This window comes from Meriones unguiculatus, chromosome 16 (genome assembly GCF_030254825.1).
Source record: "Meriones unguiculatus strain TT.TT164.6M chromosome 16, Bangor_MerUng_6.1, whole genome shotgun sequence".
NCBI classification, from domain to species: domain Eukaryota; kingdom Metazoa; phylum Chordata; class Mammalia; order Rodentia; family Muridae; genus Meriones; species Meriones unguiculatus.
Window position 1 is genome coordinate 34,044,322 of NC_083363.1, and position 143,598 is coordinate 34,187,919.

Below are 143,598 nucleotides of genomic sequence, written 5' to 3' on the forward strand. Positions count from 1 at the left end.
ACAGAATCTGTTTCTACAGGGCAAACATCAATGGCTAGGTGTTAAAACACAAAAGGTACATCTGTATTTAAATTCCTGTCATTTAAAATGACAATAAAAGATACGGATGCATTTTATTCAGCCTGGAACTAAGAAGGCGGAGCCTCCACTCACAAGGGACTGACTCCCCACTGCTAGTAGGAAATATTTTCAATAACCACCCAAATAAATGCTCCAAATAGCTGCGTCCCAGCTTGCTACTTTGCTGGTGTTTTGTATGAGCCTTTGTGTATGTTAGGCCCCTTAGGACTGGGGCTGAGAGTGGAGTCACAAAGTGCAGAGAGGTGTAAACTCCCCAGAAGAGTGAGTGTCCACCTTGAAGTTGCCCAGCGCTGAGCATCTGTCTAGTGATGTGCTAAGGACTATGTGTTCCCTTTCATGTGAGATCCTGTGGAGCTCTGGGCAGACACATCTTCTCCAGCTGCTGGTGACAAAGCGAGGCACGGATAGAGAGCAAGAGTCCTTCTCCCCACCTTCTGGACACTATTACAACACGGCTAAGGCCTGGGACCTGGAATGTTAAAAGCAAACTTCCCACAATGAGCAATAACGGCTGGAGCAGAATTTTGGACTCACTTCTTGAGACAGGACCACGTTTGGCCTTTAACTCACTCTGCAGCCCAAGTGGCCATTCTACCTCTACCTCAGCCTTCCAAGGGGCCTAGCAAGTGTGATTTCTTGACAGGTGGTCCCTGAGAAAAGCGTATGTGTGGAAGAAGGAACCAAGGGTGAGGACTGACGTTCATGCCCCACTCAGCTTGTACCAGAATATCCACACAAAATATATTTTTAATTTTTTTAAAATTCAATTTGACTTCATTGTGCATGAGTACCTTGCCTATGTGTGTGTGTGTGTGTGTGTGTGTGTGTGTGTGTGTGTGCCACATGCATGCCTGGTGCCCCCCATACACACACAAACAGAAAAGTTCCCTTGGACCTGGAGTTAAGAACAGTAGGGAGCTGCCATGTAGGTGCTAGCAACCAAGCCCAGGTCCCCTATAAGAGCAGCCAGGGCTTTTAAACACTCAGCCATCCTCTTAGCTGCTCTCCCCTTCAGAATATGTATCTATAAGAAGCTAGAATTCCAAATGAGAGAAAGGGTATTATCTATCTTCCCGAGTCTAGCTTATTTTGTGTAATATGATGGTCTCCAGTCACCTCATTCTCCAGCTAATAACATGCCATTCTTCTTTCTGCTGGAATAAAACTCCACTGCATACACACGCCACATTCTTTTCTCACTCCCTTCTTGACAGATGTCCAGGCTGATCCCATGGCCTGGCTGGTGTGACTACTGCTTGCAATGGACACAGACACACGGTTTCTTTAGGCCAACGGGAGGGGAACATGCAGTATAGAGAGCAATTCCCTTATGACGGTGATGATGGACTTGACTTTTCAAAATAACTCCCGTCAGTGTCCTGTGAATCTGGCTGCTTAAATGCCATCCTCATTCTATCAACTGCCATGTTTACTTAGGGGCTGTTCTTAGGCTGCTTTAAGGGTTGCAACTAGAGCAAGTGATGCTATTTCAACCCTGCAGTGAGTACTGCTTTCAAGATATAACATCCTGTGGCAGCAGAAAATCTCTCTCTCTCTCTCTCTCTCTCTCTCACACACACACACACACACACACACACACACACGTGACACACACACACACACACACTGGTGACAAAGCATGGCACGGATAGAGAGCAAGAGTCCTTCTCCCCACCTTCCGGACACTATTACAACACGGCTAAGGCCTGGGACCTGGAATGTTAAAAGCAAACTTCCCACAATGAGCAATAATGACTGGAGCAGAATTTTGGACTCACTTCTTGAGACAGGACCACGTTTGGCCTTTAACACACTCTGCGTGTGTGTGTGTGTGTGTGTGTGTGTGTATGTGTGTGTGTGTGTGTTGCACTTGTCCTACCTTCCTTGGGATGTTTGGTAAAAGTACTCTGCCAGTGAGCAGCTCTGTCCATTGAACTAGAAAGGAGCAGTACTCATCCTCATGACCCAGGCTGCCAAAGCCAAAGCGATCTTCCCACCCACATGGCTGCTCTGCTGATACCATTTAAGCACTTCCCCTTTGATTAGCAAACTTTATGTGGAAAGACTGTGCCTTTAGGTATAATGTGTCAGAGACGGGGTGGCTGGAGGGGGTGTCTATCAGTTTAATTTCCGTTTTTTTTTTCTTTTTTATTATCATTTGTTACAGTTTATTAAATATGTATCCCGGCTGTAGCCCCTTTCTTCATTCCCCCCCAATCCCACCCTCCCTTCCTCATCTCCTCCCATGCCCCTCCCCAAATCAACTGATAAGGGAGGTCTTCCTCCTCTTCTATCTAACCCTAGCCTATCAGGTCTCATCAGGACTGGCTGCACTGTCTTCCCCTGTGGCCTGGCAAGGCTGCTCTCCCCTCAGAGATCAGAGAGCCAGCCACTGAGTTCATGTCATAGACAGCCCCTGCTCCCCTTACTAGGGAAACCCACTTGGAGACTGATTCTATGAGCTACATCCGAGCTGGGGTTTTAGGTCCTCTCCATGCATTGTCCTTGTTTGAGGTATCACTCTCTTCAGGGCCCCCAGGGCTCAGTTCTGTTTTTAAACAATGTCAAGTTTTGTTGGTTTTTTTTTTCAACTACAACTCGAGCTATTTAATGGTTGTCTTTTGAAAGCGCTCCGACCTGCACAATTTAAAAGCTAAATAAAGATAATCCCCACAGAGAACCAGGCAGAGCTATCTGCTCTAGAGGATCAATCTTCATTTATGCAAAAAGACAGGAATGGGATTCTAAACAGAACAGTAGAAAACAAGGGTTAAAAAAAAGTCTACTTTGTGAAAAAGAGATTCCCCTTCTCAGTGTCTTTCATTCTAGAAAAAGCCTAAATCTGGCGGAAGAGCTGACATGTATATACAAGGATGAGCAGCATTCAAGAAAAGCAGGTGAGCAAGGACGTTGGGTAGAACAGCAGAGGCTGGACTCAATCACTGCATCTTTTATCCACATATAGCAACATCCCACTGAGCTCCCCTAGAATGTACCATCAATTCACGTTAACAAAAAGTTAAAATTAAAAACTATCCACTTAGAAGGAAATTAAAAAAGTGAATACTGTCTTCCTTTGTTTTTTCTGTCAGGATGGTTCAACTGACACAACACCAGTGGCCATCCCTAACATCCAGGGGTGCTCCTAGTGGAGGGATGGGGATCACCAACCCACCCACAAAAACTTTGTTCCAAAATATACCCTGCCTACAAGGTATGCAGGGATAAAGAGAAGAGCAGAGATTGAGAATGTCTTACCATTGCCTGGCCCTACCTGAGACCCATCCCATGGGAGAGAGCCAGTCCCTGACACTATTAATGACACTCTGCTCTGCTTGCAGACAGAAGCCTAGCATAGCTGTCCTCAGAAAGGTCCCCCCCAGCGGCAAACCAAAACAGATGCTGAGCCTCACAGCCAAACATTAGGTGGAACACAGGGAACCTTGTGGAAGAGCGGGGAGCGGGGGGAAGAGAGGGAGAGGAAAGGGGGTGTAATCGCAGGACCCGGAGCAGAAAGAAACTCCACAAGAAGACCAATAGAACTATCTAACCTGGGCCTGGGGGGCTTGTAGAGACCGAAACACCAACCAAGGACCATGCATGGACTGTACCTAGGCCCCCTACACATATATACCCAATAAACAGCTTGGTCTCCATGTGGGTTCCCTAATAAGAGGATCAGGAGCTGTCTCTGACATGGACTCTGTTGCCTGCATTTCGATCACATCCCCCAGCGGCAGCCTTGGCAGGCCACCGTGGAAGAGGATGCACTCAGTCCTGATGCAACTTTATGTGTTGGGATGGGTTGGGGGGGAGCTCCCCTTTTCTGAAGGGGAACAAGGGAGGAGAGGGGGAGGACAGAGGATACGAGGAAAAGGGCTACACTTGGGATGTAAAGTGAATAAATTAATTGATTAATTTCAAAAAGAAGTTGTGAACCAGCAGATCTGTGTGCTGGGAACTGAATTTGGATCCTCTGAATGAGCAGGAAGCACTCTTAACAGCTTAGCCCTCTCCCTAGCCCTATGTTGCTTGTGTTGTGTGTGTTTTGATGTAGAGTTTTCTATGGCCCAGGCTGGTCCTGATCTTCTAATCTACCTTTCAAGTGACTGGATTATAAGCATGTACCATCATACCTAGATTTACCTGGAAGGGTATTTAATTTAAAATAATAAGAAAGGGGGGGAGGAGGGGAGGAAAAAAGAAGAGGAGAAGGAAGACAAAGAGATAGTTTGAGGATGGTAGAGACACATGGCTGCCATTTTGTTTTTAAATCAGCAGCAATGAGATATAATTTTCATAAATTAAATGCAATCAATTAAATGTAACAGTTTTTATGAGTGCTGACAACTTTTTTTTTTAATCAGTGTGTCTATGGTCATGATTAGTAGAACACTTCCATCACCCAAAAGACTTCCCATGTCCTGTTGTAGCTAATCCACTATGAACTGTCCTAGACAACCATGATTCTTCTACCACAGACTGATTTTGCTAGTTGTAGAATTGTGTATAACTGAAATCACACAGCATATACCCTTATGTTCTTGACTTTTATTTAGGAATGTATTATGCAATTATGAGACATCAATAATTCATTTCTTTTGGTGCTGAGTAGTATTTCTTACTCTGGATATATCACAAGGCTAACTGATTGCCCAGTTGATAGCCACTGAGCTTCGCACTACCATGAACGAAGCCATTCGAACATCTGTGCGCGAGGCTGTGTGAGGACGGCACTTTCATTTTCACAGGTGTGCTTTGAGGAGTGAAGTGGCCAGATCACATGGTCCTAGGTTTTGAGAAATTAGTAATTATACTTTCCTGTTTTGCATTATCCTAAGCTGCCTCAAGTCCTCCCCCAAAGGCATCCTTATACAGAACTGTCTAAAGAAAAACAAAAGGAAGAAGGATGGAAATTATCTTCTCGGTGTCTTCTGAGCAGATAGTCCCTGTCCAGCCTGAGAAAACCCTAGAAGCGATCTCGGCGATTCTCCCAGCAGGGCAGTGGTTCACTTCTTTTCCATCTTTTAGATGACCTCACTTCCCAAACTTTGACCTTGAGCTTCAGAAATAGTTCTCCTTGTTCTCATAAAGTCATCTAACAATACTTAAAGTAATTTGCTGCTGTTTGAGACACGGTGAACCCAGGTTGGCTCGGATTCGCTTTGTAGCCAAGGATAAACTTGAACTTTTAACTCTTTTGCTTCCACCTCCTGATGGTCTGAGATTACAGACTCTTTGGGTTTAAAGGTTTCAGTCAAATAATTAGGTATTGTTCTAACAGGTATTGTTCTATATTGACTTTATAAGCGACCCTCTAACAGCTTTAAATACCTTTCCTTTATTCTGTATTTTTAATGTACTTCAAGTCCTGGGAGACTGCAACTGTCAGTCCAGACTACTATATCCATCAAGGCTATCTATTAAAATTTAAAGAGAAACACAAAATGCTCATGGTAAAGTCACTAACGGATTTTATGACTACTAAGTCAGCTGTACAGGAAATACTAGAAAGAATATTTCAATTCAAAAAGGAAGATAAGCACCCCAAGAAGTCACAGGGAATAAATAATGTCAGAACATGTAATGAAAAAAAGATTTGAGAAAACACCACAAAAACAACAAATGGCAGTAAATAATATGTATCTTTCAATAATAACTCTGAAAATTAATGGTCTCAATTCCCCAATAAAAATGCACAAAATTGGATTGGAAAACAGGATCTATGTTTTCATGTCTTCAAGAACAATAGACACAGCTTAGTGTAAAAGGGTTGGTAAGGGTCCAAGCAAATGGACCCAAGAACAAGCAGGTGCAATTATTTTAATATCTAACAAAATCAACTTCAAACTAAAATTATTGAGAACAGATACTAAGACTCATGCCCCTTAAAGAAAAAAAAATTTACCAACAGTGTATTACAATCCTAAACATAAATGACCAAACACATGGGTACCCAATTTTATACTTTAAAAAATTTCCACTGTTCGATATAAAACTGTCAATTCTCACCAATAGGTGGGTTATCTGGAAAAAACTAAACAGAGAAAACTGTAGAGTGAAACGACAGCATAAATTAAATTAACCTAACAGCTATCTATAGAACATTTCTTCCACACACTAAAGAATACATATTCTTTTTAGAAGTTCATAGAACTTTCTCCAAAGTAGATCACACTCAGGGCATAAAGAATGTGTCACAAATACAGAAAATTGAGCAACATGCTACATGCTGTCTGACCACAATGGAATAAAGCTGGCTATCAATGACAATAGAAACCACAAAAAGTACACAAACTCAGAGGAGCTAAATATCAACCTTCTGAAAAAAATTGGGTCAAGGAAAAAAAAAGGAAACATTTTAATTTCTAGAATTGAATTAAAACAAAAACACAGCATATCAAACTCTATGAACTAAATAAAGGCAGATCCAAGAGAGAAGTTTACAACAATAGGTACCTGTATAAAAACACTTGATTTACCAAATTAATAACTTAATGATGCTCAAAAGTCTTAGAAAAACAATAACAAAAACCAAAGTCAGGTCCTCAAAAAAAGAGGAGCCAGCATCCTCAAGTGCTGAAACCTCCTCCTATCCGCTCAACTGGTTTTTGACAAGTGGGCCAACAACACACATTGAAGAGGAAGAAAAAAGAAGAATCTTTATTAAATGCTGTGGGTCAAACTGGATGGCTACACATAGAAGAATAAAACTACATCCTTATCTCTCATCTTGCACAAAACTCAACTCCAAGTAGATCAAGAGCCTCAAAATAAGATCTGATCCTCTTAGCCTGATAAAGAAAGAAGTAGAGAATACATTTGAATTCATTGGCACAGAGAAGTGCTTTATATAAACAGAAGTCAGGGAGCACAGACATTAATATCAACAATTAACAAATGGGGCCTCATGAAACAAACACTACTGTAAAAACAAAAACCATCATCATTAAAGTGAAGATACAGCCTGAAGAATGGAAATACATCTTTACCAGCTATGTATCTGGTAGAGGTTAGTGTCTAGCATACACAAAGAACTGAAAAAACAAAACAAAACAAAACAAAATCTAAACATAAAAAAAAACAAGTCTATTGAAAAATGGAACTAAAAAGAGTTCTCAAAAGACAAAGTACAAATGGCCAATAAACTTTTCTTCTAATGTTCAGCATTCTTAGTTATCAGAGAAATGAAAATGAAGGCCACTTTGGAATTTCATCTAACCCTGGATTAAAACAAACAAAACTACAAATGCTGGCCTGGCATGGATGTAAGAAAAGGAGAACATGTATTCGCTGCTGGTAAGACTGCAACTGGTATTGCCATTATGAAATTGTGTGGAGTTTCCTCAAAAGGTTAGAAACAGATCTGCCACGTGATCCACTAAGCCACTCTTGGGCATAAACCCAAGACTAGCATACTCTAGAGATGCCCGCTCATCCACGGTCATTGCTGCTCTACTCACAACTGCCAAGAGATGAAAAGAGCATCAACTCTTGATAGGCAATGTAGTAAATGTGCACAATGAAATATTATTCAAATGTTAATAAAAATGAGCTGTAAAACTTGCAGGCAAATAGATGGAGATGGAGACAATCACTCTGAGTTGCGGTGACCAGACTCAGTAAGACAAAGAATGAGAGAGTACTGAATGCTCAGCCCTTAATGGGTCATCTCTATCATTCCCTCTTCTAAGGCTCAGAGTTCATTGCAGAAGTGGAGAACCAGAGATGGTGGATTTCACAGTGCTCCCAATACAGTAGGGGAGTTGAGCAGGTGAAAGCACGGCAGCTGTGACAGCATGCATAAGACTCACACAAGCTCAAACCAGACAGAATCCCAGCATGGAGAGGGGAGCTGGACACAAAGCCCAACCCTTAGCTGAGAAGCTACTGGCAACTAATAGGTGCTGGGGGAGGGAGAGTGTATTTTCCTGAAGGGTGTGTCGCCTGGTAGGTTAACCACATTCCAGTGGAAGGCCATATATCCAAGCATATAAGTGCAGCACAAATTGTACTTGACACTTTTTTAAAAGGAAGAGAGTACAAAGTCAGGTGGGTAGGGAAGAGAGTGTTTCTGGATGGAACTGTGGAGGCTAAATAAGATCAAAATGCTTTGTATGGACTCCTTACAGAACACACAGAGATAGTAGTGAGGAAGGCCAAATTTGGTATACATCCTTTAATTCCAACATTCAAGAGGCATAGGCAGGTGGATCTCTGTGACTACAAGGCCAGCCTTCAACCTACAGATCAACGGTGAGAATTTCCTAGCTCATGTTTAAATTTATTTATGACTTTTGGAGCTGGAAAGATTGTACTACTCACCCAGAGAATTCAAGTCCCAGCACCACATTACAGAGCTCACACTAATTTAAACTTTAGCTCCAGGATTATCTGACACCTCTGAACATACACACACAAACAATTTAAAATGGTAAAAGCTTTAAAATATTATTTATGACCTTTTTCTTCATCAGCGTTTTGTAGTTTTCAGTATGTAGGTCTTGCATGTACTTTGATATATATCTAAATATTTACATTTTTTGAAGCTAGTGTCAACATCATGAATATTTTAAAGGTGTTTTAAAAGTCATGTTAAATTTCTTTAGTAATTACAGATATCCATTTTACTTTGTTGAGTTTTAGTGGCCTGTAAATTTTAAAGAATTTTCCTGCTTCATTTTGGTTATTGAATTTATGTATGTGGTTGTATAAAAACGTTCACTCCCACCAACAATGGAGGAGGGTTTCCCTTTTTCCACAACCTCTCCAGCATGTTCTGTCACTTGAGTTTTTGGTCTTAGCCATTCTGATAGGTCTAAGATGGAACCTTAGAGTCAATTTGATTTGCATTTCCCTGATGACAAAAGACACTGAACATTTCTTTAAATCTTTCCTTCATTCAAAATTTCTCTATTGAGAATTCTCTGTTTAGCCCTGTGTGCCGTTTTTAATTAGATTATTTAGTTTGTTGGTGTTTAATTTCTTGAATTCTTTATGTGTTTTGGATATTAGCCCTCTGTTTGATGTAGGGCTGGTGAAGATCTTTTCTCAGTCTGCAGGCTGCTGTTTTGTACTGTTGATCATGTCCTTTGCTTTACAGAAGTTTTTCAGTTTCATGAGGTCCCATTTATTAATTGTTGATCTTAGAGCTGGAGATGTTGGTATTTTTGTCAGGAAGTTGTCCCTGTGCCAATGAGTTCAAGGCTCTTTCCCAATTTTTCTTCTAATACGTTTAGTGTTTCTGGCTTTATGTTGAGGTCAAAGTAACTATGACAAAGAGTTGTCTAGTACAGCAAGAAATACTGGAAATGCAATTGGACTGGAACAGGCTACTCTTTTAACAAGAGTATCTCATTGCCCATTAGTTCTCGATTCCTGCTGTCTGATTAACACTGTTCCTTTGTGGTTCCTTTTATTCAACTGACAGTGGCTATAATCAGTCATCATCACAGTAACTCTGGATAAGAAAACAACCCAGGATGCATGGCCTCAAAAAATGATTATTTATATCTCTGGACTCATAAGTTCGAGGTCAGTGGTTCTCAGAGGGTCTCTGTACCAATCTGGGTGTCAAACTCATGCAGGCTTCTCAGTCTGAGGTTTACTTGAGGCCTTTTCTTGCTTGTTTACTATGGAGCTTCAGTTGAAAGCAAGAAAATTTGTAAAGGCTCTGTCATCTTGTAGTAGCTACTTTATATGTTGCTGAGACAAAATATCTGAAAAAATCAACTGAAGAGAAGAAGGGGTAATTTTGGATCCCAGTTTGAAGGTATCGTGGCAGAGAAGGCACAGCAGCAACAGTTGAGGCAGCTTATTGCATTGCATCTATAGTCAAGAAGAAAGGGACAAATGCTGAGCCTCAGCTCACTTTTTCCATTTCACACAGTCCAGACCCTTGCCTGTGAAATGTTGCTTCCCATATTGAGTGTGTTGGGGGTCTTCCTACCTCAGTTAACTTAATGGAGGAAATCTCTCACAGACATGTCCAAAAGTTTATCTCCTGGATGATTCTAGATTGTCAAATTGATAATCAATATTAGCTATCATATGCCTCAAATCTGCTAATGTTCCATTGGCCCAAGCAAATTCATGACAAAACCATAGATGAAGATGTGAAGAATGTCCATGTCCATGGTCATATCCATAGAAAACATGAAGATGTAAAAATGACCACATAGGAGTTAAGAGTTTTGGCCAATAATCTATTGCAAAGTTCTGTGGATTGTTTTGGTTTTATTTTTAGGAGGACTGAGCATTGAACCCAGAACCCAGGGCATGTTGGGCTTGCATTCTACTACTGATCTGCATCTCCAGGGGCACATTAGCATGATAAATGACCTTCCTTAAGAGTTCTCTGACTGTGATGTGGAAGCCTGCAAAAACTGTCAATATATTGTGATGGGTCTGAAAAGTCAAAACTATGTTCATAGAAATGAGATTTATTTGAGCCAGTTTGTCTGTCTATCTATCTGTCTATCTGCATCCATCCGTCCTAGTTAGCTTTAACTTGACACAGCCTAGAGCAGTGGTTCTCAATCTTCCTAATGCTGTGACCCTTTATTGCCCTTCTGTTGTGGTAACCCCCCAACCATAAAAGTTTTTGTTGCTATTTCATAACCGTAATCTACTGTTATGATTTGTAATATAAATATATGATATGCAAAATCCAGGGTATCTCATGCAGCATCCGCAGGTTGAGAACTGCTGGCCTGGGGTAATCTGAGAAGAGACTCTCTCTTGAGAAATGGGTTAGATTAGATTGGTCAACTTTATTGTTGATTGATAGGGCGTGGGGGACAGACTACTGGGAGTGACACCATTCTTAAGCAGCTGAGCCTGGGCTGTTTAAGAAAGCCAGTTAAGCATGAGCCTCCAGGAAAGCCAGTCAGTAACATTCCTCCATGGTTTCAAGATCCTTCCTGAGTTCCTGCCCTGACTACCCTTAGTGATGGATTATGACCTGGAAGTGTGAGCCAAATAAACTATCCTAAGTTACTCCTGACCAGGGTTTTTATCATAGCAACGAAAGGAAACTAGATCTATCTGTCTGTCTGTCTATCATCTTTGAGACAGAGTCTTCCTATGTAGTCTAAGTGGAACATGTGACCTTCTTACTTCAGTCACCCAAGTTTTGAAATTGTGTGTATGTACCACCATGCCCAACAATAATTTATTTAAAGTTTTATTATGAGATGATTCCAGACTCACATAAGAAATAATACAGGGCAAGTGAGATGGCTCATTAAAGCATCTCTGATGACCTGAGTTCAATACCTGAAATCCACGTGAAAGGAGAGAACCAACTTTCAAATGTTGTCCTCTGACTTCCACATGCAAGCTGTGGCAGATGAGTGTGAGCACACAGACACACACACACACACACACACAAATACTCTAATAAATTTTTTAAAGATAAACTGCAGATATGTCTGTGAACCTGTTATCCATTTCTATGCAAGGTAAACATCTTGAGACCTACAGTACAATACAGTACAAAAGAGAAGATTCACATTATTATGCTCAAGATAGAGAGTAAACAGAGACCCTCATGGTTCCCTTTATACCCAGGCCCCCTTCCTCTCACCTCTGGGTGACAACCTTTCTTTCTTTCCTTTTCTTTGCTTTTGTTTTCTTTCTTTTTGTATTTAAGAACAAGGTGCTATTTCCTTCTCTTTTGCATGGTTTCTGATGAGAAATCCACTGCCTTTCACATAGCTCCCTGTATGTAAAGTACTTTCTTCCTTGCTGTATTTAAGATAATTTCTTTTATAGTTTTTAAAAATCTGATCTTAAGGTGTGATTGCCTTTGGGTTTGTCATGTTTAGGGTCTGATCAGCTCACTAAATCTGTGATTTGACGACTTTTGCTGCATTTAGTAGCTTTTCAGCTGTTCTTTTTAAAAATACTTTTAAGTCTTGCCTTCTGTCTCTTTCTAGGATCCAGGAATGGCAGAGTTGTTGTTACAGTCTCTCGAATTCCTGAAGTTTCATTTGTGTCCTAGGTAGGGTTACTATTGCTGAGATGAAACTCTATGACCAAAAGCAAGTTGGGGAGGAAAGGATTTATTTGGCTTACACTTCCACAACACTCTTCATCATCATAAGAAGTTGAGACAGAAAGTCAAACGGGGCAGGTACCTGGAGGCAGAACTCATGTAGAAGTCAGGGAGAGGAGCTGCTTATTGGCTTGCTCCTCATGGCCTGCTCAGCCTGCTTTTTTATAGAACTGAGGACAACCAGCTCAGGGATGGTATCACTTACAATGGGCTGGGTCCCCAACCCTCCTCATTAAAAAATAAAACAAACAAACAAAACAAAACAAAACAAGAACAGTTAAGAAAATGCCCTACAGGTCTGCCCACAGCCTTATGTTATGAAGGCCTTTTCTTAACTGAAGCTGCCTCCTTCTCAGATGACTTTAACTTATGTCAAGTTGACAGAAAATGATCCAGCACAATTTGCTTTAGTCCTTTTTTGTTGCTCAGATTTAGTAATGGGCACTGCTCAGTCTTCCTTTTCAATTACCGAGAGCCAACTTGAGAGAATCTAGCACCCCTTGGGTGGTGGACCTCTGAGCATGCTTCTGAGAAATTATCATGATTGCTAATTGAGTTAGGAAGACCTGCCCACTGTGGGTGGCACCATTCCCTGGCTGGGATGCTGGACTGTAAATGCAGCGAGGGAGCGGGGGAGCAGCAGGCATGCTACCTCCTGACTGCGGCTGTGCTGTGGCCAGCTTCAAGCTCCTGTTTCCTTAACCTTCCCACTATGATGAACTACGCTCTTGAGCCATGGCCCAGAATAAACCTTTTCTCCCTTAAGCTGTTTTTGTCAGAATGTTTTCTCACATCAGTTGGAAATGAAACATAGATATATTTTCTTCAGTCTCCTCTAGTATGTTTTTAAGCCATCCTTTTGTTTTGTTTTATCCTTTTACACTTTTTATTTATTTATTTAGGTTTTTTTTTTAATTTCAGTTTATTTTCTTTACATCCCAAGGGTACCTCCTCTCTCCTCTGCTCCCAGTCTCCCTCTTTCCCTCCTTCCCCCTTCCCCTCTCCCTTTCCCCCAGAAAAGGGATCCCCCTCCCCCATATCAACCCTTTCCAGCACATCTAGGCACATCAGGACTGAACATATCCTCATCCCCCGAGGCCAGGAAACACAACACTGCCAGGGGAAAGTGATCCAAAAGCAGGCATTAGAGTCCATGTTGAAAACAGCTATCCCTCCACTCTCCAGGCACCCCAAGATCAAGCTGCCCATCTGCCACACATATGGAGTGGTCTAGGTCTAGGCCATGCATGCTGCTTAGTTGGTGCTTCAGTCTCTGTAGGCCCCCATGGCCTTTCATTTTTTTAAATTTCAGTTTTGTATTTTCTTTTTTTTCAAGATATATTTATTTTACATTTATGAAAGCTCTATCTGTATGTACCCCTGCATGCTAGAAGGGGGCATCAGATCCCAGTATAGATGGTTGGGAGCCACCATGTGGTTGCTGGAATTGAACTCAGGACCCCTGGAAAAGCAGACAGTCCTCTTAACCACTGAGCCATCTCTCCAGCCCCTCAGTTTTGTGTTTTCAATTCTAAAGTTTCTCTTTGCTTCTTGTGTATATTGTTCATTCTTTGTTAAGTTAAAAGGCTCTTCTAAGCAAGACTGTAATTTTTTGATCCTTTCTTTCTTTCTTTCTTTCTTCCTTTCTTTTGTTCCTTCTTCCTCCTTTCTTTCTTTTTCCTTTTGTTTTGTTTGAAATGGAATCTCTCTGTCATATAGCTCTGGCTCTCATGGAACTCACTATTTGGACCGGCTTGCTTCAAAATCATGGATATATATATATATATATATATATATGTGTGTGTGTGTGTGTGTGTGTGTGTGTGTGTGCTTAATTAATATATTTATTTTGTAAAAATTTATTTAATAGCTACATTTAATTTTTTTCAATTTCAATTCTATAAAATAAATAAAGTGAATATATTAAAATTTTTCATTTTGAGACACACTGATTACAGGAGATCTATTTTTTTGAGGCCAGAAATTGTGCATTGTTCCTGAAAGTCATGAACATCACTAAAATACCATCTATTGACAGCTTTGATTTAATCCAAACTTATTTGGATCTAGAAAGTTTAAAAGGCTTTCAATTTTAGCGCAGTTTTAGGCTGAAAGCAAGAGCGAGTGGGAGGCAAGGCCCCTGCGCTTGTTCTTCCCTTCTCGCCACATCCTCCAAGACAGTAGCCAACTGTTAACACAGGGAACCCACATTTACGGATACTGTCAGTTAACCCTTTCCCCACCTTGACCCAATGCTTGGTAGAAACAACAGGGCAGGAATGGTTTATTTTGGCTAAAAGGGAAGTAGTCCATCATGACAGAAACTTGGCAGCCGTGTCAGGTCAGGCTGCTGCAGGCAGCAAGCAGAAAGAGAGAAACTCTGGTGTGCATCTTGCTTTCTCCCTTTCCTGTTCTTAGTCAATCCATGAGACAGTGCCAACAATTGTCAGGGGTTTCTCTCCTCTGTTAACCGTCTCTGGACACACACAGACAAACCCAGAGCTGTGCCTCCTAGGTGATTTCAAAGCCAGTCAAGTTAACAATGAAGAGTTCAACCACTGCACACATCATTGTCACTGAAGTCCACCATTCAAATTAAGCTTCATTCAAGTGCTGTGCGTATTGTGGGTTTGGAGAGGCTTCTAACAATGTGTTTCTGATGTACAGTGCTGAGTACTTTTCTGGCCTAGAATCCTTTATGCCTTACCTGCTCCATCCTCTTTCTCCTCTAGCCCTTATTGGCTTATCTTATACATCCACTTTGAAAATTTCCTAGATATTGGTATGATTTTTCCCCTAAATATAGCTACTTGGGGCATTACATTATGGGACTCTGCATTTAATCTGCTTTCACTAGCTTTCTTGGGCTGCTGCCCTGCCAAGATGTCACTTTATTACTGCCAGGTCGGGACAGCAGTTCCAGCTTCCCTCTAGGACTGAAGGCAACTTCCTGGATAGCTGACATGGAAGTACCTGTAACTGCTCTCCTGGCAGCCTCCTCGGACGCTGCGGGGACTGAAATAAAGGCTTGACTATGCAGCACACCTTTTAACAGTATCATCCTTTGGATGCTGAAGCAGCCTTGTACAGTCTCTGGAGTAGAAACCTAAATCTATGCTCTGCTGTCCGGGCCTGGGCTCAGGGGTAGCTTTTTCCGGAGATGTGTTGATGAAGAAGTGTGGCTACTATGTAGTTTTCTGCCTTGCTAGGCAGTTTCTCTTCTTAGGATAGAGAGAGCAGGCTTTGGTGACTTTTTCTGTGTGTCTCCCTTGGTATTTCTGAACTGGTGACTTCTTGTAAGTCTGGGATAGATGAAGCACAGAGAAAACCCAGGGAGGGCTGGAAAGCTGGCTCAGTGGTCAAGGGCACTTGCTGCTCTTGTAGAAGAACTGCATTTGGTTCCCAGCACCCATAGAACTGTCTGTAACCCCAGCGCCCAGGGATCTACCACTCTCTAGCGGTACATAGACGACATGCAGAAAAAAGCATACAGCTGTATAAAGAAAATGTAAATATTTATTTAAAGAAGGAAGAAGAAAACCCAGGGAACATAGGATTATTCTGTTGCTTGATCCTGAGGCCCCTAGCTCTCCACCGTCGCCTGGTAAGCTCAATTCCCATAGAGACTCCAGTTTTTCAGTTGCACTTGGCAAAAAATTAATAATAATAATAATAATAGAAAAGTATGTTTGACTTTTTACTGTAAGTGAACATCTCGTTTTAAAAAGGTTACATGTATGCATTATGTTTCTATTGTGTGTGTAACACTACACTGTACTTGTGGAGGTCAGAGGGCATCTTGATGGAGTCAATGCTCTCCTCCTACCATGTAGGTGTTAGTACTTCAAGCTCGGTGACAGACTCCTTTACTGGCTGAGCCATCTCTCTGGGCCTTGAACGTTTTTAGGAATATAAGGAATTCTGACATCAATAGATTTGAGATTTAAGGATTCTCAAGTTTGGGATTTTATGAATAGGCAAAACAATAACACAAAAAGATGTTTAGATGTGATCTCAATAAAGGTGTTTTCACCAATGAAGCCACATGAACACAATCAAACACAAACGGCCATCTCCTAAAGGATCAAGCATCTTTTCACCAAAGAACATTTCACACACACACACACACACACACACACACACACACACACTCAAACACCAAAAATCTCAACAATAACAACAAAATGCTGCCCTTTCAAATGCACAAACACAGTGTGATCAGAATGCTACTTTTCTCATCTCTGTGTACTCGGAGGCAATCCAGATCATGATTGGAAACAAACAGGTAGGCTATCCAATTCTCACAAGCCAACTGCAGTGGTGATAGAAACTGCTCATAGAAAGAGGAGTCCAGAAGTGTGAAGGAAATGCTCCCCCATTTCATCCTGTGGGCTGTGTTCTTTCTCACATTTGATCTCTAAAGCCCAAGTTATTTGTCTGTGCAGGACACTAACCTCCATAAGCCAAGGCTCTACAATCATTATCCAATAGGATGGACCATAAACTATGGCCATGATGAAGACTGTAATGGCTGAGATTTGTTTTCAATTTTTCTGTGTATGTGTGTCTGATACCCTGGAATAATCCACGCTATTAACTGCTGAGCCATGTCTCCAGCCCCTGCTTGTTGCTATTTTTGTGTAAAATTTTATCTTTTTTCTTGTGCTTGCACCCCCAACCTTTTAAAGCTAGGGGTTGTGCTATACATGGGGTTGTTTTGGTTTTTTTTAAGCAAGTAATACATTACTAATTAAAATTAAATAAATATTTCAGTGCAATCCCAATGAAATTAGGCTCTGCAACTGCTTTCTGTCAGACATACTGACAGCATGAGTCACCCTGTCTCTTCAGGTTTCTGGAGGCAGAGTTGAGATAGACAAAGGCCTCAGAGCCCTTGGCTTTGCTTCACGACTCTAGCAGTCTGGAGAACATTGCCTAATCATGTGAGCATGGGCTTTGGGAAAGAGAAGAGTTCTCTTTACAGGAAAGAAATCCTCGAATCCCCACAGTCTATTCTTACATCAACAGAACTCTCTTTCTCTCTCTAGACTGGTTTGTTTTCTAGAGGTCCACCATGCCAGCCAAGTGTCAATCTCACCTTAGGTGTTCCATGGAAAAATTCGCAGTTGTCCATGGTGCTGGCGGCTCAGGATGGAAAGGAACTGGATCCGGCTTCCGTGGGGCCAGGAAGCATGATCGCAGGAGGGAGAGAATGCTCACACAGACTCATCAATATCACAGAGCAGATGGATACAGCAATTAGTGCAAAAATAATTTTGCCAAGAATATTAACACTTCTAGACTTTTATCAAGACGGGTGAAGTTTTAACTCAATAATTTTCTGAATTTGTAGAATATTTACTGGTAAGCAACAGGGTGTGTACTCATGTGGAGACCAAGGTAAGTAACGGAAGTGGGTGAGTTGTTTTTACGCACACCAAGTGAAATGCAGAATTGAGAGCAGAAGGGTTTTCCAGTTGACGCGTGTCATCACTCTTCAGACAAAACACTGAAGTGATTGCTTTATTCTCATATATTTTTTTCAAATTATACAGACAGCTTAGCTTAATGACTTGCATAGAAGCTAACAAACATTTTCTGTAGAGGACCAGAGAGAAAGTACCACTGACTTGGGGGGCCACACAGTCTCTTTTGCAAGCATTTGGACTCCTGTTTGTTGCACCAAAGCAGTTCAAAGAAGGTGATGATGAAAAGCAATGGTGATGTTTAAGAAGACTCTTTCTGTGACACGGATGGACAGGAGATGGTGAGCCCTGAGCTAGAGCATTGATCTGGCCATTTCAGCTCCTCTGTTACACATAAAAATATTTTATCTTCCCCCAAGTTAGGGCATTTAATTGGTTGTACTAAACTTCTCAATAGCCCACATCTCTTAAGGCATTAAAAGAAGTCATCTTGACGTGTACTTTCCAGAAGTTTTTCATGCAATGAAGGACTTTGTGGAAGGTATGCCTCTCCTCTGAGTGCCATTACTTACAAGTCTCCCTGTTTTCTGACACATTCTATTTTTCTTCTTGTGTTTCTAGCTGTTTTTTCTTCTTCCTGTTTCCCTAAAATGACCTCTAAAGACCTTGTAGATCCCTCCCTGCCTTTGGTAGAAACTGACAAGCTAAACCCAAAGTAACAGAAAACTAAAAATGTCCTGAATCCCAAAAATGACATAAAAAAAAAAAACCAGCTTCAAGGCCCATTCCGGAAGTGCAGCAACCAAGGCAGGCCTGGGGAGAAAAGCAAAAGGCAGGAAAACAAGACAGAGACTTCCGAAGACACGTGCACAGTCATCAGGTTTTGACCAAAAGACAAAAGCTACTTAATTCTAGAAAGAATAATCTTTTAAACAAAATGTACAGAAACAATTTAAATAAGTGTGTGTGGGATGTGCGTGTGTGTGCACACATAGAAGGAAAATTGGAAAAAGAGAATAGAGTTGGATATAGATCTTGTAGCATGTACAGCAACTAGCTCAAAGTAGACCATAGACCTGATGTAAACCCTAAAAGTATAAAACTTTTTCTCACTTTGTTTTTATTTTATTTTTTCAATACGTATTTTTTAATTTTTAATTTTATTTTTCACAATTTATTCATTATATATCCTGATTGAAGCCCTTTCTCTCAACTACCCCCAGTCCCAGCCTTCTTCCCTCTTCCCCCTATCCCCTTCCCCTAGTCCACTGAAAGGGGGAATTCTCCACCATTGCCATCTGCCCATAGTTTATCAAGTCTCATCAGGACTGCCTGGATTGTCTTCTTCCATGGCCTGGCAAGACATAAGGGGCAAGTGATCAAAGAGCAGGCAAAGGAGTTCATGATAGAGGCAGCCCCTGCTCCCCTCACTTGGAGATCCACATGGAGACTGAGCTGCCAATGGGCCACATCTGAGCAGGGTGTCTATGTCCTCTCCATGCATGGTCTTCGGTTGGTGCATCAGTCTCTGCAGGAGGCCCTGAGCTCAGTTCTTTTAGCTTTGTTGGTATTCTTGTGGGGCTCCTTGTCCCCTTCATGTTCCTCTACACCAACCCCCTCTTCTTCCATAAGACTCCCTGTGCTCTGCCCAAAGTTTGTTTGTGAGTCTCAGCGTCTGCTTTGATCCCCTGTTGGGAGAAAGAATCCTTTCAGAGGACCCTCTGTAGTAGACTCCCATCCTGTTCCCTCTCTTCCACCACTTCTGGTGTCTATCCTGGTTGCCATTCTGAATGAGATTTAAGCATCCTCTGTAGGGTCTTCCTAGGATCACTTCTTTAGGTCTGTAGATGGCTATCTTATATTATAAGGCTAATATCAGCTTATAAATGAGTGTCTTTTAAAAGAGGAGGTAGAAAAGAAATCTCTGTGGCCTTAAACTAGGCAACTCACATGACATCAAAAGCAAAACCTTTCAAAAATATTAACTTGGATTTCACCACAATGAAGGATATACATCCTTAAAAGGATAATTTGGAGAATGGGATGATATGCCATAAGTCCAATGAGAAATACTAGCAAACCACATAATGTATAAATGTATAAAAGGATCATCAAATTTCAGTAACAAGAAAACAAATGAGCTAATAACAGGAAGGAGGCATAGGCCAGTTTTGTGAGGATGGCGGCAGTTGAGAATGGGAGAGGTGGACAGGCAAGGGAACTGGGGAGCTGCCTGATGGAGAACATGTCCCTCGCACCACTGTCTGTGTCTGTATATACACATGTTAGGTAAAGTTGACATATGTAATATACAACATACCAAACTGTACAGCAAATAGGTGCATTTGTTTTATGTCAATCATGCCTTAGGAAGTTCCATAGTTTCCACTAATAAAATGTTTAGGATCTCATGTTTCTCTGTGTCACATTACCTTTCCATTTTATGTGTGTGTGTGTATCTGTCTGTCTGTCTTTTACCTTTCTGTGTTTTCTGTCCAAATTCTGTATTAATTTTAAAATATCCCATTTCATGATGATATATATGACAGTCCTTAGAGTAAGATGTAGAATGTTGCCATTTTTTCAAGAAGATCATGAGATGTAACATTTAAAGACTTCCGGAAGCTTCTTTATATTTGTCCATTTAAAGTACAAGTAAAGAGCTGGTGAGCTGACTCAGCCTCCAACTTCCTTCCAACCCGTGACCTGGAGAGCCACAGGTGGGCAGAGAGAACTGACTACCACAGGTTGTTCTTTGGCCTCCACTTGTTCTGTTGTGTGTGTGAATGCACACACACAGTCAATAATAAGCATAATTTCAAAAAGAAAAGTAAAATGCACCATAGAGGGGGTTGTTCATAAAATGTGATTCTTATTCCATTCTGCGTAGTCAAAATTTCTGCTACCTCATCTGTTCTCCTTCATCCACTAATTCATTCATTCATTCATTTCTCTACCAAATGTATTTCTTGGGCAGGTTTTGAAAGTGCAGGACTCTGATAGTAAATTTATTTGAATGTATAACTGTGCATAGTTGCAGTTTATGTATTACCTGAAACCCTCCTAATGTTAAATGCAAAATTCTGACATCTTAGCAGTTTGATTTTATCTGACATATTATCCTTTAAAAAGAAGAAAATTGCCAAAAGCCTCCATGAACTTCAGTATCTGGGGCACAGAACTATTAAAGAAATTGAGTTCTTATTTTGAAGAGTAAGGTTTCTGAACTGTACCATTTGGTATGTGGATTCATGAGTACAGCTGGGATGCAGGCACTGCACAGGCCAGCTTGTCTCTAACTGTGGGATTCCTGTTTCTTGATATACAAACCTCTGTTTGAAGATTTAAAAAAAAAAAAAATCTCCTCAGGCAAGGAAGATTCCTGTCCTTTTTAATTTCCTTTTCTTGGGCACATTACAAATATCCTCTCTATGTTTCTTTGGGTCTATTGTAGTGAAGCCAATTCTTCGTTTTCTTTGCCTCTCACCTGCTTCTGTCTATTTATTTGTGTATAAGATGTCAAAGGGAAGCAAAAAGCAACACCTCAAAATACCACCTTGAAAATGAAAATGCCAACAAATTCTTTTCTGCACCTGAAGCTTTTAATTCTTTAATCCACCGTGGAATGTTGCTTAATTACATATTTTATTATGCAGAACTGAAAATTATGTACTTTAGTTTCTGAAACGATATGAAAGCATGGACTGTTTATAAATAGAGAGAGACTGGCTTACCTCTGGTTTTCTCTTAAACATATTTGTGGGGTTCTCCTGGGTTCTCCTCTTAAAACTTGGCTTTTTGAAAATTCTCAGAAAGCTCTGGGGAAAAAACAAAATTTTAAGTTTCCTCTAAAAATTAGAAGATTCATTCCTTGTCAAAACGTAGCACGATGTTGCAGTATTATAATGGACAAAAACCCGTCTAACAGTGGGGTTCTTTTTGTAGATGCTTTGTTTTAATTTCAGCGAGTTTCAAAAACTATTAATAAAAAAAATGTTAAAATTGTTGAATTGGAGGATGACTACAGTTTTTTTCTCCTTTTTTGTTTGTTTTACAATTTTCATAATAGTTTCTTTTGAAAAAAAATGGTGTGTATAGCTCTCATTCATACGAAGACAACAGAATTTGGGGTAATTATTCCAGAGTGAAGCATCTGATTTAAACCAGTGTTCAACTTTTTAACAAAATACACATTGCTTTGTATCTGTGAAAGAACTGAATTGCACTGAATTCTCACTGTATTTGAGAAATTTACTGAGAAAAAGGGAGAAATGAGTTTGAGGGTCATGGGGCCACTTTGTAGCTGAACAAGTCAGTTAACCTATTTGAGCTCTCCTGTTCTCTTGTCTTTGAAGTGGGAATGTTCGTGTCTGCCGTTAAGTGCTTCCTAGTGGGATGGAGAGCTCTAAATACGACACGGTGACGTCTTATAAAACAAAGCACTCTTCAAACGTTGCTCTCAGTTTAAGCACAGTGGAGGACAACGCCGGCAGAGAGGTCTCAGTGGGTTGGCTGCCTTTGTATCAAAGCTAGAACTGCAGATGAGTAGGGGAGGAACTTGTCTCCGCCAGGAGATGCTGCTCAGCAGGTCTGTGCCCTGGACAAAATGCCCCTTTGCATTCTGTCACCACAGAGACGATATGCTAACACACACCTTAAAATACGTGTGCTTTAACTCTCTGACCTAGCAGGCACTGTCATCTTTCACGGGGGGGGGGGGGGGGGGAACCAGATAGGGATAGATATCACTTTCCTGGAATATGTGAAAGCGTGAATTAAAGACCGTTGCTAGAATGAAGATTTATCTGAATGTTATTTCTGAAGGAGCTCCGTAAAGAAATAATGCTCAGCATCTAACTTGGTGCAAAACAGGTCGCTTTGCAGTTTCTCTGCTCTTATCTTGCACACAGCTCAACTGCATCTCTCACCAGCCACTGTCATGCCAAGCCCACGTCAAGTGCTTTGGTTACAGTAGTTGTATTAGCAGCTGGAAATAGCCCACAGGAAAAGATGACCTCATACCCATCTTTGGCACAAGTGAAATAGCCGCCATTGAATTTTTGTAGGGTTCTTTTCATAAAATTAAATGTGTTTGTGTGCGTGTGTATAAATATACATAAATGTAGAGGAATGTAAGAAAGGCTTAAAAATGTTGCTCATATTTTAAACATTAATTCCAAACTATTTTTATTTAGCATATGGTATTGTTAAACAGGTATCGTATTCTTGACATACACCTTCCACCACATTTTTGTTAGAGGGTACTTTATATTTTATCAAAAATTGTGCGTATTAATAGATTGTAGCTCAGCTTTTGTCCAAAGACATGCAAGTATCCACTATTTACATTTAAAGAATTGCTTCAGAGGGAACACTGAATCCAAGAATAGGCCCCTTGAGAGAAATCCTTCTGGGAACGTTTTTGACGGCTCCCACCCTGGAGCTGCTGGGTTCCCACACTGCCATTCACATTTCTGGCTGGCTTGCGCACAATAGTTCATCTCCATTGCTGCGTTACAGGCCATACACATTCTAATTGATCTTGTTTAAGATATCACCAGGCAGTTCATAATATCTCATTTCTTGAAAATATTGTGACAATCAAGGACTTTCTTATCAGTCAAACGTGAACTGGGACTAGGGAAGAATTTAATAGTAGCGTGTGTGGGACAGTCATTTTTAAGCACTCCTGAACTGTTTAAAAATTCCTATTCAAGCTCTGTATTTTAGCTATAGATACTACTAGGGGTGCACATTTAAGCTCAGAATTTCTTTGTACTAAATTTCGGTGAATACACATTTCATACATATGTACAGACTTTGCTACCTAGTGCCGCACAAGTAGGGCACATCTTTAGTTACCTTCGACTTCAAAGGTTCTGCGTCAGCTCTGCATATTGTGTGGCAAGAAGACACTATCAACATCATTTTTTGCATAATGTGCAGGTATTATATGGCCACAGAGTGTAATACAAATTAGTGACAAAGTGCTGAGTGAAGGAATCTATGACAGACTCAGATGCGCATGGTTGACTATTACCCGGAAACTACCTGACTCTGCTAACATCTTATCAGCACGAAGCACTACGTCCTGCCCAGCGTTCAAACATCGCTGAAACACCGGGACACAAGGAAGGCTGTTAAAGGCATCTCGCCAATAGCCACAGGCAACAAGAGAAGAGAGACATGGGTGACCGTGGCACTGGAGGAACAGCAGGGATCTCTAGGGGACATCTTCCCAAATACACTGTCTTCAACAGTTTTGCCCACACCGTCGTGACCATCATGGATGGTTTGCTAACATGTGCTTTATCCTAAAGTAACATAAACGCACACTGACCTTAAAGTTAAAACATCCGATCATTTTGCTGGCACAATTGTGTTGCTTCCCAACACACTTGTTTCCTAGGAAATACCATTTCAAAAGAATTACTTCAGACTGTTAGGAAATGGAAAAATCTTATTTGCAACCTGATTCTCCTCCTCAAAAAACTACGTATTGATCTTGAGCACTGGGCTGTTTTAAAGACAACAATGACAGCAGTTCTACTTGATGTTCTGTTGACCCTTTCAAACCTGGGGAAAAGGAGACCGTGGGTGATAATCTTTAGTTAGCGGCACTGCTAGTTGTTTTCTGCTTTTTTGTTTTAACATTTGAAATTTAGCTTGCCTTATTTTAATTCAAATGCCTTTGGCCCAAATAATTACTTTTCTGAACCTCAGGAAACAAAGTTTGCACTGTTTTCTCACTTAATAAAAAGGGTAGGAAATGAGTTTGCTACAAAGCAGCAGCCTTCCGAGTTGCTCAGAATAAAGCGTTAGTGGTGTTTCCAAGGAGCCTGATTTAGACCAACAGGAGGGCCCTGCAGCCTCCAGACATGAGCTCACCAAGCCTGAGGAAACGCTCCTCAGGAAGACGTGAAGTGCAGAGCCCTGGCTCCATGAACATCCCCCCATTAACAGTTAGGGAACCCCAAAAAGGGACACAAAGAGAAACAAACAAACAAGAACAACAACAACAAAAAACCCAAAAGTTTTCCTAGGAGCACAGCATGCCTGACACTGGGGCGCGATGCAGCAGTTTGGAAATGGCGTTTGGATTGCTGGGCTATTACTTTGATTTTCTCCAGGTAGTTCTCAGTTTTGACAATGGCAGCCAAAGGACCTCAGGGTTACTTACTACCTTCCCTATGTATAACTTGTAAAACAAATCAAACCCAAACACAATGCATATGGAGGGTTCTCACAGAGGGTCCCTCAGTTATACTGCTATTAATGGCTTTTAAGAAGACACTCTAGCTTAAAGAAAAGTGTTGCCATAACTGTAGGATTGTGAGGAAAAGGCAGATACAGCCTTTCCAAGTACTTATGACTACAGCAGTAACTCTGTGGAGGTCTTTGACTATCCTGGGTAGTAAGCAAAGCAGATTACCTGCACTGTCAACTTCCACGCCTATTTAGAAATGTGCATGTGTGTGCCTCGCATGCAGTGTTTCAGGGGAGAGCGCAGTTGCTCTTTTCTGAGCCCGCCATCTACCACGAAGAAAGCATCAGCAATGTACCTACGTGACACGGCCGTCCTTGAGCTTGGCTAAAGTTACTCCACATAAGCAGACAAACCCTGCCATGGCATACCATACAAACAATTTTAATCGTGTAGTTACAGTCAATAGCCACTCCTAACCAGCACATTTCTGCATAAAGAAAATCGTGATACACTTATAAAAACAGCAGCTGTAACAAAATAGCTGGTGTTTTCATAGTCATAAACTCATAAAAAAGAAATACACCTTTATACAGAAATTTTATACAGATGTCGCTTTAAAATTGATTGTAAACCAAAGGAAGACACATTGCAAACATCAATTATTTTCACATTAATTGCATAATTTTCTAAGGTGATCTATTAGTTTTATTTACCTAAGCTTATTTGCATGATAGTAAAAATTGCATACAACAACAAGAGTGAAGCTTCTAGAGTGAATTGCTTGGATAACATAGACTTTTATAGGCAACTGTGTAAAGCACATTTTCTCTATTTAAAACTTTTAAGACACTTTGTTTTACTGCCCATCAAAATACAGTTATAAATAGAAAGAAAATCAGTATGATAACAAGAGAAGCAACATTACACTTAACAGAAATTTCCAAAAACTTAATTACAACGTGATGTTGCAGGATCTACAAATAAATAACGAGGACTAAATTGTGTTTCACATTTTTTCCTTAAAAAAAAAAAGTAACAATGAGCATGAAAAAAAAAGTACAGCGAACTTTTATTTCCAAAATAAAAAAACAAATTTTAATTACGGCAGTGCCATATAATACAAGGCATTTGTTGGCATATGTTATCTTTAACTGCATTCCACAGTCTATAGTTCTTTTTTAACATACAATTCGAGTAACAAACTCTTTTTTTTTTTTTTCCTTTTTCTCTTTAAAATAAGGGGCCAGTTTCCAAAGACCAGTGTGGAGTGTTACAGAAATAATTAAAGGAAAGGCAATCATAATCACAGAAGTTATAATGCTTATTTGAGGCTCCAGAATAATAATAATTAAAAGGAAAACCAATCTCTGGTATCATGCTGACAGGGTGCGACACCTCGGTGCGGCCCTCGAACACAAACTCTACCATCAAACAATCCTTGATGCTTCACCCGGGGCTGCCAAGCAGTTTGTAAAACAGAGTAAAACCTTGAGTGCAGTCTGTCCTGTCCTTCCAACTTCCTGTTTGTGCAAGTTTCTGAAGATTCATTGGCCAAACGATAAACAATGAAGGGCTTCTGAGCGAACACAAGGTGGGCTTCTCGTTTTGTTAGTAAATGCGAGTGGTACCGCTCAAAGTTAACACTTGTCTCTCAGTCTTTCAAGTCGGCATTAATGTCTGTGCTCCCGTCCACCGACAGCTCGCCCTCTAGTTTCACTGAGAAAAGGGTGTTGGTGCTTTTATCCTGGACACTCTCTTCCAAATCCTTCAGCAACTCCTCGTCTTTGTACTCCGCCACATCGACCTCCAGGCCAGAGTTGTCCTTCAGCTTGCCATGGTGCTTCAGGTAGTACCGCTGGTTCTGAAAGAACTTGATGATGGTGTACTTCGGGAGGTCCAGCTGCGCCGACAGAGTCTGGATGGCCTCTTCATCCGGGTACAGGCCCACGTCTTGGATGAAGCTCTGAAGGATCCCCAGGGCTTCCACGGAAATTTTGGTTCGTGGCCTGGTCTTCTGCCGGTTTTCCTCATCAGACTCTGCGGATGAGGCCACGGTGGGCTGCCGTGGGGGGAGCCTGGGGCCTGCCTGGGGTTGCGGCTGTGGCTGCGGAGGCGGAGGCGGCGGCTGCTGCTGCTGCTGCTGTTGCTGCTGCTGCTGTTGCTGCAAAGAAACAAGCAGACAGTCAGAGCTGCTGGGAGCCCGCTGGAGTGGGAGTGGGTGCTTGCCAAGCCTGTGCAGTGCCTGACAGCGGCAGACACAGCGAGAAAGAGCAGGCCAGCTAAACAACCCACAGCCTTTACTAAATAAACAAACATGCATCTGAGCTCAGAGCCCGGCAGCTAGGAAGCAGGGCAGCTGACAGGGCTACCGTGCCTACCTACCAGCGATCTGTGGAGAAGAAAAACAGCTGGAAAAAAAAATGTGAGCCACGCACTCTCTCAGAAGGATAGGCACCAAAGGCAGCCACCAAAGCACACGGTGATGGCAATTAACGGGCTTAAAAGAAGAATCCTTCTTAGCAAGAACTGCACAGACATCGTGGGAAGGTTGAACTACCCACCATAGGGAAAGCACTGGGCCTGGCTACGCTGCATTCTCTTCAGAGAGAGCTTGGCTATGACGCATTCTGTGTCTGCACCATAGAGGACAGCACAGCAGTGGCTTCTCTCGTTCCGCATACCCCTTAGAGGTGCAAGAATGTTCTGTCAGACAATTTCAATTCTCTCTCTTCTCACACACACACACACACACACACTCTCTCTCTCTCTCTCTCTCTCTCTCTCTCTCGCCTACCAAACTGCATTAGGTTGACACTAAGTTTTTTTTCCTTACCCACCAAATAAAGGTTCCCTCTACTCTATACCAGCTGGCGAACTTGTTTTGTCTATAGTAAGCTACGAAGTGATTAGGCTTTAAATTTAATGTATACAGACACCTTTTCATAATTAGTATCGGCGTATGTGCTGTAATTCCTGTACACAATTACATGTAACAAACGTGTGGCATGTGTCGACTGAGCACGACACCCATAATTCTCATCAGCCAAGCCAATCAGCCCTGGGTGCGCAAGGCTGCGACGTATTAGAACATTTGTCCTGTGCCTAAGCATTTCCTCCTATCCCCCTAAGAAGCAATTTTATTAAAAACAATTTACATGTTCAAACAAGTACTATTTTTATTACTTAACATATATCTTTCTTGTCTTTGTTTTAGCTGAAACAGTCGGTTTTTCAGGCTTTCACAATTATTTTAGTGCTTAATATCCTAGGGGATTCTCTTTTTCAATTTGTTTTATCTTTAATAAATACTCAAGGATTCTTTTTTTCCTGGTGAATGGATAACTCTATTATTTTAGCTACAGATATCCGTATTTTTCCCAGACAGCAGTACCAAGAAGGCATGCGGGTGATTCAACAAAGATGGTTTCTGGGACCCTAGAGGCAATGGCATTTCCCTTAAGGGAGAAAGCTAAAAACAATCTTCAGAGTTAGCAGAAACAAGTTACACAGCTTCAATTTGATATAAGTTCCTGAAGCCGCAGGAGCGTCGGAACACAGTCCACAACCTTTTAATCAAGTTCTTCATAGACAGCAGCCCCTCAACAGATGAAGGGACAGGCCCCGCGCAGGCTGATGCAGTGCAGGCTGAAGTGCTGGCGCTGTGGGCTTGGGCCAGAGCCACAGCCATTCTACCACTGTTCTTTGCATGTCCGAAACCCCTGAGGGAGCTGGCCTCCATGACACCCTCTTTTCTCCCTTTCTCCTGGTACAGGGAACTGGTGCCCGCTCACCTGAGGAGCAGCATTGGGCCATGGTGCGGGGGTCAGCAGGCCTGGTAAGAAAGCGCCTCTAGACTCTCCTTTCCCAAGGGTGCTGGGAGAGGGGCTCTAAGGAAAGACAAACAAACATGACTCACCCTGTCCTGCCCTGGGATGGGTGGGGGGCTATGTGAGGCGAAAGGCAGGATGAGGAGCATAGAGCAGGATGCCAGTTGGTTCCCCTCCCCCCTCACTCTGGACAGATTCCAAGGTATAAAACGTGTGACCTTCCTCCACAGCACAGTGGCACTTCCTCTCCTCCGGGGCAGTATGGCTTTAATTAGGAAGTAGGCGGTGTTTTAAGTTCGAATTAAACACACACACACACACACACACACACACACACACACACACACCCCAAAAAGATATATTCTAAGCTTTCACCCTCAAAACCCAGTGCTAACCAGGACAGCTTTACTAAACTAGCAGTCCAGAAGGGGGCTCCTGCCACGATAGGGTGAGGAGACTGTGACACACCAGCCGGAAAGATTTATCCCCTGGGCAAGATGGGAGTCCGTTCCTATCCCCTGAAGAAAGCCAATGTGTAGACTGAGGGAGAGGAGAACCACCAGTTTCCCTGCTAAGTTGAAGGCTTTGTTTGTTTTAGTGCCGTGCTGAGCTGGCCAAGGTAAACGAACCTGAATCTGTTCTGCTGGAACATGGATGATGTGGGGCGGCCTGTCGCCATGGTGATGCACAGCATTGCTCTCCTGCTCGTAGATGGCATCGCGCTCAGGCTGGGGAAGACTGAGGAACCTCCGGATCATCGACAGGTTCTCCCACAGGGTCCTGTTTTCTGGAGAAGGGTCTTCTTTCCAGCGCAACAGCTCACACAACCATCCCTTAGGAGGAAAGGGTAACAGGTCAGTTAGCAGTAGGGCTGGAATCCTCCAGAGGTGCTAACACGGAGACGCCAGAAGTTACCTTTTCATCTACTCATCACACTCTAACCTGCGTTAATATTCTTTTTCTTTTAATCCGTTAAGAGAGGACAGCTGTAGCTGTGGAGGAAGCAGGCTCTGTTCCTGACTAATGTTCAGATTTACATCTTAACGGGCAAACATCCGGAGATGACTTAAGTAGATAAGTGCTCACTGTGCAGCCAGGAAGATCTGAGTTTGGATCCCAAGAACTCACATATAAGCCTGTTACCTGTCACCCTAGGAACGGGGGTCTGGAGACAGACACTGGGTGCTTGCTTAAAAGCCAGTATAGTCAAAATGGGGAGTTCCAGGTTCAATAAGAGACCCTGACTCAAATAAAAAAAAGAAGCGTAAAGGAAAATAATCAGGCATCAACCAGTTGCCTGGACATATGCATGTACGAGCAAGTACGCCAGAGGGTGTACACACACTCTGAAGGAAAGTAAGGACAGACATTATCAGACCCCCAAAGCAAGACCGTGATATGGGATAGAAACAAAGACAAGAGCAGGCCTAACTCCCGCCCAACCTTCTCGCTCACCAGTGGCCATGAGCCACTGAAGGTATTGAGGTGGCACACCAGTTTTAGAAACAAACTATCCTCAAAGGCTTTCCTAAGCTTACACTTTCTTAGAAAGGAAGCTGGAAGACAGACAGACACACACAGAAAGAGAGAGAGAGAGAGCGCGTGCACAAGCTAGCAGAGTTCATGTTTAGCTTTATGACTTTACTACCATGGGCATTAGGAGAATTCCTCAACAAGAAACTTTCACTAGGGAAACTTCAGAGTCCTGCTTTTATGTCAGCTGTAACACATGTATATGACTTGTCAGAGGACAAAAAAAATCAAACAGTGAAGGGCAAACTCAGTCTAGGCTCCAACATGACGCTGTGGGATCCTAAAGTTTTCATTGGCTGAATGGTTCAACAGAGGACACTTACTTATCTCAAACTTTCATCCTATCTACTATACTGGACCAGAAGCAGCGGGGTGGGAAAGAGGGAGGGAGAGCATCAAGCTGGAGCCCAGCAGCTAGAACAGCCATGGTCACAGGCTACTGTATTGCCTGCTCGTCTGGGGAAATCTCACCTCAACACTTTGGAAGGCACTACCCCAGTGGTCCCATCACCCCAGTGTGACCTGTCGTTGGCACACAAACTGGTAAAAAGCCTGTCCCATGTCAAGCGGCCAGCCCTCCCCTTTCCGTGCACTCTCCAGAGACACCCATCCCTATTCTATTCCCTCCCACAAGCCTCTACCGAGGCCCCCCCAATCCTTTGCCCTTCCCTGTTCTCCCTTACTCCTTGCAGGCATTAGCCCATATTTGGGGTTCTGCTCTGGGAAAACTGGGCTAAAATGAAGGGCTTTCTTGGAAATCTCAAGGAAGCTAGTCAGATAGGAACAGACTAGACACTGAACCTCTAGTATTTAAATTTTTATCTATCTATCCAGGGAGGTTCTGCTTTTTATGTTATTTGGAGGTGAAACCAGAGAATTTTATAGCTTTTTTTCTCTTTTTCAAACTGAATGAGCCATTCAAAAGGAACTTCTATTTGTGATAATGGTAAAAAGAAACAAGGCTTCTTCTTCTGGAATTGGTCTGTTTGAGAGATTCAAAAGAAAAGATGGGGACCAGCACATTAGCTTCCTACTGGCTCATGATTCTGAGTGAGTTGTGCAGGTTTGGTTGTTGCTTTCTTTTGTTTGTAGGGCTCAGTATAAAACCCAGGGCCTTAAAACACGACAGCCAAGTGCCTCTAAGAAAGTTTGGATACTTTAACAGTTGTTTTTAAATAAGCAAACACACACAAATAAATGATCGTGTGCATATAGAGAGAGAGATATATATGCTCACATACCTGTGTGTACATACACACACACACACACACGAATGTTCATGTGATAATGCTCTCATTTGATGCCACTGAACACACAATTCAAGATGGAAAAGGGCAGAACACTGAAGAGTTAACCTGAACGAACAGTCACTCAGAAGGAAAAAACCACAGATGACCAGTGTGATGACAGAGTGCGGGCTCGCCTGACCACAGCAGCTCATTTCCACACTGCTGTGAGGGGGCTCTACTCCTGTGAACAGACTACAGGCTACAAAGCTTCACTTGAGTATTTAAAGTGTTTGAGACACACCTGTACACCTGGTCCCCTGGAGATACATATTATTTGCTTCTATCTAGAGGAAATCATAAAAATGTCTTCTATTTTTCCTAGAGCCAAGCTATTTCCTTATGCCATGTCTCTACATTTTTTTAATTTTTTATTTTTTTGCTGGGTAGGTTTTAGATACGTATCGCCCCTGGAGGCTTGAGCGTGAACTTTCCGAACTACATTGTCTGTACCCTTCAGCTACGACCTCTGACATAACCTGGATGCCTGAAAACTGGCCTTATTTGCCTTTCTGGAAAAGGGAGAAGGCTTGAGAAGAACAGAAAAGAAAAGGCTTTCTAGCATGGCTGGCAGAGTACTGTACTAAACTGTACTGAGCTGCTAACATTTTAATTTTTTTTTTTTAGAAATAAATGCTTGTTGCTAAAAATTGTCCAAAGTTAAATTAAGAATGATTCATGTCAGAAAGGCTTCTTGGAGAGTGTTGGAAACATTGATGGTCTCAAATCCTTCAGAAACTTCTCAGTAAGGCAGAGATCACTTGGCACTTGGATATAAGTGAACAACATGTGGATCACAGATGTTCTTTGGAAAAGAAAATCATTAGTTCTTTTAAAACAGCTAATAATGACAGCTAATTCCTAAATAATCACACTCATGTGGGTTTAACAAATATTTCAGAAAGAGAACCCTGACTCATTCAACAAACATTCTGCCTATATTGTCGCTTCTGTATCTCTGCACGTCCCAGACAGATCCTTATTTTTATTAACTGCCCATGACTAACATAACACTTCCAGTACTTTGCTATTAACCCCTGCCCTTAAATAATACTTCTAATTTCTCAGCTAAAAATAATGCGATGAATCCGCATTGAAGCATGTTTCCGCTAGCCTTTTAGAGACAGGAGGGACTGAAGAGACTGAAATCAGATGCTTCATACAAAAATATTTGATGGTGCATCTGGGAACTGTTAAAACTCTACAGGGGTATTCAAAAAGGGAAAAAAAAGAAAGAAGGAAAAAAAGAGAGAGAAAGGAAGAAGGAAGGAAGGAAAGAAGAAGGAAGGAGGGAGGGAGAGAAGGCAGGAGGGGGGAGAGAGATGGAGGGAGAGAGAAATGGAGGGAGGAAGGAAAGAGAGAAAGAAAGGAAGCGGGTGGTGCTTGTGTGATCTCTAACTAATGGGAAACACATATTTTTGACACCTTTTTTTTCTTTTGTCACAATACGCCCAACTAGGATTGGCAAAAAAATGACTAACCTTTTTTATACTAAATACCTTTTAGTAATGTGTCTACCTTAGATTCCATCGCTTTTCACTCCATTAATCATGACGGTAATCTATAATTTCAAGAAAGGAACTAGAGAGGATATAAACGCCTTCTAATTCTCCAATACCTTTTCTTAGACCAGTTCCCCAAACGTCAGAATGAATGCATTTGGAAAGCTGATGAAGAGGCCTGAATGCTGCTAACATCTGACAAATAAAAACCAAGAATTCCCCAGAAGTACCACACTGCTTAGGGGGAGAGAGATAAGAATGAGTCATGGTGCTTTGTTGTAAAATGTGAGCACAAGCCTTTTAGGATAGGTCTCTGAGACTTGATGTGCTGTGTACAACCAGAGGCAGAAGGATCAGAAAATTACTTTCAAAATTAAATTAGATCACAATTCTTTGAACAGTACAAAAGATGGTGACCTAACAAGCCTTCAAATAATGAGACCAATTCATTCTCAGAAAACTAAAATGGCACCCCCCCCCCAAAAAAAACCCTAAACTTTAAATGTAGCAATTTTGCCAAGCAGCATCACACTGCATCTAATGAGGGCAAAATATAAACAGTAGCCACATGTAAATAAATTAGTACAACTTTCAGGATGTTACTACTTTTCAAACTGACAAAGTTTAATTTGACACCTTCTGTTCCAAACCCTTTGTTTCTATTCAAAAATCACGCCTTGAGCTGTTGCTATCAATCACAGCACTTCCTTATTACTTAAAAAAAGGAAAGAAAGAAAAAAAGAAAGAAAGAAACAACAAAAAACTGGCATGGACCCTGAATAAGCTGAAAATGCCATGCAGATGAATTCTGAGATAATATGTTCAAACCTGTTATATACAACACGAATCCTGTAAAGTTATGTATTGTAAACCTACATTTATTGAGAACTAAAAGTCTTAAATCCATCTGCCACAAAGGGATACTGTTATGTACTTTATAGTAACTGACAGCCATCTGCAAATGTCTTGCTACGCTACCGTAAGCAAGAAAACACTGCAGAGGATGCTAAAGTGAAGACGGAAGTAAGGAGCATCCTTCTGCTGGTTTTGGTTTGGGATCTATTAAGGAAATGTAAGACTCGGGGAGAAATGGGAGAGAGAAAAAGCAGAGTGACTGCCAAACCCGTGTTACAAAAATCAAAACAAACTCAGTGACAACACAATGGCAATTTATTATGGTCCATGAAACACATGACTGTATGCTCATTTTAAAGGAAAAATTAGCAGTTCCAAACTCAATATTCTAATGATGTGCTTTGCTGACAGAATCTTGTTGTGCCACATTTAAATAAAAATCCTGGCACCTCTATCTCTCAGCTGCTAATTTCCAACCAAACTCAATCTCTGATTTCCATGCCATTCTTTTTTAGAGCAGTGAGTTCGAGTCAATTCATTGCTAACATTTCAACACAGAAGAGGTACAGTGATTCTGAGGCAGGAAACAAATGTTCCCCTAAGAAATGTATTTGTTGTACTTGCAAATCCTCAGATACACAGAGACACTTGCAAGGTCTAGTCTGGAACAAAGCTGGGAGTGAGTGCCTAGCACAACTAGTTTTCAAGGGGAAAACAGACTCTGATACTCTGTGTGTATGGGGGGGGGACACTTAATGCAATATGCATATGTATAAAATACCATTATGTACATATACATTTTTAAACTAAGAGCTATAAAGAGGGAAAGAAAAATGACATGCTTTTCTACTGCATCTAAGAAGGAAAATACATTTTTAAAAAAATAGAGTGGTAATTTGAGTTGTAAAAGGCAAAACATTTTAAAGTCTGTATCCATCCCCCTCACCCTCATCTTTTATGTGTTATTTGCAGGAGTATTTTTTTTTTCCAATCTCTGGGGCATATCGTGTAATATATGATATTAAAAGAAATCAATCTAAATAGGAAAGTATTTGATACAAACATTTTAGTGCAAAGCATGAATTACAGTTTTGCAAGTAGTAGGAACAAGAACAGAGAACATAATCCATTAAACAGTACTTCTAACAAAAATTCACTATTGTAGACTAAACTACACTAGGCATTTTGAATGAGTACATTTTCAACAACAACTAACTATAAAGCTAGCAATTTATCATTCAGGAAATAATTTCCTACTTTTAAAAGAATCTGTAAGTGTTACTTATGCAAATGAAGACAGTTTTTAATCTGCCCACAAACATGCTAATAGAGGGCAATTTTTTTTTTTTTTTTTTTTTTACAAAGCTGCCGGCACTCAAGAGTAATTTCACATCAGTGTTCTCCTACAAGATGGGGAAATGGGTTCTAATTGTCAGAACTACCAAATCTGTCACCTTTAGCATAAAGGCTTAAGATGTAACAAAAGATGTCACGTGTCTGCTGTGTTTTAAACCACTCCTTCCACATTATAGAAAGGCCCACTTTAACATCTTTTATGATTTATATATATTGTACCCCAAATGTAGTATTTAAACATATTATTTTGGAGGTTCTTAATTCAAAGACACTCGATATCTAAGTGTGAAATCTAGATGCCTCTAAAGCCAACTCACCATCTTCTACCTGAAACATGAACACTGAACACTGAAATCTATGCAAGTAAAATCCATGCAGAACAACAGTGAAAGCATTTTAAATTATTTACTAGGTTAAAAAGGTGAAATGATACTTTAAATACATCAAATTTCATCATCTAGGCCTTTTTTTTCTTTTTTTTTTTTTTTTGGTGGCAAAGTGGTATTGATCTTTCCAAATGCTTAAAATTAGCTAGTTTGCCGAAGGTCATTATTTGATTAAAGGCATTAAAGTTGAGGGCATGAGGCGATGCACTTTTTCTTCTTTCCCAATTCAAATCATCATATAATTTAATAAAAAGGATCCCATCATGTCTTATAATAAAAACACTTGTCTTACGGTACTGTTCTTTACCTAACATATTAACCTTAAATGCCATGAAGTTCTTTAGAAGAAAAAACTCTGCTAAAGCCATTATTCTGTGGACTAAAGAGAGATTCCAGCCATTAACATTAACAAAAAACCATGTTCTCCTCCATAGACTTGGTGGGAAATAACCCATCTCTCTCTTCCATTTACCAAAATCCACTAGCACAGGGAGTCTAGGCAGACACTGGAGTGACATTTCACTAAGTTAACACTGGTATTACTAATGAAAACATGGGGAATAAATCTGAACAGAGATGCACCAGGAAAAGCATTTCCGCACTAAAAGGGGCAAGCTATGCTCACCATTTTCCAAGCTGGGTTTTAAAAGGAAATACAGCTTAAATACCTGTGTGTACCCTCTGGTATAGTCATTTCTAAGGTGTGGTATCTGATACATTCGTTGAAAAGAGAAAAAAAAAGTAATAATGAAAATATTTTAAACTACTGCTCTTTTAAACTCTTGAGATTATTGTTTTTTAGACTCCCGAGCTCCTTCCAGACTCTCCAGTTTATTTAAGGGACATAATATCTTAGCCAAAAATCTGTGGTTTTCTATATTGGGGTAATAATAGGCCATAAAATGACTGTCTAGAAGTTTCTCATTTTGCCCCTTTGTTATTAAGAGGTTAAGCAGCTCCAGCACAGCTTCAGGAGATTTATTATTAGCATAAAAATAACATTTACACATGCCTAGGAAGAACCTCTTGGAATTCAGTGAAGTTAGAAGGCTCTCTGAGTCACTACAAACCATCTTTATTTTTCAATTTTGCTTACAATGTAATCAGATTTTTTTTTAAGTATCATTTGCTTTCTACTGTTTTTATTCCTGCCTCTTTCCTGCCCTCTCTAAGTCACTGACATAGAAGGCATAAACATGGTGGGGTTTCTTTGGCTACACACAGATTGCTCAGTTCATAGCAAGAGTGTCAAATGAAAACTTGGCCAGAGGAAACACAAACGGCTCTTACTTTAACAGGCTGCCAGGGAGGGAATCTCCAAAATTAAAGGTATTTTCAGGAGAGAGAACTTGAGAAGGTGAAAAGGAGGAATGAAGACAAAAAAGTAGAATTCTAAACAATCAGTACTAAAACAGCCAGAACTGCAGTTGTCAACCTGTGGACTGTGACCCCTTTGAGGGTCAAATGACCCTTTCACAGGGGCTGCTTAAGACCGTCAGAACACACAGATTTACGCTATGATCCATAGTAGTAGCAAATTCAGAGTAAGGAAGTAGCAACAAAATAATTTTATAGATGGGGGTCACCACAACATGAAGAACTGTATTAAAGGGTCACACCATCAGGAACATTGAGAAATGGTGAAGACAATCTCACTTAACAGAAATCAAGATTTCAAAACTGGATTTTATTTTGAAAATATTAGATTTGGAAAATGCCTACCCTAAAAATTTGATTTTTATATTTGCTCCAAATCTAAGACAAGACAAAAATCTTGCTTATATGCCTGATATATGAATATAAACTCTGAAGCACAATCCTACCTGCCTCCCACACTGGCCAACATCATTTTTGACATTACATAAATTTTAGCAGAAAGATTTAGTTTCTGTCTACTATTTTGGCACCTGACCTTCAACTTTTTAAGTTTTCATTCTCACTGTTTATATGGAGAGTAGCCCTGAAGTTCATGCTGTAAATTCTCACAAATTTCAGCCTCTGCTTCTAGGATTGAGAACTGTCTATCACCAGCTTCTTCCAATCTGGGCACCAATTCCTTAACTTATTCTTGTAGGCACCAAATTATTTCAATTACGTCAACTTGACTTATGGGACAAGCAGATCAGTGGTGACTCCAGCTTTTACGGACAGGGAGCCATCGGCACTACTACCTAGATTAGAGCTAATGAAGCCCTACGAAAAGCAAATTGATGTGAAAAGTTCAGTCTTTAGACTTGCAGTTGTGAGCTCCTTTTAGACTGTGACACAATGATGTTATCTACAAAGCTCACACCTGGAAACCCTTAATTAGCTTAAAAAAAAAAAAGCAAAAACCATGGGTTTATGTGAGTTTATGAATTCTATACTCGGCTCCATACAGCTATCCTGGGCTGGTTCAAATCAGTCTGAAGCCTAGCCTGAGATAACCACAGACTTTTGTAAAGTTAACTGAAGGTACTTAAACAACACATAGTTCATTTGGAAACACATGATGTTGAAAACTACTACTTACAAGCAGCTGTGATAAAGGTCATCAGTGGGCAGACACCAAGCGTAACAAAAAGTAAGAATGGAAGTGAGAGAAGGAAGAAATAATGGGATGAGGGAGGCAAGGAAGAACAGTCTTCCCTGATAAGGGCAGTACTGGCTTAGCTTTAAAGAATGGACCATATCGAAGGGGTTAAGCAGAATAATGGAGAAAAACACAAAATGAATCAGCAAAGTTCTGGGGAGAAAATAAACAATCTAGTTTCTTCGAAATAGATGACGTCTCCATAATCCTTCCTTCCCACCATGGCTTGAAAAACGACTTAGTTTCTGTAACCTCTTACCTTCTCCGGGCCATGCTTCTTAAGGTGTATCTAAGAGGCTTGAAAGGCACTCTGGGCAGGTTTCCCTTCCTGCCTCAAATATCTCCTCAGACCTCAAATATCTCCTCTGTAACGGAAGTCTGGTTTTATCACCTCATTCAGTCTACCGAGAATTAAAAGAGAACATCTGTGGAAGGTGCTCAGCAACAGTGTCAACTACAACTGTCATCTACTGTTGCTGACACTATCCAACTCGCCTCATCCCAGAGACTGGGACCTACTAAGAAGGCCAAAGATGCATTATCATATTCACCCCACACCTGGTCACATCCTAACACCAGAGCTCAGTTAACAGTTCTACCAACTCCAACATGGACACTCTCTGAAACATGAAAATGCAGATGGAAGACGGTCTGGCAATGATCCTTGAAGATAAATTCCTTTTCTGAGCCAGTAATATCACCTTTCAATGTTTACTCCAAAGAAAAGATAACACATACAAAGAAAGCTACATACAAGACTTTACAATGTTTACATTCACATCATTTGTGACAGCAAACGTTGAAAGTAACCTAAACTCACTGATAGAATTTTGATGGCTATTACAATATGCAAATAAACACAACACACACATATACATCTATAACCACATATGCACACAAGTACATGTCTGTGTATATAAAGAGCCTAAATCAGGATATTAAATCAGAATATCTCTAGGTGATTGAAATTATGGATATTTTTATGTTCTTCCTTATGCTTGTATTTTCTGATTTTTCTGTTGTGACTATGTAATAAAAATATGCATAGCAAATGGCTTTAATTAAAAATCTAATTTTTCTTGTCTGTCTCTTCTATAATCAAGATGAGTTCCTGTCAATTCTAGCTCTCAGGAAGGCCTCTTGGATTTCTTCCATGCCTATTGCTCTGGTCCCTCAGTCTGTGTGTTAATAATGATGACTTTACTCCAGCTCGCCCCCAACCCTACTGAGCTACATTTATTCCAAATATGTGTGTGCACTCACAGCCCTGTGAGTAGCAAACTCCTTCCTGCACTCCTCCCAAGGGACCTGAAAATATCCCAAGGCTCACACTTCAGTGAGTGGAAAACCTTGGCAGAACGTTCACCAAGACAAACTGAAGTGCCAGTAAGTTGTGGGGCAAAGTTCTAACAATGGCCCACTCTGGGCAACGCTAAAAGACTGCACACCTCTGTAACTCCTGGGGTCTCGTGTATGGCTGCAAAGTCCAGCGATGCAAATTTACAAGGAAGATGCTTTATTTAAAAGAAATAAGGTTTGAACTGAAGGCTTCATAGGCTCAAAGAGGCAAAGAACTAACAAAGGATCCTAAGGCAGATGTTTGTTATACTCTCAGAAAAGGACACTTAGGAAACTTGACTCTCCCCAAACCTCAACTCAAACACATATACACACTTATGAAGTGTATTTTTTGTTATGTTGCTTACTAATCATTATTAAAAACTCACAGTGCTCCTTTCCTATTGAAAATTCTAGAACCTTAAGAAAATATGAAGCTGGATATTGACACATACTATGTGTGAGGAAAAAAAATATAAAAATGAGAATTCATAGAATAAGTATTCTTTTAGGTGATTTACCTGATAGGGTAGCATGCTGACTTATACAATTAATTTACCACTTGATTGTTTTAAACAAACATTTCTGCACTACATTTTCAACTGATTTATATAAAACTCAGCACTGCAGTCAGCTCCAGAAATGAGCTATACTCTCCATTATGCATAGTTAGAATCAGGGAATTAAAAATTTAAATCTTTCCTCTATGATGTTCTAGGAGAAAGAACAAAGAAGTTTTAAGCCAAGAAAAGGCAATTTGAAACTTATGAGTCGTGGGAGTCAGATCCCAAGAGCAACAACTATCAGGGTCATTATGTGCTCCCAACTTGCACAGAGTTTGCTGATACGTCCACCTCATGGCTCAACCCACATAATTTCCTCCATTGTGCAGACCTGCTCATCAGAAATTTGTCTGATTTGAGCAGATAAAAACTTGTGATTTAAAAAAAACAAACAAACAAACTTGTGATTTATATAAACAGCCATTAAAGAAAGTGTGAATATTTCTGGAAGTATCATATAAGTCACGGTGATAATGGCCATACCAGGGAAGTTAATCCTAGGTGCAGGCTACCTCCATTATTCTTCACCTAAGCACAGACCAAGGAGACAGTCAGTCCAGAGAGCTAAAGGAGAGGCCAGTCCTTGAGCATCTTACTGCTGTTGCATATTCTTTAGAAATACAAGGCTTGATGGCATCTACTCCCGAGTCTGCCCTTCTGCAATCAGGCCACCACAAGGGCCTCCTCCTAGACAGCCACAGTACAGAGGAAGTCCACACATGCGCACACAACCTGTGGGGTGTGTTTTCCTAACATTTCTCATCCAATAAGGTCTGGGCCATCCAGGCTTCAGGTTCACATTGTTAGTAAACACGTAGCTCAGCTGGTAAATTATTTTTCATCTGCAGCGAAGGCATTCTCTCATGAAGTACAGCACTTGCTGCGGGCATCTATGCCAGAGATAAGGTTGTTGGTATGGTTTTGGGTTTTGTTTTAGATGTTATTGCAATTTATTGCAGTCCCCTCTTATTAGGCTTTGGAGTGACGGGTCCTTGAAAAATAAGCACACCAGAAAGTAATAAACAAATGGGAAGAAAATGTTTCCCAGGTAAATTCAAGGATTCCTAGGCTAATATGTTAAGCATGTAATTGGTCCCACTACACAATTTATCATTGATCTCATCTCTTTGGTGCCATAGACCCTTCTGGCAGTCTGGGTAAAGCTCATGGATTCCTCTTCTGAGGAAGGGTTTTATATGTCTGAAACAAATACATAAGATTACAAAGAAAACCAATTACACTGATATACATAATTGGTTTACAGATAACTTAGACAGGGGTGAGGGTGGGGGGATGGACCAGACTAAACCAATCTAACAGAAATTCTGATGGAGTAAAAGGGATGTGTGTGTGTTTAAGTTAACACACTAAACTCCAATTTAAAGCAGCAGATTCTTAGTGACAAAACAGAAAAACAGTATTTCAAGAGTTCTGTCATGACCTGATATGCTATGAAGATGTTTTTGCTGCTGATAGCAAATTTGTATTACAAATGTTGCCAGGATTTGTTGCTGATACTCATGATGGCATGAAACACCAGCTTCCAATTAGAAGTCCCACAAAAGAAATCATTTTTTCCCACCCAATATCACTGTTCCCTTCGGAAGAGTGAAAACCAGGCAAGAACTCCTGCATGAAATGTGTCCCCAACCTTCAATGTATACATACATACATACAAGTATATACTTACACTTTATATTATTTTTATAATTAATCTAGATAGGATCCAGCAAATAGAAAAACTCATTATCTGTACATTTGCGGAATAAGTGTCCTCCCTCTATCCAAAAGGAGGTTTCTTGGAGGTGGGACAGAGTTAAATAGCGACTCCTAGTAGGATAGCTACATCCCCTGAGAGGTCTCAGTTTCCCACCACCGGTGTTTCAGTAGGGTACCTCTGAGTATGTGTGTGAGTGTAGGGTGGGGGTTAATAAGATGGTTCCCACATTGAGTCCTTAGGTCAGTCCAATGGGAGAGAATTTTTGTCAGACTAATATATAATTCAGTTCTACTGAAGATCACTCCTAAAATACTCCTCAGTCTTAAGCATTGTCAATGAGGAACTACAAGAATGAATGCATAGGACACTGTTGTGCTTGTGGCACAAACTTGAAGAAGGACTTGACAAACTAAAAGCAGCATCAGCATTCTAATCTGGCTAGCTTCCTCCCTTAATCCAGTCACTCTGAAGGAAAGCAAGGCTGGGAGAGCATCCTTTGACAAGTACCGCAAGCACCCGTGGCTTTCTAGACCAGGGTTTCCCAAATGGAAGGAGGTAAGGGAGCAGGGGATGGAACAGAGGCAGAGGCTCTCCGAGGTGTGGGGATGCGGTGCTTAGGGAAGACAGGATCTGCTCAGTCAGGCCTAAGGGAACAAGCAGACATCCAATATTTGCCTTTCAGATAAGGGTACAGGGCAGAAGACTAGTCTAATAGAAAGGGGAAAGAATTTGGAGAAGAAAGATGAAACCCGAGGCAGAGGGTAGGAAACAACTGAGCTGTGCTCTTAACTTTCTACCACAATGATGAACAATGTAAAAATCTACCCAGCAACAGCAAAACACAAACTGAAAATTCCTCTTGATGGATAAGGTTTTGGTCTTTATGATCATCCAGGGTCCAAGTTATTTAGTTTCTTTAATCAAAATTACTAAAATAAAATTATTCTGCATTAGGCTATTACCCTTCCCCCAATCCAGAAACAAAAATTAATTGCCAACCAGGAAGAAAGCAAGCAATTTAGGCGTAACAGCTTGGCATGGACTAAGCTGGATTTCCTAAGAGCATTTGTTTGTGGATCTATATTTTACATACAGCCTTAGTTCCCTGACCCTCTTGAAAGCAATTTACTTTTACCTAATCTGCATTTCATTTAGAGTACCAAACTACCAGTGAAGTAGCCAAGTAGCACCGAGACAAGGAGCCCTCGTGTCAGTGCTGGGAGGAAAACGGTACAAGGTTCGAAGAAGCCATTTGGGTTGGGACGCTCCCCAGCAGGTACACATAATCTGTGCTCAGAGTCACGTGCTTCAAGTACGGGTGGAAAGCCTCCTCTCCAGGGAGCAGGCTTACATATTTCCTTTTCCTTTGTGTTTTCTCCTTTCCCAAAACTGATGTTTTTACAAACCTGGGTTTCATCACACTGCGCTGATTTCTACTTTTTAATATGCTATTCTTCCTAAGATGTCCACAAGCAAAAAGGGCAGTTAAAGTAGATTTTCAGATGTTAGTTAAAAAACTAAACTGACATTTTCAAGGAAACCATTAACAACGTTCAAACCATAGCATTCTGGCAATCACCATCTGTCCCAGAACCCATGAAGCCAAGCCCACTCTTCAACTGAATTCCACTCATGTCCTGCTCTCCTCTGCCTGGCCCCTGCCAAGCTGCTGCATTACAAAAGGGAGGGCTTTCAGTCACCGCTAAGTATCGGATGAAGATGCCATCCAGCTTGGGCTTGCCTCACACAACGTGGAGTCCAACGCTGCATGCCACTCATAAATCATCCTTGATCTCAGACCCCAAACAACACGTCCACCTAAAACAAAACCTTTCCATTACTCAATCCCTTACCTCTTCTGGGATTCATTCTCAAACCAAACTACCTATGAACAGTACTGTCCATCAAAACAGAGTCCTCATTCATCCTATACACCCAACTCAATCACAGATACACATAATTGGGTTCTACACTGATTGCAAGAGGGGCCTCCACTTCTGTGACAAGAAGGATTCTGGGTGACACCATGACTCAGGAGCAAAGTGTTATAATAGCTGGGTGGCATGGATGATGGAGAATGAATCTTCCACAATAACAAACAACACCTTTGAAAACTGACTATAAAGGCCGAGTAGACTGCAAGAACAAAAACAAGAAAAACTAATAAATCTACAAAGATAGAAAAGTATGAACATTTTAACAGCTGAATTAGAAAGAGTCTGAATTAGAAAGAATTAGAAAGGCAAATCTTTTATGAAATGATTAACTTTCCCTTCAGAGTGACACCCAAGCCAGAAGAACACGTAGACAGGCAGGAAATGTTCCATTTCAGAGCAAACAGAAAACACACAACGGTCAGGTTAGATAGGAAGCTAGGTCCAGTGGTCTAAGAAAACTTCCATGCAAGAGGGAGAATGAGCGAGGCTGAGAGCTAAGTAAAGACACTGTGTTCAACAGGAAGGGGAAACCTGACCAGTCAGACAACAGAACCCCATGGAGCCTGAGGAAGCTGCTGACACAATCAATGCAGGAAAGCAGGAAGATAGAGAGTCCATTTTGTTGGGCATGTGATGGCTTTAAGCCGTATCTGTGTTTTAAATGGAGCAATTGGTGCTTCTGTGTTTCCCTGGGTCCCTCTCCACTCTTCACATCAGCTCCGGCCTTCTATGGGGCATCTACACTTACGGGTGTACTCTTCTAGCCTTTTGCCGTTCTCCACTGTGCCTGACCTTCCACCAGAGCTCTGTGGTGTTCTGATGCAAAAGCCACTGTACTCCACCTCTGTCTTTGAAAATGACTGCAAGCCAACAAGTATCTGTGAAATACATGTTTGGAGACCGCCTGACATCTGAGCACAAAGGCTAGGGTAACAACTTATTAACTATAAAAATAACAATAGTGAAAACTATCTTTGGAAAACTATATATGTGCAATCTTAGAAACGCATTCAAAATTTTCATTTTAGAAGTGCTAACTCCATAAAAAGGCATAAGGTCAAAGGGCTATTACATGCCCACAGGGCAAAAGAAAAGAAATATTAAAAAAAAAAAAAAAAGACAATGCCCATAAAGTCCATTGGAGACCACATTCTTTTTCCCACTTAAGTTTTGGTAAAAGCATAAAAAAGGAAAATGATTAGGTTTTGATAATAATCTGGAAAATAATCCTAGGTACCTTCTCCATTTTTCTAGACACTTAACTTCATTTGATTGCATTTTATTTTTATTTAAGGACATCTTACATACATATACATACCCCAACCCTTAAAAAAAAAAGGGCTGAAATTTTAGTTACACCACATGTGGTTTTCATTTGTGAAAAATGAACAAGCTGTTTGTGGTTAAACTGTCTAATCGCCTGTTATCAATCTAGCGCTGCATTCAAGATTTACAGGATACATCAGCTTCTGTGCCACATTAGCTGGAGGGGGGGAGAGGAGGAGAGAGTTTATCCTGCGGAATAATATTTCCAACGCAGCCACACTCGCACTACATCTGGTTGTGCTGGTAGCGGCAGTTAAATTGAAATATTTCACAGCGTGTGTCAGAAACATGCAGAATGGTAATTATGACAGATCTGATTAAGCCCGAGTGCCACAAGCTCCCTGGCCAGCACTGGTTCTGCAGGTGTGACCTTGTGCGTGCCTGCGTGTGTAAATAAAATTAATTACAAGCGAGAGGGTGAAGGCTTCGGTGACATCACAAAGCGGAGAAACTCCCGAGGGGGAGACCTAATGGAATATTTTCCCTCAGTCTAATAATACAGTTCATATTGACTTGAGGTAATTAGTGGGATCATTAAAGCAGTTTTCCCGGCGTATTTGGCTGCCTGATCAGATTAGTGAAAATGTTCTTCAGAACAAGCCCTGTGTGGTCTGCCAGAGAGGAGGAAATAAAGAGCAACAAAGCATATTTTGGAATGATAAGCAGTGCTGGACTTTCACTCCAGTAAAACCTCCCTCCTTCCCTCTGGAGTCTGCAGACCCGACGTCCTGTCCATTCTAATTCTTGTTCTGTGCTCTAACCCACATCCTGAATTCTCCCTCCACTTCCCCTTTCCCTCTGATAACTCAGACCACTTCATCACTAAAAGCCATCCTCAGCTCCGCAACAAATCTCTTCTAAACAAGGCAATTTTAAAATCAGGGAAAAGTATCTGAAGTGACTGTTTTACTATCAGCTGACAAGATGGGGCAACTGGGAGAGGCTACCGCACAAGCAAGCAACAGGGAAAGCACTGCCTCTTAAGAGTCACCTGCTCCACAGGCGTGTCCTCTCTGATGTAATCTTGGACACAGTCAATATTCCTGTGTGGGTGTCAGAACGGGCTTCACGCAGGACAAGGTTGGGTCGCCCATTCTCTCTCTTCCAGTTGAACAGATCGCAGAGCCTCGTCAAGAAAAGGGCCATTTGTTTGAAAATACTCTACTGAGCACACTCTACCTTGCCACTGGAATATGCCAAGCGCTGTCACAGATGGCAGGCTCTGACAGTTCCCATCCGTAGTGTCGATACTCGACAGTTCAGCACAAGATCAGTGACATTCTGTCTCATTAGAACCACGCTAATTATCACAGCTAGTTCCAGAGAAACCATGTGTTGCAATGGTCAATTTGAAGGAGTCTGTGCATCAACAAACTGGTAATAAGGATCAGACACCTTATTATACGACAGCATGCTGCCTATGATCTGATTTACAGAATCAGAGGCACTGGGGCGGCCGAGGAGGCTGGCAGTTTATGAAACAGTGTGTTTAAACCCAATTCCTGAAGTAGACTGCTTGAAAAGGGAACTGCTCGAGAGCGACAAAAAAGCAACTGGAATCGTTGAATCAAAAAATCAAAAGAGAATAGATTTTGTTTTCTATTAACCTACATCAGAAGTAGATTAAGACTTAGGGAGAAAAACAACTTCATCAATTCAACAATCAGAAATCAACTCGGCAAATGGGTTGGAGTTTGTATTTTACAAGTTATTTAGCAGCCAATTATAGAATGGCTCTATTCCTATAAGTCTTTAAAATACAGGCATTTACTTTTTTAGTTGGTAATTTGATTTTGTGCCATTTTACCAAGCAAAAGAATTGCATACAAAAAAATACTTAGAACAGATTCTTTTTAAAAATGTTAAACTGCTAAGGTTCCTTTCTAAGATGCTAAAAGCAAGAGAGTGGGGTGAGATCCTCTCTACCCTGGTCCTCTGTCCTTCTGCACTATCTTTGCTTGATGTGAAAATCTGAAGTAGTTTATTTTGAAGTTATTTTTCTATTGTCATTCTGCATAAACTTACTTTCATTGCTCATTCATTTTATAGGGTCTTTATTTTCCGTTCTCATGTGACAAAAGAAAGGAGCTAAAGTTAAAATAAAACCTACCTTCATTATCCAAAACATAAAAGATGATGACTGAGACTCCCAAGAAAAAGCTCACCTTTCAATCAGGTCGTTTGCTGAAAGATCACACCTGTATTACATTCTGTGCAGAAATTATCAGGTCTTCAGATGAACTCTGGTTATGAGCTAAGCCCCCACAGTTTGCTCATTTCCCTCCATCTTTGTTGATGCTGTCTTTGAAGAGCTGACCTAACTGAAGCCTCCGAATACCCAAGAGCTTCTCAATCAGGAGCCTCCCAGAGGCTCAGTCCACACTTTGTGGCTTATGCTGCCATTTTAGGACAAGAGGAGGCCTGCGGTGAAAGGAGATGCTAACAAATACTCATGCTTTGTAATGGGCTGAACTTCTGCTGCATGGCCACACACACAGTGGCCTTCCCCATTGCCCCTCTTGAAGACTTTCTTTACAGAGCGGGGACAACATTCACAAAATTCCTTTTCTCTGAATGTTATCTAAAGTTCCTAAAAATGAAAAAAAAAAAAAAAAACCACAAAAACTGAGTTCAATAAATTGTGACTGCACTTGTAATAGTTAAACCTATTAAGCTGGTTGCAAAAAGCATTTATGGCAGCTGGGCATAGTGGTGCACGCCTGTAATCCCAGTACTCTGGGAGGCAGGCGGGAGAATCACTTTTGAGTTCAAGACCAGCCTGGTCTACAAAGTCAGTCCAGGACAGCTAAGGCTATACAGAGAAACCCTGTCTTCAAAACAAACAAAACAAACAAGAAAAAAAAAAAAGGAAAAGGAAAAAATATTTATGGCTTTCAGTTAACTTTAAAGGTTAAAAAGTAAGATTTTAAATAATTCGAAAATAGTGACAAGAGAGCCAAAGGTCTCTGTTTAAGCAGGAACAGTATTTAAGGAGTAAAATATTCCTTTATAAAAATTTTTAGTCAAAAGATGGGCAAGTACATACTTTACTTAACAATGCCAGACCTGAGGGATAAAACCTTAGGCTTAACAAAACATGTATTTGTTTAAGAACACATAAGTCTAATCCTACTTAGATCTACAAATTTAACTGACTAGTCCTGAAAAACAAATAAAATAAATAATGTCACCTAGCACTCGATGGTGGACTGCCACGCTGTCAAGAGTGGCTGGGTCTTAAAGCCATCAACTCCAGTAAGCTGGTTTAGTATTCAACTGGAAATAGACAGATCAATGTTCTGGAAAACAGGAGCAATATGGATTCCCAGCAAATGGTTACCAGCACCCTAAAGAGGAGACCAACGAACCCCTCCTTCTCACTCAAGAATCTAGCGGACGGGCTCTGTCAAGCATGTGCTAAATTTGACCTAGCAGAAGTGTCGTGGGAGCTGCAGGGGTTATGTATGCTCTGAGCTTCTCTTTGTTCTCATCAGTGCTCCTCTTGCCCTTCCTCCTTCAGGCAAGTAGACACAGAGAAAGCTGAGCTGCCAGTTGCCAAGGTCTGGCTCTACCCAGCTGGAAAAGCAGGACCAGGTACAGCTTGTAAAGGAACAGCTCTCACCAAGGACCCTCCACACATCTAGGAGATGGGCTCTGAGGACACAGCACAGGGATCTTCTCACAGACTGCTGCTGAATGATGTTGCACCAGAAATAAGAAGAAACTGTGATTCACATGTCTGCAGGGCCTCCTGGGTGCCTTAAATAAAAGTCTGCACAGGTGAAATCGTGTCACAGCAGCGTCTGTGACGTGAACCCTCTAGGAGAATGAATTAGCACCCAGCTTCTACCGAGCGCAAGTCTGCTTTAACAAAACCAACGATGCCTTCCCTGACATGCTAGGATACAGTGTCACAGGCTCCCTGGTTTATTTCTAGGTGTTGTCACTATAAATTCTTTTACATGCTACATTTTTAGCCCTATTTCTAGGCCCCCTGGTTTGTGACAGTGTGACTGTATTCAAGACATCTCAACTAACCAAACCTACAAGTCAGAGTGATGCTATAATTTTTTTTAAATCTACAACCCAAGGAACGCTGAAGATCTGTTCCGCATCGACCTGAGTCCTTCTCCCATTCACACTACACCCTGCACCTCACAGAGAGAAGTATCTAAAACAGACAGGAGAAACAAAAATGGCCTTAAATTATCTGGGCTGTTCTATAAGTCACGCTATTTTAAAGTAAAAATCCTCTTTTTTAATGTGTTTAAAAACAAACAAACAAACAAAAACCTACTACTTATTAAACCAGCCCAAGCCAAGGTAGCCAGAGCCCTCTCCCTTGCAAAGATTGAAAAGAACTATCCAGTCAGATACAACCACAGCAGCTCCCCACTGCACCTGGAAGAAACACGCAGATCTGTGAAGCAAGTGAGAGGCATCATGACGTGAGTGGAGATGCAATAAAAGCCCTTGATCTGCCCATGCCACTGGGTCTGCAGATGCCACTCTACAAACACAAAAATCAGTGTAAAAACTGCAAGTACAAGGCCAGGCCTACGGTGCTGTTAATGTCCCCTTGCTGGACACACACCTGAAGTCTCAGAGCTCTCGGGGGGTTTGCTGTGGAATAAAATTAGATTCTAACATCTGCCACTATTAAGGAAAAAAACTCCACTCCCATCTCCCATATGAAAACACTGAAGCCAATGAACAGTAACCGAGCCTTGACACAGTAATGGTTATTACCCAAATCAACTATTTTTTTTAAAACAGTAAAATTAGCAAATCCTGCTCCCATAATAATTTGAATGTTATCAGACTAAATGTTTGATAAAATTCCAATCTGACTCACCTGGAAAAACGGCAGCTTATTTGAATGTCCCAAATAGAAAGTGTATTCACTGGTGGTTATTCACATTTGTTCAAAGCTCATCATATTTTTCAGGTTTGCATTAGCCTGCTTTTCTAACCAAGCACAAAAGTAGCCTACCTTTGGTTTTCACTTGCATATTTCATTTAGACATTTCTTTTAGAGTTAAAACAATCTCATTTCTATTATTCATCAAAGAGATGAGAAGATGTAGTACAGGCTAAAAGGACGGTATTCTGATACATGAGTACATGATAAATAAATCACTTTCCCGCATGGAGAGGGCTGGGTCTCTTACTGAGCAGATTATAAAATGCTGTCATTTGTGTATAGTGCTCTGTAACTTAAGGCTAATATGCAGATATCGTATTTTATACACACCCTGCCTGGAGGAATGCTATTCTCTTCTGATGAGCCTGGACTCACTTGTCTGAGGTGTAAACAATTATCTTAGAAGTTAGAAATGTTTACCATGTAAAGGTCAGTTTGAAGACTTTCATTAGCTTTTCTGTTTCCTTTAGGAGGCATGAGGACAGAAGAGCAAAACTTAAATTCAGCTTTCCCGGTCAGATTTCCTATTAGGATACAGTTGCTGGACTCTGGCTCCCAGGCAATCCCTGGCTTTGCACGTGTTTTCACAAAGAGGGACGTGTTAACATCTAAACTGCATAAGCAAGAAAAAAAAAAACCTACAAAAATGCTATAGGAAGTAAAATACATTAGCAATTGGGAATAACTATTCAAGGGGATAAGAGTCACATGTCCACTTGGCCCGCACCCTCTAACCAGCTCCTTGGGAGTTTCTTCAAGCACTAATAGGAAGAGAAGATGTTTGGGGTGCTCTTGGGATACAGAGATGGGAGATACTTAAAGCTACCCATCATCACTCCAGAAGTGTAGACCTAAAGGACAGGGTGAAAACGACAATGTTTAAGAACTCTCCGGAACACCAAACAGACCTGAATTAGCAAACTGCTGCTTCCTACAAGACTCCTGAGTCAGTAACTCAATCCAAAGGTGGGAACCTCCTCTGTCACTCGAGGAAGAGGCAAGCCACAGGTGGCTAGGCACTTACCAGAAAGGAAATAGCAAGGGGAGGGAAGAGTAGATGGAATTAAATGACAGATGACAGGCAACTAAATGATACATGTTGAAAAGCCTTAATATTAATTTTTGTTTGTTTTCTTTCATGGCCGACCTGATTATAATGTCTAACTCCTCCATTTTGGAGATGTGGAGAAAGTGCCCGGCCTTCGTAGGAAGGCAGTCTATTATGTAATTGGACAGGCTGGGGTGAGACGGGGAGTGTAGGATCAGAAAGAAAGGCAAAATAATATATATTTAAATAAGAGATCCTCATCATAATTAGACTAAGTAGTCAAAACAAGAATGTGCCGGGTGGGTGGGTAGAGTGAGAACAGGACATTTCTCCTTAACGCGTAGTCTTGGCATGTAAATGAAGACATCTGAAGAAGCACACAGGTTTGAAGCGGTTCTCACATTCTATCATAATTAGAAACATTTCAAGAGCCCTGTAATTTCCAATCAAAATTACAGTAATTTCCGATATGCAAGCCATGATTCATGACAGAATTTTACATTCCATGAGAGATTGCGGTGGCCTGATGTATGACACGCTGAGTACAGCACTAACATAAACAATTCGGTTTAATGTTTAAACAGTGCTTGATGTTTAGAATCTCACAATAAAAGAAACATATTATTGTAGAAATTATCACTTTGACAGTGATTGAAGGGTAGGCAGGCATGCGGCCTATAAAGCTATAATTTTTTACAGTCCACAGCTTGAGTTCAATCATTTTTATATAACATTTCCAAGATATCCCTTAAGTATTCATCCGGCCTACAACTTAAACAGGAGGAACACGCTCCTAAAGTAAAGCCCCCATTAAGCACCATTATTAATGCAGACAGAGCAAAACTTCAGGAAAAGCCAAAGAAGTGTTGTGCTATAAATTTGTCATGCTGTAAGTACTCCCAGAATTGTTTATTTTATCACAAATTGACAACAGTTAGGATGTTAGGTAAAAGAGCATTTAGCGATTATGAAAATAGAATTGCGTAACATCTCAAGTTATCCAAATCTCACCCAAGCCCTTGGGTGCCTCTAAGTCCCACCTCAGTGTTACCAAGTCCTTTTGTGAAAAGGAAGGAAATTCCATACTCTAAACCTTTAAAAAGTATTCATGGTTCTGGTGAAGGGCTGACAGACAATTGTGAGCTTGTTCTACCAGGTGATTCTAATGAACAATCATCAACATGAGAGAATCATACAGGTAATAAGCTGTGAGATCAGGCCATTATTTTTACCCTACTTTGAAGAGGTCTATGACTGCCAGTTTAACTCCACGTAAGTCATCAGAGTTGGCCACGTTTTCTGAGTGCAGTTCAATTTGTCTTGTGCACAACTACAGAAGAACTAAACTTACCAATATGCAATGGTGCCTGTGGTTTGTTTCAATTACTGTAGAATAGCTGTAGGTAGCCTAGCTACAAAAAACGAGGATTTTAGAATAAGACTGAAGGTCCTCTCAAGAATGATGAAGCAACAGTACTTTACACGCTCTATCAAGATACAGCAGCCTACCATGTACACACGGCAGTCCACTTCTGAGAGCAACAACGGACTGACTCACGCCTACTGAGAAATCCTTCTTTTTGGAGCTGGGGGTCCAGGAAACGCAGTGGCTACAACCTACATCTCAACCCTACAGAGTTCTCTCCGCAGTACTGGAGGCTGCAACCTTTCAGTGATGCCAACTCACACTGAACACAGACATGCCTTTCACTGACCGTGCCACAGGCGTCACGGATAAACATTCTAATGCCAGATAGAGGCACTTACCTGGCTCTTTGTGGCAGCAACCTTTGCAAACAGTGCCTGGGACACTTTAGCACGCTTCATTTCCTGCTGAATCTCGTCATAAATGGAGGCATTAATGTTCATAGTATTGTTCTCTGGTTTCCCATTCCTCTCAGTGGCAAGGGTAGCTGTTTTCACCTACAAAACATTTTGAGCATGGCTGTCATTTTTCATTAGCCAAATTGATGCAGAACTTCTCAGGCTCGGCATCAGGCTGGGCATCGTTACTCCTTTTACGATCAAGGTGATCACCAGTGCGGTCATTCAGCATTAGTTATTGCCCTGAGATCAGATAGCTTAAGTTAAGGAAGTCACACTGTCACAGGTGATTGCAACTGTAATGTGACAGCAACTGCCAGATGACAACCAGGAAAAATAATGCCATAAAGTAAGTTTTCTGGAAAAGAGAGGAGCTTCAAGGACTTGAAAACACTGAACTAATTGTCTCCCAATTACCTCCGATTTCAGCCCTAACAAAGGAAATTCACAATTAAAATCATAATGCACAGTGCTGTGTCTTCGCTGGGTGCCCAGTGCCTAATAGACAGTTACCTCACTGATAGCTGTTATATACTATGGCCTTTTTAATTTCAGACTTTTTTTTTTATGCCTTTCCCTCTTATGTTTCATTTTAAAATCTTCCATAATAAAGCCATTTACAGAACTGCATATTTAAATCTTCTATCCATCCATGAAACAGGTAGAAAGCCTTGCTCAATTATCATAAAGGCTGGTTGCATTTCACACATGATGTCCAAGCTGTTCCGTCTGATTATTTCATCTTTTCCTGGCACTCTTGTATGTAATGACTTCCTTTTGACTTATAGAACTAGATGATAATAAAATGTTTCTTGAAATGTAATTGAACATTTCTGTAATTTACACAAAATATAACATCAGTGAACTCTACATATATACTCAAAATGTATAATCACACAAAAATTTGTACCAGGCCTTTGATAATAGAGATAAGAAGGATGACTAAAGAAAAATGTCCCCCATTAATAAAAATTGGGGGGTTTGAAAACCAAATCACAACCTTAAAATTTGATACCATTATAATTTTTAATTCTAATTTTAATTTTTATCATGCAAGTATATGAAGCAGTCTTGGAGCTCGTCATATGAACGATAAGCTGATTTTTTTCCTTGGGAAGCTGATGAAAAAATGCAATTGAAATCTTAGTATGGAGGCAGGGTCATGCCTCTCCTGGCAAAATGAAGCAATAAGGAGCTTACTTCTCGGGGTCCTTCACAGACACCAAGGTTTCTCTAGGGACTTACTATCTTGCAAATAAACTTGGAACAACAACAAAAAATAAAGCACACGTTAGGGTAAATGCACACATAAAAAAATGTCAAACTGTAGTGTTTCATGTTAATTTCACTCTGTTCCCAAAAGGCTTTGCATGGAAGTGAGTAGAGGTTGCCTCAGAAGGGGATTAAGTTCTTGAAAGTGAATAGAAGACCTTCTGAATTCTAACTTCTAGCCTGGAAGCAAAGTCTTTTTGCCCTGACTTATCTCCAGGAGACAGGTACACAGCAAGACACCTGCCACCCCATCTCCAGCCTCAGAAGGAAAGCATTGGCCTGCGTGATGGATGGCTGTACCACAGAAGTGCCAAGTACAGCAGGGTAGGTAAAACTGTCAACCTGTCTCAGTGGGAGTGGCAAGAGATCTCCAGGGCTCCTTTTCCAGCTCTGGGTCTATACCAGCAAGGGGTCCATTAAGACTCGAGGCCACTAGGAACCCACAGGGCTTTGAAGCCATAATCTCCTAAACAGCATGTTGGGAGCCAGAAGAGTTAACACATTACCATAAATTGCCTACAAAGTTGCTTTGGTGAGATTTGAAACTTTGCTCTGGGGTGGTCTTGCTCTGAGGCAGAGGGATAGATCTGATCACCCCACAGGGTCCCTTCTAATACCTATTCTTCTTACCGCTTTAATGAAAGAGAAAAACCATTTTAGTTGCTTTGAAAATTGAATGTTATGGAAACGAGGGCCTCAAAGTCCAGCACACTGGAAGAAACAGTTCTCTGGCAGCCATCCGTGCAGCAGTGGGAACAGCTCTGGTTTTAGAAAACTTAGAAATTTACCTGGTGTAACAATTCTCATTCTTTTGTAAAAATTCAATAGGAGCGTTTAAGTTTCTGGAATTCTGTTTATAAAAATTTCTTTAAATTTTCTTGAAGTTTTCTATAAAGCAATTACAACTTGAACCAAAAAGCCAGAATCCTAAATCACAAAAATACAAAACAAATCAAAACAAACAAACAAACAAAAATAACTGAATACTCGCTTCCTGGTGTGTGTGGTGGGGCATAAAAGGAGAAAAGCAGCATTAAAGGAAAAGAATGTGGGTGAAAAAAAAACTTTTAAAATACACAGTTAGTAGCTGGCTGCATTACTCAGTTAAAAAGTATTTAGCAAAGCTCCTCTTGCCGGCCCCGATACACATCTTATCACAGATAAGCCATTAGAATTCTAGAACCACATTTTTTCCTAAACACCAAGGATTGCTTAAGGGGAACTGACTTGGGCAGCTTTTCAAAAAAATATGAAAGCTGAAATTTTCCCCAGGTTAAAAAAAAAAAAGAAAATGGAAACAAAAATCTTTTCTATTTCACTCTACTAAGTACTATTTTTGCTTAGTTTAAAAAAAAAAAAAAACCACACACTTCTTTAATCCTGGTTTAGCTTTTAATATTACATCATCCATTAAAATTCATAAAGTAGTTCATCCCAGGCAGAACAAACTACTCTACACTCCTCTCCACAAATAGCACAGGTAGAGCAAATGCAGTTGCAATTGGAACAGCTTTTATCAAGGTAGCGCACACTGCCTCGGTATTACAGTGGCGCCAGGGAAGTAAAGAATGGGAGCTGCTACTTACCCTCCCCTGTAGGGGACAGGCTCGGCACGGGGGCGGGGGGGGGGAGAGTTGTCTACTTTTCATTTCACGAAAATCGTGCGGCAAAGCACGCATTTTACATGAGAAGTCTGCTTTGCTTCTTCACTGACTGATAAATGCATCCGATCGCACCGCCAGGCTTCTGAGGCCAACACCTCCCTGTTAAGAGGAGGGCAAATGTGCTCTACCTCACGCAGGAGAAGCTGCCTGTCGGCACACGGCTCTTACGCACACAAAATCACAGTCTTGTGCTCCTCAATTAATTTGGAGAACGGAGGCTGATATTCATTGGCTGGTTTGCGCGAGTGTACGTTAACCTCCTGAACTACTTAACAGGCCGCAGTAGGTGTGCGAGGGCTCTGCTCTAAGCCTGGAAAAGCTGCTACAGCACGGGAAGCACCTGGCCACCTGCTCCAGGCTGAGCTCTGAACTTCAGCTTGCTGACCTTCGTGCTTCTCTCACAGAGCGTTGGTTATGTGGCGTACCTTCTTCTGCGGGTTCTTGTTACGAGGAAAAATCTTAAGTGATCAAGGCACGCTGGGCCTGCTTAAATCTAGCTCATTACGTTCTTGGTTTTAGAAGCTAATGGTTTTATAATTAACATAAAAAACCTAATCTAAATTTATTTTCCAAAGTATGCCAATTACCTCTTCTTAATAATTTTGTGGGCCTATTTACGGGTGATGGAAAATAGTGCTATGTAACACTGCCTTTAGTGTCATGGTTTGAACTGTTTAGACCTGACTTTCTTTCCTAGGAACAGTAATATTACTTTAGAAATCCAGACCTGAGAAAACCATACCCTTTAAAAGACAACTGTTAATGAGAAGCATTCCACAAGTACATAAAAGTTAACGCTTTTCAAGGAATCCATAACAAATAATGTTCTTCTCAAGTGGCAAGTTCATGCCTGGAACTGAACCTGAAGACAAGAGGAACCTGTGCTTCATTATATCATGAAGGAATTTGATGTGAAAAGATAGAACCATACAGGGCCAGATTAATTATATATTCCTTATATGGACTTGCTACATTTTCTAATTTGTTTCTATGTAACATCACAGCTTACTTAGAAAGAAGCTAAGGAATCCCAGGAAGAGATGCAAAAGACATAAAGTTTAAACAAACTATATAATTCATTTAAAAATTACAACTTGTCAAACAGTTTTTATAGAAGTTAAAATTGGGAAATGAACTCTGGAAGTCAACATGTATAAAAACAAACAAATAACACCACAAGAAAACACCTGAAGTAGAAGGCATTATCGTAAGCCCATCTGTTCTGCAGGACAAATCATTCCCAGGAAATAATAATTGGGTTTTACTTATTTAAAAAAAAATTCCTCTATTAAAATCATTAGGCAACTTTGCACAGCATAGTCAGAAAACAAATTTACAAGACAGACAAAAGTATTTGCTTATGATGAAGGTTTTGAAAGTGAATTTTCTTTACAACACCAGGCCAGAAATATCATTGTGCAAAGTCATTCCAAATGGATCATTTGTCAAACACTTAATTTATTGCATCCAGGAAATATTCTCGTACATTCCCATTTTCTTTGACTTTCACCCTTTTCCTAAAAAGATATTTTGAGATGTCTTAGGTAAAGGAAAATGCAACAAATTTAATTAGGATTTGAAAACTTTAATTAAAACATTTAGCTCAGATTTTTTTTTTTTTCTCCTGGCAAAGGGTTGGTATTAGGATTCAATGACTTAATGCATGTGAAGGTGCTTAGGAAACTGTGAAGCATTATCAACTACAAGGTAATTTTTCTTTCAAAATTACAGCATGGGGTTTTTGAAAATATGCTTTTGACAAGGGCTTTAGCACAGAGTTTCCCGCCATAAATGGTGGCCTATACTGGATTACTCAAGACAGGACTGCGCCAGGGGTATACCAGCAGCCACGCTTTGTTGTTTCCTATAGCTGGGCTGTGTCCCAGGAAGGTATACCTAGGGCACCTTTCTGAAGACTCAATCTATCCAAAGAAGTCCCGTGCTCAAGATGATTTAAAATCCTTAGTCTAGGGCTTGCTGCAACAGTTCCCAAACTCAGTGGGTTTGCTAGTTACGTTGGCACCAAAGGCTCAGAGCCGTGGGGTTCCTTCCCCAAATACCTCCACACACCACTCACCTGCCCAGGCGGGAGGATGCTGCAGCGTCTCCAACTGAGACAGACTCAGGTGGGAGCCACAAAGGAAGGAAGCCCGGGCTTCCTTACAGCGGGGCTGGGTGTTGGTGGGTGAGCAAGCGGTCCCTTTGGTTACAGTGAGTGCTTTACCAGAGTGTCAGAAAAAGAGATTTGGAAGCTTTGTGATCTAAACCATGTACCTGCCCCTGCCATCCTGGATAGTGTGGGCACAGTGTGGCGACTGCAGCAGGCTCCTGCGGCCTTATCCTTTGTGGGGGCCTGGCAGGGACAGGCCCGCTACTGGTTATGCTTTTCTCAGGATTTGTTCGGCTGGGGCCTGCCAGGGGAGCGGACGTGGCTGCCCTGCTGCTGCGCCCTGCTGATGTTTCTGGAGGCACTAAGCCAAAGAGCCTGCTGGCTGGAATGGGATGGGGAGAGTCCCATATCGACCAGGCTGGCGCGGGTGCGCTCGGTACCCTGCCTGACATTTGTGTGGGAGTTGCTCCTGAACAGGACCAATCCGCTGGGAGAGGTAGCTGAGGCGGGGACCCAAAGCCCTCAGGAAGCATGGGTCCCCCTGTTTACACTTAGCTTGATAGAGAGACACGCACTGCGTGCCTCTGCCCAGCCCACCTGATGTTTACGTGTGCGCGCGTGTGTGTGTGTGTGTGTGTGTGTGTGTGTGTGTGTGTGCGCGCGTTGTAGAGCCTGCTGTTTGGAGGAGGTGCCAGCCCAGCCTGGTGGCTGCTCCCTCTGCACGTCCCATACATTGCCCACAGTCTGCTCCCCAAAAGTAAATGCCTGTCCTGTAGAGTCCAGGCCTCCCACCCCTGGTCATCACTTTTTTTTTTTTAATGCATAAATTTGTGTTCCTCCCGCATTCAGTTCCTTTACCACTCTAGCCTTTGGCCTGGCATTGGTGTCGTACCTGCCTGGCTTCTTGAAGGTGTCTCTGTACAATGTTCTCAGGTGGTCTTGTAGCTGTCTTTCAGAAAATGGCTATGTTATATGATTTGTCATGGAATTTGTTCTAAGAAATCATTCTTCCACATGGCAGGAAAAAAAAAATCCTTGATCTAAGATGCCCCTGCAAAATCTCTCAAGGTGTGAGCTATGCCTGTAAAAGCTGAAGAGATTCCCATCTCCTAGCTTGCAAGTGTCTTGGGTGTCTGTGAGTCACTAAGGGCCTCTACCTTGCACCTCTGATGCTTTGTTTTTGGTTTTTTGTTTTTGTTTTTGTTTTTCATCAGAAAGAATCAGAGTGCCAGCCCAAACTCAAAATCTGTCTCAAAATAGGTTTCCGTTTTCTTTGCTTTACAGGAAATGAAATGCATAGTGATTTCACAGAGACTCCTCTCTGGTGATGTACAAAACTGAAGACAATTTTGTAGGCTGTTTCTGTGCTGTTTCCCACCTTTTCTTTCCAGTTTAGTTACCTGTAATAAGCATATGAAAACCGCTCCTGAGAGTTCTATTTTAACTTGAACTGCTGGTTCAAAATAGTTGTAACTTACCAAGCTTGAGAGCTGCTTTCCCCGGCTCTATTCATTTTGCAGTGAGATAACAGATCAAGAGTTTCTTACAATCTAATGTGCTGCTTTAAAGGGTAGAATGTAACCAATTGGCAATGAGCACTGTTATAGCAGTGAATGAGGAAACACGAATGAATTCACTGAGGAGCAAACAGAAACCCAGACCTACATGTAACAGACAGTCATCTCCGGGTGTGGTCAGACAACAAACAAAACTACACTACAAGACTCTGGAAGCATCTCACAAAGGGGCTGCAGGGTCTACCCAGGTCCTGTGTTCACTGCTGGCTGAACAACCTGAACAGGCCTGGTTGGTCTTAACACCGTTCAAGGGGGGAAAAATGCAGCAAAAGGTGTCTCAACCAAGAAGCCTGTAACTTAGGGAAAAGTAAATTACATGTTTTCTAGCTTACATACAATAAGATATAGTATCTTTATAAACACACACACAGGAAAGCTATTGAATAGTATCTTAAGAGTATATGAAAATTATCACTTAAGAACTAACAGAACTTTGGCTAAGAAAACTCTCAATGAGTAAGGACTACCGAGATCATCAGGATCATACTTAGAAAACAAATAAAATCTCCCAAATCCTAGAAAATGAAAGTTGTATGAGCACTAAATTAAATAATTGGGCAGATTAAAAAAAAAGATTCTCAGTAGTAAAATTCATATTGTTATTAAAGAAGTATTTTAAACACCTCAGGACAAGAAAGAGTAAGGTCAGGCTGACAGCCCCAGGTGTAAAACTACCTTCTGAGTGGCTACTGTAAAAAGTAAGGGTGTGGCAAACACCGACAGTCTCATTTCTGTATGTAATCACCTGCACAAGTCATACACACATATATGGAGTTCCTAATTCTGTATTTTAAGAAATCTTTTACAGTTGAGTTACTAATCCACCTGAGTAGCTATGTGTAGGCAGGGTATGTGTGAACAAAGTGACCATTTTCCCTGTGTAGGCAGGGTATGTGTGAACAAAGTGACCATTTTCCCTCACGGGACAGCGCTACCTTACCACAGCCTGCTCCTGTAGAGATTAAGACAGACTGATTTTCACTAAAAATGGATTTTAGAAATAATTACTACAGAACATTATACCCAAAGCTCAAGACCTTCAACAAACAGCCAATGAGTGTTCCTGGTCCTCATTTACAAAGTTTTCTGTAACGGTTTCATTTCTTACCGTTGAACGGGCTTTCCCTATACTTCTGTACTCAGAAATATATGGACTTCTCGTTTATTATTGAGGAAACAAAATTATCAACATATGATTATATTATGACATCATATTACATGAATACTCTGAGTTTGTGTTTTGTATCCAACCTTTTAAAGAACTTTAGAAGTTATTTTAGTTTTACAGGTTGTACCTGTCTGAAACTAAATATAGAATACATTTGCTTGTGGATTTTAAGCTTAATCTATCAAACTTTCATCTAACAGTTTGTACTGAAGGCTCATTTCTTGACTTCTCATAGTAGTTATAAGGACACTTTCAAAACTCAATTTAAAACAATAATGCACAATAAAGTTACCTAGAAGGTAGATTCTTTTTTCTTTCCTAAACAGTGGAAAATTCTGAAGGATCAGAAAATGTGCCCATTTCTGGGAATACGGATAGAATTCTTTATCAGTCCCATTTAAAGCTGCCTTCAAGGATTGTATTAAACTTAATTATGAAAGATTACAAACGAGATGATATGTAATTGGTACCAGCTGCAGTCCGTATTGGAAAGCATAAATATAAATGGAATTACTTATTTATTTTTTAGTTACTATTCAAATGGAAGTCTTTAAACTAGTGACATTAACCAGGCCTTATATATAATTTCTGTTCTGAGGTGTCTAGGCACCTCTGTAATAATGATAATAGAGGCAGATATGTCACTTCTTTAACCCTCAAGAACCTAAACACTTGGAGCAACACAAGGCAGTTTTCTTTCCTCTAATTAGGAGTGGATTGTTTTCCATCAGAATTAGTGATTTGGGATGCAATTCCCAAGCAAGTCTATGGAACTTTTAAAAATCTGTAGCTATTTATCCAATTTCTTGCTGAGAGTCATCATTAAAAAATTTTTAAGGTGGGAGAAAAAAACTGTAAGGAAAAGGTGGCTGCACCTGGGGAGGGCGGCTGGGTGGTGTGCTGAGCAGAGGGGCAGGACCCATGGCCGACGCTGCGTTCAAACTCCTTTCCCTCTCATCCTGGTATATCCGGTCTCTTTCGGCTTCTGGCAACTGTAAGAAATTCTGCATAGCCCGAAGGTTTACCAGCAGAGACTGGGATGCAGTCTTGGGGTCCTCTTCCTTTCGGAGGATTTCAGAAAGCAATCCCTGCAAGGGAAGAAAGACATAGGGTGAGCTTGCTCCTTGCTCCAGCCAGGGTTTGGGGAGTGCCCTACCCCTGCCTTTTCCACGCCCTTCAGAAAGCAAGCAGTCAGAAGCTTTGAGCCTATGTAGGAATATATTAGCCACAACTGAAGTGGGTACAGAAGAGAGCCTCAATTGTACCCTTGATTTTATAAGCATCTGCTTTACATATAGCAGAAACTCAAATGGCCTAATTGATCTCCTTCCTTTGAGTAGCTTAACTTGCCGTGAAATCTTTCACAGAGACATGGCGGAGGGAAGTTAAGAATAAATGAAATCCCCATAGCTCAACAGCATTGAACAGCACAGTTCTCAAGCCTCCAGACAAAGGCCCAGGATGACCAACAGCTCAACAAGTTAACACACAAGGCCATTTCATTCGGGATGAGCCGAGTATTTGAGGAAAATGGCAGGAAACGAGCTGCAACACAGCACTGAGGACCATCAAGACTTTTGTTTGTGCAGACAATATTTCGTTATTCCTTAATCTTCAAATTACAAAGTGTCACAGATAGCCATTTAAATTTGTGCTTGAAGGCAAATTTACAAGCAGTTGTAAAACTTTCTATACCACACCCACAGGTAACAGGTTAAAAACTATGTACTTCAGAAACCACAGATCAAACCCGAAACACATTGTAAAAATCTATCGCAGGATTTGACATAATGAAAAGACTATAAAATCTCCTGAAAACTACAAATCACTGTTAGCAACAGCAGAAAGTTACAAACCACTAGAAATGTCTCTTGGGTGTTTTACTTCCCTCAACAACTCAGTATTAAAATAGTTTTTCTTTTTCCTTGGAAAATCTGTTTTTAAATGGTATCCTTGTAATGTATTTGGAAGATAGTACGAAGTAAACGTATATAAAGACTGCTCTGACTACATGATAAGGCTAATCAGCTATGTCTTCAACCTCAAGCCTGCTTCCTTGACTCAGACAGACATATTAGCAACTCACAGTACAGCTGCATCGAGACTTTTGCCTAAGTAAAGAATCCACTCCTACCCATACCCTGCAAAAATGGTCAAAAGCATACATTTGAGTGAAAGAAGACAAAATGGACTCCCCAAAGTTTTAACATTTGGGGATTTTTGTGGTTTCTCAGATGTATAAACCTGGTTTTCTTCCTAATTCCTCATGTCAGTACATACAGTTGCCTGATACAGTACTTGGGTACTGACAAGATAAAAACACTGTCCCTTTAAAATAAATCATTTGAGCTGGGCTCTGTGGTGCATGACCGACTGTAATTCCAGTACTCCGGGAAGCAGAGGCAGTCGGATATCTATGAGTTTGAGGCCAGCCTGGTCTACAAAGTGAGCCCAGGACAGCCAAGGCTACTACATAGGAAACCAGTCTCCAAAAAATCATCTGATATTTAAGGGGGAAAGAAGCCTCCAACAAGCTCTGAGTATTTGAGCCAATCATAAATAAATGTCTCATTTAGTCTACTGCAACCAAAGCTTGGATGTAATGCCTGAACTTTCCTAAGAAATGTTACTTAAGAATTGAGGCACTTGTCTTTTTGGCCATGATAGCGACTAGAGTCTGCAACTGAGAAGAAAACACCCTGTCTACTGAACTCTGATTCAAACAGGCAGTCACTCACCCAGCTATTTAACTTGTACTAGGCTAACTAACTGGACAATTTCTGATGTGTCTTGTGGAAATAAACACACACCTCACACATTCTGTGCCATTGCTCCTGCAAAGCGTCATACACTTAAAAAACAAACAAGCAAACAAGCAAACAAACAAAAACTGCTTGGAACCAAGGCATGGTTCCCAGCACCAGGAAGGCTGAGATAGCAAGATCCTGCTTTCGAGACCAGCTAGACTACACAGTGAGACCTAGCCTCAAAACACACACACATATACATACATATACACACACATACAAACATACGTACATGCATGCATGCATGAAGCAAGAACATGGCTGATAAAGCAACTGCACGGGAATGCATAGATGGAAACACTGAGGATATACAAAATGTCACAAAATCCTCAGTGCCTTACGCTGACATTGTTGAGAAATACTAAAATAATTATGTGCATATAGACTACAGAAATTAAGAGTACCTTCCAATAATCATTATGAGCTATGAAGAATGTTAATAAAGAACCAAGGCCGTGAGTCCTTTCAGCCAAGGCCATCAAGGGCCTTCCCTACAGTCACCAGCGCATGGTACTTTGTGAAATGTCAATCTGCATGATGCTACGAACCATTCAGGATATTAAAAAACAAATCAGGGCAAAAGATACCCTGTAAACAGAGTTAGGTTTTTCCTACAGAGGAGTACTTGAAATTAGACATCTAAAAATCTTAAAAAGACAAGGTAACATTTGCGATATCTCTATTAAAAATGTTCCACAGCAAAACTATAGTGAAAAGGTCAAACCCATGGCAGGCGGCACAAAAGCGCTGTCTTTCAGGTCTTGCTAACAGAAGACTAAATCAGGGGGTATATCTCAGCTAGAAGACAGAGCATCACTTGGGGAATTTGGTTTAAAGTCAGCAAACCTTTCCATTTAAGCACAGGAATGCTGCCTCTGCCGAGACCTTTCCCCAGACTCAATCATCGCCTGGAGTGAATGCAGGTTCCCTGCCTGGAGTGAACGCAGGTTCCCTGCCTGGAGTACAGTGTTCCAAACCCCAGATAGTCAAAGAGCTTCAAAGCAGCCAGTGTAGACAGTCTACTGTTTTTCAGAAAACTTTTCTTTTCTTTCTTTCTTTTTTTTTTTTTTTTTTTTTTTGGCCCAGAGCTTTCAATGAGGGGAGTGCCCCCTGGTGGAAATGCCTGAAAATATTGTTAGAAACCATATGCTTAGTGTTTTGTTTTGGTTTTCTAATTACATAGAATAGTATAGACTGGTCTGGATACCAATGAATACCGTTAGAACCAAGCTATTAGAGTGCATGTCTTGATCCTGTTCAGCTTGTTGTTTGAATGGCTTATGAATCCAATATGTGTGCAGTCCCCTTCCCCATTTTACGTAAGTCAACCATACTGCAGAGGTGCCAGGTAAGGTTAAGGTCATTTGTATTAATTCCTCATGAGTGACTGATACAGACATCATTACCAACAATCCATCAAACTAAAGAAATAGTATGTGAAGGCCATGCGCCCTGTCACATCACAGAACCAGCTGAGGTACCAATGAGAGGCAGCCATTCTATGTACCATAAGTGCTCAATAAATTCACTGAACTGAATTACGTAAAATCATTAGTAATCTTGTATCTAAAGAGAACTCAAAAAACTTGTATGCTATGAAGGGAGTTGCCAGCACTTATTTCACTGGAAATAAGAAGCTAACATTCACTGGGACTTCATATCTTACAAATAAATAGATGTGTGTTGTATATATGAAAACATAAAATTATTCTGCATTGTCATCATTTGGTGGTTAAGTGAGATCCCTGATTTTTTTTCCAATTAAAGAATGCATTTACTAATAAATTCCTAAACCTCTCTTTTTCACATTCCAACAAGAGTTATACAAGTTGTTACAAGTAAAATTCATTAGTAATTGCAAAAGGAAGAAAAACCTCCAATAAAATACTATCAGTACTTCCAAAAGCTCATTATAAATTCTTTAAAACAGCAGATAAGTGAAAGAGACGGCCAATCTGAACAAAAAGCCTGTCTGGCCTCCAGTTTGTCTCCTCTTTGAACATAATCACTGATTAAAATAGATTTTATCAGTTCTGTGGAACTTCAAAGCCTGCAGAAAAAAAAAAAATTTAAATGACTTGAAGAAACCTCCCTCCAAAAGAGAATGACACAATATTCTTCAGGCTACATGCCTGTTTGGTGAGTTCTTGATCACATGTCCAGGTGAAAGACTATTTTCAAACTCCACCTGCTCATGGAATCATGCCAAGAAAGTTATAAGTAGATGCATTCATCTCTGTCCCTTGGTAGGCTCAAGAGCTGTCACACCAGATAATGGTACCTTTTTACCTTTTATTCAGTAGTAATATGGATAGTGGACTTTTCTTAATTCACACTGAAGAATTATAGGAACACAGTAGTGATTTCTGTTATACTTCAGCAGGTGAATTTCTCTCCACCACATAATTCACAGAACTCAAATTCAATAAAACATTACATGATGGTCCATTACTGTTATCAATTTTGAATAATCCATCTTCATTCTTTATTTTACTGGAGAATAAAGTGTGCCAAAGACAGGGCAGGGGAGAGCAAGGGAGAAGAGACAGGAGCAAGAGCAGAGTCAAACTCTGGATTCTGTTTAAGTTTTCAAAGAATTCCATTTTCTTTAAACGACAGTGTTGGAGAGAGGTGGACTGAGAAGTGTGAAGTGTCCGAGCACTGGCACTCATGTCTGGCCATAGGCTTCCATTAAAAAGACATCAAATAGACGTAACTGAACGAATGGCATATGCTAAAAGCTCCTGTCTCCAGCAGCAATTAAATAACATATGCCTATCATGCAGGAAGGGAAGATTCCTTAAAACAAGTAATTGTTTAAATTTCACCATAAATTCTCCGCAATGGTAGACTTTTTTTTTTTCAGCATCCTATGTGACAGTCATGAGAGGACTGTGGTTTAATTTGGGAAGCCTTATTGAGATAATGAGGAGAGTCTCCGGAGTTAGAACAGGAAATCCAGGATTTTAAAGTTACTCAGAGCTGTCAAGGACTAAAATAATCCTCAATTTCTAAGCATGCTAGTGATGACACCGATGTTTTACCACACGCTGTGTAGGGTGCAGCGCCTTTCTCTACCCGGAACCAAAACTTTGCCTTTTCATGCACATATTTTACAGCCATGTTTGAACCGGGCTGGAGCTGCACACCGACTCGAGATGTGCGATGGAACTGCAGAGCTCTTTGTCACCACATATGCATCAGCATGTGTATTTTCGTGCTCCGCACTCACACCCTACTCTCACTCTGCACCTGCTTTTATTGAAATGCACACACTCTGGAATAAACACACTACATGCATTCCTATGAATGTATAATCACTGAACTAAATGCAGCTGTGTGTGGGCGCGCGTGTGTGGTTTTTAAGTATGACCACTGAAAAATACATACATGCTTGTGTGCGCAAAAGCTGGCTCTCAAGGAACATTTGAATACCCACATAAAACAATTCGTATTAAAAAAAAAAAAATCCAAACAAGGTCCAACACCTCTTTCCACTGAGAAATACCAATCACCAATATATAAAGTTTGAAATTAAGTCTATTTATCAATAAGCCCAGGGTTCCAAATGATTCTGGCTAGTGATTTTTTTTTTAAATTGCCCATTTTGAAAGTGGTATCTGGATGAGGCTAAACCATGTTGTCAATGCTCAGAGAAATGAATTCGCTGCTCCTCAGAGGAGCCACAGAACCCACCTTTTTAAAGGTGCTAATTTATATAAAAATAAAAAATTCACCACGTACGGCAGTAAATCCTACAGACAGCCACAAATGTTCTGTGCAAGAACCAAAGACAGACAAGTAGTTAGCGCTTCGCAGCCACAGCTAAGAACTGTGCTGCCCCACCCCCTTCATTCTTCACATAAACAGCACATAGCCTTTGTGCTCTAACATACAACTATTTGCTCAATTTTTCCAGGGCTTATCAGTAAATCTATAATCTGTGTCTGTGTCAATGCTGTCTTTGTCTGAAGGCTTTTAATTGAATTCAACAAACATTATCTGACTTTTTTGGCCCAGTACTAAGCATTACTAGTAATTACTGTATTTACAAAATAAAGAATGCCACCACAAATCAGAATTTGTAGGGGGTGCCTTCTGATTTGATGATTTTTTTTTTAAATTATTGCCCCCAGACAAATTAAAGGGTCATATTAAATTTACTAGCTAATAATGAACACAGTTTTAAAGCTGTAAAAACACGAATTCTTGGTTTTAAAAAAAAAATACAAAGCTTTAACCTAAGATATAACGCAGTGTAAAATCCATCCTTTTAAAAACAGAACAATGACAAACAAAAAAGCAGAGAACAAAAAAGCTGCTGAAGAAACTGAGAACAAGAACTGGGAAGGCTCCCCCAGGCCTTAGGAACCTCAGTCTAGCCACAGCCAGTCAAACATAAGCAACAGCTGTGACTCTCCCAGGTTCAGAACTCAGCCGACAAGGAATTAATACTACATTATTTTTGTACTAGAATTTTATTCTTATAATTGTGTGATAAACAAAATAATTTAAAAATAAAAATTAGTTAGGCCAAAAAAGGACAATTAAAAAAAAAAAAGGAAAAAGAAACAGTAAACACAAGAAAGCTGAAAAACCATTATTTTATCAATGTTAAATGTTATTTAGTGTGCCTTGGTTTAAAATAAACACCATATACATGATATTAGTCTCTGAACATATTTAAAAAAAAAAAAACAACAACAAACCTTTATAAACACTAAGATAAAAGATACTACCCTACAGAGATCTCACAGGAGTTCGCCCAGGAGGAGAAAGGCATAAACATTAGGAACATTTGTAGGCCTCACTGGAAAATCTAAATTGAGTATTCAAACTAAGGCCTCCAGGCCAAACCAGCACAAAGCCTACTGTACAGACAGGCGTGAAATGCCACCAGGCCTCATCATTCCTCCAGTGTCCAGTGATCGACAGTGGTGAGAGGATGAGAGGATATGTCTGTTTCCTTGAGACAGGGTTTCTCTGTGTAGCCCTGGCTGTCCAGGAACTCACTCTATAGACCAGGCTGGCCTCCAACTCAGAGATCCCCTTGCCTCTGCCTCCTGAGCGCTGGGATTAAAGGCACGTGCCATCACCAAATGGCGTGATAAGAGATTTTTATGGCTCTCTAATATTTATTCTCTGGACTTATTTTTTGTGCTTTCTCTGGTCTGAAGTAAGGCTTGTCAAAAACAACAACAAGAACAATAATAATGAATAACAAACCTCTAGGACCCTGGAAGAGGGGGCACCAGACGGGGAGTTGTTAGAGCAAGTGTGGTCAAACCACACAATATGCACACAGTGCCCTAAGAAACCATACTTTGTACAACGCATGGAACTGCTTCAAAGATGCAGGGAAACAAAAGAACGAGGTGCCGAAGAACATAAACAAATCATGGAGGGAGGCAAGCTAAGAAACGGCTGCGGAGAATTAAATGACAGAAATCACCGTCAAGCTCTACAGTGTCAAAAAAAAAATGGTTTTCAACAAAGCACATTCCTGTATGATGTGAACAGAAACATGGAAAAAGACACTGGGCTAGACCCTCCTTCATCATGATTGCTAACAGGCAACATGATCCCATGTTAACAAAGTGAACACAGGGTGAAAGAACAAACATCAGCATGGTTGGGGCTCAGGAGTGCAGCAAGAGAAGGAGAAGAGAGGCAGAACAACAGAACCAAACTGACCTGAGTTCTGTTAAAAGCCACGCGTGCAAACACTGCCTGGGAGATTCCCGCTCGTTTCAGCTCATCCCGCACCCACTGGTAGATTTCCGAAGAGACCTCCGTGTTGGTTGAAACCTGCTGCTCCAAAGGCTTATTCATAGACCTACTAACAGGGGGAGGGTGGTTCAAGTATTGTTGGTTTAAGGACTGCTGGGCTAAGAGTCTGTTCACAGCATACTGCTGGTTCAGCAGCTGAGCCATCACCAGCTGCTGGTTGACCAGCTGAGGACTGATCGGGGTTGACACAAGCCCAGGGTGCAGGTTCGGAAGAGGGGTCCGGACTGAGGGCTGGCTGCCGTGGGAGAGCTGCGCAGGGGATGGAGGCTGCTCAGCTGTGTTCCCCGGGACAGGCTGCTGGCCAAAATTGACGTGGTTGGCACCTTGTTGGGATAGTTCAGACAGACTATCCATTTCAACTAAAGTAGACAAAAAGGAAAATCAAGTTCAGACAGCAATGGGAAAAAAACTCTGATCATTTCTAATATAAGAAATATAAAGAAGGCAGCAAGCAAAGGGCACACTGAAGAGTAATGATCCAGGACACAACTTACCAGGCTGTGGCTGTTTTCCTCTACACATAATTCTACACACACTAAGTGCAGGACACACAGTCTTGCTCTCGTTTTGAAGCGTGGTTTAGGTTTATGGCTGTGGTTCTCAACCTATGGATCATGACGCCTCTGGGAAACCTCTCTCTCTCTCCAAAAAGTATTCACATTGTAATTCACAATAGTAACAGAATTAGTTACGAAGTAGTGACAAACATAATTTTATTGCTGGGGGTCACCACAACATGAGGAACTATATTAAAGGGTTACAGCATTAGGAAGGTTGAGAACCACTGATTTAAGGCATAAAACCTACTAGATACACATTTTTGTGTGTGTGTGTTTGCTTTTGGGTCAAACTATTACTGGTTCTCAGTTATAAGCACAAGAAGGCTGATAAAGCAACAGTTGTTTGTTTTAAGATGGCTTCAAACAATACCATTTGCTAAGTGACAACTAGAAACCATGAGCTAAACTAAAAGCAAATAAACCATGACTAAAGAACAACTAGAGAAAAAAAATTACAGATACCTCCTTATTGCATTAACTCTAGCAACCCAGGCAACAGAAAGAAGCAGTCTGTGTGATAGAGTACAGTAAGACGGGCATATGCGCTGGCTGCCATGCTTGGCATCAAACGTGGCTTGTTTCATTTAAGTCCCATCACAGACACAAAGGATATCAGCAAACACTTCTCAGGAGGGAGCAGAGATGTACAGCAGAGCGAGCCAGCACACCCAGTGTGGCTAAAGCGAGAAGGCTTTTAATAGGAGATGTGGTTCTTAGCAGGTGCTAAGGAAGGGCAAAGAGCTGTTCTGGTACAACGGTGACACTGTCACGGTTCTGCAATTTATTTCCACCTACCCGGGAGGAATGCTTCTCCTCTGACTAGGACACTTGTATGGACTGGCTGAGAGTCAGCTCTAAGTGTGTCAAATGCTTTGCTGCCACACAGAAGAGACTAGAGAGGCTGAAACCAGAGTGTAATCTAAAGAGGTGAGCCTCTTTAAGCAGCCATACTTCCCATGCATGGGCTCTGTTAGGATTTTAATCATCATTTCTCTTTTCATTAAATGTGCAGATTTTATAATCAGAGGAACTGGTCATATCGCTATACTCAATGATATATGCAAAATATAACTAAGAACGAGAAGAAACCTTCAATTTCTACCAGTGCTATCAGCCCAAGCAGGCCATTCACATAGAACAGTAATTCATGCAATTATTCCAAAAATTGATGCATTGTCTTCATTATAGCCCTAAGCTATAAAAGGCAAAGAATCTGTTTTGGTAGATGAATGGCTTTTCTTCAAATATTAAAAGCTAAAACATTCTCAAAATGTGGGTCTCTTGTCTCTAAGTCTTTAGAAGAAGTTACTATTGTTGTTACTGTTAAATGAATGTAATGGCGATAAACAAAGATTTATAATAGGGTATAACGCTTTATCTAGGAGACACTCCGTTCCTGCTTAATTTTAACATGTATCCTTTGGAGGGTACAGTATGTGAAAGAGGAAGGTACATTAACCTTAACCATAGCGTTTGCTCCCATGAGCGCTAACAGATCCACAACAGAAAATGCCAGACTCCAAATGCTCAGCCACAGCAGGCAACCGTGACCTGTCGTTTTACACCTCAGCTCATCCTGATGCATGTGCTAGGTAACAAATGTTGACCTAACGCAGCATGCTCAGAGAGGGAGCTAGGCTGGAATTCAAAGTTCAGAAATGACAGTGTTGGTTCTGTTCCAGATGGGAAAGCAAGTGCCCACTTACGGGGTCTGGAGCCATAAAAACCACTCCACCTCAATGGTAGAGACCAAGATGTCTTTAGCAAGTCAAATGCAGTTAAATATTGTTTAAAAGCCAGTGTGAAAACAGGCCCTTCCTCTTTTTTTTTTTTTTTTTTTTTGCAAACAGAAGCAAAAATCCTTAAAGCATGATTATCTCTGTGAGAAATCACAGCTGATATTAGTTATTCAAGGCCTGGTTAGGTCTTCACTGAGATGTTACAAAATGACAGCTCTCCTCCTCACGCCTCGAATTCCTGCATGTCTGACAACCGAGTCAGTGCGGCTGATTTAAACACAAACATTTATTGAATTTAATTATCTCATTATACTCATACCCACTCCCCCACCCCCAAAGAAACATTCTAAATTGATCTCTAATTGGGCAATCAAAAGATCTGGCTTTCGATGTGACTTTGATAAACCCCCCAAATGACATGCAATGGTATGTCACCACTGCAAAAGGGGATGGGTTTTTCCCCTTTTTGCTTACCCATCATATCCTTTGTCTTCTTGAAATGTTTGTACCACCTTCCAAATTCTTGACATTTTGCTGCTGAGACGTTTGCATAGTACGTGCTGTTCACAATGGAGGAGATCATACTCTGTGGGGAGGAAGGACATGTGTCACACCACGGCACAAGGTGAGCTGCCCACAGCTTCAGCCGGGGAGCTGCTTTCGGCCTCTCCAAATCAACTGGGACCAAAGCTTCTGCTTCTTAGAGTTCATCAACTAGATCATCAAAGGCTTATCTAGTAGCAAACAGCAGCCCTCACTCCAGTATCTGCTCTGGCAGCCTTTACCTAATCTCTGTCCAAGCCACCTAGTGCTCACAAATGTACACCAATTCCAAGTCATCCAAACCCTAGGGGGTGAGGAGGTGAGGTTATGACTGAAATTTATAAAAGTAGGATGGTCTGCCTCATGGTGACAGAACACAACACGGTTGCTATGCGGAGCACCGTCCAGACACTGGAGTCACGGACACTGCCTGGACGCTTCTCTGAAATCCAGTCTGGTGCCCTATCTCTGACCTCTCCCATCAGCACCTGCATTTCACCAGCAACCCCACCCCCACCCCCCGACAGCCAGTCATGGGCAAGTAGGAGAAATCTTTTTTTACATTTTCATGTTCACAGTATAGAGTTCAGCTGCAGGTGAATTAACAGTGCTCAGAGGTCACACTTAAGCAAACTATTTCAAGAGCCTGTCTCAGAAGACAAGCACCTTCAGACCTGATTATTGGCTTTTCTAGTAAAGAAAGCTTGAGTTGAGAATTTCAAATGACCACAAAACATTTAAATATATACATTAGGTGCTAATTAACATTTTAAGAGTTTCCTCTACAAAAAAAAAAAAAAAAAAAAAAAAGAAAGAAATGTCTATTTGTCATTTTCATCTTGCTACAAAAACAGAACCTTGAAGAGCTGGCTGGGTATAGTGGTGCTTGCCTTTAATTCCAGTACTTGGGAGGGAGAGGCAGGCGGATCTCTGAGTTCTAGGGAAGTCTGATTTATATTGTGAGCTCCAGTCCAGCTCAGACTCATAGTGAGACTCTGGCTCAGACAAACAGAAAAAGCACTGAAAATTTTCAGCCATTTAATAAGTAAAATGAATACAATAATGTTAATGTATCACTAAAAGAAGGTTTAAAATAAAAAATAGAGAACACAACCACATTTTCAATAAACAAAAGCATTTTTCCCAGATAATTTTGGTTATGGTAACGGCTGTGACTTAATTCCTGGTTCACCCATAGCCTTTAGTAGCTAAGTTAACTCCCTATTGAGTCTTACGGGTGAGACTGAAGCACCGAGCCTCCTGGTCCTGTGAGTAGATACTTAAGGGCTTAAGTTTCAGACTGGCTGGTCCACAGGGAAACAAGATTACAGAACACTCCATTGTCGGAAGGCAATGAACAACCAGAAAAGCCAGTTTGGGGACAAGAATATTTTTATATCATTATCTTCTTTAAGCTACTTCAAATGTAAAGCTCTTTGGGTTATTATTAACTCTGACACCCATCATTGTTGTTAATTTTGTAGTGCACATACATTGCTGTAATGTGTAAGTTTGGAGTTCCTCCATAGAACTAGGTGAGCTGGAGTCGCATTATATATGTAAAACACAGCTATCTCTCTAACGAGGCCCTGTGACAGCTTTTCTTCCCCATACCTTCTACTTTATAGCCATTTTTACATTTTTTTTCTCTAATCAGACATTCTCAATGTGCTTGTGAAGCCCTGTCATTAATCCAAGAGCTTGAAATTTCACTAAGAGCCTCCCCGAGTCCACAGTGCAAAGACACTGAGCAAGTTGCCAAAAGCAGAGCCAGAGAACTGCTTGATCCAGTCAGCCGTCCACCAGCTCCCCTCTCACTCGCTCTACTGTAATAATGGAACCATGGTGTTGTACAGCTGAGATCACCGATAGAGAGTGGTGAGGCTGCAGGTGAAGGGCAGCCGATGTTCCTCCACTTTGGCCCAATTTCTAAAAAGGAAATTATTACCCTTTACCTAGACATTCTGACATTTTCCTATGTTAATATAACATAGCGTGGAAGCTCACACTTGTAGAAACATACAGACGCCCAAAAACTTGCAGAGGTTTTCAGGAAATAGCCAGTCTGCTTTGCTTTCCTTCGTGCTATATATTACACTTGCTTGTTGATGCACTGGCTGGTAGGAAGAGCACAAAGATGGGTAAGAGCTAGCCTGTGCCCAAGAACTGTGTCCCCTATTAGGAAGCAGGTGATGTACTACACCGCTTTAACATAATGTGACTCTTCACCAACGATAGGAGGAGAGGGAAGAATGTATAATGTGAGTGACAACATTCTGAAATGCTTTCATAAAATTAAAGCTCCTATGTAAAAGTGCTATGCAGTTCATTATTATCCATATATGGAAAATATACCTGTATGTGCCCTGCTGCCTGCCCTTGCTTACCCCTGTGCCCTGAATCGATTTGACTGTATTAGATTACTCTGGACACCTCCTTCACTTCCCTACTTCATCACTGTGATGCTTTCCATAGGGCCACTGAGGAGACAGCGGAGCAGGAAAAGGTGCCTGGTAAACCTCCTCCGACCTCCTCACACACACTCTAGCACATGAACATGTACATGTACACATGCATTAGGAACACAAAAAATTAGGAAGCCTTAAATAACAGAAGGCTAGCAGATAGAACTTTTAAAATGATGTTTTCTTGCCTATGCATGGGTGTGTCTAGAAGCCAGAGGTTAAGATCAGACATATTCCTTAGTCTCTCAACACCATAGTTTCAGAGACTGTCTCTCACTAAACCTAGAGCTCATGGTTTTGGCTGACCAGTTAGCTATGAGGCTCCTCCTGCCCCAGCTCTCCAGCACTGGGATAATAAGCAGCCTCATGGGGCTCTTTAGTATGTGCTGGGGATCCATTTTAAGTCTTCATGCATGTGCAACAAGCACACTGCCGACTGAGACATCGCCCTAGCTGCACAGAAACTTCCATCGGGAAATGGAAGAATGCTCTAAGTAAATGCAGCAGCGGTCAGGTCAAGGGATGACAGGGGCAGACAGCAAAGGAACACCTTCCCAGCAGTTTCAACACTTCAGCCCAGTGAATCCGGGACGACTCACAGCAAATACAAGGAAGTCCCACCCAGCTCCTGAGACCTGGACGTAGTCCCGTGGCTCTTACATTTCTGACTAGGAGATGCTCATCCGTCAGGCTCTACTGTGGCCTGAGTCCTGCCAGCCTTCCCACCTTCTCACACTCAAGCTGGCTGAGCCACTAGCACAGCCTACACTTATCTCCTAGACTTATCTCAAAATGGTTTGGATGCTCACAAGGTTGAGCCCACCTATTATAGCAGAGGGCCACTGAAAAGAAGCACTCCTTTGGGTCACTGGGACCGCCTCCTCCCTTTCACCTTTCAAGATTAAAAGCATTATAGTCAAGTGAACCTTTAAATCCCAACTTCTTAGCTTCACAAGCCTTTGTTCATTAATTTGCAAGAGATCCCCCTCCAGGTTTTTCAAAATCAACTCCACAGATGTCTCCAAAGAGGCTGCTGGTGGCTCCTGCTCTGCCCCCTCGGTGTCTATTTATATGAGCACTTTGAAAGACATAACTTGTGTGGCAAGTTTTCTAGCCAGTCGGTGGCCAGTAGGTTTAAAGACATCAACATTCTGGGAGTCAATTAATCCAACTGACTAAACTCCGGCACTAGAAATTCCAAGTTCAAATGCTGCCACAGGGCACACTAACCAAAACACAGGCCTCAGATCCCAGTGTTGGGAGGTGTAATTTAAAAGTTGGCAGAAACTGGCCGTGGGTCTCCTAACCCCAGTGTGACACAATATTCTCATCCTAGGAGCCAAGTTGTAAGCTTTTCTAAGATCCATAAAGCACATGTCTACTCCCTATGAGGAGCTTGGCTCTTTCCGAGTCTGCTAAAGTTCCGATCTGTAAGAATGCCATCTTCCCAGAAACCCCAGCCCTCTAGAAGGATACCATCTGCCACAGGCTGAGCCTCCTTTTCAGCCAAATACATTATTTATAACCTTTCTAATTGTGAAAAGGTAAGGGTGGAATTTTTCTAAAGCCTGACTTACATACTGTTGGAACATTCTGAACCTTTGCTCGAAAATCTGCAGGTCTCTCAATGTGAAAAACAGAAAAACGCAAGGAACTGGTTGAGGTTACATAATTTTTCCAAATGTTATCTTCTTCCAAGCCCCTGTAGGAATCCACACACGCCGTGGTGTATGTGTGGAATGCACTGACAAATGAAGGAAGGTGGCTTTATTGCTCAGCCTGGTCATCTTAGTGGCCAACTGGACTGGTCTAGGAGAAGTACAGCCTTCTCAAGAGCAAGAGTGTCAACCGGGAAGGGACAGTGATCTGATTACCCTTCAAATTGCTTTGTTGTGCCTTTAACAACCCCCCTCAAAAAAAAGCACCCCAAAACAATGCTAATCAGGTTATTCAATCATTTAAACCAAAACTGTTCATGCTTTTCTGCCAAATCAACCAACCACAGCAAAATCTGTTATCTCTGATTGCTCAGCTTCCAGTCAAAAAAAAAAAAAAAAAAAAAAAACAGTTAACCCCGATTATTCCAAAAGTTTTCCAAATCACCCAGAATCGAGGAGAGCTGGGGAGAAGGAGGAAGAGGCCAGGCCCTTTTTAAAAGGGAGAGCCGCTGCTCGGCATTTGCATACGACAATGCACTCCTTAGACCCCATTCAGACAGCAGCTCCCGGTGTTTCCGGAGATCTCCATGTTGGCCTTCTGCTCCATACTCTGGCTTTCCAAACAGGACTGCAATGTCAGGATCATAACTTGCCTGGAACTTAGGTCTGGGCTAACTGAGGTGGGAGGAGAGCGAGCTAGCTTCTACAAAATGGTGGCTCACCCATGCTGAAAGCTTGCAGGCTCCTTCAGCAGAGAGGGCAAGGGCTACAACATCTTATTTACACAATTATCTAAATACGATTAAACAGCTGATGGACAAATATTAAACTGGAAAATGTATAGTCATTTCAGCTTAATGTAATCCTCTTTCTGTAAACACCCAAGATGATTTTTTTTTCCAACCAGAACAGTCCTGACATCCCATAAGCCTAAGGGTGAATAGCAAGAGATTGTTTTTGATAGTTATAAATATTCAAAAGACATGCAGACCATCTGCTTTCATAACACAGGTAAGCAAGACTGAAATGGTGGCTGCTGTATAAAAATGATTCTTTTAACAAAGTCTTCCTCTCCTCGAAACTATAAAGACAGATGTCAAAAACTGTTTACACAGAGCAATCAGGAGCGTGTAAAATGTAATATTCCTTTTACACACAGTGCTTGCTAAAGAGGTTTTTTTTTTTCTTTTTCTTCCCATCTGTGTGTTGCAACACATTTCTACAAGTTAAAAACATTTTTTTTTTTCAAACAGAGATCTCATGAATACCCAAAAACATGCGATCTGGTTTCTGAATGCTAATTAATTTCAACTAAGGAATCAGAGTATCTTTTTCCTGTAGGAAGAAATGTATGTTCTGAATTGGAAAACTCCAGAGAGATAACAAGGGAAACAATCTCACACAGGTTTGATTCTGGGAGGCCAATGTCATGGCTTTACCTCACTAGAATGTATCTGTTCTGCCCATGTTTGAAATGAAAGCCTATCATGGCTAATGTCTTTGTCATAAAGTTGAAAATAATTGGGAAAGAAATACCTACACAGGAAAAAAAAAAAATATATATATATATATATAAACAAACAAAACAAAAACTACTTTTAACTCCTGTCTAGTCTGAATGCTGTAGGAAATTCAAGATTTAGTTCCAATGCTAGAACACTAATCTTGACATACCCTTTTTATTTATTACATTAATGTCAAGGAACCATTAAACACCTTTTTGTAACTTTCAATAAAATGAACATTTTGCTGAACAATCTGCTAAACCACCAGTTTCCTTCCTTCCTTCCTTCCTTCCTTCCTTCCTTCCTTCCTTCCTTCCTTCCTCCCTCCCTCCCTCCCTCCCTCCCTTCCTCTTTGCTTTCTTTCTTTTGAAGCACAATTTCCCAGGTCTTAGGCAAAACTTGACTACCAATGGCTGAATTTTCTTACAGTTTTTTAATGTCAGTGGAAAAGCTGAAAGTCAGACTTGAACTAAACCATCAAACACAGCTGAACCAACCATGTGCAAACACAATTGTGACAGAGATTCTTTGTTAACTGGGTCTTGTTTGAATCCCAAAGGACATAAAATACCACATACAGGATCTTTCTTTTAAAAAGGCACACCCTATGAGATGGTGCCATGGCCTGAATGTGTTGGGAATTAGCAGGTCGTCCCCATCTGGTATTTGGGGGTGGGAAGGAGGGTAATGGGCTTCCATTTCTAAAAGCAAGTGACAGGATCACTAAGCATCATACTCTCTAATGTCCTTGCTAGCTGAGGTCCCCCCAATTTTTCCCTCTGGAGCTTCTATTATGTTCTAAGTTATTCTCTTGGGAGTTTCAACCAGAGCACCTTTGAAATCTCAATTTGTTAGCAAAAGACAGATCACTTGTAAATCTCATTTGAACTCCAGTTGTCAAAGAGTTAGAGAGGGCTCCTGCCAGTCTTGATCAAACCTGGTGCCTAAAAAACAGCATTTTCATCCAAAGTAGCCAGGACACACCAGTCAAACTGAAAACTCATTATAAAGTTCTGAAGAAATACCATAGAAAGAAAACACTGCCATCTCTATTCTCACCAAATATATTTTCAAAAGTGAAAACATCATTATTTTGCAAAGCACAAGTATCCTAAATATCGGATAACACAAGTCATAGCTTTTAAAGAAAATGCTGGTGTGTTTTCTGTTTCCTTCATATAATTAAACTAATTTCACACAAACCCCAGATAATATCATTTGACCAAACTCTCCATCCTGTCCTCATTTCTTCTATAATAAAACCTTCAAGCCACTTAAATATTCAAAGAGTTTAAATTGCAAAGTATTTGCAAAAAGGTCTATCATTAATATTATTAGTAACGGTCTATAATATTTCAAAGCAAGTATACATAATACATAGAAAAGAGATTCCTCACTGTCTCTTCCAGCGACACCACGGGAAGACCAGTTGTGCTGGACATATCATTCCTCATGCACACTTGCACACATGCCTCCAACTAAACCTGTGTTTGCAGGAAACTTTAAGTCTCTCAGCATCCTGCTTATGATAGAACTATTAAAAATATAAATGCTATCGGGTTAAACCTCACAGTAATCTAAGTACACTTCACATGAGCATTTTCGTTAGATATGCCTGAGTTTGGGTAAATCTGAAACCCTGTGTTCATTGATACACTAGGGCAATGTTTGCTTACTCCTTCTCCAATACCCTTGTGTAGATGGAATGAATGGCTTCATCTTTACAGAAGAAATAATTTCTAGTATTTGAACTCAGACTCGTTATTAATTCCTCGGGTCTTATATGGAGCAATTTCAAACAGCTTTAAAATGCACAGTAAAAGCAGGAACTCTGGTACTTTGAAGAATTCTCTTTTCCAAGCATAAATACTTGTGTTAGACTCTGAAACTATCCACAAGAATGTCAACTCTCTTTGAATTCTTTCTTTATATGAATACTGTTAAATCTGAAACCACATTGCCTAGATATTGGGTGTGTTGGGGGGGGTTATTCCCAACACAGATCAAATGTGAGGCCACAGGACTTCAGCAAACCGTTAAGAACCCTCGTGTACCCACTGCCGATAAAGCAGATTACAACTCTCAGTCTGCACAAGCACTCAGAAGTCTACTATGGGGTCTACACACCATATTCTCATATGATTACTACCTCACAGGAAACTGAGACAGGAAGTGTGTCGCTGATTCCAGGGTTTTGCTTACCACTACCAGCTTTCAGACAAGATTCTCTATGTCTATGACATAAATGTAAATCAATGTCACCTACGCATTAAAAAAAGAAAAAAATAATAACAGCATTGATCTGGCTCCATCCCTATCAATGCTAGAAAAATCCTGCTGTTTTAAGAAAAACGGCCCTGATCATGATCTCTGCGATGAAATGATACGACTACATTGGGATGGACTGCATGGCATGAAATAAAGAGCTTCATCCATGCTAGAGGGATGGGTGCTCACAAAGATGGGTGGACACACAAGTCCCTCAGGCTCTTTACAGAATGGCAGAACAGTTATCTACATTTGCAGTTCTCTCTCAATGCAGGTGACTCTGGACCTTTACACAGCCAAATTTAGATCGTATGTTTAAGCCCTCGATGAGGTCTGCCATGCCAGACACTGGCTTTAGAGCAGTGATGGAGGAATCAGGAGCCAACATGGGGTGAGGCCTCCAAGTTGGCAGCATCATAGGGCTGCTGTAAATCATGGGGCTGCCAGTGAGACTGAGACCATCCCCCTTAATCTTTCTCTTAAAATTGAGAAGAAAATGGACAAGTGGAAGTAACACTTAAAAAAAAGTGTGAGTCTTAAATGTGACACAATTTAAACTACTCTGAAAAGGCTAAATGTGTGTGTAATAATGCTAGGAATACATCAATAAAATCTGTATTTAATAGTGATGTATGATGAGTTCATTTTTAACATTTTTCATACCTCTGGGTCGTTGTACTCCTAAGACTATTGTTCTGTTTAAAAACGGGTTAAGTCCTGCAATCTACCAAGAACATTATAAATACACAAAAACACAAGATAACCTGGAATCACAGTAAGTTTTCCTAAGTGCAGAAATCATTTGCTCTTACTTAGGAGAGCTTCACACACATAACTAACTACAACTGGGAAACGGTTTGCAAAGTAGACTATTACAGATGAGATGTATACAAAGCTCTACCAATAAAACTGCTAACATCACCCATGAAATAAATGTGGAGCAATCAGATACTGTCTCAGTCTAACAAAAATTCCAGAATTCTTGCTATGTGCCGGGATCTATGACTGTTGGAACAAGTACAATTTAATCCTAGGGCTTGCGCGATGCTCAACAGGTAAAGGCACTTCTTGGCAACCTGAGTACAACCCTCGAACCCATGAAAAATGAGAGTCAACTTCAGAAAGTTGTCGTCTGACCTCCACACAAGTTATCAATCATGGCATGATCCCTCCTCGGGGGCGGGGGGGAGAGGGGAGTGTTTTATAATGTGTGTGGGGGAGGGGACTTAGTTCTGTTACCACAGTCAATTACAGTACTATAGTCTTCTCACTTCACAGGCCTTTTCAGAACAACGTAAGTGTGCATGACGAGCAGAGAGAGCTGGAGAAAGGGGTGAAAGTACTTAACCAGTTAACATCCTTTTTGACATTGTGTTATCTAAGCTATCAAATCTGCTTAACTTACAAATGGACATAAATTGGTAACAGATGTATATACTGAAACACAATATATAAATTGTCTTTCACTCTCCCCTCACTTTCATTAAAAGTGTCATAATTTTATGACCTAAAGGTGATGCTAAAAGTATCTGTTAAAGTTTTGAATGACTCATATGTAAGGTCCTTTACTTTTCACAAGTTTTTGGTCGTTTGTAGTAATAAAAAAGAAAAAAGAAAAAGAAAGCCTGCATCAAAATCTTTGTAGCAATAATCTCTGTCTTTCTCTTTTGGCCCGCCACTGCCTCCCAAGTGTTGGAATTAAAGGTATAAGCTACCATTACCCAGCTACAAGCTTTTCTTAAACCATGCAGCACACAGAAATGTGATTTCAAGCTACTCATGCCACTTAAACACACAACTCAAGTTATTTAGTGTCCAGTTTTGAACTGAGAACTAACTGAGCATTAATTACTCTCAGCGGTTTGGGGGGCACTACTCATTCTCACAGCAACAGCACCATTTTGTTCTGCCTTTCTCGATGAGGAAATCAGAGCCCCTTGTACGAGGGCTTCCGCAACCTTATGACCTGTCCAGGATGGCGCTTCACCCCAAAATGACACTTCATATTAGACCACAGTCCTTTTATATCTCTGCAGCACCCTTCATGCACAGATCCCAGGATGCTTCACAATTATTATGAGTTAAAATTAAAACCGAAGCACATACAATTCCTAATAGAACTGTTTTAAAAATGCTAAACAGAACAAATAACTTTTAAGTCTAGATTTAAAAGTCCCAACAGCCAGTACTTCTGGCCTCAATTCGCAATGCGCTGCAGAGCCAGGCTGCTGCGCTTACCTGTCATGTGAAAGGCTTGCTTACGTTCTTTAACACAGAGCATACAATCACCATGCAGCCTTCAATGCAAGAGGGAGATACCGAGTGTGTATCTGGTTATTCTGAACTGGAGGGAGGGGCTGTTGATGAGTCGGTCCAAATCCGACGTTGAACTGAACAACCAAAGCTGGATAAAACCCGACTTGAAATCTCAGTACTAAATGAGAAAGAAAATGCTCAAAAGCAGTCTAAAACTAGTCCTGTTTAACAAGAAAATTGGTTTGATTAGCACAATTTGGTTGTTGAACCCCTTTTTTTTTTTTTTGGTAACAATTAGTAGTGTTTAATAGTCATTCTCTCAGGCTAGGCCTTCTCCTAAGCCTTGGAAGTATTACTAGTTCACACATCAGATGGAAAAGGGCCATGCTCTCATGATGGCAATTTTCCTCGTGTTAGTGATCCTAAGGTCAAGGCAATCTATTCAGATCTAAAACAAGGCTTCACTAAAAATAATTTATTGTGTGAAAATGAAGTACTTAAACACTATTAAACACTTGAAATTGGCATATTTTGAGCTCTTCACATTTAACTATTGTGAAGATAGAGCCTATGAAATATTTGAGATCAGTTCATGTAAGTTAGACAGTTGCTTTGTTAAGGTTAGCTTTTAGGATTAATTGGTATTAAGGTTAGAAAATGCTAACCAACCTACTGTAAAAATCCTACATATCTAAGTTAGCTAAGAATATGCCTGATACTAGTCTTAAGAAAAGAAAACTTAGCCAGGCTTGGTGACGCATGCCTGTAATCCCAGCACTTGGGGAGGCAGAAACAGGTGGATCACTGTGAGTTCAAGGCCAGCCTAGTCTACAAAGAGAGTCCAGGACAGCCAAGGAAAAAGACAGAAAGACGGACAGACAGAAAGAAAGCTTACGATTTGGAGGACATTTTCTTGTAGTTTAGACATACTGTAACAGTGCTAAATCGAAAAGGTAACAATGTCCTGACTGATGTAAGAGGTTAAATTATGAAAGTTGTGCCAAGTCACGTAACTTCCCATGTAGGGCTGGCTTGCCATTACGTAATGCAGCCCACCACTGACAATGGTGGTTACCAATTCATAATCAAATAGCTGCCAATTGTTTACTGAATACTTCAGCATCTGACAAAGAAAATATTAATAACAGATTCTCCTCTGTGAGTTCAAGGCCAGCTTGGTCTCATAGCAAGCTGATGAACAGAGGGATCAACAAAAAACATATCTACATACATACATACACACACAAGACAGAGTCTATGATTAGTAGGATTGAGGGGGGAAAAAAAGCTTTGTTACGTACAAAGGAGAAAATATCCTCTAGGGAGCTCCCCTCAGAGGTGTGTGGTATCCGGCTGCAGATTTATAGCTCTGCACTAGGAAGGGGCAAGGACATCAAGCACAAAACTGTTCTTCAGGGTAACTGCCAGTTACACCCTTGTCCATCAAGGGAGACCCATCTAATGACAAAAGGCTTGCACTTTGAAACAAGCCTGAGATATTTAACTGCCCACTAGACTCAATAAAAATGCTAACCTTTAATTCTGGGCTTGCTCAATCACACATCTGGACCCTGCAGATATGAAGAACTGAAGGGAAGTGACCAGAGGTGAGTGACTCTGGACCCTCTCAAACATAAGACTTATCAAGCAGAGGCTCTGATCCCCAGCCTCAACTATAATCTACATCCACTCCCCATGCCCTAAATTAGGGACATGGAACATCAGTTCTTTTAAAACAAGTCAACGCACAAACAAAAACCAAAGACGCAAAATACACGTGAGAAACAATTATCCCAAGTTAGAATAAACAGCGTGGACACCGTTATGTTTACAGAACTCGGAAGGAAATGTGTCGTGTATATCTGTGTAAATGACATAAATAAATAAATAAATAAATAAATAAATAAATAAATAAATGGCCCTAGGTTTAGCTCCTGGGCTCTCAGTAGGGAATTACTATGCAGTTTATTGTTGTCATGGGCACCCATCCAAAGAGTCTGTGCCCAAGGTTCCTCATCTGAACATGGAGCTAGAATTCTCTACTCCTAAGAGAGAAACACTGTGCACATCAAAAGCACCACAAGAGTTAACTACACACTACCATTTCAGCTACTAAGAAGGATGCCTGACACACCGGCAGCCTGTCAATATGTTTTAAAAGTTTAATATATATTTTGGAATGAACAAATGTATTAATATATGAATACATTTCATAGTCTTATGTAAAATGTGATATATGAATACTGATGATATTCTCAGGAAAGAATACGACTATTAATATTTTAAAAGTTTAAAAAAATATGTCATTTCAGTCCACATAACTACAAAAAACAAAGTACATTTTTTTTACAGCACTTTTGTATTCATACACTAGATTTTAACACTAGGTTCAGTATTACACTACTGATAAAAAATCAAGTAAACACTAAGTTTCTCAAATGGCTGTGGAGATGACTCTTCAGGCTCAAGGAACCAGCCTACTTACACACAGTGTCAGGAGGAAAAGACAGTATTTTAGTATGTGTTTTGCAAGCAACCGATAATAATAATTTTAAAATCCAAAACTTCCTGACAGATGCTGTCACGAAGAGTCGAGCTGAAAAATCACTTCCTCAGTGTGATTTTCTAAATGGAATGTTCAAGCCTATTTCTGTGTCCTCATGAATTGAAAATAAAAATGACAATTCTCATTCACTTTATGTAGGACGTGGCTTGGAGCTGTCTTTTCTCCAGGTTGTTAAACAAAAAACCAAAAAAACAAAAAAAAAAAGAAAAAAGAAACAGAAAATCAGAAAATGTTCCCAATTCCTTTAAAAATATGGAAACTGCAATGTGTGCGTGCCCTTGTACACCAGCAAGTGTGATAGAGGAGGGGAGGTTAAATGCACAAAGCAGACTGAAATAAAATCTCTCAGGATTTCAACATTTCTAGAAAGAAGCATCAATTAGGCAGAAATAATAATTGACCTTTTACTTATGGAACCTTTACCAAAATAACCTGTCTTTGTAGCAATGTATGTATTTATCTAATGTTTGATTGAATTCAGTATCTAAAACTCTAGGGAAAACAAGCATCATCAAATCTAATGTTTTATTGTAAATCAAAATATTTACTTTTATAACTCCCAATTTAAATCCTAAATCCATAACCCTCAAAAGTTTAATGACAACAGGCTTTTCTGTTCCAGAATGAGGCTGTTTTCTTCTATGTGGTTGCCATTCAGAACGCAACAACCGACCTAGCTAACCACATCCACTGAAACTCGCAAAGGCATCAACAAAGCATCCAATCTCAGATCTATAATGAGCTAAGCATTTTTAACATCCTAGAACATTTTACAAAAATAAGCAAGCATGTGATACAGAGAACTTAATAAACATGTGTCACTCTGCTTGGGCAGATTTATGGTAGGAAAGTACTAACAGAAATAAAAGCATGAGCTGTAAATCAAGCCACATACCCACTTATGGAATCTCTCTGCAGCTGGAGAAACCCTTAGAAATATTATCAGAGTAAACATTGTTGCATCAAAACCTAAGCACTCGTTGCAAAAATCAACACCTATTTTTAAATGTACCATTGGGCAAGAGCACAGACAGAACAAATCGGGACTCAGCTAAGTCATTGACCAGCATCTTGACTCCAATCTATAGGGACTTGAGCTCCCCCACTGTCAAAGGAGGAGCCGAGACAGATCATCCCTTTTTATTCTAAGAATCCTGGTTCAACAGCACATTTGCTTAGCAAGTATCAGCTAATCTTGTGAGTGCTGGGGACAGGCCTTACTAAGCACCCTAGGCAAGTTCCTGGTAAGCCTCAATTCTGTTCCCTCCTCCCTCTACTAGCAATAGATTTTCAACTCAACATACTTAATCCAGTAACTCTTGTTACTAGAATGTTTTAACATATTAAACAAAACCCTTACGGTCCATACAGTGAGATATACCTATTATGCTAAACTTTTTCACATCAATGAATCAAAAATTGCATGGGAGAAATAGGCTTAAAGCACCTCTGGGTATAAGGCTGCATTTTATACATGAACAGTATTTATTTGCTAGGCATTTTCTAACATGGTATTTCCATCACCAAATACAAGAGAAAGAGGAGTTTTGTCAAACTCAATATATATATTGGGTGTAGATCTTAGGAAGCCTGTATCATTCATCTTTCCTAACTTGACCAAAAGGCCAAATGAGAAGTAGCAAATAATGAAAACATTCTGAATATCAGATTCATGGACTCATTCTAGATAAACAGATGATGCTGTTGCAGAATATAAAACAACTTCATTTGGAGTTGTCTTTTCAAAATACTAATTTCAAGTATCTGTTGCTTCTGCTAACATTTGTATGATTATTTCCAAAGATATTGAAAACAGGAAGACTGCCATTGTAGCCTGGGTTACAATTTCAGCCTAGGTCACTCACTTAGCTATGGTGATGGGTCCCACAGCCACACAAGGTCATTTTCTCTTCTGAAGACCTCTCTTTAGAAACTCACCAGTATACAGCTCCAAGACCAAGGCTCAGATTTCCTTTTGTCATTCTGCTTACTGTGATAACTGCCTATGCTCAATTCATTTCTCATGGTGGCATTAAGCAAACCCATAATTAATGTATAAGCTACAAGAAGGTGGAGTTCATTGGTTGAACATGATTCTACAATAAATACTTGTACCAGATCCTCTTCTCCAGCTCAAAGAACAAACCTCTAGTTTTTACCTGAGCTGACTTCCAAAATCAATAGGACACTGGATCACATGATGATACAGGATATTGCTACATAGGGTATTGAGAATTCTGAGTAACAACAACAACAAAATGGTTCATTCTAGGTCAGTCTTCCAATTTTCAACTGCTAATAAGCAAGCAACATGCTCTCTGGAGTGTCTTCACAACACATTCCCAGAAGTAAGTCGCTTTGCTTCATTATGCCATCAGACTAACTTAACTGTTGTAAATTCATTTAAATTACTTTTATTTTTCTGGCTATAAATTCACATCCTCTCTATTTCAAGGGTGAGAACAAGATAGTTGCTGATAAATGAATTGACTTTTTTTTTTTTAAAAAAAAGTTTGCTCTCAAACAAAAGAAAATGAACATTTAATAACAGAGAATATATAATCTGTGGCTACAACTTAATCTAGAATTGCTCCTTTCTTAGAATTGCTAACTAACATCAAAGCAGGGCAGCAGGCCTATAATGGAGCATGGCTGAATGCACGGACTGCTGGGAAACAGCAACATACGGCCCACAGGCCTCCTCTTAAGGTGCCCAGGAATCCTCAGGGGCCTTGCACTAAAAATACATGGAAGGAACACCTCCTCGATGTCATAAAAACAAGCTCTGAAACACTATTCACTCCAGAAATGCTTACGCGGAGTAATACAAGTTCAAATGACTGGCAGACTAATATTCATAATTACGTTTTAAGCTTGAATTGAAAGAAAACTTTAAACAAGCACTGCAATCATTACTGTATCTTGGAGTGACGTCACCGGGGGTGAGCACGCTGAGGAGTGACGCTGGACCACACTCTATGCTGACTATCAGCTGAGTGTTATCAGAAAGGATATTTGGTTTTAAACTTGTCATATTCATCCCAAAATTCATCCCAGAAAATGAAATTCAACAATAATAAATCTGTCTCACTTCAAGAAAAAAAAAGAAAAGAGTCCATTTTTAAAAGGTGAACTAATTCTTCAAAATGGGTTGTAAATTCCTAATGGGCAATAATTATGGACCTTTTGTTCCAGGCAAGAGATTTCTTACATTTATAATTAACATACATACATAATTTACAATTATTTTCAGCAAACACTCTCTCATTTTTTATAATAGAGTAAGCACCCTATAATGGTACCATGGTTTTATGTAGCCAGCATGCTGAAGGTATGCACGGTAACACTGACACTATGACCCCATAAACCAAACCCAAGGAGGTCCTGCCACCGTGAGTCTGCCTTAAAGACGGCTCGGGGTACTCAGAAGTTGATCTAAGACTGAGCCAGCAGAGTGTGGTGTCTTCTGCTGGACTGTTTTTCCTGGGCACAGTCCCCAACCCACCAAGGGAAAAAAAGACATAAAAACTCAAGCAGATTTTTCAAAGGTCACCAGTGGTCAAATCACTTAGCATTTTTAGCAAATTCTTGTTTCAGATACTAGATGCTTGAAACCAATCAGGGGATCCCCATCAGACCTCAAGTGGTAGCTGCCCACGGTGTCTTGCTATCTGTGACACGCTCTGCTGAGTACCTGTGAGAGGGGGCACTCCTTGGCCAACGAACTCTGATTCATATCTTTCAGTAAGTCCTTCAGAGCGTTCCTCACTGTGGTGTGCGACCATTGTTCGGGAGGCAAGTCTTCTAGTTTGGGGCAACTATTTGAGACACAGATTAGAAAGGGATTATTACAGGATTGCATCCCGCTGCAGAACATTCCTTTAAGACAGACAGATTTCATTTTGCGCATCAAACAGATGCATCTGGAGATTGCTCTCGGTCTCCTGATTGTTCCGATTAGTTAATTACTTTATACAACACATCTGCTGTATCGATGCATGAATTATACATCAGCTGCCTGTGGTGGCTATTTTTTCATGTTACTTCTACCTTCCTGCTCTGATGCGCTTGGGAAGACAATTTAAGGTGTGCTGCTTTCTCACAAGCCACCGTGAAAAGCATTAACGTATTAACTGATTTCCTCCCATTACTCTGTTCATACGAATTAAAATGGCAAAAATACATATATAAATAAATAAGATCATGGCAAAAGCGAATAAGGCATTCTTTCCCAAAATGTACACAGATGGCACTGTTCATGATATGCAAAAATATTTTTTTCTTAAGTAAACTTTATGTAAAATGCCTTCTTGTAATGCATCATTTAATTGACTAAAAGTAAAAAGTCTTATCTTTTGATAGCATGCAAAAAAGCACATAAATTTCAGGGGAGGAAGATTTTAAAGTCATGTTTTGAAGTTGGAGAAAATAACAGAAGGGGTAAAGTTACCAAATTAATTTGGATTAGCATGCCTCAAACGCTGTGTAAATAAAAACTGCAAGCTGGCCAGAGAAGCCTTATGTCCACAAAGGCAGAGAGAGTATTTTCCCTTAGAACTGCTGCCTCGACTCACCTGTGTAACTGAATTTTGAGCGTGACCACATGGTACACATCTTGAAGCATATCTGCTACCGTAGCATCAGGGGCGTCTGTCACATATGACAGTGGAACTGGATTCCACTTCCCAACCTGGATGAGCCCTGGTCCAGATAAACAGAGGACACGCTCAGCGCTGGCTCTCGAGCTCAGCCCCCACCACAAGCAATACTGTTATTTCTGTTTGAATGATTCCCTTTCCCTCAAAAAGGCAGGTCAGTGAAGATATTCACAGCTTAGCTTTCCAAATTGTGAAATTATGTAAATGACTGTAGGGGTTGTTTATTATATTGGAAATAAATACCCATCAATAAAACCTATGCATCAGGCCACAGTGTCCTAACTTACAGGAAGTTCTAATAAGACATAGCCGAACCAGTTCTAAATGGCTTTATGATTTAGATAAGATTCCCTATTGCAGTGGGAATCAGCATTGAAAAATACTTTACAGCCCATAAAACCATCAGAAACAGAATAAAAGAAACAGAACTAGATATTCAGTCATAAATGCAAATTGACTCTCAACAGTCCATCTGCTCAAATACGCTCCTCACTTCCTTGTGGGTCCTCAGTGGAGCAGATTATTAAGGTCAATAAGCATACTAATGATTCAGCTGAAGTAATTTAAAAAAAAAATTTACCTCGACATTCCACATGAGCAAAATGTGTGTTAACTAAACCAAACTGAATTAAGCCAATTCTTAAAGCCACAGTCTATAAGGAACCAACATAAAACACAGGCTGCAGCTCTTTGAATAAAATGTTTCCCTGCTTTGTCTGAGAGGCGAACAGGAGGACCAGCAACTTCCCAGCCCCACAAGGGCATCAGTTACCTTTGGCCTGGGCAGCAGAGCTGTGCGAATAGCCTAGAGACAGCAACGCCATCTCTATCAGCTGGTTGAAAAGCATATCCTTCCTCACCAACACAAATTCCGCATGCTCCTCCTTGCAATCGTACTCAATGGCGTTTTCATAATGTTCCACCACGCAGAAAACTGGTAGCATGGTTCCTAGGAAAACAACAGAGAAAAAGATAGAAACCCAACCATCTTCAGAAACAGTCCGGAGGCAGGAACACCTAAGCTATGAAAACAAATCTTCACCACAGTGAGAGGAGCCACAGAGCTTCCCAGGCAGCCTGGGGACAGACACGGGCACAAAGACAAACATGCAGTCGTTTGCTGTTTAAAAGTTGCACAGGAAATACTTAAATTTCCTCTATACGAGCTTGGTCCTAAGGTAACCTGTGCTCCCTCCTCATTTTAACAGTGCGTCTTCCAAAAGCGGTGAACGCGGAATTACTTTTCTGATCAAATAATAATGCTGACGAGAGACAAGTGTGTGTCTGATGTGATGTGCTGTAAGCCACACACAGTACGCAGACAGAACTCACTGCCCTTGTCTTCACAGGACACACCTTCCTCCTGTACGCACACTTGCTTATTAGCAGGCTTCACCTGCTTGTATCCAAACTATCTGCCTACACTACTATTCTTCTGCCCCTTTTCACTGTGTCCTCTCACTGGTTCCATGAGAGGAGCACAAAACTTAACCAAAGCGATGCTCATAGACACTGTTTGAATGTATACAATGCAGAAAAATAACCCTTCCATGACTACCCATTTCATCTACCCGAGCAAAAAGACATGACAGCAGCCGTAAGTCTTAACATTAACAATTTCTGCTACAGTAAGTATGGTTTTAAAAAAATGGCGAAGTGTGAAAGAAAAACTGGCCTTACTGAGAGGCATGAGAAGCATGGACTCTGCTTGGGGTCTGTTGCTTCTCTGTTGGCTTACTTTCATCCAGTGCAGTAACTCGGTGGCACAGGCCACACCACTGTTGGGGAAGGTTGGTCTAGAAGCTGGACTCCACCTGCAGTGGCGCTCAAGGTGTTAATGCAGGACACTGTCAGACTTCCAGCAGTTACAGAAAAGGGTTAAAAACAGATGCATCTGAACAGTGCTGTGGCACACTGCCAGGAGGGTATCATCTTTAGCATAAATGATGACAAGGGTTACTTTAACAGGGCACCCAGGATCCCCAATTAGTTCTATAGTGTCCCTGCCTGCATCGGCTCCATACCCTGGACCTGCACTGGACTCGCACAGCCCTAACTTCTGAAGGTGTTAAGTGTGCGTCAGCCGCTGCCTAGGATCAGCATTTGCTATTGCCAGAGAGGCCCTTTACAAATTCTCTCTTTGCTTGTTTCTGCTGAACAAAAGCCGGCCATAAAACAGCTACCTCTTCCCACATGTGTGTCCTCACCAAAGCTTTGCGAACTGTTCACAAGAGATTCCAGCTCTGACAATTAAACCCCTTTAGGTTTAGTTAGAAAAGCTCACAAACTCATTCGGAAGTACCAGCAGGCTAGGCAAGAAAAACAAGCCGCAGAGCTTGCCAATATTCTTGTCATTCATTCAGCTGTTTTATACCAGAGAGAGAACCCGTCAGGGATCAGAAGAGAACTTGGGGAGACCGCAGCAAAAATAGCAATATGCAAACTGGTGATTTCTTCCTTGGCTTGAAGGTATTTTGGCAAAATCTCTTAAACAAATAAAAACACCCAACCCTTTTTTCTTAGTGCTTTCTCAGCTTAGCCACAATTTTTATCTAGCACCTGTCAAACAGAAACCATGCACATGAAAAATAAGATTTAAAAAAAAAAAAATCCTACTGAAAGGCTTCAGAATTTTTTGCTATTTGAATTAAGCACAAACCGTTGTAGAATTAAGCTGTTTTTTAAGATGTGTAATTTTGAATGCAATACATTTCTTAAGGCATTTGAGCAGGAGTGAGATGACCAAGCTTCAGCCCCTTGTCTACTGACGTCTGTGGGGTGGCGTTAACAAGTCAAAAACACGTATACTGGGTTTTCCTCTCATGGAATCAAACGGAGGTGTGAAACAGGGAGCAGCTTTTCAGACCTCAGCTCTACGAAATAACTGAAACCTTTTCAAACCACTGAAACAGCCTGGATTGACTCTGTGTTTAATTGATCAAATTTAAAGGTGCCTTATAGATAATAAAGGTGGCTACGGATATGATAGCAACAGGATCATCTAATTACAAATCCAGTGCTAGATCGTCTCGAGAACTGTCACGGTTGCCCTCCTGTTAGTGGGAGTAATGTTAAACAGGAGCCTTCGCTAGGCTGCCTGATTACTGGAGCTGGTGTTTGGCCAGACTTCTAACTACAGCAACTTCATAGCCTTTCTGCATTAGAAAGGAGAGTACTGGTCACTGCTGAAAGCTAAAAATACCACATGATTTAAACCTGAAGGCAGTCTTAGAGGCTTTTGCTGGAGGTTTATGAGCCTGTGTAAACAGCACGGCTGCCATAAGGAGCAGTGAAGTCTGTAGAATCCTTGTCTAAAACTGTCCTGGCATTAAAGTTTGCTGTGCAAATATCACATAATACCAGAGACAGCTGAAATCTCCTATTTAGGAATTTATGGAACTTGTGTGTTTGCAGGCGTCAGAAAGTCTTTTTTATAGAGCCTCAGCACTACACAGTACAATATTAATGCACTCTGTTTGAAAAGCCATAATAAATTATATTTTTAATGCTCTTACCCTGGCTTAAAGATGCATACATTCTTGGCAAACAATCAATAAATAGGGTAATCATGAGTAGAGGCCAAAGAATTTGCTGAAGTGCTGTTTTTCCATTTTTAATAGATAAAGATCTAACAATGCGGACTGCTGTGTCTGTTTATTTCAGGATCAATATATTCTTTGTTTTCACCAAACCAAGGAAAAAAATAAATGATTGTATGATAAATGTTATGCATCAAACACAATGAAATTCCTCGGCCTCCTAACTTTCTCTACTTAATATTCGTGGCTGGTAAAAGATGGCATTATTATTCTTTGCTTTGCAAATGCAGAAAAAAATCTGACTCCTATATGTTATTCAATGACAAAATAAAGACCCCTGTGAGGCATACAGGATACCCCACATAAGAACTGCCCTGTGAAGACAACAATGTCCAACACAGGCAAAGTTGTTAAAACTTCATCAATGTTAATGCTGTTAGAAAAAGCACTTGCTTATATTTTTTCTCTTATAAATTTGCCTAAATCTTCCTTTCCTTTACCAAAAATACACAAGTATAGCAAAAATCAAAAACCAGAATCAGCATGTTTTTCACTGTTAAATAATTACTTTGCTCTTCAGAAAATAAACCACAAATAAATTGCATCACAAATCTTTGCTCTCATATGCCAGGTCCATGTCCTGAAATTCCCTTACAGTTAGTAATCTCAGGAAAAAGCTATGATGACTCTCGAACCTCAGTGTCTTACTCTTAATCAGAGTTAGTTCAAACAGCAGCCACGCACATCCTGAGGGGCAGTAGTATCTACGGATGAACCTTGTGTAAATGAAGACCACGCTGCTTAACTTACTATCCAAATACCCCAATGTTTCCAGTCAAACGGCACTCATGCTCTCCAAACATGATTGACACTACAGCCCAGAACGTCACTCCATTCCAAATTCGAAACAGTTCTAGAAAAAGAATATACACAGCACGCTCCAGCCCTCCACCTCCACACAGGGTGGCCTTGGGCAGACATCAAGCAGCTTTCCAGGATCTGGCTGGCAAGTATTTACCTTTCCTAAGGTTGGTTTTCATCAGATGGCCCGAGTGTTTTAAAGGCACGCCCTGCATCTTTGCACCTGTGCTCCCAAGCCTTCCTCTTCCTAGTGGGCTCCCGTTCTGCTCCAGGCGGGCAAGCTTGGCTGGTGGACCCTTCGGGTCGCTCACATTGTTAGACATTTCTGAATGCTCTTTCCCCTGAGTTGCCTCGTTCAAATGGTCCATACTCAGTCACTGTCTTACAGATCACCTGCCAGAACTGGAAGAGAAGACGTTATCAGTGGGTGGAGGTCTGCAGCTACGCCTGCCCCAAACACGTCTTATCCCTCGACACTTCCCTCCACAAACACATTTGTGCAGCTACGGAATGATCTGCAAGGCTGTGCTTTTATGTAAATCAACAGAATGTAGTGGAGTCTGTACCAACACACACGAGTGAAAAAGTAATCTCTTATGTAAAACTACAAGGAAATAGGCTTACTTTCAGAACAAGAATAATGACAAGATAAAAAGAAAATAACAAATTATACTCATATACTCTCAATTTTTAAAATTAAAAATTCATGACAGACTATGACTGTAATACTTTTAATGAAGGATGGAAAGATTATCAGTGTAAAGCACTGAGCTTCCTAGGACCTTCACACTCTAACATACAACTGCAATCTATTTTACAAATAAAAACCTCAGCAGAGCACCGCAGACACCCACATGCTTCTTAACTCGCCTCTTTATGAGCTAAGGCAGCGAGAAGTTTTCAACTATCTGAGTTTCAGGAGTTCTGTGCTGTTAAAGATCTCACGCCTCTGGTCAGGCATGTGACTGGATCATTTCAGCCCTAAGCACACAGGAAGATGTGAAGCGCTTCTTCAAACGTCCTGTGTCTTTTAGCAGGACAACTTGTCTTTTGGAGTCAATATTTAGGTGTGCACTGCTTGCCGGGTGCTGTTAATAACTTAAATAGCAAAAGCCTGAAAATACTTTCTGAGATACAAAATGTATATGAAGCTCAAATTTTAAAAAAAAATAATAAATCCCAACAGTACTGACAAACACGGTCTCTAGTATTAAAAATTAATCAGTATGCCAGGGAGTTAGCATCATGATAATTTCAGAAAGTTGTTAATTTTTAGTTATATTAAATATTAGACTTCAATTTTGAACACTGCTTATAATAAAACAAGTGGTACAATATACTGAAGTTACTTCTAAATTATGGTTTTAAATAGGGCTAGTTAAACAGAACAGATAAGTGGAACTATGTTATGAACTTTCACTGGCCTTCAAGTATTGAGGATATTTAGGAAAGCAAGAGAGAATATGACATCACTTTTTCCAGATGGCTAGTATTTTGAAATACCTTATATACTTTTAAAAATAATTACTATACTCTCAAACTCTTTGGCTCTGGATCAGCTGAGAACCAGTTTGTGTTAGCATGGCTTTTCTACAAACATTTTTCTCTCCTTAAGTCCATCTTTCTTCGTCCTATATAATCAAGAAATGGGATGGGCATGTGATCTGGGACTTAAAGCAACCTTAAGAATGCCAATCCAAGAACTACAAAGTTAGAGAAATAATCATAGGTGTTTATTTTTGCACCTGAGGGTGGTATGCTGAGAACTAAAGGTCTGCCCTTGACTGAGGTCTCATGTTTTTGGTTATGAGGTTCATTAACAATAAATGCATCTTTTTAAACAACTTTTTATCAAGATCACTCTTTTCCATGATGCTAAGCTGCAGTCTAAAGCCAAAATCCGAGCGACGATTAGTAATTTATTCAAATCACTCTCTATGTTTCATGTGGATCATACTGCAAAGCTGATTTTTCCAAAATTGGTTGCCTTACCCTAAAGCAGAAGACAAGTTTTAAAACATATGAACTGAACAGTAAAAACTTATAAGTTCCTTGGGGCAACTTATGAGAAAAAAGGGAGGAGAGGAATTCACAACAGCATCAAAGTTAATACCACAGAACATACTAGGTAATCATGAGGCTCAGCAGCACTATGGGCTGCAAAAGAAAGGGGTGGGCTTCAATTTAGTTAATGTATTGACAGTCAAAACATCACATAGGTCATGAAAAACTGCTTTTTGAAAACCCACCTAAAGCGTCTACTACTAGAGTCTAAGTCATTCTCTAAAAGGTTTGCATTATAAAGCAAAATTACATGCACATAAAACACTCAATTTAATACTCCTTTAAACTCCACACCAAGGCGAAAGTTCATCAAACCTCAGACTGGAGCTGACTCCAGCCCCTGCCAACAGGGCTGCCTAGACTGACAACAGCTGCCCCTCACTGTGGTCTCGACAAAGCCCAGCTCAGGAGTTGGAGCTACAATTTTGAAACCCATTTTCGAGCAGTGTATGGATAGCACACAGAAAGCAGGCTACTTTCCCCAAAACTCATTTCCCTGTCCATAAAACAAGACCACAGAGGATCCCTCCTAGACCGAGCTGGTGTGGCCAACTCCATCTCAGTAATTATTTCCTTCAAAAGGCAGGAAATAAAAGCACGAAATTCTGATTTCAAGAAAGTATATTTTTTCTTTCTTTTTCTGGGTTTTTTTTTTTCATCGTGGGATCCTTTTCAAGAGTTTCTCTTAGGGTCCTTTCCTTCCCCGACAGAACCCCAGAAGCACATTTGAAGAGCCCGTGTCCTTATCCATTCCATATGGCCGGCACGATCCAGGCCAAGCTTTCACTGTGACCTTTTAAAGAGACAAAGAAACAAACTACTATCTAGCAACAGCAAAGCTGCAGTTTTACTGAGTGAAATTAGCAAAACCAACCTGAAACTCACCACTTCAAAACTTGACAGCATATAAATAACAAAACAAAGGAGATTTCCTTTGCAGCCCGGGTTCTTGAAGTGAAGTTCAATACTGGTGTTTTCTATGTCCTTTTTATTATTATGATTATTATTTAAAAAAAAAAAAAAAGCAGCAGACCTGAAGGCGACTTCCCCTGAAATTGTATTATTTTTCTCTTTCCTTACCCCCGCCCCGCTAAGCGGGGGAAGGGCAAAAATAAACGTCTAGAAGAGTAGATATGGGAGGAGGGGGTAAAAAAAAAAGTCACAATTCGAAAAACAGCATAGCTAGCTTGTAAAATGTCTAACCTCCGAGAACGGGGTTGGGAGGGGAGGAGGGGAGAGTAGGAAGTAGGGAGGAGAGAAAAGGTAAAATTGATCTGACAAGTGATTCGTTGGGGGGTTGGGGGGGAGTCGTAAAAACAAAGCGGAACCCGTTACGAGCTGTACACTGGTGGTACAGAGGAGGTGGTGACAGAGGACTCTTTAAATAAAAAAGGGGAGAAAAATCACTGCGGACAAGGACCCCAGAAAGGGTGGGGAGAGGGATCAAAAGGGGGGGTACCCTCGCCCCCTCCTCCCGCTGAGCTCCCGGGTGAGCGCGTAAAGTGAGCTTGGTGTCACCCTCGCCAGACTCGGGAGACCCGGGAGCGTCACGGAGAGGCCACCTCGCTTTCTTCCCAGCCACCCCCTCCCCCTCCCCAACAATCGCGACTGCGATTAACAAACCTTAAACTTTTTCCCCACCGCCTCGCGCCCCCACTGAGGGTATCTAGCAGGGGCCTGGGAGGGTGAGGGGTAGAGGGTCGTGCCAAGAGCCCCGGGAAGGCACTAGGAGGCCACTTGGGAGGCCGGCGTCACCGACAACAACCCGGGGGACCCTCTCCCTGCCCATGGACGTGGGGACCCGGAGCGCCCGGGAGCCGAGACGGGGAGGGAGGAGCAGGGGGGAGGGGGAGATCCGAGGGCAACCCCGCCGCCGCCGCCGCCTCGGCGGCCACTCGCTCCCCGCCCCCTCCCCCCAAAAGTCGCCAAGCTCTCACTCAGCCCGAGTCGGAGGTAAACAAGGCGGTCGACAATGGCAGTGGGACTTGGGGGGCTCGGCCGCCGCCCGGAGGCCCCCCAAAACTGATGCAGAGTTGCGCGGAGGGCGGTGGGCGCCCGGCTGCAGGCGGGGTCCCCACGCGGGCGGCGAGGCCGGAGTCGCCGGCGGCCCGGGAGAGGCGCGCGGGGGTCTGCGCGCGCGTGTGAGCGCAGCTCCCCGGACGGCGGCCCGTCGCTCGCTCGTTCGTGTCCCCCCGCGGCCGCTCTGCCCCCATTAAACCAGGAGTTGACTCATCCCGGCCGCGGTGGCCGCCGCCGCGCCGCGCTGGGCTCCGCGCGTCCTCCCGGGCTGCAGCCCTCGCCGCCGCCGCTGCTGCCGCCGCCGCCGCTGTGGCTGCCGCTTCTTCCTCCTCCTCATTTTAATGCGAGGCACCGGCTGGCAGCGCAGCCTCCTCCCGGCCGCCCGCAGCCTGCTACCCCGGCGGGGCCGCCGCGTCCCGGGCGCGGGAGGGGGAGCGCGGGCGGCGGGGGCAGGGTGCGGGAGGGCCGGGAGGGACCGGGCTCAAAACCCGGGCTGGAGGGCCGGGATCGGGGGAGGGGCGGGGGCGGCGGCGGCGGCCCGGGAAGAGCAGAGTGGGGCGCGCGCTGGCGGCCGGGCGCGCGAGCATCCGTAATGAGCCGCGAGCGAGAGAGGCGGGCGGCCGGCCGAGTGTACACAATGCCCGGCGGCCGGGGGCGCGGGGAGGACGCGGGGGGCGCCCCGGGCAGGTGCGTGCGGGCAGCGGGGGGAAGAGGGGCGACTCGGGGACCCTGTGCCGCCCTGTAGGGACTAGGGCGGGGGCATGCAGGTGCACTGGAGGTGGGCACGCAGCGGGACGTGGCTGGAGGGAAGAGCCCCACCGAGTGCCTGGGTAGGAGGGCAAGCAGGGCGAGAAGCCTGATGACGCTCTCCCCAGTACTCATTCTCCATGGAATGCGGTCTCTAAACTGCCAGGAGTGACAGCCACTAGCAACTGAGTAAGGGCTTTCGGAACAAGTCAGAGCCACGGATACTTGGGACTTCTGAAACGCGCGGCGGCCCGTAGTGCTGGAGTTAAACTAAATTTGGGTCACTGGAAACACACCTGACTTGCTATTACAAAGGAAAAGATGTCATCATTCTTAAAATACCTCCCATTGGGCGAATATAGGAAAGTTTGCGTTAGAGAATGCACCTTTTGTGGCAATAAACACTTTTGTGATCAGGAGAAAGCTCCCCAGTTACATCCCTGGTCATTATCACACAGTATGACCTTCTTTAGATAAGTGACTAAATACAGTCCACTGTGAAATAAACACTGTGACCTCTCACCTAAAATAAAAACTGCATCTTTGAAGCACTGAGGTTACTGGTCCTGCCTGAAAGCAGTTTATCAAGCAAGAGCTAAGTGTTACATTTTAAAGAATGCAGTAGTAGAGAAAGACATAGGTCTGAAAAACACTGTGAGGTACATTTTTTTTTTTAAGCAACAAGTTAGGACAACCGCAGAGATGAGGATGAGATATGCAAATGAAGCTCTTTAAAGCGACCAATACACTCTCAGGCACACTGTTTACACTAGAAATCTAAAAAAAGCAGAAGGAAAAGGGGAGAAAATTATGGCCTCCTGGGGAGGACAAGTTTAGGAGAAGCACACACACACACACACACAAAAAGCTCCAAGAGCACCCAGGTTCGGCCACAAACCGGAAAGGTTAGTCAAAATTGAGGAGGGCAACTGTGAATCTTGGCACCAACACCTTAAGAACAAAAAAAAAAAAAGGAACATGAAATAGCGAGGCAGAAACATCCAAAACAAGGGAAGAAGTTTAAACCACCTTCACCACAAAGGGTAAGAGTACATTTTTTTTTAAAGTTTAAATATGTGGAGGCTATTTACAGTGAAATAATCAATAAGGAAAATACAAATACAGCCCAATATAGCACTTGTGTGGGAGTCTGTATTGTGACTGGAGGCTAAACTTATTTTGAATGATAGTTGATATTTAAAAGAACAAACATTATTATCTTGATAAGAACAGTGATGTTTTTCACTGGATACATTAAAATTTCAGTCCCCAGTGTGGATATCTGAACAGCCCTTCAAATTCAAATTGGTAATACCTGACATGTTTCCCTGAAACCTGACCTTTCTTGGTAGGTACAGTGTGTTCCACTGTCATGCTGGATGGATTAACAAACAATAATAAAAAGAGAGAGAAAGAGAAATCATACTGGCCTACAAAGCGGCAATGTCACTTGTTCATGCAACTCAACTTCAATTGAATTCTCGGAAGAAGAAGGAAGGAAGGAACATACTAGCTGTTAATCAAAACAAGTTTTGAGCTAAAAGACAAAAACACTAAAAACAAAGAAGGTTTCTAAGATGCCATATTACAACAGGGGAATGAAAATACTATCAATGCTTCAATGATTTTACACAAATAAGTATGACAAAACGCCTTCTGATTGCCTCGGAGTCCTGATGACCTGATCAATGCTAAAAATGTAACCTGGGAAATTTTCATCTTAACCACACCTTTTACTCAGGAATCACAACCTATTCGTAAACAAAAAAAAAAAAACAAAACATAAAAGTATGGAATAAGGACCAACAGGGCCTTGGGGATATGACAGAATAATTGAGCATAATGGCATCTAATAATGACTTTATTATACAGAATAATAGTATAGTAAAATCACCAACCCATTAGGCACATACATATATTAATTTCCCTAAAGCAAATACTTTTTTTAAAAGAATAAACTATATATATTTTAAAATACCAGCTTACAGGCTGATACCTAGTGATTTGCCAGTGATTGTTTTTATTACTTTATTATATTTATTACTATATATGCTCATGAGAATGTGTGTATGTGTGTAATCTTCCTCTGTAGTGTACTCACTATAGCTACTAAGGATTGGCCAGTAAAACCCAATCAAAATAATAAAGAAAAAAATTAAATCACCTTCCAAGATCTATGTGAGTGTAAATGAGCATGTTGGTGGGGGGAATGTTACCTGATTCTACAGGGACATCTTCTTTAGCCATAAAGATAAAAGAAATTATTGAAAAAGTTAGAACAGAATAAAATTTAAAAATCTTGCTATCAAACTGGAGAATTTCAGCAGTCCACGTCCTGGGGCGCTATTGCATGAACTATTCAGCCCATGGGGAAGAGAGTGTGTCCATCTCCTCTCGTGCGAAAGAGACGTCTGAACTGGCCACACATGGGGAATGAGCATGAAATATTATAACAAATACACAAGACTTTAAAAACTTAATGAAAGGATGCTGTGTGTTTCAGATGGCAGCCGAAGGCGTTGAAACACATTTAGAGTTGTGAATAGTGTGGACAGCCATAATAAACAGAGAAGGCACTCCTAAGCGAATGCTTCCAGATACTGCAGTTCCCCGGTGACTTAGTAAAGCAGCACTTGACAGCGTAATGCTTTCTATGGACATGGTTTGGTTTGGTTTTTATCTTTTTAAATTCAAATACAGTTGGCCATCTCCACTCAAAGCAGCTCCATCTATGTAACGTGCCGCTTTAGTCATGTCAACTCTTTGTTTTTGGCTTTAGCTGCAGGTGGTGTTTTCTGTATATGAGTTTCTGGGAATATGGTCTGTGCTGGCCATATAAGGATGTCTATTCAGGCCATATGTTTCACTGTCACACGTCTCATTTTGTCTGTCTGGGATGTCAGTACTGACTCCTATATCATCTCTTGAATGGACCAAACACCAACTTGCTAGAGCAGGAGGAAACGCTGGGGCTGCAGCCCAAACAACTTCGTCAAAACATATTGTCATGAGGAAATGAAATATCCTGTAAATATTTGCAGCCTCTCGACTCCTACCATCTATGACCAACATCATGGCAACTGCTTACAGTTTGAGACAGCCACTTGCTCAAGTTCATAAGTTTGCAGTCTATGTCTGCATGTAACGTTATAAGTTTGGAGCCCATCTTTGGAGGTCATGGCAGGTCATATGCTAACTGACTTACTCTGACATTTGTGGGTCGTGTAGCCTCAATTGAATTTGGAGAAGTTCAAGTGCACCCCCTCATGATCTTCCCTTACTAAAGTCCCAATTAATCCTACAACAAGTTATAGGTCCTAGCATATACTCTCGAAGCAATCTGTATTTCTCCTTTATAACTGTCATCATATTCTTAATCAACTAACCATCTGAGTGATTATTAGTCAAGCAGCAAACACCTCCCTTATCAAAAGGCTATAAGCCCTTTGAGTGCAGAAGTCTCTAATTGCCATAGATCAATAACTGAATACAGTATTCTTACAATATTTGCATTATGACTGCATGTAGAAGAGCAAAGAGCCCTTGGGGCCCTTTGCAATCAACCTTTACCATTGACAGTATGTGAGGAAGCAGGAATAGTGCAGTGGTGGTTACATTACTTAATTTTTAATTAATTAAAATTACATAAAATTCACAAGTTAGTTCTTCCATCCCTCATCAAGTGTTCCATGGTATCACATGGCTAGTGGCTCACACAATGGCACAGTGCAGATAATAGAACACTTCTTCCCCATTATACAAAGTCCTACTGGACAGCACTTGCCTAAAGAACTCCTGTAAAAGATGACTAAGTGAGCCCAGGATCTGATCGGGAGTCTTAAAGGTGCTGACTGGCTTTCAGACATTCTAATGATGTCTGAATGGGGATCATTTTCTCTTTTAAAATTAGCCCATAGATCTGTAATGTTACATGGAACGAGACTAGTGTACCACTGAATACAAATTTAAGATAGCTTTCCAGACGTGTCTGCGCTTGAGAGGGTCCTGTAATACATTTGCAACAACATGCAGTTATTATAAATGCCGCTTGCACTACTTCAATACAATACACACAAAGCATTCCACCCTTACTCCAGCTTCCTGGTGATGCTAGCACAAACCCCCTTAGCTATGGCTCTCTGTAAAGCATTAACTGTAGACACCTACTCAAACAAGGACAGTATCCAGCTACCAAAATCTAGTATACTGCAGAGAACAATGCTAAAGCCTGGAAAAGGTTGCACAAAAGAGCAAAAGATAATGACAATAAACTTCAAACCCAAGATTTCAAGGGTTTGGGACATTTCCCCGTTCAAGAAATTTGGGTTTCAGTTATAGCCAGACTGATAGTGATCAAAAGATGTCACCTAATTCCTCTGAGTTTGGATGTAAATAAGTTAACTTGTGATATGTTTTCAACAGGTTGTGATCACAGCTATGCTAGCCATCATAGCTGGCAAGACAGCTGGGCCTTTACACCCAACCAAAATAAATAAATTAATTAATTAATTTAATTAAATTTACTAGCAAGGGTTTATTGAACAAATTTTTTCAAAGCTACCTTTCCTTCCACAGACGTTAGTATAAATCTTTGACAAGTGGAAATAGCATCATCAAAGTTAGTATTTCTCTCTAGACCCACATCTAAAACTGAGCAAAGATCAGTGAAGATTCCTGCAGTTGCCACTCAATCCATCTCGTATAGGACCACCACTGTGCCTTTGTTTCCAGATGCCTGGTTGTATCTTATGGCTCCTGGAATTAAAGAACTCAGCTACCCCCTTTAACATATAGCTTAGTTTACTCTTGCTGTCCAAAACCTGGTACACTGTAGGGGGTGGAAAATGACTACAGCTACAACTATGACTTATTTTCTCCTTCCTCTGCTGTTCTGTCATATTACTTGTCCTATCAGCCTTGTAGCACTCAATAATCTATACTGGTACCTGCAAACTGCAAGGCTCCAAGCAACTTAAAATTTATCACATGTGTGTGTGTTTCTGGATTCTCTCACGGTGCCTGCCACCACAGGAAGAAATCCCGGAACTGTTTGCATGAAAGGATGCTTAAGACCCTTAGGAAGAGAAGGCAGGGATGGGGATCACAGCCACTGCAATCGAATGGTTGAAGATGTGTGAGCCAAACTGTTTTTTTTTTTTAATGATTTATTTGGTTTTATGTGCATTAGTGTGAAGGAGTCAGAACACTTGGAATCAGCATTAACAGACAGTTGTGAGCTGCCATGTGGGTGCTGGGAATTGAACCCGGGTACCTTTGGAGGAGCAGACAGCGCTCTTAACCACTGAGCCATCTCTCCAGCCCCGAGCCAAACTGTTTTTAAGGTTCCCAGGATATGTCTGCTAAATGATCAGGTCTGGTAGCCACTAGCTAAGGTAGTATTTTGGAGACAGACACTCAAACAAGCCCACTAGGACACCCCTGAACTGAGGTTTTTAACTAATCCTGGGGATACTTAGAAAGTCAGGTTTGTTGCAAGTACCAGCAGTGAGTGCTCCAAAACACAAGAAGTAAATATGCAGGCATTTGTTTCAAAAAGACAGATATGGGGGTAGGAACAGGATATTAGATCACAGAGTTGGTACAAAGGGGTATGCTGTCCAAGGAACCATGATAAATTAGCATTTGGGCGCTTGCATGAGATTTACTGGGGTGCCAGAAATCCTATGCAGGTATGTGATTTATCATCACAGACATAAGCGACTAACCACAAAATTACACATGGAAGCTCAGTTCTACAACCAGTCTATTATTTACTGGAGCCAGAACTATCCAAGTTTCCTCTAAGTCTTTTTTTTTTCTTCCCCGCTCTTCAACACAGTTGACTGTGATCTCCCAGCCCCTACCCCTCACAACTACTACTCAACTTTGAATGGGCTTTTCAAATAATTGAGAACTTTTTTTTCTTGTTTCTTTTTCTTTTCCAGACCATCACTACATTTGAGCAGAACCAAAGTATTGACACTGTACATGCCCTGGATGCCCTAAAGCTGAGTGACATTTCTTCTTTGGGAAGGCAGGACTCTTGGGAAGCTGGACCAACTCTAATTCCAACAGCAACCCTTCCCAACCTTCAGCCAAGACATGCCAATCAGACTCCCTTAGAGATGCAGATATTATTATTATTGTTTTCTGCATTAGTTGCAGGGATAAAGAGTTTGATGTCACAATAGGCCCAAATACTAGTCCAAATGATGTCTGTGGGGACATCAGCCAAAAGCAGTATTGAGTACTATACTGCCATGAGCAAAGCAAAGAAACACCACAGGACACTAGAGCAGGGGATGGTCTACTGCAAAGGAAAGCCACAACCTGAGACAAATCCTCTCACCTGAAAAATGATTAGACCCCATTTTAATGCTTAAAATTTGATAGTTCAAAAGTAAAATGCTATTGGGCTGATGGAAGAATTCAGAAGAGCTTGTGGGGATGGCTGTTTATATCAGTGTGAATACAATCAGTGTCACTGAACTATATCCTCAATAGCATCAACATGGCATATTTTAGTTTAGATATTTACCACAGGATACAAATTTAAACAAAATAATGGAGCAAATCAATCAGCTGTTCCTAAGAGCAGTAAAAACACATTGTCATTAATACATCATGCCAAGCCTCAGAGAAACAATGAGCTCCAAAAAAGACTGAACCAGCCATCCCTGCCCCAACTTCCCAGGATTCTGTTCTTACCTGCCAACAGCCACCGTCCAGTCGGTGCTACATAATTAATTCACAGGATGAGTGTCTGACCCCAAAGATAATTAACCTGGACTGGTCATCACCAACCAGTATCTCACCCATTTTGAAGGTCCTCCAATGCAAGAAGATACTTTTTATTCAACACAATATCTTAGCAAAGGAGAAAGAGAGAGACCGAAACAAATGAACATAGTCAGTCCAAATATACGTTGTGTATCTTTTCCCAAAGTGAAACAGTTACATTCACAAAATAGTGCACCTTCCCTCGGAAGGCATCATTGTGAGGACATTTGTGAGGGCGGTGTAAACATAAGCTACATAATAATCGATTCATTGTTTGTATGTGAAGACTTAGACTTCTTTTAAAAAACAAAACTCTTAAATCTAAATTTAATTAATTTCAAATTTAGTCAGTTACCTCTCTGGTAGGGATAAGGATCAAAGTAATTAACTTTTTATCCAACAGTTACAAGCATTTGTTCCTCTGCTGTGCTGTCCTGCATAGACTATTCTGTCATCTGTTTCTGCTTATTTTATATTAGGAATTTTTATATTAATGGTGGGATTTTTAATGAACTGGAAATTAACTTATAAATTATATTTTACTCAAGTTCATATTTATATAGATGTATTTTTCTGATATGCATTACTAAGGAATATTAATATGTAGTGAATCTAAATTAAAGATATATTTATTATGTGTAAAAACATTAATTATTATAAATAGCTTTACAATATAGCTATAGAAGGCCTATTTACCTGTCTTGAAGGTGCCTCTTTATTAACATGTTTATTGTGAAACTTAATTAGATGACTAGAGTGGACTATAAATTTACATGTAAATTTCCAGCAGTTAGGAAGCAAAAACTTTATAAATACTAGACTATAACTTTTATAAAAGAACTAGAGAGACTATTTTTCAGTCATTTATTTTTATTTGTAAAGGCTTTTTCATTTGTATTTTTTTACCTATAAGCACATGTGGGAGACAGACAGTACATTTGTGAACAATTTTGATAAGGACCAGCTTGTAACTGTCTGGAAACCATGCTGCTTGATGGATGGTCAGTACCAACTTCCTCTATCATTACTTCCACAATAGAAGAAGCAAAGCTCCATATTTATGGTACATTTAATGAAAATGAAACTTCTTTTCTTTCCTTGGACATAATTAAGGCCCTTGAAACCAAGTTTTGAATTCACTTTGTACACAGGGAATTTAACACTAAAAATTTATGAAGCTTTAAACAAGTGTAAGTGTATCTTTGAGGCTGGGAAGGACCACATTTTAGTATATATAAGACCAATGATTGTGGAATTCTTAATAGATTTGAAAAATCCGATGGTTTGACCTATCTCCCAGTATGTATACACATCTATGTGTGTATGTAGATATGTTTCTATTTATGTACACATGTACATAATGTACATGTGGATAACGATAAATGTAGTTAACACTTGCATAACATGCAAGTAGATTACTCAATTAAAAAGTAGGATGCCATTGTTTTCATCAGGAACCCTTCAAAACCCAGTTAGTGTAACACCCTATTATTAAGCAAATCCCACAGAAAGGGTATCTGACACAGTAGAAAACAAGAGTGAAGGGAAGATAGGAAAACTAGGTGGGGGTCTTCCCTTACACTTCACTCCCCAGCTGAGCGGTCACCAGCTAGCATGATTCCACATCTATGAAATGAAGGGACAGCAGTAGCTGCTTAGGGCCAGATCAAGGTGTCTCTGCCTTTACATCAATGTAAAATCTAAGTTCACTTTAAAAGGGAAATAAAGACAGAAGGAAATTTCTCACAGGCTACATTAGATGTTTATCTATATATAAGAGACAGGTGTCAAACAAACAAATTTAAAAAAAAAAACACTAAGACAAAGAGAAACTTTAACTCACCAGATTCCATCTGTTACATTTGAATTCATGCATAATTGATTATCCATGACTGGTAAGTTCTTTTCTCAGTAGCCGTCCACAGTTTTCTAAACATTATGTATTAAATCACTACTAAAGTAGAAGGCATTTCAGAAACAGCAAGGCAGAATAGGAATATTTTAAATGAAAAATTACATGCTGGTTAATAATAATACAGCTGACCTATGTTTAAGGGAGAGAAATTTTAATCATGTGCGTATTAAATATTAATAACCTATTCTGTTATTGTTATAATAAGGTTAAGTAGGCTTCTCCATGCTTAAGGAAAGCAAGAGAAGGAGAAACACATAATAGTACAAAAGATACAGAGATGAGAGACAGACAGAAGGAAAATGTGTCAATAATAAACAAGAGGAAATGAGAAAGAAGGAAAGGATGAAGGTGGAAGCTAATCTCTATGTGTCATTATGACTGCCAGAGTACTGGCAAAGAAGCAGCATCCTTTTATTTCAATTTTAATCATTTCTGAATTTTAATACCCAGCTCCTTTTGTAATTCTCCTGGCATTCCCCATATGCCTCCATCCCAGCCAAAACACCAGTGTAAATTAAATGGCAGCCAACCACACTACTGATGTAGCCCTGCCGAAGAACCTACCAGGTGACCAAACGCAAAAAAAAAAAAAAAAAAAAAAAAAAAAAGGTAAGCCTACCTACATCCCTCAGGACCTCCAGCCAATTAACTAGCTCAGTGTCTGTTACTTTCTTTAATTTTGAAAAGGACAGTGGTTAGGGAAGCTACAGAGAGAATCGTTTAAAAAAAATCAAGCAAGCCAGTGGTAATACAATAATCAGTGACCATCAGGGCCTGGAAAAATGAGTTTGCTCTCACTGGCACTAAGGAGCATCACATGATTATTTAATTACAGCTCTAATTTTTGTCTCGTGGATGGCAACATATCAACAATTAATAGGGCAGATAGAGGAGAGTGTGTTTTTAAAGAGACAGAATATGTGTGATAATGCAATAGGTCACACAGCAGTGCACCACTTAAAGAATATTTTTGTGTGTGTAACTAAATAGGAATGTCTTGCAAATAGTCCTACACATGCTTTAAAAAGATAATAAAATTTTTAAAAGAAGTGACTTTTTTAGTTAACTTTCAAAGAATGTCTGTAACCTTTCGGAAAGTCAACATCCAGCTAACAAGTCCTATTGTTGACTCTTGTGTGAGTTTTTAAGGAATGAAAGGAAACTTTCTCATATAAACACCCCAAATCCTAGCCTGTTAGTAAATGAGGTACAAAACTAGTCTTTGTCTTCACACATTCATCATGGCTGACATCTAGTTAATGGGGTCCTGAGAAAATATCACCGTAGTTGGGGTACGGGGGTAGAGATCAAGAGCCTTGCACCACTCATCCTCGCTATGCTGGGCTCTGGAATATCAGCTAGACCTCTCCAGGGTGGCCCAACAACAAACTCAGGACAGAGCTTTGGGTTGATTCACAGCCTAACATCAAAGCACCATGAACCTAAAGATAGACTTAGCATAATCCCAATGGAAAGCTGGCGAGGATAAGACAGAAACTCTTATCTGTGTGGAAGCACTGCCGTCCACAACACAGCATAGGATGGAGGACACACTTAAGAAAGAAAAGCATTCAATAATCTACACAACAGGGATCATGGGAGGATTAAATGCTCACATATCAACAAAAATGGAAAGGTAAATAGAAAAGTCTCTTTCCTCAATAAATCTTTATCAGCATGAACTATATTCAATGCTACCCAATTATTAATTTTGCTCTCCTTAAATAAGTGCTTAGTATATGCAAGACAGAGAAGCTTACTGTCCATTTAGTCTCACCTATTTATCTGGTGCGGAAATGTACCTTATCCTTAATTCGTTTTTGTAGTTTAATACCTTATATGATAATAACAGCAGTAGCTACAAGCTTGCCAAAGAAGGAATGCTCTGTGTTTCTGAATGCTATATTATGAGGTTACAAGGTCTACAAATCCATCAAGGGAATTTAGTTAACCAATCCACGGGAAGTGTTTAGGTATTAAAACCCTGTGGTTCCAGTCATTTACTGTTTTGCTGTGACAGAAACAATAGCCGAAACATAGGTTTGAGATTTAGACAATAAAAATCATCACTGTGGTAGGCTGTTCCAATGTATTTTAAGCATTAGGTTATATGGAATTGAGAATAATGTAATTTGACTAAAACAATGATACAATGATTCCACAAAAAAATTTATCGGGCTAAATCAACTCAGTAAGCTTCACATGGTCCATGTTGGCCAAAGTCATCAAGAAACAAGGAAATGCAGGCATCTCAAAATACAAGATGGAAAAGCTAACATTCGGAGCAGGAAGCATAGCTAATGCCAGGAGCAAAAGCCATGGAGCCAACGCCAGGTGAAAAAGGAAAAACATAGGCATTCCATAACTTGCAGAAGTTTTAAAATTAAAGTATCTTAGTGAAAACCTTTGATGATTCTTGACCAAAAATGTGACTCCATACATCTGAAAAGATATTTTTCAACAATCTAGCAAGCAGCAGCTTGTATCCAAGAGTGTACATCATTCTTTCTTACCATGGTTGTTAATATACAGTTAACATGTCTCAGAAAAAGGCTGTAATTAACTGTCTACTGCTCTAATAACACTAATAAGCATACAGTATGATTAAAATACAATGACTCCATACACACTAAGGCTGTCATTTTTAAACTTTTAAGATAATGTTCTAAATTGTTTCTTAGTCCTCTTAAACCATCAAAAAAGTAGCTCAGCTCTAAGAGTTTTTGGAATCATGGTTATTAAAATATGGCTCCTGCCTCCCACAGACTAGAGAACTGTTCTATCATTAAGCAAGGCATCTTTTGTTTCACTTAGATTTTGTTGTGGATTCTACGGAATCTTTTAAAATGTAAAGCTGTAAGCATTTGTATTTTGTACTTCATTCACTAGTAAAATATTTCCTTGGTGAAGGAACAGCTTGCTAAATATCAAGAATCACATAGAATTAATTGTTGATTTCCAATGATTCCCATTGTCTGGTTCACTGGAACAAGAAAACCGAATTGCATTCAACATCAAACAGCTAATTATGGCCACAATCTACTCAAGGATACCTTCATTCCAAAAGATAGCTGTATCAGTGACTGTTATTTTATTTATAAAATTATTACAATGAAATATTTATAATATAAAACTTCTTTTACCTTAAAGTCCTTAATATACTAAAAAACATTAAAAGGCCAAACTGTCATTCACACCCTCTTAACAGCACATCAGAAACCACTGAGTAAGATTACAGAGGAATCTCATGCCATCAGCTCTGGCTTCCAGGAAAACTGCATCTGAAGAATTCCCCAGCACACAAATGACATGCTATCTTTTCTCTAAATACCTCAAGGAAAGAAGGTCTAAGAATTTCCCTAGTAGCACATCTCACTACCCAAGAATGAATGCCCACTGAAAAACTGTCCTTAGCACCTGGTCTCAAATCATCCACAGCTGAGAAAAAAAAAAACAATATCCTACAGAGACAAATGCCCGAGAACATCCCCAGAGCAAAATGTCTGTCAGTCAGTGTGGCTGCAGCCTGACTCTCCACATAGAACCGCGGGCCTGTAGACTTCCCTGACACTTACCCTCTCAAGTACCAGAGGCTGGTCTCCGAATCTAGCCCTAGAAGAGAGATCTTTGATGGGGTGATAGAGCTGAAGTTGTCTCTGGCACGCTAGCAAGGCAGGCTCGTCCCAAATGAGGTGGTTACCAGTTGCCTGGGAAGCAGCTGGACCATGTCTGCGGATCTGAGGGTGCGCCACGAATCAGGTCAGAGCTCTGAGTAGAGTCCACCCCCTTCAGCTGGGCAGAACGCCCTCCACTTCCTGCACACCTGGGTGGGGGAGCGGAGGGCGCTGTGGAGGGAGGCTGGCCAAGAGCCACAGACAGTCTAGTAAAGTCACAGCCAGGTGGAGGCAGACTTCTACCTCTGCGAGGGTTTCCCCCTCAACACTGGGACCTGCACCCCTAAGTATTCAAAAATTTGTCCAACAATGAGCGGGCTCCAAAATGAGTGACGGGAACAATAAAATGAAATACACTTAAATGTTTTATCCAGCAAGAGCTCCCCTCCCCTGGAAACAGAAGAGACTCTGAATGTCTGATTACAAGCTCCTTCTCCATTAAATGTCAAATAACTAAACCAAATAAATTCTAGCAGAAAAGTAGTATCATAAATACTGGGATATCAGTTTGCTGCTTTTCATCTCTCGTAACTAAACTAGGTCCCTGACTGACTCACATCCTTGAAAGTCCATTGAAGGAGGTGGTTGGAATTACTATTACAGCAACAACTGTGCAAGTGATACAGAATGACTTGAAGGAATAAAAATAGGCCAATATGCTAGAGAAACACTCTACTACTAAATCTCACCCAGAATATATATACACACAATCTGTATCTATTTACTCTAAAATGAAATATCTGATCTTAAAAAAGACTTTTAAAAAATAAACAGCAAAAGGTACCGTTGGCATAAGATCAAAAGTACAAAATAATGTGTGTTAATGTGTTGATCACACTATATGAAGACATCGAGTTTAAATAGACTCACCATTGAGAGCAGCAGTTAGCAATGATCTATAAATTAGCACGGGAGATGCTTTTTCTTTGGGAGAGTGGGGAGAAGGAACCTTGTGTAGCAGATTTGATTTACATGCTTGCTGCATTGAGTCCATATTCTGCACTGATGTCAGTGGAGTGCATGGTAAGAGACTGACAACTGGGTATGCGCAGTACGTGCGAGAGCTCCTAAGACAATTTAAACAATAAGCAGTCTCTGAAGTTAATCATGGATTTGGGCATTCAACTTCAGCAAGATTTTGAGGCTTCAAGGGGCCCCTAAAAGGGAGGGACCTTGAACTGAAGAAGAGGCAAATCTATTCAGTATTATAAAATAAAAGTAGCCACAACCCTTATTTTGAGGCTGGCAGATCAACAACAAGAAAAACAAGGGAGGCAAGACGACGTTTAGAGAGGGGCTAAGAAGCCATTGCTCAGTCTATAAGCCCTATGTTACAGGCATGTTTGCAGAAGTGCATTACAGTCTAAAGCATTCCATCCAAGAACTGGAAGGGAAGCACCCTTATCACACGGATGATCTAAGGAGTCAGACAGTTTGGTCTGTTTGGAACTTTGTAGAAAGTTAATTTAGCAAACGCATACTTGACTGTGCTTGAACACATCTGTCCGAGGGAGGCCTCGGGATGACTGTGTTCGGTGGCACGCCAACACGCCAGGGGACTGATGCTGCAGTGGGGGTGCAAAGGAAAAGTGTCCAACATCTCTCCCAACTGCTTTCGCATGACAGAAATGAGAAGACGAAATAACTCTTCTTTAAAGTTTTGCCACTAGAAAGTGGAAGCAAAGAACAACTGTCGGCCCTTCCCTCCCAGCCAGGAAGAGTGCGAATCCCTGCGTTACAGCCCAGGTAGATATTAAAACAGAACAGAGCCGTTATTTAGTGGTGACAGGCATATAAATACGTGCACTAACCTATAAACTGGTATTTACTTCAGGAAGGTAAGTAATATTTTTCCTCTGATTGCTGAGCTGTCAGTTTAATGCAGCGTAAATAAACAGTAGGTGCCTGCTAGCTCAAAGTAGGAAGTGCTCATTGCACACGAGGAGCAGATTACTGAAGCCTGGTGCTCATCATGCTGAAACATAACTTTCATTTTACCAGAAAATATACCCTACTGTGGGTTATTTTTCGTGCCTGATCTATTAATTAACTTAACTCTATTCTGTCAAAATGTAAATCAATTTGTAAAAAAAAAAATCATCACAGAGTTTTGGAATATGAAAACCAAATCAATTTTAAAAGCAAATACTAAAAAGGAATGCTTCATATAATAAGCACAAACTATTTAACGGCAAAAAGGATAAAGAACATATTTACATAACAGAACTGAATAACCTGAGATATTTACTTTCCTGAAAATCTTTCTCCTCTGCTAATTAAAAGTGACTTGCACCTCTAATATTCTGTCACCTTGTGCTAGTGTGGTTTTTTCCACACACATGCATCGTTTGCTCTCTGAAACATCTAAAAGGGGACCACTTAGAGAGACGAAGCTGTACTTCCTTATTCACTAGGAAGAACTCTGATTATTGCCAAGAGAACAGCCAGGTCTGAAGATCCTTCCTCTGTGCATGTATAATGTAGTTTTCTTTCTCTTCTGTGTATGGCACAAAGCTATTACAATATAGAGCAACTGATTTTCCCCCTATATATAGGTGCTGAGGAAAACATTTTGTGGCATCATTTTAAATGAGAATCCATGTAAAAAGCATAAAAGGCCACTTGGCAAGGTTTTCCACATAAACATAATTCTGATAATCAATCAATCAATAATTTGCAAAGAAAGAGGTTTTTTTAAGAAAGAGTATTTCTGCATTCAGCTACAATGTCTAGACATAATTAGAAGACTGATTTAGTCATATGCATTTATGTACTTCATCAGTTCCAAGCACTAATATATTAATTGCAATCATCCAATATAACATGTATGGAAGCAATGATGTGTTTATACGCAAGGCCTATCCATGTATGTCCTGTTCGGAAATTTACAGAGCAGAGGAAAACCACTGGAGTGCTTTAGAGGCTCCCTGTTATATACCCATGTTGTGTTTAGCTTAACACTGTTTGGAACCAAAAGATTCCTACAATAATGAGGAACAGGTGCCTGTCACCTGACCTTTTTAGGCCTAATTTACAACCTACAACCTGTCACAAGAAAAAAATAATTGAAATTCCCTCCTAGATTTTCAGACCTTGCTGGTTTAATGTGGCGTTTCTCAGCCATCGCTCAGCAGCATCATCTCTTATTCAGTCACAGGTTCCTATAGCTGGCAACAGGCTTCTCTGAAGAATAAACCAATATTCATTTTGTTGTTGCTCTTGTTGAAGATGCCGAGAGACAAAGGAACCACTTTTGTAGATTACCAACCAAAGAAGAATATATTAATTTATTACAAGTGAACAAAAGGCATTCCTTTTGAATACTTTTACATACAAAGAACTATTATTTATTACATATTTCAGCTTGTGGGAAAGTAAGGAATGCATTGATTCTGGAAATAGCTATGTGGATTTGGGAAGTTCTTTAGGTCTTTATCATTGTTCTCCTTCCCCTACCTCACATACATTTTAAGAAGCTATTACTTCAGGGAGGAAATCCCTATTTGTTCTTTTTTCATCCATCATCTGTATTCATTATTCAGAAAGGAAAACAAAATTGAACAGTGATTTTATTTCTCTTGCATAACCTTGTTACATGTAGCCATATTCAAATTTAACAATGCTTTGTATTTTATTGCTCCTGTTTACATATTATGTATTACATATGACTGAACAACTCTACATTTAAAATATTGTTTCCATTAGAAAAAAATGAACTAATAAGTGTCAAATGGAGATGAAGAATAAACGTACTTGGTACATTTATAAGATGGAGTCATTTAAAATGCACACAAATAGGATGAATATTTTGCTACTGTTGCATGTTATATAGTATGCACACTGCTTAAAGTGTATTTATTTAACAATGTCCTTAACCAACTTAATTAAAAGTATTTCTGCTTGGTGACTATATTAAAGCCTCGGAGGTAGTGAATGATGCCGCCAGTTACTTCTGCTAAGTTAAGTTGAAATTAAGCACTTATTATAACCTTTTCTAACAATGTGAGAAAGACTGAGTAAATATATTAAATTTGTTTCACAACAGATGCTTGGGTTGTTAATATTTAAGATGCCTATTCATGCTATTCCTGTCTGCACATTTGTCAAAAATGTAAGCTTGAATGCTAATGTTTGCCAGCAGACTGGAGCAGCCAGTGCACGCACTTACTACTGTTCTACAAAAATAATCTGCCATAGAAATGAGGAACCGCTGGTAGGTCATAACACAAGTTCCACATGGGAGATGCATAGAGGTTTTTAGAGGCAACACCTCAAGCCTGGCTTGCCTCAGACTTAGCACGGCCATGACTTATTAATTAATTTATTAATTTATTTATTTCAGGAGAATCTGACTACAAAATAAATCACTCTTTCAGAAAATCCACTTGGACAGGTGTAAATTTTAAGTAAAGTTTGGAAGGCTGACTGTCAGCAGCCCAAACACTGTAAATTCCAGATACTGCTTCAGGACAAAACCTGGCTCCTAGCGGAGAGAGGCTCTGGCTGACTCTTGCTGACTCCCCTCCTCTGCCTTCCTGGGAAAATCGGGTGCTCTGGCCTTCAATGACACAAACATGGAACCCAGTCAATCAATCGCCAGCAGAAAGGTTCTTTCCGGGGAACTAGGTGTCTTCCCTGTCCCTGTGACCAAGTGAAATCCAAGCCCTAAACCTGGGAATCCGGTATGCCTCGGAGAAAGTTCTCCCAGGAAGGGCGCAGAGGTCAAAGTTGTTAACCCGGCATTTTGAGAGATGACCCTGCGGTTGACATCTTGTTAAGTAAAATCTGGCCCTAGTGGAGGCCAGGGCCAAAACGTCTGCACTAAGCTCTAAGCTACTGCCCTCTTGGTCTTCTGGGGTCATCCCAGAAGGTACCTGTTTAGCGCCTTTGCCCGGCACTCGCACGTGTCACGCTCCCGACCCTGGCATTCCGGCGCTCCAACCCCAGTTCGGATGCCCTGGGAGCTCTGCAATGGAAGAACACTGGAGAAGGCCGCTGCTCTGGGGGGTGTGCGGCCGCAGGGAAACGAGATGACCCCGGCGCTGCACCTGTGCGACCACGACCCCAGCTAAGCCAGCACGCACGTCCCCCAGCTGTCCGCCCCAGCCCAAACCTTCAATCACCCTCGGGGACCCGCCCGCGATCGCCAGCGAGGGCTCCACACGCGCTGTACTTCGGCTCGCAAACTCTGGGCTCCAACTTATACGCCCGGCGCCCGAGTGGCTCCCGGGACAGAGAAGTTGCCACAAACTTCCCGGGCCCCTACTCCACCGCCGCTCGCCACCAGCCCAGTCTGGCTGGCCGGATAGGGCCGGGGAGCGACGGGCCGGGATAGGATGCTACGTGAACTCCAGGTCCAGAGCGCGACCTTTCCGCTCCACCCGGCGCCGCGCCGCCTTCCCGACACCGGGGCGCAAGGAGCGGCCCCCCGCGCCCCCGCTCGCCCTCCGAGGGCTTCCCCCACTCCGCCCTTCTCTGAGGAGGGCTCTGCCCACTACCTGGACGAAAGTGTTCAACCGGGGTCTGCAGGGCAGGTGTGCCGGTGAAGCAAGGACGAGGAAGTCCTCATCCCGGCCACGTCCCTCACTCCACACCAGCCCGGTCCCCCCGAGTGCCTGCGCGCGCGCGAGAAGGACCGGCAAGACCCCGGCGCGCGACGGACGCAGAGTCGCCCGAGCCGGGGCCACTGAGAAGTTTGGATCGGTTCCGCATCCGCAGAAACCGGAGACGAGCCGAGCGAGGGACCCAGAGCGTGAGCGGCACTGGCAGGGAGCAAAGGAGCGGCACTCACTCAGGCGTGGAACCGGGGCAGCGCGGGCCAGCGGCGCGGGCCGAGGCCGAGTCGGCTCCCCGCGCGGGCGCGCCGGGCGGCGGACTTCCCGGGCGGCGGCTGCAGCTGCTGCCACCTCCCTCCCCGCCGCCGAGCTGCGGCCGCCGCGGAAGTTAATGGCAACTTGACTTCAAGTTGTCTCCTCTCCCCATCCGAAGTGGGCGTTTAAAGGGGGCAGAGCGCGGCGAGCTGCGAGCGGAGAGCGCGCGGGGCCGCGGGGGGAAGGGAAGGGGCGGGGGCGGGGCGGGGCGCGGGAGGGGGCGCGGGAGCCGCTCGGAGCCCGCAGTGTGGAGCGCGGCGCGGGCGATCGGGGCGCCCCCGCGACAGCCCCCCCCCCGATACCGCCGCCCGGGTCGGGGGGGGGGGGCGCGTGCCGGGCGCGCCGCGCACTCGCCGCTCGCCCGGGTCGGGGGGCTTGCGGACCCCGCAGCGGGAGCCACCGGGCCGGGCCTGCCTCCCCCGCGCCCGCGGCCGTTTCTCCCCCTGGCGGTGGGATCCTGGGCGGCCGGTGGCTCCGAGAGCGCGCAGTGGAGCCCGAGCCGAGCCGAGCCCGAGCCAGCACGGGCCGCCACATCCCTGCGTGCCGCCCGGGTTGCGGGGTCGCTGCGGGAGAGCGGCCCCGCGGCCGCCAGGGTAAGTGTGGGCGCGCCCCGGAGCCCCACCGCCCCGGCCCTCACCTGCACTGCCCCCGCCGCGCACCCTCGCCGCCCGCCGCTTCCTCTTGTCGTTGTTTGCCTGGGCTTTGGGGGTGCGGAGCGCGGGGCACTGGTGTGTGTGCCAGCGAAGGAGGAAGTCAGGTGAGAGGCCCTGAGCACCCCCCCACCCCATACCAAACCAGCATGTGTGGGGTGTGTCGCTCCCCAGTAGGGGCATTCGGGCCAAGTTTTCCCCCCTCTCTTCGATGTTGGGTGGAGATCTTTCCTAGAGGGGGCTTGCTTCCCTTCAAGCTATGGGCTCTCCCGTCTTCCCATCCTCTTCTCCTGGGCACCCCGATGGAGTAGCACATAGTGGACCGAAGACGAGGCGTCCTTTTGCACACCCCCTTCTCTGCCCCAGCCGTTTGTGTCTGCATCGTTTTCGTGTCGGCAGTTGCTGGTCTATGCACCCAACCAGGAGGAGATGCTTAAGCTGAGGTCCAAGTCACCTCTGCCACCCCGGCCCACTCAAAGGTTGGGACAGAGAGGTCAAGACATGCCGACTTCATAGGAGGGTAGGCAGGGCCCAGGGACCTCTCCAAGTGGAGAAGCTCCAAAGAGCTCGGGAAGATCAGACTAGCTGGAGGCTCGGGACCCCCAAGCCGAGGAGAAATTGGACTCGATCAACTTTAGCCCACTCCCCTGCCGCTCCTCCAACCCCCAGCTCTAAGGAAGCTATCAACTAACAGGTCTTTTGTTTCCTGTTGTGTCGCCTTTGGGAAATTTGCATTGAACATGACGACAGAAAATTACTACTGTTTACTCAAAGTTAAGGGGTTTGCAGAACGAAAACAGTTTTTACTTTTCTCTTTGTGTGTTTGGCAAGGAGTGGAGCTGTTAGGCTCGTGGCAGGAATTGCAGAAGCTCAGTTTAAAAAAAAAATAAGGACTGTAGAAGTGCCTAGGTCTGTTTTTAGCAGCTGCACTTTGCTGAGTTCTTTCACATAAGGCTTGCTCTCTCATTAAGTCCCCATAAATAATTGTATGTGGAGCGAAGGCAGTTAGGGTGGCAGGACTGAGATTTGCTAGGAGTTCCATCCCTCCAGCGCAGGGCTGTTTGCAGGGAAGTTCCTGGAAAGTGACTGCGGGCTGAGAATTCAGTTTTTCCTAAAAGCTCTGTCAGGTCTTCTTCTGTCGGTTGCCTGTGAATTAAGCACGGGATACGGTGGTGACTGGCGCTTTGAGCCCTGGTGGCAAACGCGTCAACTGGTGCTTTTTTTTTTTTTTTTCTTTTTCTTTTTTTCTTTCTTTTCTTTTCTTCCTCCCCCCCCCCCCCTTAAATTCTAAATGAAGTAAAATGGCAAAGTGCCGGCTGGTTACTGAGAGCCCCCTCCCCTTGTCAACCCTTGAATTCCCTGGAATTCTCCAGTCTTTTTTCAGTTGATCATCATTTTATTCAAGAGACCATTCCAAAGACATAGGGATGGAAACCGATATGAACTACTGTTCATTTGGGGAAGCTACCCTCCCCCTCCGCCGCCCAAGATGAAGAGCCCTCTGTAAAGCAAAGCAAACAGTGATGAGTGATTACAATGGGCAAAACAAAGTAAAACATGACTTTCCCTTCTTGGCCCAGTTTCCCCCCAACACAAGTCCTGGGTGACACCAAATTCTCTTGCCTTGATTAGCCAACACGCTGAACTGCCTAACTAGTACCAGGGTCTCCCCTGAGAAGAAGAACTGGGTGGGAATGAAGGCTGAACATGCTTAGCTTCCACTGATTATTATTGTGAAAGCCTACAGTGAAGCTGGACAAATTCAAAAATACATTAACTTTTTTCTCTTTTATGTACTACATGTTGACTTAGTGGTTCATGTTGCCAGCTAAGCCTCATAAGGTAAGATCTCTCCTGACGTAGAGCAAGAGGGCACTTTGCTCCCAACCTCCTGAATTTCCTTCTCTTCCATCCTTAACAGATGTACAGGTGCCCACACTGAGGTGGCATATACTCACACAGAAACACACACACACCACAAATCTTTTTAAAAATTACCAGATCTAAAGTATGTTGTTACAGGAGCCAGCATGAAGTGGTAGCATTGTGTAGAGATGTTCTTAATCGTCTTATTTTATGTGTGTGGGTCTTCTGCCTGCATGTATGTCTGTTCTCTATCTACATGCATGGTGCCAGTGGAACTCAGAAGAGCGTGTCTGCGTCACCTCCCCTGGAACTGAAGTTGCAGATGGTTCTGAGCTGTCATGTGGGTGCTGCACTGAACCATCTCACTGGCCCTCATTAAATTTTTCTAACAACTCCAAATGTTGTATAAGCAGTTGATAGTGAGGTAAATCAGAAACATACCAAAAGACAAATAATAGTAGTTAATATCAGTAACCACTCTGATTCTTTCAGAAAAGAGTACAGTGTTGCCTTCTATACTACAGACAAGGAGTGGGATAAAACAGCATTGGCCTTAGTGGGAAAATAACGTGAGAATGTGAAAAGATGACTGAGTCAGTGAAGGCTTTGAGTCAAGGAGAGAGACTTCCTCCCCTTTCTGACTGCCATACCCTTCAACATGCCTGGTTTCTAGGGCAGAGGAAACTGGGCCTATGAGCTGATATGCTGGGTAGAAGTGTTTGCCACCAAACCTGCCAACAGCGTTAGCCACTGACCTCCGCACAAGAACCAGGCCTACCCAATAAACAAACATAACTTTAAATTTTGCTTTTACAGAGAAAACACAGACTGAGGCTCTGGGTTAGAAGTTATTTTATGGCTTATTAGTCCAGTCAAACTAGTGAACTTTTAATCGGGTGTCATAGTGGATGCCCCCATAAATGGTAGGGATTTGGAGTTCAGAGCGTATCACAGAGTTCAACTCAGCTCCCACGATATTTAGTGTGAGAATGAGTAAATAATTTTCAAAGCTGGTCATTCCATCTTTGTGCACTTGACATTTTTTTTCCTCAAGCTGTATAAATTTGGTGTTCTTGAAACTCACAACCATTTGTAGTCCGGTGTTTGTAACAGAACAGAGCAAATTTGTCAGGATGGGCTTTTGTCTTAAGTAACAGTTCAGATTTCTCTTAGCCAGTGATCAGCCACAGTGCTATCTTGGTTTGTATCTTTTCACTCCAGGGCTGGAGCTAATGGAACAGTCACCATCTTGAAAGGTCACTCTGTTGGGTGGCATGAGTGAAGTGACATTACATGATTTGGGTTCAACAGTACTCACCCAGGACTCATGGGGCTCTGCAGAGTCATCACAAGATAGTTCCCATTACCTCCTGCCCAAGAGTAGGGGGCTGTGCTGTTCAAGACACAGATCTAAGGACTCTTGTTCTTAGATAGCCTGCCAGCTGAAACCTCCCATTCCCATCCTACCACACCGTGGCCCAAATCTTCCATTCTCCTGGTTGAGCAGTGCCAGAAAGCCACCAACTTATAGGGAGACATGATGTGACTCTCCGTGAGGCACAATGCTCCCCTCCACCAAAGTAAGTTAACCCATCAGTGTTACATCACTCTTTTACATTGACTGATAGGACACATTTTCTTTCTTCTCAAGACTTGTTTTCCTGGCAGTGGTATGATAAAACGGAACTGTAAGCAACATCTGAAAATGTTATGATCATTATCAAAATCTGAACATTGACCTTGAGCAGTCCCCCCTCACGATACAGAATGCAAAAACATTTGCTCATTCACCATTTATCTCACATTTTGTTCACCTAATAAATCTGCATTAAATACCTAGTAGAAGTCAGGAGCTTGGTTAGGGGCTGGGGAGAAGGACTTCATTAAGAGTTCTCTCCAGGGGCTAGAGAGATAGCTCAGTGGTTAAGAGCACTATCTGCTCTTCCTAAAGGTCATGAGTTCAATTCCCAGCAACTACATGGTGGCTCACAACCATCTATAATGTGAACTGATTCTCTTTTCTGGCAGGTGTAAATGCAGATAGAACACTCATATACATAAAATAAATAAATTAAAAAAAAAAAAGAGTTCTCTCCAAAGAACACATTCTCCTATTGGGCAGGAAAACACCATTGAGATGCTAATAGAGGCACTAGGCCTTATGGGAACACCTAGGGTGAGGCAAACACTCTAGCTTAGAGGCAATTTAAAACATTCTATAGAGGAACTGACCTGAACTAAGTCTTGAGGTGAAGAGGGATTCTTTTAGGTAGATAGAAAGGAAAGATATCTGAAGCAGAGAGATCAGTGTGGGCACTAGCCCTTGTTTGGGGAACTGTAAGGAATTCAGTGAAGGTCCATGTTGTGAAGGGCTTTGCAGATGTGCTTTGGAGTTTGATCATTCCACATTCCTAGGATTGCAAACTTTTTAATTGTCACCTGGTGAAGCATAAGTGTAAATGAACAAAACTGACCAAATTAAGATCATAAACAGTGATGGTGTAATAATTGCTTTTTCTCATTGCTGTGGAAAAACACCTCTTTTGGGTCACAATGGTGAAGGCATAGCAGAGGGAGCTTGAGGCGTCTGGTCACATGACATCTGCAGCTAGGAAGCAGAGAGAGTGCTGAGTTCAGCTCACTTTCTCTTTTTATTCAGTCCAGGATCCTAGACCACAGGCGGTGGCTGCCCATATTCAGTATGGAGCATCACTTTTCAATTAAACCTCTCTGGAAACAGTCTTATAGACCCACTGAGAGCTAAGTTTCCATGGTGATTATAAATCCAGTCAGGTTGACAGTTAACGTTAGCCATCAAAGGAAAAACTACTGAAGTCTGAAGAATGTATCCTACCCAAGCAAAATGTCAGATCTTTCACTTTCTAAAGAAAAAGTAACTCCCATGTTCATATGAGAAGTTGAAATAATAACTATTGCCAGCTTAACGACATGTTAAAGTACACTGATTTTCACCTGCTGACATATTTTGTGTAGTTTATGTATGTACATTTCTAGAGAGGCTAGACTCTCCAGTAATAATGGCGGTGTATATTTTAGTTCTGACCGTCTTGTAGTCATATGCCCTAGACTTTTGAGGATTTTTCTTTTTAATTTTAAAAATTGATTCAGTTGCTAGCAAGATAGTTTAACAGATAAATGGTGCTTGCCATCCAGCCTTACCATCTAAGTTAGAAGGAGACCTCTATGCATGTATCATGTCTCACAATAGACTCATACATACATATTACATGCATAAATATAATAAAATTTTATTGTAAAAATAAATGAATAAATAAAAATTGATTGTCAACAGGCAAGGAGGAGGAAACTCAGAGGAGGAAACTGTCACTGCTGGACGGTTTTCTACTGATAGAGATAGGGGAAACCACCACCTTCAGTAGTATACCTGCTGATGGCCCCTCCAGGCTTCCTTAGAGAGATCTAATCCAGTAATCACACAGATGGCCTTAGCTAAAGTAAATGGGTCACAAAGTAAACCCAAAAGTCATAAATCTGGGAAAAGGACAGATAGGGCTGAGGGCTGGGTGGTTGACAGGGATGGGAGGGAGATAAGAGGAAAAGGAGCAATCAAAATATATACATGAAATTGTCAAATAACAAAATGAATCATGAAAAAAAAAGTCCAGTAATTACTTTGTCTTCCTGCCTCTCTCGCTTTGAGGCCATATTTATCAGCTACTCAAACATCAGAAATGTATGACGATACTCCCACACTTTCATAGAACCCTAATGTTAGGAACTCTGTCTTTCATAAAGCATACTGTGCAGTTTCTTGTGAATTTAGATGTGTGTGCACATACATGTGTGTACATATGTGTGTGTGTGTACATGTGTACATGTGCACTTGTGTCCTGGGAGGCCAGAGGCCAGCAGATTCCCTAGAACGGAATTGCACATGGTTGTGAGCCATAGCGTGGATGCTGGGAAACGAGCATGGACTTTTTGAAAGATTTGCGCTTTTAACCATTGAGCCATCTCCGGATCACGGTCTTAGATTCTTAACAACTTGGCTCCAAAGGCCCTAATGTTCTTCAGGATTCTTGACTTTAAAAAGTCAGTAAAATTGACGTTTATTGTATGAGTTATATATGTAAGAACTGTCCCCTTTGTGTGTTTCATGAATTTTGAAGGCAGAGGGCCACATAACAAAATTAAGCCAAATAAGCACTTTTGGGCAAAACAGCCTAAAGTACCCAACTGTCTGTATTGAAACTCTAGTTCAACTAGTTACTTCCTCTGTGGCCTCGAGCAAAGCTCCTTTCTGCCTCAGTTTCCTCATAGAATGATAGGGATATTAGTGTATTCATCTGTAGGAACTGCAGGAGTTTGAGCTCAAAGACAACAGCTGCTCCTTTGTCACTGGTTCTGTGTTTGTCATTATTATTCTAATGGAAATGAAATTCAAGGACAGAACAAGAAAAGCAAAGGGAACAGTACGGCACACGGTGTGTGGGTGGGGTCTGGGGCGTACCAGTATGAGTCTGTGGTGTGTTCGTTGGAAGTAATCTGACAATAACTGCAGTCTCCATTTCTGTGATATTTTAATGTAAATATTTTAGAAGACACCTTTTATTATGAAAACAAGAGTTTCATATATAGTGGATTAGAATGCAACATTTTACATGAATTTTTTTACAAAAAAAAAAAAAACACCTCTCTGCTTACTTCTGCTACTCTTAGTTTGGCTACTGGTCACAGCTTCCCTTCCCTTCCTCTGTGTGTCTAGCTAACTAGCCGTACCTGACTGGGACATCTCACTGGGTGGAGGTCCTCACCTGCCCTCACCATTGTGGTCATCTGCTGTCCTACACAGCAGCTGTAGCTGAAATAGCTGGAGTTAGAGTGGATAACCGCCCTACCTAAAATCAATAAGGGTGGCTTTCTAGAATAAATTAAGTTAAACTTTTCTTAAAATGGCAGAGTGTATGCCTGTTAGCCAGAACTATAGTCCTCTCTTTACTGCTGTACATGTTTGAGAACTACTTCAGTGGGAAGGGCCCAAGGTGCTACAGTGAAGCAGTAAACAGGGAAATCTCAAGGCCCAGGCAGTGCCTGGATGCCTACAGTCTGCAGTGGTGACGTCATCTGTTTATATCAGTGTTTGGGGGGCAAACATTAAACTTCTATGTGTGTATCACTGTCAATGCTCAGTTGCTGTGAAGAGACACCATGACCACAGACACTCTTTTGAAGCATCTAACTGGGGCCTACTTAGTGTTTCAGAGGTTTATAGTCCATTATCCTCAAAGCAGGGAACATGGCGGAACACAGGCAGGCACTGTGCTGGAGGAGCTGAGACTTCTCCATCTTGATCTGCAGGCAGTAGCAAGGTAGAGACAATGGGCCTGGCTTGAGCATTTAAAACCCCGAAGCCTGCCCTCCCCCCCCCCCTCCGTGCCCCCCCCCCCCCGTGTCTCACTTCCTCTAACAAGGCCACACCTCCTAATCTCTGCCAAGTAGTGCCACTCCCTAATAGCCAAGCATTCAAATATATGAGCCTATGGGGACCTTTCCTATTCAGGCCATCACCGTGTGCCATAAAGATAATATAGGCCCAGGTGATTTCTGCTCTGTGCCAGTCAATGAGCTATGAGACTCATTCTCACTTTTGGGATCCTCTCACACATAGCTAGGAAGAGTAGCACTAACATGTAGTCCCAGACCTAGGAGGCAGAGGCATAAGGTTCTGAAGTAAGACTCACGGAAAAATAATGTTGTTTAGGTAACTGAGAGGACAACCATAGCTCTGGTTACGATACAGACAGGGTAGAGTTCACTCTGGAGACCAGGCTGGCCTTAAACTGACAGAGATCCTCCCGCCCAGCCTCCCAAGTGCTAGGATTAGAGCGTGTACCACTATACCCTGTTTACTTTAACGACAGTTGGCTGACACTGTCTTACATGCAATGTTGACCCCAGACTGGATGTCTTCATGCCAGGTTCCTTTAAGTGTTTAGGGCCTAAGGAAGACCCTTTAGCAGACAGTGAAGAGGTCAGCAGGCAGCAGTCTAGAACAAACAGTGCCAGTTCCCTGTTGTCAGATACAGCATCTGAGGTGTGTTTCCTGTGGGTTCATAGAAAAGGTCAATTCCAGTGATGGTTTAAGTCCTTTTTTTGTAGTTAAGGTATCCTTATTTTCTTAAACTCATTATAAAGTTAATAAATATGTACAGTCTTCTTCTTCTCCTTAGAATTGACTAGTTCAAATGGCTTAGCCACACCAACCTCCCTAGTCCTTTACCTTCACCAGAGGAACACAGTAAACAAAAGAAAAGGTTCTCAACAAATGTGGCGGAACAAAGACTAACGAGGTATCCGGGAGGAAGAGCCTCGGCTCCATCGCTGCCTTTCACCAGACTCAAAATCCATTTGTTGTAGGTTCTGGAAATAGATGTAGAAGCCTGGGGCAGATGAAATAGCTCAGTTGGTAAGAGTGCTTGGTAGACATGCTGCATGGTAGAGTTGAGTTCCTGAGAGAAAAGACTGTTCTCCTGCCTTTCGCATGTCTCAGAAGAATCTGACTGGCATGCTTAGGTCCAGCACCCACCCCTTGGTCCAACACACTGACCAGAGGCAGAATAATATTCAAAGAAGTATGCAGCACTTTTCATCCATGAGACAGTAGGATTAAAAGTGGCATTTCCAGTTGATGCTTCCTCTGCGCTGCTTCTTCCGCTGATTGGAGGCAACATGGGGAAAATTTGTGCTTGGTAGTGGTAGTTTTTCAATGCTGCGTGTTCACATATTTACTGATACATCTTAGAAGCCATAAACATAAGTAGTTCATTTCACAAATGGGCACATTTATTTGCAAATTATTAGCCAAGATCTATCCACGTGCAGACGTGCTTTGTTTCAGTCTGAATATACAATAAAATTATTTTAAATAACTTTAATCAACTTCAAAAAACAGCAAATTCCAAGACAATTAGGTTAACTTTAAGAACTCGTATTTATTGAGTTAACAGATGGTAAATTAAAAAACAATGAAGCTAATTTTTAAAATCATTCATTGAATAAAAAAAAAAAAAAAAACCAGACTTATTTGACAAACTGTTTTTAAGCTGGCTTTTCATCCTAGTAAGCATATTTTAAGATTCCAATTTGGGGAGCTTCTGGAAAGATACCAAATGAGTTGCAGTATATGAACACTTCCATTGAACTACTTTTTTAAAAGCTTTGGAATCATCTGAAAAATAATTTTATGTATCAGCAATAAAAATATAAGAAACAAGCATTTCTAGATACTGGACAGATGATGCATCTGCTTTTTCAGTTCTAGTTTGCTCTCCAGGGTGTTCCTGTGGTCCTTTACCTGCCTTGGGAATTTCCTGTGTCTGCAGAATGAAGCCGCTGCTGGCCGGAATGGCAGTTGTTTTCATGCACACCATAGGAGGGAATGAGATTCCATTACAGATAGTTGTGAGCCACCATGTCATTGCTGGGAATTGAACTCAGGTACCTCTGGAACAGCATCCAGTACTCGTAACCGCTGAGCCATCTCTCCAGTCCCCAGAACTACATTTCTGTCAGACAGAAAACTCACCTATATGAGGTCTTCTGGATGAGGTATGCCAGTAGATAGATATGTTATATGATGTGTTATATGTTAGCTTCATTAGCATCTTCCCCTCTGGTCTTTTCTCCTCATCCCTCTAGCTGTAAAAGGCTAAACATCTTCTGAATGTAACCATGAAGGGATGATTTTTTTGTGAATGGACTTGAAAGCATGGGATTGAGGTTCCTTACCTCTTCCCACTAGGATGGGATTCCTTGACAGTTCTTCACTGGAACAATAAACATGTCACAGCACAAGAAACTATGCCTGCTTCATGTGTGAGAGCTCAGTCATATAACTTACCCAGATTTTATACATAGAATTAGAGGTCACTCTACTGCTACAGTAAGAAAAATAATTGCACTGTATAAACTGACTGATATTAGTTTAATATGAGAACTGAACTGTGGAAGTCAAAATGGAGGCGATCCACTAAACAATGTAGATGCTTAATTGAGCAACAGTGGCCTGAGTCTTTCCTTTATGGTGACCAATTGGAAACTGACAATTTGTTTTATGGCCCTAGAAACTCCACCTAGGATCTACCGGTATTTACATTTACTATACTAATTAATAATGAATAAGACTGTAATTCACTGCTTTGGTAAATATATTAGTTATATTTTGAGTTTACATATGAAAACACATCACAGAACAGAACGGACTATAGTTAAAGAGAAACCTTATCATTAAAACTTTAACCTTGGGCCATATCCGCATTTGAAATAATTGGTTTTGTTATAACTTTTTGATAATCTGAGGCTTCTTAGGAATGTTATTAGCATGTAGCAAGAGAGACTTGTTTTTAGTCAGATAAGAACAGGTAAAAGTAAGAATAGATGGTGAAAAGTGAAAAACTTCAGTAAATAAAGTTTCTGTAGATGCCAGAGGAACACAGGGAAAAATGTCTTGAGTCATTTTAAGGAAATAAATATAAATTAAAAGGGAAAAAAGGAAGCTAGGTAGATAGGTTATGTGTTTCAATGCAGCAAACATCACTTTGCTACAACCCTGCCACTAACAGGGGTTTCACACAAAGTACAGCATCATCTATATGATGAGTGTTTTATTTCAGTGTGTCTTGAATTTATGAGTTAAATAAAGGTTCTCCCCTACCCCTCACCCCCAAAAAGCAGGCAAACTAGAAGAAAAAAAAATGAAAATTATAACAACAACAGAATCAGATTGTGCATAAAAACTGCTGGTGGGGCTACAGAGAGCTCAGCAGTTAGGAACATTGCTGCTTTTTCAGAGGACCAGAGTTCTGTTCCCAGCATCATGGCAGGCAGTTCACAACTGCCTGTAACTTCAATTTCAGGGGATCCAATGCCAAGGGCACCTGCACTCACATGTACACACACACACACGTAATTAAAAATATAAACACATCTTGTGTTTGTTTGTATTTTGAGCCAAGGTCTCTCTACACAGTAACCCTCGAATTCCTAACTCACTATATAGACCAGGCTGGACTCAAGCTCACAAAGATCTACCTGCCTCTACCTCCTGGGTGCTGGAGTTAAAAGCATACACCATCACACCCAGCCTTAACCCTGAAAAAACAACAAACAAACAAAAAACCTGCTAACATCCTAAGGTCTTTAATAGCAAAATGAAGGAATGCAGATGAATGGTTTTCATACGGGGTAAAAATTTTAATTTCTAGAACAAAGAAATTCCTCCAAGTACATGGGGGAGGAGGACATGCATCTGTCTGTATACATCCTCGAATGTGGTTATGTGACTTGTTTTGCAGCGCTAAAGTAGAAGGAATTCAGGTCCCTGTGCACACCAGGTGTGCTGCCTGGGTTAGAGAGAAAGGAGCCTCAGTTGAGGAAATGCCTCCGTGAGATCCAGCTGTAGGGCATTGTCTCAATTAGTGGTCAGTGGGGAAGGGCCCAGCCTGTTGCGCGTTGCGCCAACCCTGGGCTGATAATTCCGGGTTCGTAAGAAAGTGGGCTGACCAAGCCAGTGAGCAGCACCTCCTGATGGCCTCTGCATCAATTCCTGCCTCCAGGTTCCCATCCTGCTTGAGTTCCTGTCCTGACTTCCTTCAGCAATGAGCAGCAAAATGGAAGTGTGAGATGAATAAACCTTTTCTTCTCTAAGTTGCTTTTTGTCGTGGTGTCTTATCACAACAATAGAAGCCGTAAGACACTAGGTAAGTGCTCAGTCAAGGAGCTACAGCCGGTTCTTTGGTCCTCTGAGACAGGCTTAGGTTGGCTTGAAGTCACTAGATAGCACAAACTGGCCACAAATTCTTAATCCTCCTGCCTCGGCTGTCCCACTGCCTTGTCCCGGGTAATGGATGTTAATGCCCAGATTGTCATCAGCCTTCTTAAAAGATCAAAATGTTTTTCATTTAGAGATTTGAAGTAACCTTCCATGTAATTATAGGCAAAGCCAGTTTGATTCTGCATTTTTTAATGCCAGTTACTAGCTTATTTGTGAAATCAGTTAAATAAACTTTTAAGATCTACCAGATATCAGAAAACAGTAACTAGGAGCTTGTTCTGTGAAAAATTGAGTGAAGTTCTCTGTCCATAACTCCGGGGGAGTGGATACAGGGGAACAGTAAAACAATTCAAGAATGGGAAATTTCATTTTAAACCACGAGTGCATGGCACAGAGGGTAAGACAGAGTAGTGAGTGGGTCACGTACAATGACGTCAGAGTGAAGCAGGAACTGATGCCTGAGTCGCAGCTCTGAAATGGAGGTTGTAACTAATGACCGCACAAAGAGGGAAGGGAGGCTCTGAAATCTGCGCCTTAGTGTCCAGTCACTAGACAGCGGTGCACTTAACAGCTCTTGAGGACAGTCCCATGTCGGCACTAGCAGAACTGAAAACCTGTTGTGTGTTCCTCTTAATAACTACAGAAGATAGAAGTAAATAAAACATAGTCCACACAAAATACAGAATGGATAGGAAACCATAAGAAACTATTGAAAAGTCCAGGATTAAACATTATGAATTATATGATATAAATTTTCCTGTTCAAATGGAACGAGAAGAATGAAAATCTAGTGGCTTGATGTATTAGAAGAGTTATACTTCAAGAAAATGGCACAGGGAATTTTTTTTCTTTCTTTTTTTGTTTGTTTGAGACAGGGTTTCTCTGTGAAGCCTTAGCTGTCCTGAACTTTTGTAGACCAGACTGGCCTTGAACTCACAGAGATCTACCTGCCTCTACCTCCCTGAGTGCTGGGATTACAGGTGCACAGGGAATGTTCAGTCATTAAGGCTTGTTCTGCCTTACAGTTTTATTCCCAAAATACATACAGCAAAAACAATAATTAAAGAATTTAGAGAGGATGGGACACAAGGGTTGGATGGAGAAGAGGAAGGGACAGGGGTGATGTAGAGGCAATCCATGTATGAAATTATTTAAAAATAAAACTCATAAAATTGTAAAAATAGATAAATGAAAATTTCAAAGCATATACAGCACTATGAATATCAAGTAAAACAGACACTTTTCTCAGGAAGAAGAAAAAAACAGTAAACAGTGGGCTGGGATGATGGCTTAGTGTTGAATGAAATGGTTGCGAAACAAGCATGAAGACGTGTGTTCAATCCTGAGCCATGCAAAGGCAGGCACGGTGGCGTGTGTCTGGAATTGCAGCACTCCTGTGGTGGCAAGGGAGGCAAGGAATCTTGCCGGGCAGCTGGCTCAGTGTACACAGCAGTGAACAACAAAATACTGTCCTCTGACCTCTACATTTGACTGTGACACACACACACACACACACACACACACACACACTCCAAAAAAGTTAAACAAGGAAAAAAATTACTGTTTCCTAACCATTAATAGTAGAATGAAGCAATAAAGGAATAATGGCACTAAAAACTATGTAGTAAATAAAAACTACAAACAAAACATAATTTATATATTTTTATCTTTAGACTTTTTACTGACAGTTTTATACATTTATATAATATATTCTGATCTGTTTGTCTCATCTCCCCCCAACCTTATTATCCTGTCAGCATACTTAAAAAAAAAAAACAAAAAAACTCTTATTTACATTTATTTTATTTTTTTCTCCCTATTGCACCCCAGTCCCTTCCAACACCCCAATACCAGGTAGGAGAGAGAAAAGGTTAGTGGGAGAGGGGGCACAGTTCTCTTAGGTGCTTCCTGCTGGCTAGGGTGGTCAGGTTCCTTGGAGCCAATCCAAACCTCATTTCAGGAGATCTCCAACTTCTTCCTCACAACGGCAACCAGAAGCAGCAAGGGAGAAGCAGGAGCAGCCTTGTTCTTTCTGAGCTGTACACTCTCTGGGTTCTGGCATTTATTCTCTCTCCAGACTCCTCAGGTTTAAACTATCTGCAGCTGGCAAAGAGCTCTAATAGTCTGCTGCTGTGGACTATCTGAATCAGTCCCACATCCCACACCTGAGACCAAAACAAAAACATGTTTATATCCACAACATCCTCTCCCATCCCTACCTGCCCCTTCACCAGATTCATGACTTCGGTTATATTTTGTGACACATTTAGTTTAACTAGGGTGATCTGTTGGACTTAGAATATCTACTGGAGCCTGATGGGGTCATGAGTGGATTACATAGCTGAAAACAGTGATTTCCTGATCTCTACCCAGTACAGGCCTCCCTAGCTGTGGTGCCTTTTTCCACAGAACCATTTTGCTGGCCCTCGGTGGATTATTTTTAAAAGCATTAAATAATGGTTTTAAAAACTTCCTTATAGAAATGAAAAAAATAAGAAAAGTAAAATATTTCGTCACCATAATAATAAAATCTCTTTTTTTCCCCCCAAGACAGGGTTTCTCTGTGTACCTTTGGCTGTCCTGTACTCACTTTGTAAACCGGGCTGACCTTGAACTCACAGAGATATGCCTGCCTCTGCCTCTCAGAGTGCTGGGATCACAGGCGTGCATCACCTCACCCAGCTGTAGAATTTTAATAGCCCTGATTAAAGTAATAAAAGAAATGAAAGAAGAGCTATCCGGAGTGAAAATGATACAGCTGATAAGTATGTAGTTTGAAACCTTAATGAAAACATGAATAAACCTAATAAATTAGTAAAATATTAGAAGACATAAATATTAACATAAGACAACAGTATTTATGAACAAGGGCAACCATTAACTAGAGCAAAGTTTAGACTCATTTTTATAAGAGGAACAAAATATCTGAAGCTCCATGATTGATTCTAACCCAGATATATGTGACCTACAGAAACAGAAAGGTTTTTGTTGGGGTTTTGGAGGGTTTGGGGAAGGGGGGAGGGTTGGGTTTTGGGTTTGTTGTTGTTTGGTTGGGTGGTTGGGTGGTTTTGGTTTTGGTTTGTTTTGGTTTTGAGACATGGTAGCCCTTCCTGGCCTGGAATTAAATTATCAGGCTGACCTTGAAAATCAGAGAGATCTGTCTGCAGTGCTAGAATTAAAGGTGTGGGCCACCACTCCTGACCTTAAACAAAAAGTAGCCCAAAGGTTGGCTATAAATTTTAAATTGTTTGTTGTTTGTTTGTTTGTTTTTGAGACTGGAGCTCACTATGTAGCCCTTCCTGGTCTGAACCAATCTGCTTTGAACTTAATCGAGGTCCATCCTGCCTCTGCCCTCCAAGTTGGGTTTACCAAACTGCACTACATCACAACTAAAATATATTTATATTGTGAATTTTTTCCCACAGAATAAATCAGTGAATATCTGATAGCTGTCTCTCTCCCTTTATAGTTTGGGGTAGTGGTGAAGGAAACTTTAATTTAACAGAATTCTGGAAGAGAAAATAAGTTGTTTGTTTTTGGGTTTTTTTTTTTAACAAAGCAAAATTCTTTTTAGAGAAACAATAGTAATAAGGAGGACTATTCCTATCAAATTATTAAAATGTACTATAAACTTATAAAAATTAAGAGTTTGTGATACTGGCAGTAAAATAGATTAATAAGGCAAAAATATACTCCAAATAAGTTTTACAAAAGAATGAAGTATTTGATAGTGATATGAGCACAAATCAATGTTGAAATAAACATTTTGCAAAATACAGACAGATTAATTTGCAAAAAAAGAAAAATCAATGTTTATTATATATCTCAAAACTCAAAGTACAGGAAGTCTGAGGGAGCTATTTTCATAGACTTAGAATGTTGTAATATGTACAAAGTGAAGGATAAAATATACTTGATTACATTTCAAAACGAAACAAGCAAAGTAGCCTACCCACAGCCATTTGAACATAACAGAAAGGGACAATATTCTTATTACGCACGAGCTCCTGCAGACTCAGAACAGCGACCAGCCAATGCATATGACATAGGAATAGAACCATCGCTTACAGATGATGAAAAGTGGCATATTTGCAAACATAGGAAAACATCTTTCCTTAATCATCAAATGAATATTCACTGAAACAAAAATAAGTTGTATTTTGGTTTAATAAGTTATCTTTAAATTAATGTCAAGGACTTATCCTCCCAGCTATTACATTCAGATCAAAATGGATGAAATCCAAGGAAGATTTATTTAAAGACATGAAGAGCTATCTATAGGATGGAGAGAGCTTCAGAGCCTCCAGAATGCAGGGAGTCCAGGACCTATTATTTGCCTTACCTGCCAGAAGCTAAAGAGAGCATCCTTTGATGGAGAGAGTATCTTTCAGAGGCTCAAAATACCTTAGCAATTTCCCATGATGGCTGGGATTTACTTTTTGGAAATAACTGGCAAGAGAAAACAATTAAACAACAACCACAAAAGGTTTGTGTCTTTTGACTTAGTAAACTCATCTATGAGAAATTTAACCTATTTCCTTTTGAGATACTGTATGTTGCCTCATGGATGAAGATAACTACTCAACTCTCTGCAGTGTCTGGCATTCCTGTCTCCATTGGTGCATTTAATGCCCACAAGAACGCCAGATGGATTTGCTGTTACTAACTCCATCTTACAGAGAGAACGGAAACTGTCAGGTCAAGGGACTTGGTCAAGATGATACAGGACATACATCAAGGATGGAGGGCTTGTCTGGCTCCAGAGGCACATGAATCTGCCCTAGGCTTTTGGAAACACCCTAGCACCTCCAGAGTTGCTAAGTAAGACATGTTTGCACAACCTTTGCGATTTTTGTAAGTATTAAAAATGGTCTGGAGATGGAGACTAGGGCTAGAGATGGGATTCAGTTGGCATACCCAGAGCACTGAGTTCTACCTGAGTCTACCTAGTTTTAGGTCAACTTGCTACAACCTAGAGTTATCTGAAAGGAGGGACCCTCAACTGAGAAAATACCTCCATAATATCTAGCTACAAGGCGTTTTCTTAATCACTGGTAAATGGGGAGGTCCCGCCCATTGTGGGTGGTGCCATCCCTGGGTTGGTGATCCTGGGCTGAACAAACCGTGGGAAACAAGCCAGTAAGAAGCACCCTCCATGGCCTCTGCATCAGTTCCTGCCTCCAGGTTCCTGCCCTGTTGAAGTTCCTGTCCTGATTTCCTTGGATGATGAACAGTGATCTGGAAGTGTAAGCGAAATAAACCCTGTCCATGCCAGCTTGCTTTTTTGGTCATGATGTTTTACTGCAGCAATAGAAACCCTAAGGAAGATACCATATAACCTGGGATAGCAGTTCCTTTGTTTTCCCAGTTTATGTCTCAAGGAAAGAAATGAGGGAGGAAGAGGGGGAGGAAGGGAGAGAAAAATATCCAAACATTATCAGAACTGGGGACACTTCCAACACAAAGTAAATAGAAAAAAACCAAAATCACAGAATGGAATAGGCCTTGACTAAGGTTGTAGCTCAGTGGCAGAGCACTTACTCAGGATGCCTAATGCCTGGGTCCTGGCTACAACATAGGGAAAAAAAATATGACTGAAAGCAAGTACTCAGAAGGGCTAGCCGTGGTGAGATGGGGACAGTAACACAGCAACCCCTTTCCTCATTTTCTCAACAAGTCAGTCATGATTACTGTTTCTTACACTGGAAATGCATGTTAGTATGCATTACAAAAGTGTACTAGGCAAGAGCATGGGCTTAGGGTGTGCACTTGCCTGTGCCTTCTCTAACCCTGTGCATGACCTCAGCAAGTGACCTTTCCCAAGATTCCAATGGTAACATGAAAAAAAAAAAGATTATTTCAGTAACTATCTAATGTGACAATCGTAAAATAAATCCACCTTCAAATGTGCAGAAAGCGGTCTGGTTCATAATACAGGTTAATTTGTTGTCGTTTTACAAGCAAACCCCATTTTTCTCTAGAGTACTTTGGTGACTAGGCAGAAACGACAATTCTCCCGACTTGTCCCCAGGTAAGCACAGCTAAGAGAACTTTTGTGTCTTTACATGGTTCTCAATTCATGCTTACTATAAATTCCCAACGCAGGTTTCTAGGAAACAGCCCGCCTGCCATTGGTTGAGGGGCTGTTTGTGAGCTTCTTCTGAGAAACTGACAAAAATCAAATACCTGGGAGTTTTGGTTTTTGTTTTGCAAGCACTGAGGGCTCTGTGCTTGCAACTCATCTCTGTGCGTGCTCCCAGGAGTGCTGAAGCAACTTGGAGGCCAGGATTCTACCACCACCAGCACTGGATGAGAGCACGCTCCTTCAGCCAGCTGCAGGCAGCCTGTAGGTTCGAGGCTTTCCTCAGCACCTTGATTTGATGAGTTCAATAATTATTAGGAAAAGCTGTTTAGAAAATAAGACACCCCCCCCTTCTTTTAGTCCCAGCCCTTGGGAGGCAGAGGCAGGTGGATATATGTGAGTTTGAGGCCAGCCTGCTCAACAAAGTGTGTTCCAGGACAGCCAGGGCTACACAGAGAAACCCTTTCTTGGAACCAGGGGAGTGGGAAAAATGAGACCTTTGTCGTGAATTGAAGTCTGTCTAATTGAATATCCCAGAGTACCTGAAAAACTGCACAGATACACTTTAACACCCCTCCACCCACCCCCACCCCCGTGTGGAAGATTGAAAGCCTTGGGAGCTTTTGGTAAATGTTCTCATCACTTGAAACAGTTTCACTAAAACCATGAAAAACAATATATGCATCTTGAAATCTATTGATGACACAGTTTATCCTTAGCTGACTTGTTGGTTAATGAGATGACTTTTGTCACCACCCTGGCCAATTGAACTAACTGATGTTAACCAGAAAGTCTTGCAAAATCTCAAAGGAGGGTTTTAGCCTGATTTCTTCTGCCTGTGAGAATAGCCACCTTTGATGGATCTGCTGGCTTCCTGGGATGGTGCAGGGCTCTGCTGTTTCCATGTGGAATTTCAGGGTTGCTCCAGGCAAGTCCATTATTTCACTGATGTGCTGTGGCTGCCATCATTGGCAAAGCCCGTTGGTTAATCTATGTAATAATTAAGTTCTGTACTATGGTCACTATTTAGTTTCTTTAATGTCAGGATGTTGTGTTTTCCTAACGCTAGTATTTCTTTCAGGCTCATTCCTCGAAGGCTTTCTGAGTTGATCAGTCCATCTCTAGCCAGTTCTGTGATTAGCTTTCCTGCACTTTTGTTCTGAGATGACACAATGCCATTTGTCACTGGTTATTTTCTGGTTGAGACAGGTCTTGGTTGAGACAGGTTGGCCTGGAACTCATGGCCTGCCTCTGACTCCTGAATGCTGAAATTTCAGGCTTGTCCTAGTCAATAAGTGGCCTTTACTGGACAGCTATTTTATTTTTCACTCATGCATTAGATTCTGAACACAGTTTACCCTTCCTCCCCCACCTCCCTTTTCCCCCAGATTCACTCCTCCTCTCTTAAAAAAAAAAAAAAAGCCTCCAAGGGATATCCACCAAACATGACATAACAAATACAATAAGACTAGCATTGACCAGTTTATAAATAAAATTATTGGGGTTAGAGATATGGCTCTGTGATTAAGAGCACTGGCAGCTCTTCCAGAAGACCATGGTTCAATTCCTAGCACCCACATGGCAGCTCACAAAGGTCTGTAACTCCATTTCCAAGGGATCTGACACTTTCACACAGACAAACATGCAGGCAAAACACCAATGCACATAAAACATAAATAAATCATTAAAAAAACAAGGTATTGGCTCTGAAAAGAGGTGAAATTCTCATCTTCCATTCATTTGTTTCTGGGCAGCTTAGTAAGTCTGTACTCTAGAGTAACTTTTCCTGTGAGAGGCTACAGAGGTGAGGTATAATCGTGCTATGCCTGGGTGGGCTTCAAAAACAGACTAGCCTCTAGGGAAAGAAAAGGAGAAGGAACATGAGGAGTCCAGGCTGCAGCTGAGTATCCAGAGGAGCTAAGCCATTTGCTCTTTAAACCCTGAGTTGGCATATTAGCTCACACCTTTAATCATGGTCCTTTAATCATGAAATCACACCTTTAATCATGGTCCTTGAAATGCAGACAGGAGGATCCCTATGAGTTCCAGCCCAGCCAAGGCTACCTAGTGAGACTCTGTCTCAATAAACAAACAAACAAATAGATTGGTGAGGGTCAGTGAGATAGCTCTGTAGGTAAGTACACTGGTCACCAAGCTTCTTGACCTGAGTTTGGTGCCCAGGATCTGCATGGTGGTAGGAGAGAATGGATTCCTGCAAGTTGCCCTTTGACCTCCATACATGCACCATAGCATACACTGCAGTTCCCCACCCCCAAAGTTTTTTTTTTAATGTAATGAAACATTTTTTAAACTGTTTGATGAAATAATAAGCTGTTGAATGCATGAATCCATGAATGAGCGAATTTAAGGAGTGGATCATATAATGTCAGGGAGTAGGAAAATACTGTAGAAAACAGAACTTCCTCTCTGAAAATATGAACCGAAGCTGGGAGTCAGGAATGCACTTGTGGCTTCCCAGAAGGGGACCTGCAGAGTGGTCTGTGAGCTGGCCGAATTCTTATCTCTAGGAGCTTAGAAGAAACGTAAATCCCACTTACTGGAGGTGCCTCTCAGGGTGGGCACAGCAGCCTATGTTTTTATCAGTCTCTCTGGTTTATATTGTGTTGTAAATCCCATGCTAATAAAGGCTTTGAAATGTGACTGGTCATGATCAAGGTCATATATTTAGGATCTCCAGGCAGAAGGTTATGTCCAAGAGACTATACTATGACTCTAAGGACAAGCGAAGTTCCAGGCTGCAAGTTGCGGTCCAGCCTGGGATACATAAGGATACCCCAAATTCAAACACAAGACACGTGGGAACATTAGAAAACACGCCACAAATAATATCCACATAATAGCATAGGCCAGTGGGAGGGAGACAGTGGTCTGGCCCTGGGGAACTGCTTGGTCTGCCGAGTCTGGGCAGGATAAAATTTCAGTACAAATAAGAGAGACTGCAGCCTTCCGAGCAGGGTAGTGGGTAGTCCCTCTAAGACAGTACATAGAATTGCTTAAGCCAAGCAGACAGCTGCTCCCAAAAGGCCCACTGTAAGGTCAGCAGAACCCGCAGCTCGGTGGGGGTAGGGTTACATTTCCTGAAGGAGAAATGTGCTTCCAGGGAAACTTTTATCCTACTGAGAAGATGAGTCAGGACAGAAAGCCTCAGGAGTGACTGTGTGGGACACAGAGCAGGTGTGACAGGCTGCGACTGTTAATGACACATCCAGCCCAGGAAGCAGATAGGCATTCCAGGTGCCGATACTGAGGGTATCCTGTGTGCTGGAATCAGAGGCCTGCTCTAGCACACCCAACGGAGAAGGATTTGAAGGACAGTCTTCATCAAACAAGGTCACTGCATGACCCCTCGCGTCCTATGTTCAAAGCCTGAGAGAAAGCATGGTGAGAGTATAAAAATCACCCCAGCTCATCTTGATTGTCAAAAGCAACCAGCAGCCTAAGCCTCAGAGCCTGTTCAAAATGCAGACTTTCAGTTAGGTATGGTAGTAGGCCTGTAACACCAACCCTTAGGAGGCAGAAGCAGGAAGGTTATTAGTTCTAGGCCAGCCTGGGCCACATCCCAGACCCTATGCAAACAAAAAAAAACAACAAAAGCTAAAGTAAAGGAAGGGAGTAAGGAAGGCCCTCAAGCCACACCCTAGGTCTGCTGCCTCAGAGCTGCACATTACTAAGAGCCCTGGGTAACTTGTGTGCACATTGGTAGTGACAGCCTTAGGAGGCCTATACCTGGCGAGCGGTATCCCCTAGTAAGATAACGTGGCACATGAAATGGCTATTGTGCGGGTTGATCTGCTCGGAAGCTGAAACCAGATCAGCCTTCCAGAGAAGCAGTAGGAAGATGATGCACGTAGCCCAGGCAGACAGAAGAGCAGATGCTGCCAGCTAACTGAGGGGGCCCTCCAGCCCCGCACAGGCAAGTTTGGACCTGTAGGGATGGCCAGGAACTGTGCGCTGAGACCGAAGCTAGCTCATCTTGTAACTCACCCCATTTCTAGCTAACAATTCTTATCTGGTGAGGGCTCAAAAAATGGGATGACTTTTGGGAAAGTGGAGCCACAAGCAATAAGGGTAAATTTGTAGAGAATAAAAAAAAAATATCAAAAAAAAAAAAAAAAAAACTATTTACTAACTGTCCCATCTTGCCATCTTGGCTTCACTCTCAAGTGTAAAGAAAGTTCCATTTTCTATTTCTCTTTACCTGATAAGATTTCCATAGGCCCAATTCTGGAGTCTAGCAGGGACAATAAACATTTGATTAATAGCTCCATTCTCCTCCAGCCTGAACCTAATCAGTTCACTTTAAGCCTTCAAACCAGTTGTTGTTAAAGTCAAAGGTGCTTCCAACTCACTGGGAGGGCTTGTTAAAACACAGACTATTGAGCCTCCTCCTGGGGTTTCTGATTCAATGTGTCTTGGGTGGAGCCCTAGAATTTACATTTCAAATAAGTTCCCAGATAGTGTTGCTGTGTCTGGTCCCCAGATCAAACTCCACAACCTGTAATGCAACTCATTCAGAGTCGAATTCTTGGCAGCCAAGGGCAGTGGGTTAGTAAATCTTTGGAATGGCGATCCTCAAACTGATTCATCTTGTTGGTTGTGAACCACATACATCATCCCCTATCATATAAGAGGTCCTCAACTGCGCTACAAGGAACTTACCATGCCAGTTCAACACACCTGAACTGGGCTGTGTCCCGATCAACAAAGCAGTCCTCTGATAAAATACAAGGGTGCCATGGCAACATCAATCTGCAGTAAAACTTCCCTCTGTCTTTTTCTTTTTTTCTTTCTCCTTTTCTCTTTCTTTCTTTCTTAGAAGTTTCTAAACATGAGTTCTCGCTTGTATTTATGTTCAGACCAGTGACAGTGGACTGATGCTGGCCTTTGAAATGCTCCTTAATAAACTGTATTATAGGACAAAGGAAGATGAATGGTTTTGCTCAGATTCTCAGCCTTCCTTTCCCATCTCAATCCAAGGACAGCATCTGGTGGGACCCTTGTACCCTAATGACACCCACAGAATTCTCTGCATAAGCAATGATTTCTACTGCAGAGCTGAATTCTTCTCTTTTTGGAATTGGATATACTGGCCTCAGGGTTTGAGTCCAACTGATCTGTCTTTACCTTGGGAGGAAATAAGATGCCCTTGAGACCCTTCCCCCCCATACAGAGGCAATGTTGGGACAGGAATGGGTCCTGTGGTCTACCTCTGTGTCTTTGCTCCTAAGACAAAGCAGAAGAGCAGTGGAGAGGGCAGGCAGCCCAGAGGAATTGTACTCAGGAGCTCTTTTGATGAGGCATTATTAAAAACTAGATAATATGGCGTTGACACAGTAGCTCAGTTTATAAAAATGTTTTGCCAGAGGAACATGAGGCACTGAATTAGGGTCCCATCACTCAGTCATTTTAAAAGCCAGGCGTGGCTGCACATGCTTGTGATTTGATCCCAGCACTGGGGAGGTAGGGACAGGCAAACCCTTCTGGCTCATTGGCCAGCCTCGATGACCTAATCAGCAAGGCGTGAGAGACCCTTTCTCAAAAAACAAGGTAGGTGGCTCCTGAAGAGCAACACCCAATGCTGACCGCTGGCCTCCACATATGTGCACACACACGGGCACCCCTACAAACATACAATTAAACACTGTAAACTATTTTAAGCAAGTTATGTGTCAAACAAAAAGAATAGGTACTGAACAGACCCGCCTCGTCCTGGTCACTGTCCTACATTTTGCTGCTGAGCGTCTGCATGGTAGGGTTCCACCACATAGCTCTTCCCATCTCTGGTCAGTGACCCGGCTTCCAGAGCTTGAACCGGGTACCTTCCAAGTCAGGGCTTCACCCCCTCTCACCCTTCCGCCAACCCCAGCCGTCTTCAGGCCTATGATTGCTTGGGGCTCTATCTCAGAAAGTGAGCTGCTCCCATATTGTCCTCCCGCTCCCTGTGTCTAGGACCTGTGTAGATGGTACAGGACTCCGCACACAGGGGAGGACTGGCTCTAGGAGTAAGAACTTGGAGACAGTGGGGCTCAGTCTGAATAGCATCTCAGCCACTTGCCCTATTTATTTATTTTTCCCCAGCTTTTCTACCAGAAGGACCAAACTTCTGGCGTTCCATTCTGGTTTTTTTTTTTTTTTTTTTCACAGCTTAGCCTTTTGCATCAAGAATAAACGCTCATGACCCAACATGACCCTGGTTTTCTTCACTTAAATTTGTAAGCAATAGACCCAAGCTAAAGGATAGTATACAAAAATACATGCCCAGGTTTCTTCAAAACTCTCAAGGCCATAGAAGATTCTTAAAAGGTCAGGAAATGACCACAGCTTAGAAATTAATTCACAACATTCAGAATGGCATTATGGTTTGTGCCATGAGGAACAGACACTATCAGAGAGCTTTGGGAAATGGGTGGAAAGTCTAGTATTATACAGATGATGATTCTTTGGTTTTAGTCACTGCATCTTGCAGTTTTTAACAAAAAAAGACTTGGGAGCCAAATGCTGGGGTGAAAGCCTGCTAGCTCAGAGAGGCAGAGAAAGCACCCAGCTGACCTTCCTCCTCAGCCAACATCCCCCAAAACCAAAAAGCTCCTTCCCCAAACTGAATGTCCCTCCCTTCAACTTCCTGTGGGTCTCTCTATCTGTCCTCCTGACTTCCTCTTACTCGAATGTTTCTTTTTGCTAGCTATGTTCACTTCCTGTCAGCTGGCTGCTTGCTCTGCCTCTGTACCTATGGTTGACTTTATTTAATCCTGTTTACAGTCTTGAAGCAGAAAGCTCTTGGATTAAAGGCATGCGGTAAGGCTGAGCCATACCACAACTGGAAAATTCTTTCCAGCAAACAGCACAATCTCAGAATTCGTAGTGTAATCAAATATCTTGCAACAGCACCTGGTTATGTAAGATACATACATCAGGCAAAACACACTGTGCTGTCTTTGTAACATTTCTATAAATATAAAATGATTTCAAAACAAAATGAGTGAAGAAAAACCCCATGCCTCATTAATAAGTAGAAAGGGTGCACCTCTTCTATTCTATGGCAAAACTGCTCTTCAGCCACCTGCTTTGTGACATGATAAACGGGCAGATAGGAATGGGTAGAAACATTTTTTTTTCCTCTTAATAAAGTTTGACTTTCGAGTCTTTTACTTTTTACAGAGTAAAGCCTGTCTGGGAATATTATAGTCTGGATGCTAACTCTGTCGCGTTATCTCTACAGTCTTGCTGCAGCAACCTTCATCTCTGCATCCTGGGTTGTGGGTACCTTCAGGCAGCAAAGGCAGTCACATGTGCAGAAAACAGATCTGTGCAAGGAGAAGCAAGTCCCCATCTCTCTGAAAATGTATTGATGTCACTACGGCTCTTCCTGCTTGGGAGAAGAGCAGGGAAGAGCACAGGTACCCAGGCAGAGCTCTGAAGCTCAGCTGTGCACATCTGGTTCAGAAGCAGGTAGGACACAGTAGGTTCTAGGTGAGGCCCACTATTCTGATTTCCTGTCAAGCCAGACAGCTGCTGGGCACGGCTTAGTGTGGGCCTTCTCTGAAGCATAGTGAGAGGAAGAGCTTCCGGTCAGAAGCACAGAAAACAGAAAACGGTGCATCCTTAGTGAGCATACACACAACATGAAACGTTAAAGCAAAACCCAGTGTTATTACTCACGTGGGGAAGGGATGGGGACAACGCTGGGCCTATCAGGCAGCCATTGCTATCCAGGTTTAAGTCCCCTGCAGGAGTCCTTTGATCTAGTCACTTACCCTGTCACTGGGGAAGAGAATCAGAGTCGCATAGTACTAAGTACTATGAAGCTGATACCCCCTCCAAACATGCCTGACGATGATGCTTTCCTAGAAGTAATAAATCCCCTTTCACTGCATACCTCTACCCTACAGAATAAAGCATAAGGGGCTGGAGAGATGGCTCTGTGGTTAAGAGCTTTTGCTGTTTGTGAAGACCAAGGGTTCTATTCCCAGCGCTCACATGACAGTTCACAGCCATCTGGAACTCTAGTTCCAGGGCTTCCTCTTCTCCTCTTCTCACATACATGCAGGCCGTAGACATACACACACACACACACATAAAATAAGACAATAATAAAGTTATATGAAAAAGAATAATCAATACAACTTCTAAAAATTGCCAGGAAAAAAAAAACCACCACATTTTAGAATTTTAAACATCGCAAGGGTATTAAGTGCCATGGTTGCATGTGTGACTTAACTCTGCACAACTGGACTCTTCAAGGTGAAAATGTCAAGGGGTTTTCTAGAGCCTGTGGATGCCCTGGCAAGCCATTTCGTGATTCAGTGATTTTGTGACGGTCC

At 41.6% G+C, this 143,598-nt stretch overlaps 1 protein-coding gene across 7 annotated transcripts; it reads right to left on the reverse strand.

Moving 5' to 3' along the window:
* Positions 1-24,005: 24,005 nt before the first annotated feature.
* On the reverse strand, positions 24,006-117,505 carry Satb1 (SATB homeobox 1). 7 transcript variants are annotated; one of them, XM_021656119.2, is made up of 12 exons: positions 117,482-117,505; positions 93,933-94,177; positions 90,148-90,324; positions 89,292-89,418; positions 88,412-88,535; positions 71,931-72,042; positions 69,062-69,516; positions 61,436-61,648; positions 52,713-52,868; positions 29,229-29,432; positions 28,564-28,659; positions 24,006-26,933 (listed from the first exon to the last, which is right to left on the reverse strand). In XM_021656119.2, exons 2-12 carry the CDS (start codon positions 94,141-94,143, stop codon positions 26,424-26,426), a joined length of 2,385 nt encoding a protein of 794 aa, XP_021511794.1. In that variant the 5' UTR covers positions 94,144-94,177; positions 117,482-117,505; the 3' UTR covers positions 24,006-26,423. The 7 variants fall into 7 exon arrangements, with proteins under 7 accessions (XP_021511794.1, XP_021511792.1, XP_021511791.1 ...); XM_021656117.2 differs by lacking the exon at positions 117,482-117,505 and adding an exon at positions 116,766-116,904; XM_021656116.2 differs by lacking the exon at positions 117,482-117,505 and adding an exon at positions 110,876-111,008.
* Between the last annotated feature and the right edge of the window lie 26,093 nt (positions 117,506-143,598).

Excerpts from the sequence above, each read along its gene's own strand:
- Satb1 (XM_021656119.2), bottom strand. The coding sequence starts at position 94,143 with ATGGACCATTTGAACGAGGCAACTCAGGGGAAAGAGCATTCAGAAATG. Across the intron at positions 89,419-90,147 it reads CTCTGCTGCCCAGGCCAAAG|GGCTCATCCAGGTTGGGAAG; the intron begins GTAACTGATGCC and ends TATCTGGACCAG. Across the intron at positions 29,433-52,712 it reads TTGCTGCCACAAAGAGCCAG|GGATGGTTGTGTGAGCTGTT; the intron begins GTAAGTGCCTCT and ends TTTCCTCCTAAG.